General features: G+C 37.8%; 6 protein-coding genes across 13 annotated transcripts; 5 read left to right on the top strand and 1 right to left on the bottom strand.

The window, feature by feature from the left end:
* Positions 1-1,856: 1,856 nt before the first annotated feature.
* On the top strand, positions 1,857-7,148 carry decr2 (2,4-dienoyl CoA reductase 2, peroxisomal). 5 transcript variants are annotated; one of them, XM_030163017.1, is made up of 10 exons: positions 1,857-2,004; positions 2,366-2,467; positions 2,882-2,950; positions 3,589-3,640; positions 3,721-3,856; positions 3,993-4,117; positions 4,947-5,040; positions 5,122-5,226; positions 6,382-6,631; positions 6,811-7,148. In XM_030163017.1, exons 2-9 carry the CDS (start codon positions 2,367-2,369, stop codon positions 6,597-6,599), a joined length of 900 nt encoding a protein of 299 aa, XP_030018877.1. In that variant the 5' UTR covers positions 1,857-2,004; position 2,366; the 3' UTR covers positions 6,600-6,631; positions 6,811-7,148. The 5 variants fall into 5 exon arrangements, with proteins under 5 accessions (XP_030018877.1, XP_030018875.1, XP_030018876.1 ...); XM_030163015.1 differs by having other exon boundaries at positions 2,352-2,467; positions 6,382-6,570; positions 6,811-7,147; XM_030163016.1 differs by having other exon boundaries at positions 2,328-2,467; positions 6,382-6,570; positions 6,811-7,147.
* A 3,499-nt stretch (positions 7,149-10,647) lies between these two features.
* rab11fip3 (RAB11 family interacting protein 3 (class II)) lies at positions 10,648-46,355 on the top strand. Of its 2 annotated transcripts, XM_030122190.1 has the most exons (14): positions 10,648-13,549; positions 20,668-20,761; positions 26,962-27,038; positions 29,527-29,699; positions 33,898-34,098; positions 37,204-37,341; positions 38,236-38,271; positions 38,413-38,506; positions 38,619-38,863; positions 40,056-40,137; positions 40,259-40,396; positions 40,523-40,678; positions 42,305-42,445; positions 42,537-46,355. In XM_030122190.1, the coding sequence occupies exons 1-14, from the start codon at positions 11,906-11,908 to the stop codon at positions 42,648-42,650; spliced, it is 3,333 nt and encodes a 1,110-aa protein (XP_029978050.1). In that variant the 5' UTR covers positions 10,648-11,905; the 3' UTR covers positions 42,651-46,355. The 2 variants fall into 2 exon arrangements, with proteins under 2 accessions (XP_029978050.1, XP_029978051.1); XM_030122191.1 differs by lacking the exon at positions 37,204-37,341 and having other exon boundaries at positions 10,650-13,549.
* A 2,511-nt stretch (positions 46,356-48,866) lies between these two features.
* On the top strand, positions 48,867-63,647 carry telo2 (TEL2, telomere maintenance 2, homolog (S. cerevisiae)). 2 transcript variants are annotated; one of them, XM_030122363.1, is made up of 21 exons: positions 48,867-49,004; positions 49,979-50,319; positions 50,406-50,683; positions 50,793-50,861; positions 51,762-51,909; positions 52,020-52,122; positions 52,204-52,272; positions 52,359-52,500; positions 54,428-54,564; positions 55,076-55,161; positions 56,031-56,144; positions 56,255-56,343; positions 56,458-56,549; positions 57,758-57,874; positions 57,966-58,037; positions 59,677-59,841; positions 59,934-60,025; positions 60,352-60,451; positions 60,612-60,676; positions 61,798-61,913; positions 62,855-63,647. In XM_030122363.1, the coding sequence occupies exons 2-21, from the start codon at positions 49,979-49,981 to the stop codon at positions 62,980-62,982; spliced, it is 2,523 nt and encodes an 840-aa protein (XP_029978223.1). In that variant the 5' UTR covers positions 48,867-49,004; the 3' UTR covers positions 62,983-63,647. The 2 variants fall into 2 exon arrangements, with proteins under 2 accessions (XP_029978223.1, XP_029978222.1); XM_030122362.1 differs by having other exon boundaries at positions 49,948-50,319.
* Positions 63,648-64,413: 766 nt separating this feature from the next.
* On the top strand, positions 64,414-96,033 carry ift140 (intraflagellar transport 140 homolog (Chlamydomonas)). Of its 2 annotated transcripts, XM_030121552.1 has the most exons (31): positions 64,414-64,537; positions 64,982-65,146; positions 65,242-65,463; positions 65,886-66,007; positions 66,124-66,254; positions 66,523-66,698; positions 67,014-67,105; positions 67,186-67,292; positions 67,455-67,591; positions 67,708-67,911; positions 68,020-68,092; positions 68,206-68,297; positions 68,448-68,575; positions 68,700-68,817; positions 69,086-69,207; positions 69,296-69,431; positions 69,877-70,008; positions 70,211-70,246; positions 70,607-70,851; positions 89,828-90,005; positions 90,206-90,396; positions 90,487-90,582; positions 90,755-90,887; positions 91,473-91,616; positions 91,710-91,838; positions 92,309-92,491; positions 92,589-92,792; positions 93,634-93,846; positions 94,404-94,570; positions 94,660-94,801; positions 94,958-96,033. In XM_030121552.1, the coding sequence occupies exons 2-31, from the start codon at positions 65,000-65,002 to the stop codon at positions 95,153-95,155; spliced, it is 4,398 nt and encodes a 1,465-aa protein (XP_029977412.1). In that variant the 5' UTR covers positions 64,414-64,537; positions 64,982-64,999; the 3' UTR covers positions 95,156-96,033. The 2 variants fall into 2 exon arrangements, with proteins under 2 accessions (XP_029977412.1, XP_029977413.1); XM_030121553.1 differs by lacking the exon at positions 70,211-70,246.
* On the bottom strand, positions 78,285-87,184 carry tmem204 (transmembrane protein 204). Its single transcript, XM_030121554.1, has 3 exons — positions 86,905-87,184; positions 85,916-86,071; positions 78,285-79,710 (listed from the first exon to the last, which is right to left on the bottom strand). Exons 1-3 carry the CDS (start codon positions 87,182-87,184, stop codon positions 79,466-79,468), a joined length of 681 nt encoding a protein of 226 aa, XP_029977414.1. The 3' UTR covers positions 78,285-79,465.
* Positions 96,034-96,998: 965 nt separating the features above from the next.
* Positions 96,999-110,163, top strand: ccdc78 (coiled-coil domain containing 78). The gene is made up of 14 exons (XM_030163261.1): positions 96,999-97,067; positions 98,047-98,178; positions 98,291-98,377; positions 99,709-100,053; positions 102,259-102,309; positions 102,435-102,523; positions 102,794-102,872; positions 104,031-104,156; positions 105,316-105,512; positions 107,065-107,239; positions 108,822-108,862; positions 108,951-109,023; positions 109,124-109,224; positions 110,076-110,163. The coding sequence occupies exons 1-14, from the start codon at positions 96,999-97,001 to the stop codon at positions 110,161-110,163; spliced, it is 1,653 nt and encodes a 550-aa protein (XP_030019121.1).
* Positions 110,164-121,733: the final 11,570 nt, after the last annotated feature.

Raw genomic sequence — 121,733 nt, 5'->3', positions numbered from 1 at the left:
CCTGAAAAAAGGAGAAAATAACAAGGTGTATGCCAGATTTACTTTCAACACTCAGTAAATTCTGTGACCAAAACCTCACCCAAGAAGTAAGAAAATGAACTCAAAGAATAATAAGTTAAAGTAATGTGTAGCTGTGTTTCCTCTTATTTTTAAGGTGTTCTGGATCCATATCACTGCTGAAATAATGTGTATGTGTACATTATATTTTATGGCATCAAATATTCATTTACACTACTTTATATATTGTTTCTTAGTTAAATATAAAGCAATACATCATATTCTATGAACATCTTAAGAATGCATGCTCAATGAAATTTCCAGCCAGACATTTTTTTTTTTCAGTTTGTTTATTATTTTTCTCTTAGATTGAGGAGGACAGTTTTGCCATCCTATAGCTAAAGAAACACTTCATCCTTCAGTTTTTCACAAATGATCAAAATCAACACATTTAAAACTTTCACTGGATTTGACAGATGGGATTGATGTTATGTGAAATGCACATGGAGCTGTCAAATATACAAGGGGGGGCTGAAAAGTTCATAGCCTGACTAAGAAGGAGTTATTCCACAGCAATGAAACTTGGCATACATTAAATTCAACCTTTCCTGATACTAACTGCATGGTTTCCTTCCAGATAAACCCACACTGGATTAATAATTTAGGACTTTGAAAAGTAGTACTACAGACATTTCATGAAAATGCTTGCTTTTCACCCCTCCCTCGTTCTCCCTACCCCTCTTGAATTCAGCTCCCCAGTTTTGCACAGCTGATAAAGCTGGAGCATCATCCCCTATAGCAACCATGTCTGCATGAATGTCCTTGGGGGCTAACCCCTTTTTCTGCAGACATTTGATAAGGCAAGGCAAGGCAAGTTTATTTGTATAGCACATTTCAGCAACAAGGCAATTCAAGGTGCTTCACACAGGACATTGAAATAAAAGAAACAAAAAGAAACACATTTAAAACATTATAAAATAAACATGTAAAAGGTGATTAAAAACAGTGAGTAATAAAACAACACATAAAATTAAAAAAAAAAAAAAAAAAAAAAAAATAGAATAAAATAAAAATAAAAACACACATATTAAAGTAAGAGTTGCAGTGCAGAGTTTCAAAGAGAATATAAAGTTTAAAAAGTCAAAAGCCTTTTAGTCAAAGGCAGCAGTGAACAGGTGAGTCTTTAACCTGGACTTAAAAGAACTCAGACTCTCAGCAGACCTGATATTTTCTGGTAGTTTGTTCCAGATATATGGAGCATAGAAACTGAACGCTGATTCTCTATGTTTAGTTCTGACTTTGGGAACACAGAGCAGACCTGCACCAGATGACCTGAGTGGTCTGGATGGTTCATACTGGACTAGAAGGTCTCTGATGTATTGTGGGCCTGAACCATTCAGTGCTTTATATGCTAGTAAGAGAATTTTTTTTTTTTTTTTTTTTTTAAGACCACAGTGCCACGGATGGTTCACGAAATGTCTGTAGTACTACTTTTCAAAGTTCTAAATTATTTATCCAATGTGGGTTTATCTGGAAGGAAACCATGCAGTTAGTATCAGGACAGGTTGAATTTAATTTCATTGCTGTGGAATAACTCCATCTTATTCAGGCTATGAACTTTTCAGCCCCCCCACCCCCCTCCGTATGTAATGAAATAAAAATAAAAATAAAAAAAAAAGAAAAGAAAGTAAACCACAGTATTTGCAATGTATAAAGCGACATAAACTTCAGTTATAGTATCAATTCGTCTGCCACTTTCTGCCTTCCAAAAACTACCAGCTGATTACCTTTTGAACGGAACAAATTTGTGTTCTTGAATGCACCTCTTCCGGACTTCATTCCCCATAATGCATTACTCAAGAATCGCGAAAAAGTGTCCAAGGTACAAAAGTTCCTGCTGAAAAGAGCCACTTTTTACGTAAGAAGTAAATGTTTAAGTGCCTCGTCACATTTTACAACTTCGTGTACGATTCGTCTGCATCTTTTTAACGCTTCGTAAACTTTCAGGTAATAACAACTGAACTCACATTAAAAAATCAGCAGATTAAATATGGTTTAAATTAGCATGTGCTAACAAGGATAAACAGAATGTAGCATGAAGTGTACTTGTGTGTGTTGAAGCCTGTAGCTATTGTCTTAAAGTGCATGTGTGGGTTTAGTGTTACGTAACTATTTGCTGACCTTTTACTGTAAATGTTGAGGTACTGGAGCTGAATAAACATATAACAGCTGTTCTTGCCTCTGCAGAGACCTGCCTTGACAGCTCATTCACAAAAATACCTGCAGTTCCAGATCAGTCATTTACTGCACTTTTCTTTTAGAGATATCAGTGTGATTGTGATCTTTTTTTTTTGGTTACACATATCAGGATGGCAGAGGCACAGAAAAAGGGAGAGTTGCAGCCTGAAGATGTTGGGACAGATGACTGCTTGACCTCATATACTCATATCTACAGTCCAGATTTACTCAAGTAAGCACACATACATATACACTTTTATTTCCCAACACTCCTGCCTTTAAACTCATCTTTTCAAAGTCTCATATCAGGTCTAAGTTTACTTTTTTCATCTTATTTAGTCAATTATGTTATTATAAGATATATTATTATCAGCATGCTTTATTATATTGCTTTTTTCTTGCTTTCAAAGTATTTCGCATATTTAATATGATAACTTATTATTGTACCTAATTGCAGCTTTGTTATTATAATATTTCTTTACTGCTATGCCTTGTAAGATGTCCTTGAGTATTTGAAAGACACCTGTGAGTAAAATATGTCTAACACCCCGTGAAAAACTGAAGAATGTAAACACTTAAAAGGCTAGTCATTTTCTAAACTTCTACAGATGAAGTGAACTGAGGATTTGTATTTTATTTTCTACAGGGATCAGGTAGCTTTTATAACAGGTGGTGGATCTGGAATTGGACTCCGTATAGCTGAAATCTTCATGAGGTGAGAACGTTTGTTTTGGATAATAAGGATAAATGCAGATACAGTATACTTTTATGTAACACAGAAACAAACTTTGTCCATATATAAATAAATGTTAGACAGTGAGCAATTAGCATAATGTCCTTAGGCTAAAACACTTAGATATGTATCCTTGATAATATGCAGGTGTACTTTAAACCTTCTCATACTGTTATCTGATAGTCAGGCTTTAAACATTTTCCTTTTGCTTGTGTGACAAAATTTCAATAATGTAGCCATGCAACAGAAATAGAAAGAGTCTCAAAATATATCTACTCATGAATAAATATTTGTTTGTCTGCGTGTTGCTCGATTGTCTTGGTAACAGCTCAAATTGTCTTACCATAAAATCAACATACTAACATACTCTCTAGCCTCCGTTCTCCCCTTTTTCTACTTGTGACCTTTTACCTGTTGTCTTCCCTCACTATCACACTGTCGACCTTAAACCTTCTTTTGTGTATGTTCCACCTGTTTCATTTTAGTTACTAAGTTACTTGCTTTTTCAGCCTCATCTGCACAGTCCTATTCATGTCCTTATTGTACCAATACAGCACTTTCCCCTATTGTTTTTTCCCCTCTTTGTTCTCTACATCGTTACATTTGTTGTTTTCCTTCAGGCATGGATGTGACACAGTGATTGCCAGCAGGAACTTGGACAAGCTCAAAGAGGTTACTCATTATACATACTTCCCACAATATTAAAAATTATACTCCAGAGCAAAAGGAGATATTTTTGTGTGTCTCTTTAGGCAGCTAAAAAGCTTTGCGCTGTGTCAGGGCGCCGGTGTCTCCCTCTTTGTTTGGATGTACGGCAGCCTGAGAGCATCACAGCTGCTGTGGATGAAACACTGAAAGAGTTCGGCCGCATAGATATCCTCATTAACAGTATGTCACTTTTATAGCCTTTAGTACAATGAATAATGAGTTTTGTCTAGACAGCAGTGTACCATAATTGCAAATGTAATGTAGTATGTGTCAAAACTATGAATTATTAATGAAATCATTGTACTATTTTTGACAGATGCTGCTGGAAACTTCCTCTGCCCAGCTACCTCATTGTCTTTTAATGCCTTCAAAACAGTCCTGGAGATCGACACGATGGGAACATTTAACACCAGCAAGGTGGTTTATGAGAAGTGGTTTAAGGTACAGTGCTTTCTCTGGAGATATACTGAAATACTGTTTTACTGGTGGCTGCACAGAGAATTGCCCCCTGGGGATGATAAAGATTCTTGATTCTTTGATTCAATAGCAAGTTTTTAAAGGTTGATTTTGAAATATGGATATGGAAGTTGAGAGTATGAGAATGCACACAGTCTTTTACTTCATCAATAAGTGAATACCTTCTGAACTGAGTATATAATTAGAAGTAAATATCAATCTTAATTCTGAAAAACAATATCAAACTAACTGCGACAAATAGCAGAATTAGTGAGTGATGATAAATCATACGAAATATATTCATTGCAGAACTGACTGAAATAGTTGAACAGTCATTTACTCTCACATTCACACCCAGGGGCAATTTAGACTGACCAGTTAACCCATTAAGGTGCATGTCTTTGGATGGTCAGAAGCCAGAGTACTTGGAGAGAACCCACGCAGACATATGGAGAACATGTGAACTCAATGCAGAAAGGACCCTGCTGTGAATTTGTTTGCTAATGGCAACCAGTTTAACGACCAACCTACTCACTTAATAAATAATGTGAGCAAAAAATTCTCTCAAGGCATAACAGTAAATAAAAGGACTGCCATCTTTGCATAGTTATGTTTTAAATCCAGAAATACTTGTTTATCCCTACTGTAGTAATCCGTCACATCTATTTTATTACCTGCAATTCCTGGTGGCCACCACCAGAGGACAGTACTTGTTACTTAATTGTATTTAAACCATAACTCTGCTCTCTGAAGCTATTGTTATTATGATTTCCACATTCTGCTCAGTTTTATTGTCCTACCATTGTATGTGCAGGATCACGGAGGCAACATTGTGAACATCTCTGCCACACTTGGATACAAGGGACAGGCTCTCCAGGTGCATGCTGGGTCTGCTAAGGCTGCAAATGGTAAGAGCAATTTTATCTGGTGGTACGTGTTGATGAAAAATTGAGGTTTGAATGACTGCATGTTCTCATCTGTTCACACAGATGCCATGACCAAGCACCTGGCTGTGGAGTGGGGTCACAGTGGGGTTAGAGTCAACACAGTGGCTCCTGGTCCTATCTCTGGCACAGAGGGCTACAGAAGACTGGGTAAAGATTGGGCTAATATTGTTGCTTTTTCTTGCACCAGGAATTACTAGCATAAAAAGTTAAGCACAAATGCAGAAAATCCTCCTACGACCAAGTACTACATTTTTGTCCAATGTAGGGGTCAAGAGTTTCACAACTTAGAAAAAAAAGGACATTCAGTGCAAAGGACATTCCATGAAAAAAAAGTGTTTTAACCCTGTACAATCTGACCCATTAAAAACTTACTAGTAACATTTTGAAAAAATATAGAACATTTCACATAGTTTTTTTTGCATACAACTTTTTACAGCCTTTTTATTTCCCTTGAATGGCACCATAATTTCAATATTTTTCCAACTGAAAAATATTGAACTAACTGAACAATATAAATGTTCTTCTTAACATAACTTTTTGAAAATTACCAAAGACTTTACTATGAAATGTGTGTTTGATAATTTACCTTAGTGGCTGTAGTGGGATGATAATCGAGCAGAGGGCAGAAAACTCGCATCAGGTCATATAAAACATGTTTTTAAGGAAAGTATGGATGTCGTTGATAAGATAAAGATCTCAGAACCTGGTGTAGCAAATATGATACAAATGGTTTTATAGGGTTAAGAAGCTGTTGCATCATGTTGTTTCTAATCAAGGCAATTATTTAATGTAAAAAACCAAAACTTGTCTGGGCCTCAGAAGGTTAATTATAAATGACAAAAATAATAATAATAATAATAATAATACATTTTATTTGTATCACGCTTTTCGTGGTACTCAAAGACACTTTACATACAGCAGATAAAAACATAAACCAAACAGATTGAAAACAGATAAAAAGCAGGTGCAAAAGACAAGTATGTGAATGTAAAATAGTTAAACACTGATAGTAATCTTAAATAAATGAGTTTTTAAAAGGGATTTGAAGGTGTTGAGGTCGGAGCAGTGTCGGATGGTAGGTGGGAGGGAGTTTCATAGGGTTGGAGCTCATTATGTAGCAAAAAGCACATGATAGCGTTAACATCACATACAGTAAATTCTAATTAATTATTTACAGTATGTATTCACTCATAGTAAAGTTATTTATGTAAAGTTTTGAATGCAGTGTGGTATTTCATAGTGTAGTATTAGTATTTTCACTCAAACTGAGGATGTGAATACTTCTTCCTTTACTCCCCATAGGTGGCCCTAGAGGGGAGGCTGCGGGTGCCTTCCAGTCCATTCCTTTGCAACGAGCAGGAAACAAGACGGAGATGGCCCACTGTACTCTTTTCCTGGCCAGTCGAGCGTCTTCATATGTGACCGGAGCCATCCTGGTGGCGGACGGCGGCGCATGGCTGACCTCACCCAATGACTTCGCCACGCTGTTGGGTATAGCCTCTAAATCCGCTAAACTCTGAAATGGGGCTCTCCTGTCCTCCTCCTGACCCAGGTGTGTAGGAGGAGGCTCAGTTTGAGGTGGAGAGACGGTGTGAATAGACTAAAAGTCTGTATGGTTGTATCATGTACTGCACTCAAATAAACATGCTTCAAATCACATCAGTGTGGTTGTTTAAATTACATGACAGAGTAATCCATATTAATTCACTTATCTCTCTTGTTTTCTTTCAGGCTATTGGTCACATGAAAAAGACAAGAGACCGGTAAAAACTGAAAACAAATGAATAATTTAGCAGGTGTGTGGAGCACGTGTGTACAGTGGGTTATCTCACACACTGCTGCTTTGGGAGTTTTATGCTGAATGGATTAAGGAGTTTAGCAGTAAAACACTACACTTACATCAGAACAAAACTATAATATGAGTTAACAATCTTAGTCATTTTTAATCCCTACAGTGCTGTTTGTTCTCATTATGTGTTCTATGTACAGCCATATGATGTATATGTCAAAATCTTTCTAATAATAAACTTTTATAATTACAATTAATAATAATGGCTCATGCTTTTTGTTACTGTTGCAAATCATTTAAAGTGAAAACTGATCTCTCTGTGGCACCCAAACATACACAAAAAAGATAATTAATAGCCAAACTATGTACATCTATGACATACAGATAAAGAACACAATAAATTGTTAATTTACAATGTAAATGAAATGTATTAACTATTTCATTACAGATGTAGACCACAGTAGGAAAATGTGATTTGCTGAGTTTTCACATAACTGTGTAAATGAGCAAGTTCTCTTCTATTTTTCACTACTTTGTCATTTCTCTATTTTCTACCCCTTTTCCACTGTAACTAATTCTCCCATTTTAATTAGAAAATTCCATTCACATATTGTAGCATTGTCATGTTGTTACAGATTTTACTCAGCCAATTGTCAACCCCAGTGAAACCAGGTCTGAGATAAATTTTGGATGAAAACACTGAAGCTACACTTACACCACCAGTTCAGATTTGTTTCTCAGATTGGATTTTCTTTATCTGCTAGTTTACATTATTTCTGACCTGACATGTATGCATGGAAGCAATAGTGTTAGAAGGGTTCAGCTTGTTTTCCTTCAGCGAAAATACAAATAGCACACTGAGAAAATGCAAAGAGGATCATCTGAACTACTATGTAGTAATAATAATAAGTGTAGTAACACCTTTCACACTCTAGAGCAGGGGGGTCAAACATGCAGCCCATGGACCAAAACCAGCCCACCAAAAGTTCCAATCTGGCCTGTGGGATGAAAATACACAAAATTACACTGAAGATATTAACAGTCAAGGGTGTCGTAGTCATTTTCGTTCAGGGGCCACATACAGACCAATGTAATCTCAACTAAAGTAATGGCAATATTACTAATAAATAATGACAGCTCCAAATTTTCTTCTTGTTTTAATACGAAAACATAATATGACATCATGAAAATTTTTACAGTTTTAAACTATCCTTTAACAACAAAATGTGAATAATATGAACAAATACGAACGACCGGAAATGTCTAAAGAAAATTAAGTGCAATTTTAGCCAATATAGACCCAAACATCTATCACCAACCAAACGCATCTACTGATCTAGACTGTTTAATACCTGTTGATCCACTAATCCTATCAATACATGTAAATATTTGGTGTAAAATACAGTTTGTCATCTTTTCATGGTTATCAGATATGACCCATTTGGACATTCAGAGGCTCCATAGTTTCCATGGAAACACCATCATCTTCTACAACATTAATTCCCCAGTAAAACCCATGGAGTTTAATAAATGGCAGTGGTTGGAAATACTTTTTTATGTACAGTTAATGATATATTTGACTAAAAAATTAACTTTTTCTGCAGTTTTCTCTATTTTTTATATAATAACCCTCAATTTTAATCTGAGCTTTTATGAACATCTACATGATCAGAGAATTAAATACAGGAAAATACCTGATTTATACAGATGAAATGCGAAATACAGAAGATAATATTACAATAAATAGTGATAAATCACTTAAGGGAGGCTAAATAGAGAGAGAATTTTGTGTGAGAACTGACACAAATGCAGTCCTAGGTCTTTATGGGTTAACAATATAATGCCTGTTGCTAAATGTTTTGTGCCTTTGTAGATCCGATCTGTGATGCACATGTATAAATGATAAATTGAGGCATAATATTGCTAAAATTGCACTTAATTTTCCTAAGAAATTTTAATTTCTTCAGGTTATTCCTATCTTTTTTGTGGAAGGATAGTATGTCAAGGTAAATATTTTCATAATTCAATGTTATTTTTTTGCACTAAAATGAAATGTCTGTCTGTGATTATGTGCTGATGTATTGTGAGTGATTATATTGTATGTGCTGCTTTTGTATGTTTGGATTATATGTGCTGTCTCTGTACTGATGCTTCACTGTTCTCTTTCATCTTTTTTTTTTTTTAATCTTTCTTCTTTATTGATTTATCTTGTCTCTTAGCTGTCTTAATTCTCTCTTTTTAATTAGTGTGCTGTAATATATTGTTTTTTTTAGGCCGCCTATTGTCATCAGGGCAGGGACTACAGCAGGATACTTGCCATGTTGGCTAAAGCTGCCCTTTTTACTGTTAGTGATATAGTTAATTAATTGGGACTAAACTTGAAGTTGTCATTATTTAAAGGCTGTTGTGCTATTATTTTACTGGTCTGGCCCATATTAGATTAAACTGGTCTACATGTGGCCCCCCGAAATAAAAACAGTTTGATACCCCTGATGTAGAGTCACATACATGCAATGAATTCTGTTTTATATAGTAAGTAAGTAAGTAAGTAAGTAAGTAAATTTTATTTATAGAGCACTTTTCACAGACAGAGTCACAAAGTGCTTTATCAAATCAAATCAAAATCAAATAAAATTTACAGAAACCCAACAGAATCCTCCAGGAGCAAACACTTGTGACTGGTGACAGTGGCGAGGAAAAACTTCCCTTTAACAGCAGAAACCTGGAGCAGACCCAGACTCCTGAAGGATGGCCGTCTGCCTTGACCAGTTGGGGTTAAAGAGCAAGAGTAGAGGAGGAGAAAAGAGATAGAGAGAGAGAAAGACTGGGGGAGAGGGGGGAGGTAGGGGGAGACACACGGAGTACATGTAACACTGTAAAGTAGCAACTTTACATTGCGAAAAAGGAATAAAACAGTACAAGTAAAATACAATTAGAATACCCATAAAACACAATAAAATACCATTAAAAACAGTTTAAAATATGATGAATACATAAAGTGCAATCAGTTTGTGGTGGCCCTGAGTCAAGTGGGAAATTAAGAAGCCTGTTTGAATAGGAGTGTTTTGAGGTGTTTTGTAAAACTCTCTACAGAGTCCATGGACTGTAAGTGTAGAGGCAGGTCATACGACCATGGCAGTGGCAGAGGTCAGATGTGAAAAGATCAGACTCCATGGGGTTTGGGATGAAACACAGTATGTACAAAAAAAAAAAAAAAAAAAAAATCAGATATGATCATTTTGCCTGGAATCTGAACATCTGAAATCTGAACCCAGTCTAAGTTTAGATAAGGAAGAAATGAGGGAACAATCTGAAATACGTCAATACAAATCTCTACCAGGTGGAGGCGCCAAAACATTACAATTGCTACCAATAAACAATTACCATTTTGTCAAAATGATAAATCTCCTGTGTCCACATGAGTTTTCCGGTTATTTTAAACTGAATTATGATATGTTGAGTAATCAGGCCCCGCATTAACAGCCTTTTCACTGTGGACCTAGCGTGGATGTTAAACAACTACCGAACAGCCGAAGTGTCATTGAGCAAGACAAAAACATCCCCAAATCCCCACCAGTGAAGTGATGAACTTTGACCTCTGTGTGAAGTCGTGGACACGGAGGCGCGTGAGAGTGGATCTTTGTTTTGCTTTTTCCGCCCGTGTTGGAAGCACAAACACGAATCGGTTGCCGTGAGGCCAGTGATACTGCGGGGTATTTTGTACGCTTGCGTGAAACGTCAGTGGTGTGTATGCGGCTGGAGGAGGAGGAGGAGGAGGCGGAGGAGGATGGGACTCTGCTGATGCTGATGCGAGAGGCTTCGGCGTCTGTGATCAACATCGAAGAAGAAACACTGCCTGATGATGGAGCTTTTTGCAGCCTTATCTAACACCTTTATCGGCCGCTTTGTGGGTTTCGACGCGGGACACTGAGGCAGATGTGTTTTTGAGACGAGATAACAGAGGAATTTGAGGAGGAAAAAGGACGGTTTCGTCTCGTCACTCGTCTGGCCTGTCTACTGACAGACACAGGTGGATTGGCGTTGGAAAAAACGGCATCGAAACACAGATATAACCTTGGACTATGCCGGAGGCGACAGTTTCTAGGATATTCTCTTAAGTAGCAGATGATAACAGATGAGATTCGGTTTCTTTTAATTTGAGGGGATACGCGGTGGGCTGTTTAGCGTGTTAGCTAGCTAATAGGCTAATTTCGCTAGCTAGTCAGTTAGCAGCTGGCCAATGGCACGGAAGAAGTGGGATTCTCGGAGGAGGAGTGACCTGTAGTTACTGGCATAAAAAACATTAAAACATGGGCGTTTGACAGCTTATTTAGTCAGTGTCGTTGTAATGAGCTATCTGACATTACATTCGTAGATAATTTCAGGCTTGAATTCCTCTGGTATAATTGTCGCTGCGCTGCTTCGTACACAAATTAGCTTCCGATGGATAAAATGAGATAATTGGCTAAACAAGCTAATGTTGTCAAACACCAGGGACTTAAGACGCCGATTTGTATTGTTTCCCACTGGCCTCGCCGCAGTGATAACAATTCCATCATGTTATGTGGGTGTATTTCGTCAGTAGGAGCATGTTGACGTTGGATATGTGGGAACATTTGGCTACAATCGGGAGTGGACGCACCGTGATAGAACCGGACATAGTGAGTTAAACGAGAATGGGCATCAGTGCTGTTTTCACCGAGAGTTTAATATGACTTTTGATTTTAGGTAACATTATTGTGACAGCCAGTTCAGTTAAATTAACAGTCATATATGTTTACACATCAAATCTAAAACGATCCTTTCTGTTTAAGCTCATCTTATTATTTAAAACACAGCAGTATCTACCAGCATTTGTACAATGTTAGATAGATGATGCCACTAAGTATCATGTATTATGTCAGGACTTCATTGAAGTTGTGTAGTGCCATTTAAAAACATGACATTAAAACTGAAAAACTGGATCTTGATGACAGCAGTGAGATAAGAAGTTGCCAGCTTTCTCCAGTTTACAGAGCCGGGGAATCACCAGTATAAATGGAACCGACCGTCCTTGCTGGCCCTTTGGGGCACACACAGTGGGAGACAGAACAACCATTTCCTCTTGGATTTCACACACTAAATTCAGACAATGGAGATGTGCTGTGTCAAAACAAGAGTGGACAGACAGGTTTGGATTTCAGAAACGGTGACCAGGATCACACCCACAAACAAAGTGAAGAAGAAGGTGTTTATCAGGGAAAAGTGGCCGAGTTGGGCCTCATAAATATCTCTGACTATTCTTATGGGGATTTGCAGTTTGAGGGAGATCAGACTACTAATTCCAAAGCTTTTCTCCATATTACCCATAAAGAGGATTTGTCTTACACAGAAAAAACTGAGGCATCTGATGAAATCACTGACTCCACCTTATCATGGCTATTCACCCCGAACCTTTTTGACATTGCTGGGAAAAACACTACCTGTGAAGAATTGAGTCCACCACAGGAGGCCCCTTGTGAGGGCCAAGACAGTGACAGTAATCAGGCTGAGATAAAACGCCACAGTGAACCTTCTTCATCTAAGTGTTCTGATGATAATTCTGAAGGAAACATGCAAGATTTGTTTTTGTTGGTAGATCTCTTTTCTGATGAACACTCTTGTGTCACCTCGGACTCTCCAGGTGAGTCAGACCTGCAGAGTGTCACAGAGGAGCTGGTGGACCTGTCACAAGAGGAGCACGCTGGTCTCCCTCCCTCCCAGAGCACTTTGTCACCTGACACTGGAGACAAAGGTTTATTCCCTGATCAAGTGACTGATCTGCCCATAACCAGTAGCTCTACTTTACAAGGTTTGCCTGAGAACTGCCTTCCACACAACCACATCAGCTCGGTTCTGGAGTGTTTTGAAGGATCTGTGCCTTTGTTGGATTTAGAGGTTCCAAATTGTGATAGCAGTGTAAGTTTGTGCCCTGCCAGTCCTGCCTCTGTTATCTGCACAGGTGCACCGTTAGTTTTATCAACAGTGGAGTCAGAGGTGGATCAAACAGGAGCTACTGTAACTCAGAGTCTGACTTCAGATCACCAAAGTGAGACTGACTCATCCACTCCAGGTTTGTCAGCTGAAACTTCATCGCCGACGGTCCATCTGCCTAAAGATGCTTTCATCCAGGATGACTTCATCAGTGAGAGTGATGCAGCGGAGAATGAGTCTAAAGATCTGATGGAAGGCAGAATCTCTTCTGAAGCCAAAAATCTGGGGAATGAAGCTATGGCCTTGGATCTCTGCTTGACTGCTGATGAGGTCCATGATAAAGAAGCTTGGGACTTGAAACCAGTGGGTTTACAAAATGACATTACTTCTACTCCGACAGGTGAACAGATGGAGGAGGAAGAGAGGCTGACAGACGCTGACCATCTAGAAGGAGCAGACTGTCATGAAGTGGGATCTTTGGATTTTTCAATTCAGGAGTCAAAAAGCTCTTCTTCTGAGGGTGGATGGACTAATGAGCAAACTGTGGAGACAATTTCCCTCTCCAAGATGGTGGTAGATGACTCACTGCCAATAGTTTCAACTGTGAATACGAGGGAGGAAGATGTCTCCCCTCTAAAAGCTGTATTTGACGCTTTAGACCAAGATGGAGACGGCTTCGTTCGTATTGAGGAGTTCATGGAGTTTGCTGCTGCGTATGGGGCAGATCAGGTGAGATGTTTTTTCTTTGTTTTTAGCAGCCAGCTACTGGGTAATGCATGTTGAGTGAGGGTCTATACAAAAGCATATACACTGCATAAGTGATTTATTATTGATTTTCTAGAGGCCCTCTGAATGCTTCCTGTTAAAAGCCTGCATAATGTCATCAGTTGAAATCCAATCCAGTGTTTTTGTGGATAAAGTGAGTCATAGATGTTTTTTTATGTTCTTGGCACTAACAGTTTTTGATAGAAAGGATTTTACTGTTATTGGTAGAGTGTATAAAGGTTTTTGGGTGTGTTAATAATTAAATGAGCTGAATATTTTAATGTGCCTCACACATGGTAAAGCAGAGGTAACAGGAGCCCTGCTTAGGTACTGGTGGATACAGTTTCAAAATAGGCTAGTTAAAGTATACTGTACCCTGTTTACTTGTCTAAAGTGTGTGTATGTGTATATATATATATATATATATATATATATATATATATATATATATATGTATATATACACACACACACACCAATTCACCTGTGTTTGCTATAAAGCTGCCAACCTTTTTTAATGTAATAGATTTGTCTGTAGCTACTGAAACTACCTGGATCAAATTCTCATCAACAATTGTGTGTTTATTATTTGGTGAGCTAGGATTTTTGTTGTCATTGAGATAAATCTGGAAGCGTATTGGCCGTAATGAACTCTCTCAAGCGTGGAAATGTTTCCATATGTTAGTTGACAAAGACCCATCTTCCAATTTGCATATCCTGTGATTCAGGATTATCTCTTGTGAAATGATGCTTCACATTCCAGCCATGACCCTCAGACACTTACTGCCTCTGTCTCTGTGCACCAAAACAACAAAAGACACATGCTAAGCTGAAAATCAGTCTAAATTTATTACATCACTGAAATGTGTCCTTGGATGTTACACATGATTTTTCATTGTCTCTCAGTTCCTTTCAGATGATTGGTTTAGGTGTTGAATTTGTCTTCAGCCCCTAAATTAAATACATTACAAACATTCAACAAGTCACACATGGTTTAAGTCTATGGTGTTAGTTTCTCTTCCTGTCTAACATGTCTGTCTGTTCAAATGTTTACCAGAATTAGACTGAGTCCCGCCAACTGATCTCACCATTAGCAAATAAAGAGACGGCTGCATGACGTAATACAGCTTCTAACAACGGAACCACATTGCTCAGAAGTGACGGATATATTGGATATAATTTCCCACATCTTTACGGTTCCATTTCATGAGGACACTTGTAGCACTTGTTTTTTTTTTAATCATTTGGCAAGGAGAGCATTCAGTCAACATCATTATTTAGTTCACAATATACTGTGGCAGTTTAACTCTCAGATGAACTTGTATCATGGCCTTTTGGACAGGTTGGCTACTTGTTGGTACTCTGCATACAGAGCGTGATTCTGGCTCACTAATGCTTTTTAATCCCAGTTCAAAGCCCCTCTGTTGCCCCTGATCTGTCCCATGTCTAGCCCTAGGTATCTGTGGCTCCCCAGTCAGAGAATTGTGAAGGATTAAGAGTAAAATGTATTTGCCTGAGTCAGAGGAACTTCATGGTTGGGGTGCTATTATATACCCACTCCCCAACTTTGTTGTGAGGGAAAGAGCAGCACTTTTGTCATGTTAGTTACATAAATTCCACTGGTTGTCGTGGCAAAAGGTGACCCAAATGCATGACCTGAATATAGTAGTTGACATTTTTTTTCCCATAGGTGTGGTCTGTCTTAACTGTTTTCCTTTCTTGTAGACTTCTCAGCACCTCCCATGTATTTGGATTCTCACAGTTTTCCTTGGATCTTTTTCTTCTTGGTTTTCCTTGGACTTTTATCCAGATTGTTCAGATTGATACCTTGTTCATTACTGTTGTGTATTGGATATCTGTTTTCCACAAGGTGGAGGAGCTAATTTGTGCTCTTATAAGAAACTCCTCTCAGATTTCTATCCTTTCCTGACAATTGGCTTTAGCATGTTTGCTTATATAATTTAATGCAGCAGCCTGCCTTACCTTCAGGATTTGCAGAATGTTATATAATGCATGTAACCTTTTCTTTGGATTAGGTGAACTCAAAGTCAGAAGTGTCATGTTGGGAAGGTGCCAGTGGTTAGCACTTTTCATATCAGTCTGGGCTTCATGTTAAGGTGCTTTTTGTATTTGACTAAGCTTTGCCTGATATGCCCTTGTCTTTCAGTCATGTGGAGATAAAAATGTGTTTGAGCAACCTCCAAGCCTGACCTGAGCGGCTTGGATAAATTAAATTATTTATGCAGTATCTGTGCAATGCGGTTAAGCAAAAACCACAGGGCAATAAGTCATAGTGATTTGCTATAGATAAACACAAAGTTTACACTGAAAAAAGACATGAGCTGAGTGGAAAGGTCAGGTTTAGGTTGAAGTGTTTCAGCAGAAAATCCCCTAAACGAATGTAAGTTGTTAATTGTCATTGTATCTACTTAATTGTGCATTTATATTATTTTCTGCCAAGTCCCCAAATAGCAAGCTTTCTTCAGTAAATCTTGTTTTTGTATGTTATTGTTGAGGTAAGAGCGAGTTTTACATGGACACAGTCCTGTACCACAAATATCCCTTCAACTTGTCAGACACACCAGGCGGTATTCTTGAGGTATTTGCATGAATGTTCAGCTGGCGCATGTATCCTAAGCATGCAAATATTTTCTGTAGAACTATTCCAGGATATGATAGTGAGCATGTGTATGTTTGAATATGAGCGTCACGTAATGCTAAACCTTAAAGAAAAAAACAAATGACAGCATTGTACTTCCAGGCTGTTTTCAGATGGTAATTTTAGTCAACAGGGCTCATACTTGCTGAATTGAGTTACCTCAGCTATGTTCCTATATAAAGACCCACCACTGGTATTTTCATTTTGAAGCAGCTTTTTCAGGAGAACCGTTTAGAGATTTCTTTTTTCCTAACCCTATGCTGTCCTGCAGACATCAGGGCAGGTTCTTTGGTGTCAGGCTTTCTGATGGAAAAACAGGAAGGTTTGAAGGTTTTCCCCAAGTCTGGTGATTCAACTAATGAAATGCTCTTTCTAACCACCAGTCACCAGTTACAATCACCGGTTTTGACCCTGATTCTGCACAAAAGCCATATTGAACTGCATTGTGGTAGCAGCTCTCTTGTCAGATGACACTCCCAACCTTACTTCAGCCAGCTTTTCCTCCCCTCACCCCACTCCCTGCTTTTATGTACTGCCCTTCTAATCCACAATGGAATGTACCATGCCTTCAAATGTTCCCTGTCTCCAATTCAATTTAGTGCACTCGTTAATGTTTTATATCCAGAGATCATTCTGCCTTTTTCCATCTTCTGTCACTAACTCTCAAGGCCCATGATCATGGTTATCAGTTTTGTTTAGGAACTGTTGTGAAATCCCCTCCAGGAAAGACCCTAGCTAAAGGGTATTCTTCTCCACGGGGTTATGCACAACAGTGGTCTGTGTGGAGGCGGTCAAGCATGCCCCGGCACTGATTAGACACAAACAGAGGAAACTGAAAAACCACAGTGCCTCCACTGCTCCCCTAACTAGTGGCACTGACAGTTGGGCTGAGTTTAGTGCCTTTACCACTGTCTTTGTGGTAACTGGATGTTACAATTTGAGGTGTGATGATACTGTAAAATACTTGTCCTAAATATACATCAATTGACTTTCCCTCCTTTTATTCACCACCTTACTGTGGTGGAGGGGTTTGAGTTCCTGAATGATCCTACAGCTATGGTGTCAGGGGCGTCTTTAACATTTTACTCTTCCTAAACCCTAAGAATATTCCATTTCAAGATCAGTGAAAGAAAACAATACAGGCAGATAGAAAAGGGAATATGTACATAGATAGGGATGGCCACAGTTTTTCTATTGTTTTGTTGCCTATAATTAACAACATATTGATAATATGGGACAAAAAAAAACAAAAACCTTGCACTTTTTAAAAGGTCCAATGTGTAATTTTTTTCCGTATTGATCAAAATTTATATTCATTACAGTATTATATATTGAATCTTATGTATAATGATATTATATATCTAATAATCTCCCCGTGGATCAGTAAAGTTCATCTGTATCTGTATAGAATTTGATGTTGACATTTTTATATGTAAGTATTTATATAAATACCAGATTTCTTTTTTTTTTCTATTTATATTCCATTTTCACTGTTGTTTTTCTACCTGACTCATTTCTCTTCACTTGTCTGCTGTAATGTTGCTGCTGTTAACTGTGAAATATACCAGTGGTGGAAGAAATCTCATCTCATCTTATTTCTTAGAATATTGTGATCATTCCTGACAATCATAGTCAAGATGCACGGAAACATACATGCTTAGTGTAGACCCCAGAGAAAATCACCACATTTTTACACTCAACAAAAATATAAACGCACCACTTTTGTTTTTGTTCCCATTTGTCATGAGCTGAACTCAAAGATCTAAAACTTTTTCTATGTACACAAAAGGCCTATTTCTCTCAAATATTGTTCATAAATTTGTCTAAATCTGTGTTAGTGAGCACTTCTCCTTTGTCCTTTGCTGAGATAATCCATCCACCTCACAGGTGTGGCATATCAAGATGCAGGATTATTGCACAGGTGTGACTTAGGCTGGCCACAATAAAAGGCCACTCCAAAATGTGCAGTTTTACTGTATTGGGTGGTCCAGGGGGGTCAGAAAACCAGTCAGTATTTGGTGTGACCACCATTTTCCTAGCACAGTCTTCTTCATGAATTCTCTGAAACAGCTTTGGAGATGGTTTATGGTAGAGAAATGAACATTCAGTTCACAGGCAAAAGCTCTGGTGGAGATTCCTGAAGTCAGCATGCCAATTGCATATTCCCTCAAAACTTGTGACATCTGTGGTATTGTGCTGTGTGATAAAACTGCACATTTTGGAGTGGCCTTTTATTGTGGCCAGCCTAAGGCACACCTGTGCAAAAATCATGCTGTCTAATCAGCATCTTGATATGCCACACCTGTGAGGTGGATGGATTATCTCAGCAAAGAAGAAGTGTTCACTAATACAAATTTAGACAGATTTGTGAACAATATTTGAGAGAAATAAACCTTGTGTGTACACAGAAAAAGTTTTAGATCTTTGAGTTCAGCTCATGACAAATGGGAGCAAAAACAAAAGTGGTGCGTTTATATTTTTGTTGAGTATATTTTGTCAGTGAACACGAAATGGATTTACTGTTTCCACTAAATTCTATCTCAATGACAACATTTGCCAAACTAATCGCAATATGATTTTGTTTTGTATGTCATTCAGCTGCTTCACATTCACCTTTGTTTCATAGATTAAACCCAAAAATAGCCAACAAGCACTGCTGAAAAACCCGAGGGACCTGACCCTATTGCACCTCTGATGTAGGCCATGGGCAGCTTCCACACTGTAGTAGATTTAAAATAATTTGTCCCTCAGTTATGAGTGATTTGTATTGCTTTCGTCTCTTTTAAGAAGCAACTGATGCTTACATACTGTTAATTCTGCCTGTTTTGTGAAAGCGTCATCGGGACCACAGTTCCAGTCACACCTTAGTTTTCTCACCCAGCAGAGGTGTTTCTGAAATACTGCATGGAACAAAGTTATTTCCTGTGAACTGTCATGCTCCCTTGTGAAATGGAAAGTTAAAAGCTATATTCAGACGCCCAACACTGATCTCCCAGCCATAGGATTCTTATGTCTTCACCAACCCTGTTTCCATCTTACACAGTAAACCAGCTGTATGGAAAGGTTGTACATAGCAGAGGCAGGAGTTAGATGAGCTGTGATACCACATGCTAAACTTAACATCACAGTGTTAACCACCATTCAGTGAGATGGGCCACTCCCCTCCTCTCACCAAATACAGCTGGGTTTAATTCACTACATCATAAGCCTTGAGTGTTGTGGGAGTAAGTTTATTAGCAGTTTCAGCCTCCTGAGCCGGAGCTCAACATTGCTAAGCAGATCAGCTGGTTTTTCTCTGTAACTGATATAAAAAAGTGCAGAACAGAGAAGCCGCTCTCAGAATGAAAGTCTCTGTAAAATGATCATGTTTCCATTGTGTGCGTATGTTCTCGAAGAATACGTGAAGAGAAACCACAGAAACCTCACCGAACATACTCCAAGGCTCCCTCCCAGCTAATTTTGTCAGTGATACATGCCTGAAATTATGCTGTAATAAGGGGTTAGTGTAATTGGTGATGGACAGCATTTGGCTTAGTCTGTTATTTGTGTAAATTGATTTTGATTGCTCGGCGCCACACATAATTCTGTAGATGGAAGCAGAAGTCTAGTTCCTAGGTTTACGTCGTAACCAGGTTTGTTAAGGTAAAGACGCAACCAGTGTATGCTTAATTTGTCTTTTTTTTTTTTTTTTTTTTTGCAGTATAAAACTGGTGATACTGATTTTACTGTTGGTTTATTTTATGCCTGTTGTGACTGAAGCTCACATACTCTGTTGCCAGGATACTGACTGTAGGAATATACAGCATATAGGTACACTTACGTAACCTATTTAACGCTTGCGTGAGGCACCGCACTTGTGCAAAAACACTATATTGCTTCTTCTTAAACATTTATACACAGGTAAACTTATGCCGGTATACATTTATTAAATCTGCAAGCTATCCTCTAACACTTAAAGCAAGAGAGTGTACAGTTCCCCCTTTATTTCTTGTTACTCCGATAGTAGTGTTTAATTTATTCTTCCTGAAGCCAAATCCTTACAAACCCACTATGGCCCAGAATCCAATTAAATCTGAAATGCTGACACAAATGCTCGGTAAAACTGGAGGTCAGGAGTTTGTTTTATTGTCGACATTTTGTTCTTGTTATCCCAGTCTTATTGTTTACATGATAATGTTCACGTAACCATGCAGTAAAATGCTCTTATGAGTTAAAATGACCCTCGGTATGTTTTTTTTTTTTTTTTGTAGATTTATGTGTTTTTTTCCCTGAAGACAGCATGCAAACATTGGCCAGTTAATTCCTGCCATGTGCACAAAAAAATCCCTTAACATAATTTATTATATCATCTTTGAAGTATTGAGACAAATTAAATGATGATGGCGTGTGTGTGTGTTGAATATTTTGTTATTTTTATCATTCAGGTGAAGGATCTGACCAAGTTTTTGGATCCCAGCGGACTGGGAGTGATTAGCTTTGAGGACTTCCACCGTGGAATCTCTGCTATTAGTAATGGAGGTGAGTCACATGCACTTTCCCACACTGTTTGTGGTACCAAATGGTTTAGTCTATGTTCTTCTTTCACTACTCTTTTACTGCTCCTCTGTTTAAATTCTTGACCCACTGTTCTATATTTCTTTTCTGCTCAATAGGCCTTTTGACTAAAACCCTTGAGATTTCACATTAAATAATTTAGAACCTGTGAAACCTACTTATCAAAAATATTCCGATATATAAATGTCCTGCAGCTGTCACATGCCATAAATATGATGCACTTTAAGTTACATACTACTCCACTTGTAAGAGCATATTTTCTATTTCTGCAGTTTCTTCTGGTTTTTACTGCTGTTAACCTAATTCTAGTGTAAAGAATGCCTCACCAGCAGATTCCTGCAACTACATTTAGTCTTCAGCATCTGGCTCAATCTCTCTGCCATCCCCATGGTGCCAAATATTGTTGTCAACACAGTGTGCATGTACATATCCATCTGAGGTGAGGGATTTGTAAAGAGAAAATGGAAGACTGACCCAAATTCTTTTTAACTGGACTCAAAACACTGTTATTCTTCCGTTAACAGTTTCCCCACCCTACTGGTCCACTTAGTTATTAAAGATGTTTGAAGGTTTATGACAGAAAAGAGACAATTGGTATTGACCGTCATTTATGTCTAGGGGTGTGTATCAGCAAGAATCTGGCGATACGATACAAATCACAATACTAGGATCATGATACGATATATCACAATATATCATGATTCTGTTAAAAAGGCAATTTTTTGTTTGTTTCTTTTTTTTTAAATGATTATTTCCTTGAAGAATTGAATTACACCAGAAATATGCAGAAATACTAAACACATTTTTATTTGATCACAACAGGATCTAATGCTATATCACAAAATTTTCCTGTGTTAAAACTTAAATTCTGTTTTACAGACATTACAATTTAAGATCCTGTTCAAATCTTCATATTCTATTAGTTCAGAACTAACATCAGAACATGATTTTAGTGCTATCCCAACAAAGGAACTAACATTATTTAATAAAACAGTGTTAAATAATAATAAATAAAATATAAAGCAAAAAGACAAACAAAAAAACAAAAATGAACCTCCACAATATCTGCATGTGAATAGATACCTAAAAATATTGATACAGTACTTTTTAATATCAATACAGTATTGTGAAATGAAGTGTCGCGATATATTGCAGAACTGGTATTTTCTTACACCCCTATTTATGTCTCAAATGACTTTTCGTCTGAGCTCAGGTAGTGAACTGGACATGATGTACTTATTTGAGTATCACTGACACCAACACCAATAGTTTTGGTGGCAACAGTTTGCACGCTAGTTCTGTTGACATAGTATTCAGGATTTGGTGACATCACTGTGATAGTGCACTGCTTGCCTGAATCTGCTCAGCCTATTGATTTGTAGCTCTCTTTCCCAAGGATTTCTAGGTTGCACAGCTCCTGTTACTCAGGCCATTAATAAGTAATGCACTGGAAAGCATGAGATGCATAGACACATGGGCTGATTGGCGTGGTTACAAAGAGGGAGTGGGAGAGAGATGGGTTTGAGTAGAGTTCTAAATTATTTACTCCCCTCTCTTTACCCTGTCCTCTCTGTATCATTTCTCCCTTGTTTCTCTTTGTTTGCGCCTGTGTTGGAAAGCCACACAAAGAAAATTCAGACATGTCTATTGTGTAAAAATACTGTAAAAAAAACAAAAAACAAACTACTAATGCCACTTTAAAACTTCTGTAGTATTTTATATATATACACACACACACACACACACACACACACACACATACACACACAGTTTAAAATAAGCATCTTAATATAGTGTAGACAAATGTGTATGGGACTCGTGACGTTCTCAAACTGTGAGTAACCATGATGTCATTGGTCTTACAGAGTCACACTGTTTTAGAGCAGTAAATGTAAAAATGCTCTACTGTGATGAAAAACATCAATGCTGGAGCAAATGTGTGTGTGTGTGTGTATACATACATACATACATACATACATACACACATAGATATATATATATATATATATATATATATATATATATATATATATATATATACACACACACACACACACACACAGGGTGGGGAAGCAAAATTTACAATGAACATTTAGTTGTTTTTTCTCAGCAGGCACTACGTCAGTTGTTTTGAAACCAAACATATGTTGATGTCATAATCGTACCTAACACTATTATCCATACCTTTTCAGAAACTTTGACCATATGAGTAATCAGGAAAGCAAACGTCAAAGAGTGTGTGATTTGCTGAATGCACTCGTCACACCAAAGGAGATTTCAAAAATAGTTGGAGTGTCCATAAAGACTGTTTATAATGTAAAGAAGAGAATTACTATGAGCAAAACTATTACGAGAAAGTCTGGAAGATACTATTAAAGAAGAATGGGAGAAGTTGTCACCCGAATATTTGAGGAACACTTGCGCAAGTTTCAGGAAGCGTGTGAAGGCAGTTATTGAGAAAGAAGGAGGACACATAGAATAAAAACATTTTCTATTATGTAAATTTTCATGTGGCAAATAAATTCTCATGACTTTCAATAAACTAATTAGTCATACACTGTCTTTCAATCCCTGCCTCAAAATATTGTAAATTTTGCCTCCCCACCCTGTATATATATCTCATCAGATTTATAAAACTGACCATTATTCATACATATAAATCAAACTGAATTTTGCAAGGTGAATGTTGCCATTCACAGCCATTTAGGGACTATTTATATCATAGTAGTTCTGCATATTCTGTATGTAGTATGAAAAAGAATGTTAATGCCTTCCGATCAGAGATCCTGCCCTTGAATAGGATTCTGTGAAGCCATGCTCTGACTCAGCTAATGGCTTCATACAGGTGTCATTGTGGAAAAAAACAAGAACATTTCAACATATTGTTATTCTCATGGTCTGAGTGAAAGTCGAACTTCTGCATCTACTCTTGCCTGTCTTCACAGGCTGTAGAGAATTTACTCTGTGACAAAAGATTTTCACTAGTTACAGGTGTTTTTAGAATGAGGGGGGTTAAACATTTAACTATGGCTTGCTATATGAGTATTGAAACCATGTATTGAATAGGCTAAATTATTCCAGACTGATCGATTGATAAGTGCCACTATTATCAGTCCTGCTAACAGTACAGGTGAAATAAAAAAAGATAAATAAAAACAATTTCCTATTTATTATTGCTATGACATTTTAAGATGCCAACTTAGTTTCTGATTTTAATGTAGATGAGAGTGCGCTCTGTTGGGGTCGAGGCTGTGGGGGGCAGCTCTTTCACATCCTGCAGCGCTGTGCAGTACACACACATATACACTGTTTCTACTTTGCATGTAAAGACAGAAACATGAGCAAGCTTTTGAAACATATAGCAGATGCCCAGTGTATACAGGCAGCCTGCCTAGCTCATAGTGTATTTTGTTTGTTATGTATGCTAGCAGCCTGGAACACGGACTGATGAGAAAAACTGTTTATAGTTAGTCTTTTGATTTGGACAGAAAAATAGAGAGCTGTAGGAAGAGATGTGGGTGTATTTTTCTTTTGATTTCCCCCTCATCTACCTTGAACAGTGTATTTCAATGTGTGTTAACATTAGCCTTCTAACCAGTGTTTCCACTCAGAGACAAATCCACCCTTGCATTTGGATTTCCTCAACTCTGAAAGCTCCATCTTTGGGCACCACTACCTCAGAGTCTTCTCTAGAATATGTAATTGCAATTTTGAGCCATGTTCAATTTTTCTCTGGCCTGGGGATGTCACTGAACGTTCCATCCACACTCAATCTTCTCTCCATTCTCTCCTTCCTGTCCATGTCCTCCCATAACCCCTCGCTCGCATTTGACAGCAGGTAGAGTTAGACCTAGATGTGGGAGTGAATGTACCCTTGAATATATCCTGGGATCACTGCTGTATCTTGTTATAACTCTATTTTCTGTGAGGTAAGCAGTGCAATGAATCAGATATTTTGTGCTGAAGGACAGGCTGCCAGCAGAGTGTGAAGATCAGACCTCTGCTCCCAGGTCACTCACACACCACTGACAGAATTCCAGTGTGATTGTCAAGTTAGTGTACAGAACTTTAGACTACTTAACAGCTAAACTATCAATTCTTTGATCTACCCATTTAGTTTTCTGTATTTGTTTATGCACCTTTCTACTTATCCATGTCCCAAACCGTTGTAGTGTAAATGTAAGCTCTGAAACAGACTGAGCCTTTCCATTTTCTTTTTGGCACCACTTATTATTGGTGAAGGGGGGGCACCTTTAATAAAGACAGGCCTGTGGGCTATGCAAATACCTTACCCCCTGTAGAGGCTGTGGCATGTCTGGAACAACAGACATTAGGTCCTGTCATATATTGAAAATATTCCAAGCGCCTGCAGGTGTCAAACCGAACAGTTCGTTTCTCGAACACAGTCAGTGTGTTCTCATTTCACTAAAACCAATTCCAGTGTGGGTGAGTCAAGGAGCTGCATGTTACATAAGTCTGGGGGGCATATAAACCTTTGGGTGAGCTGTCTGCTTTTGGAGAATCCTGTTTGTGTTCTGTTCTCTCAGCAGGGTGCTATTCACAGCTCTGTTTACTTGATACAGGAGCCACAAAGCCTGCTGGGACTTCATCGTACTGGTCCTTCTTAGATTACACTGGTTGATTTCAAGTGCTTTTGCCTGTAAATGACATACAAGGGCTGTGTCGCCTCCCTCTTTATTGTTTTATCCTTCCAGAAAACACTTATAACACGACACACTATAACCCTTGAAATACGAGTTTAGACGTTGCATCATGTTTACTCTAACACAAAGCTCAGACTGCTGACTGTAAATATGTCGAAGTAGGGCAGTGAGGACAGGAACATTTAAATGTGCTGACTGCATACTTACAAAACAAACCAAATGCATTCGAGGCAGCTTTATCAGCTCATCAAACATGGATCATTACAATCTGTTAATAGCAAAGTCACCTTTATTCTTGGCAAGACGTTAATTAATCAAATGTATATTTGTTCCTGGTGAAACAAAAGGCAATGTTCAAAGTGCTACTTTCTGGTTTTAGAGGTTATTGAAGAGGATTAGAAAAATGTAATAAAAATAACATTGGATGTGGATGACTGAAGAAGTACCAAGTTTAAAATATATGCATTAAATTGTTGTTTTTGGCCAGTTATAGGAATTGAAGAATTGATTATGCAACCAGGACTATGATACTTCAGTGTTGATAATGTTGTTTTTTTCCATTATTTTCAAAGAGGCAAATTTGAATGTAAGATATTAATTGGAGTTGCTTATTATCATCGCAAAGGGACAAAACAAAATGTGACTCGGTATGTTTATACTTGTCTCTTCCCTTTTAGATTTTATGGACATGGTCATTAATTCATTTATATATTGAACATTTTATTCCTGTTCATTCTTGTTTGGTTGATTTACTATGGAGAAGACAGCCATCTCCATTGTTGCTCTCTTTCTCAGAAACTGTTCCTCAACACATCGTGACTGTTCTAATCTCTCCTTCATTAAAGTCGCATCTCAAAACTCAGCACTAAAGAACTACTTTTAATTTGTCAATAGCATTTATGTTATATGATTGATGTGTGACATTTATGTTTGTTACATATGGTACTGTTTTCACGTTGTCTCTAACCTATTGTACATAACATTACTGATGCTTTTATTGCTTTTCTGATTTTATTTTTCTTTTGGTGACATAAAGCGTCTTTGAGTTCAATGGAAATATAATAAAGGCCAAATAATAAAATATATCAATAATATTGTTATTACTGATTTGTTACAAGTTAAAAAATGAACTAAAATACTCAGAGATTGTTTCATAGCATTATCTTAGTTACACTGTTTTTGTTGCATTATTTGGAAGACAATAAATAAAACCAGAGACACAGTCATGCATAAAGTAAAATTTTAGATTTCTGTGTCATTGTCATTTTCAGTATTCTATTAAATACTTCCCAACAAGCTTTAACGGACTGTGTTCTTCTATACTCGAGTCAGCAGCCTGCTGTGCAACGTGCCCTCTTTTTTTCTTTTTTTTTCTCACAATAGATGTTTGTTTGTATAAGGACACTGGTAATCTCTATCCGAGCCTTGTATGTTTGCTGTCAAACTTATTATGTTTATTCTGCACACATTAAGCTTGTCATGCTCCTGTTGTATTTGCAGGTCCAGAGCCACCGCTTTACAGTGTGAACTACAGTCCAGGGGATGGAGCTGTGGGCTGTCCCGAGGAATACGATGAGGTGAGGCTCAGTACAACAGGCGATCTCAAGCTGTGTATGTGTGTGTGTGTGTGTTGTTGTCCTGCCTTCAGTTCCCGTTGGTGTGCAAAGCAGCGCAGCGTAACGGGTCACAGGCTGAACTCCCTGTGCACTCTCACTCTTCCCACTGTAATTCATGGAGTGGCTTGCAGAGCTATCATTACCACTCTGTGAATATTCCACAGACTGAACACCCGGGTTTGGCTGACACTAAATAGCATCTGGCAGTCGAGGCTAGAGAGTATTCTTTGACAAATATTGAATTAGCTGGAATGTGCGAGAGTTTTTACATGTGTGCAGACTTGTGTTTTTACAGTTGTGGTTAGCATATCTGGAATTCTTGTCTCCTCTTGTGCACGAAACTTGTATATTTAACCATCATTGTTGCTTGCCTAGGGAAATTTGAAATGTTTCTGCCATTGTGTGTGCTATAAGCACTACAGAGTTATGACTGTAGATTGTTTAAATGCGCCACTCCAGCGCTACCCTCACTTGTTATGGTTAAGTACAGCAAGAGTACAAATGTACTGCCTTGTTTTTATTCACCTCACTAGTTGTGCTAAAACTAAACACACAAAAGACTTTGGTGCTGCAGCTTATAATGTGTTATCTATCTGTGGTCTGAATCACAGCCGTCTATTCAAAATTCTTGTCTAATGTGTCTTAAAGATGATAAAGCAAGTGATGTAATCCATGCAATCATCTTCTGTGGTTTTTAACTGTTGTAAATTAAAGATAAATGCAGTTGTTTTGTCTGTTCTGTATCTTTGTTTGTTTCCTGAAATGATGCCCATCTCACCACATTGTTTAGAATTGCATCAGTTTCAATGCCACATGTGCGTTTCTACCACACTGAGGAGAAAATAATTAAACTGATTTGAAAACATCATACTAAAAAGCTTCTTGGCTGCATAGAAAAAGGCATGTAAATCTGAACTAACAATACAATGTCAAAAAAGATTTTCCACAGAAACGTTCTGGTTGCTCTGGCTGCTGTTTACTGGAAACCATAAGCAGAGTTTCGGGGAAGTTTGTGCATATGTTTGAAGTAGATGCCACACCTGTGTCCGTGGCCTTGTTTTCCCCCCTGAGTTTTTGGCAGAAAGGGGTTCCTCGCTTTCAATGGCTGTGCTGTTCTAGCCCTGTTTGCTTTCAAAACAGGCAAGGTGAGGCTGTTCAGCTGAAGCCTGGCAGAAAAAGACATGCAGTGCCCTGTCCTCCCCATTTTCCTAAATTTTCTCAACCTTCTTTAACTTTAATTTCCTGTGAGTATTTTTTCCCCTGTTAAGAACCATTCAAAAGCAGTAAAGGCAACTTTTCTTATTATATTCTGTGCTTTTGTTATTGCTCCCCCAGCGTTGGTTTTCTTCTGGCACACAGACAGATATGTAATGCCCTCATTTATGGTTCTGTCTGACACATGCAGGCAATATATTAATGATTTACACTGTCACTCGGGGCCAGGAAGTGAATGTCCTGGGAGGCACAAGATTAAACGGCTGTTCAGCTGATCGTAGTAAGTTTCAACTTGGAACCGACGGCCAGTAGTTGTAGTAGTTGACAGAGCATTACAGACCTCTGCTACTCTTTGGACTTTGTCTCCACCCCCCTGACCACCCAGCGGAACGAGGTGTTACAGTGTTTTCCATTTTCTAACATACTCTCTCACTCTGTGTAAGAGTAAAGGTGAGGACGCACTGGTAGTAGTGATCAAGACGCTTCATGGCAGACCAGTGAGACCGGGAAGAGAGCATGGTTTTGGGCATGGTGGATAGCCCTCTGGGCCCAGCTTCTCCTGATGCTTCATGTAGACTGGTATAATATACTTTCTAACACAACTCACCGGTCTTACTTTCCTTGTTGCCTTTCCAATCAGGACACCAGTAAATGGGACTCCCGTTGCTGAAAGCATTTTTGGCTTATATTTGTTTGTGGATTTGTGTTGAGCATTTGGTAGTTGTTGCTGGGAAAGCTCTTGGCTTTCTCAATTTGTTTGAAATTGTTGCTTAGAAGTGTTTCTGCAGCAGGTTTTGCTTGTAACAGCCATCTGAAATACAGCAGACTACCTCTGAAGTCTGTTTATGATCTAATTTGTTTGGATGATGGTGTAATTGGTGTTAGTACTTACTGGTTGGACTGGAGAATCTAAAATAGGAAATCTTAGTAATGGCTGTTATGTTTATCCCTTGGATTAACCTACAGATTTCTTGAGTATAATGCCTTGTTTTAAATAGCTGTCTTTATTAATCACTGTGTATATTTTTGTTAATCTTTATGAAGAAAACAGCCTGTTGTGGAGCCACAAAGATTTTAACGGCAGCAACTATTATTCTATACTGTTTTGATATACTTTGTATATGCTGACTTTTGATTTTTTTTGTACACATTCATTGAATTGTGTATCTTTGTGCTTATGACTGGATGAGCATCCTATAATTAATTAAACATTATTCTTTTTTTTTCTATGCAGCAAAATGAGGTGACTGACAGCGCATACCTGGGCTCCGAGAGCACTTACAGTGAGTGTGAGACCTTCACTGATGAGGACACAGGCGCCCTTGTACCTCCTGAGATGCATGAGGATGTGGAGACCGACAGTGGCATCGAGGCCACGCTGCACGACCCTGAAGACGGTGGAAATAGGTTAGTATGAACTTGATCCAAAGTGTTACATAGCACTTCAGTTCCAGTCAGTTTATTTAAACAGATGAATACCTGGAGATATAAATTTGTCTCTACAGAAATGAGAAGGCAGAAAGCGGCCCTGAATGACTTTTGCCATACATGATCAGTTGTAATCCACTTGTCATGTGAATGAGATCAACGCAAACGTCATAATACTGCTGGTAATCACAGCGGCTACAGAATTTACTGTAAATGTGAGTTAAACCTCTAGCTATGGGTTAGCCCTGCCACAACCCTTTCTCGCAGATCACATGGGTTTCAAACCCTGCCTGCCCAGGATCAGAGACTAACTTGGGCTCTATTTGGGTCATCAGACAGACAGATTAAGTAGAGTCAATAGGCCACCACTACTGACCTATGGCCTTGAATGCCCACAGATACAATGTTCCTGTATTATTTCCCTATCCTATTCCTTAACTGCTCAGTGAATCTATCTGCTCATGTACTTGTACACCGTGTCACACGACACATAATCCAGAGTGATACTGACTAATATTGTTTTTGTATTACTGAAAAGAAAAGCTCATTCAGAGATAACTGCACAGTTTAAGGCCTTGAACATGGAGAGGTGTTCTAGAAAGATTTATCCCACTTGATGTGTCTGAAGTGGCTCATTTCTTTCAGCTGAAAAACAACTGATAATGGTCCTTCTTTTCTCTCAGGGTAAAGGCCTAAGTTGTTCACAATCTCAGTTTTGTGGCTTATGGCTTGATGTTCTCTTATGTTTATGAAGCCTGATTATATCGATTGTGAGAGCAAAAGGACCTTTTCTGAAAGCAGGAATGGAAGTTTTTGAAAGTACATTTGTCTCAATTAATAGGTTGGCAATGTGCGATTACTTCAGTACTGTTTTAGCTGTGTTGTTAAATGTGAGGATTGAGTTTTGCTCAGGCACAATTTCCTGTAAAAAGTATTCCACTAAACAAAACGTGTGATTTCACTGTAATCACAACATGAACATGTGTATTTTGTGAAAATGTAGGAAAAGATGATTACCTGGCAAAAAACAGTGCAGCACTCCAAAGTTTCAAAAAAATGTTTCACTAGCACACAAATTCTTTGAGCAAGAGTACTTTTGTATTACGTTTCTGATCAATCGCAGTTTTGTCTTGGTTTTACAGAGTTGAATATATTGGGTTCTGTGATTTTTGCAGTAACTAGAAAAGTGTTGCATTTTATTGCACCAGGACAACATGAAACATAAAAGTCTGAAAACATTTGATTAGTTGACAAATGGGTGATGCATTCAGATCCTTTGGCCAGTTGGTTGAGTCTCCAGGTGTTTATCAGATATCCTCATATACTTGGTGTCAGCTGAATGGTTAGTTAATGTATTATACATTTTCCTCATACATTGTGGTCCTTTTTCTAGAATGTCCCTGCTTGCCTGAATGTACCAAAGACATTTGCAACCTAATCCTTGTCTTAATCCTAAATGATTTCTCTTCTGGTTAAAGACCAATAGCTACAGTTGTTGAGGTCTGTATGTCTGTACATGAGTGTTGACATAGTATCTAGGCCAGGCGCAGGGAGGAAGTGCCGAGCGCTGAGGTCTTATCTGCTGACTGTGTGACCTGTCTCTCTGGACTGATGATGGATTGGGGTACTCTTGCCTGGCATAGATGTGTTTGGACTTCCCATTCCATGACTGAGCCTTGAATTCCAGGAAGTGTTGAGTTAGCTCTTTTTATTTTGTTGTTTTCCCTTTTTTTTCTTTGTGTGGCAAGGGCTAATCTCACTCACTTAGACCATCATCCTGCTTAGAGTGTGACTGGAGCATAACACTCATATAGCATGACTCTGATGTCTGTATTTTCTCTTTGATCAGGCTTTTTTCCAGAGATTTTGGAAACTTAATGTTGAGCAAAAACACCCTCTCAGTCTTTGACGTTATCTATTAACAGTCTATAATGAGCAATTAGTTCAAATGACAGAGCTATTTTCAGTGAGTAGCTCTACTGTTTTTAAAGCCTCTTTAAAGATTTAATGGCCTTTCAGAGGGGGAAAAAAATATTAGCCACTTGCGATTGTTCACTGTCGATCATCTCAAATGAAGGAAAAAATATTACATCAGTTAACCTTAACAGGAGGCCGGAGACATATTCAGGGTAGGAGTGTAGGCACTGGACTAGGGATTAAGAATCTAACAGGATTAGCCTCCCCCACTCTCCTCTGCCTGTCCTCCCTGTCCTCACACCCATTTGGCCTTTGGATGGTCAGCAGGACTGTCTGTTGGCCGTTGCTTAGTCTCAAATCTGATTAACCCTCTCATAGTCAGCCCTCCTCAAGTCTGTGGGCTGGCACAGCCTAGTCGATGCACTACCAGTCATGTGGCACTGAAGACTGGCAGCTCATTAGGACCACAGGTTTTTTTTTTTTTGTTTCAAAGGGCCAGTCCTTTGGTGGTTTGCTCCAAACTGGAGTGCTGTGGTTTTGTTACTAATTGGTGTAACCTGTGAAACTTCAGGATTCCACTCTGGTTGTCTGGAGTTTTGACTCCTGTTGCTCCAAGGCTCCAACGCCAGGGCAGCGGAGGGCGTTTAAGGATGCGTTCGCGCTCCTCACCGTCCCTCTGTTTGAGGGACTTAAGTATAGGTCCAAGTTGTAAGAAGCTGAGTAAAGGGTAAGTGATTTCCAGAACCTCTGTGTTACTTTTTAACCGAATCAGTCAAATGTTTGACAGGACTCACTGTACTGAAAACTGCTTTTAGTTATAGTTTAAAGAAACTGAAGAGTTGTGTTTTTTGAGTATGGTGGATGACATAGTGATGATTTTAATTGCTGTATTTTTTTGTCGAGCTCATTTAAGTAAATGTTTGACTCCATATTAAACCGATGATTGACAGTGTTCTTGCAGGCAAGAATAATGAGCCATGTCATTGTATGCTGAGAAAGCAGTAGTGTTTCTGCTGATATGGACATCCTCATCCTGTATGTTTAAGTCACCTAATAGATCCTGTTGGACAGTAGCAAAGACCCAGCTTTCCAGATTTCCTGAGTTTATTTACTGTTGTTTATTACTCTTGTAAATGAAAAAAAAAAAAAAATCACAGCACAGGCTTAGAGATTCACCCAGTTTGTTTTTGTTCAGCTGTATAAAACCCAGCCAATTTGAGATTAATCCGGTTGTTTATTGTTCAGTTGTGTAAAAGCCAGGCAATTAGTGAGTCGCAGCCCTTTCCCTGAGCACCGTTAAGGACATCACATAAGCTTGACCTACATCGAACCTCCATGAACGCTCCTCTCACATGTCTGAACTGTTGCCATCTTGGTAACCAGTGAAGCACAAAACATGTTCTTTCAGCCAAAGCAGCCAATTGGGATTAATGTGAATTAACAGATTACCTTTGAAGACAAGTGATTGTCCAAATTGTCCAGATTGCCGCTGTCCTCAGGGGAAGATTAATTGTACTTGTTTGGGATTTATTGCCAATTCAGTTTGACGCTTCTACGTCCATGACACCAACAGTTGCCAACATATATAGAGCTTGGTATCCAGTCACTAAAGCTTAAATACTATGGCAGTCTAGTCTGAAATGGGCCCTGCTTTACTGGTAAAGCCTTTGGTTTCATAAGCCTGAGTTCAGACTTAAGATTGATTATGAAACGCGTTAGAAACTTACATCTAAGTGCAAAGTGCTGATCTGCAACCTTCTAAAAAACTGCCCAACAATAAAATGTTTCAATTGCAATAGTTCTTCTTACTTACCTAGGGCTTGTTGCAGCTAGATTCATTCATAGGATTTTAAAGTATGAATGAGGATAATAATAGTAAGTTACTTGCAGCAATAGCATTTCTACCATTAATGAAACATATTAACATGAAAACATTTGATCAGATGTTTCTCCATTCTATTTCACAAGCAGATTTCTGTCGTTTGAGGGGTTTGTGTCACCTTTACGCAGAGACAACACTAACTATTGAGACAGGTTTTGTCCAGGGGAATATTTCATAGTGACAAGTGTGCAAGAGACCCAGCAATGGCCCTAAAGAGATTGTTCTATTTCTGTGCCGTAAGAGATTAATTATGGTCCACTTGTTACCGTCCAACCTTGACACATTTACTCCTGTTTTTGGTTGGAATATTAAGATAACTGCATTGTTGTTTTGTATCAAGTGAATACACAAAGCATTCCATTCTTGCCTTCCTCTCAGGTTTTCACTAAACTCGGAGCTCCACAACCACTCCCTGGTGACGGTCATTGGTGGAGAGGAGGAGCACTTCGAGGACTTCGGGGAGAGTAATACCTCAGAGCTGCTGCTGGAGACCAGTGTGGAGGTGACTGAAGGGGAAGGTGACTCCCCTCTCATACAGCCCCCCGAGCAGATCAATGGCTCCGCACTGCTTTCACCCAGGTATGAGCGTGTCTTCACTAAACAACTTAACTCAAAACACACAAACTCAGGGTAACGGAATCAATTCAGATGAAGACTAATTAAATGTTATGCGTATTGAACTGTGAACCTCTGTGTTCTAAACTTGTATTATTTCATTTTGTTTTGAAAATGGGATGATTCAGCTGATGTAAATGTTAATTTGATTTGCTCTATCTGGTAAATGGCAAAAATTTTTAACAGCCCATCTCTCACTCTTATATTCTGTGTTCCTTAAATGCCTTTGGAGAAAATTTATTGTTACAACAAAGACACTGAGGTCAGATGTTGATAAGAGCTATCTGGAGCCATCCTTGTCTCCTCTGTCTGCCTCCCTTTCTGGTAAAAGGCAAGATAAACGGGGTGAATACAAATTCCATCAGTCTTACTCACGTTGTTGCTACATTATCAAAAATGTGGACGTTTTTTACAGTTGGTTTTAAAACGTCATCAGCCCCGCTGCCAGTTGGTGCTGAGTAGTCAGGTTGTTAAATTCTGGGCTGACTTCTGTTACCAGGTCATCTGGGAGAGACAGAGGATGGATACTGAATTGCATTTATTTCACTCACCTTGACTAAAACGAGCTTTGGCACTGAACTGGGGTAGAATATATACATGTGATTGGACTGGAGTAGAGCAAAGTGTTCTGCAAAGTCCAAACACACTTCCTCTTCATGGTATCTTCGATTTGCGGTGAAACTTCGACTGACTTTTTTTCTTTAGTCATCTTCTCCCTTTCTCCCTCCCCTCTGCTCGGTTTTCATTAGAGTTTAAGCTGGATAATGCCTAATTCCCACTTGGGTGATATTTCCACGATTTGCCTTGCCAGGAAGCTCGTATTTGCTAACTGCGTTGTTATTGTTGCCCATTGACAATATGAATAAGATATCTGGCTGGATTGGTGCTAATAGCACTGTTACAATTAATGCCAAGAAAGATTAACTGAACCACAGACTTGTTTTTATGAATTTTAAGGGATGTGTTAACATAAGAGGAAGTAGTAATGTAGCTGATGTTAAGGTATCCCTCATGTAACAATGGCTGTTTAAACAGAGAGCTGTGCATTACATTGAAGTAGAGTGGAATCAGGGTTCCCACGCATCCTGGAAAACCTGGAAATCCTGGAAAATGATTGGCCAATTTTCCACTCTTGGCAAACATATGGAAAATGAGAAAAAAGGTCAGATGTCCTGGAAATGGTTAAGTTATCCTGGAAAATTATTTATCCTCCCCCTGCCTTGTGACCTGGCATGTCTAAACTGAGATGAAACAAAGGAAATTGTTTTTCAGTGATTTATCGAAAATATACAAATATTTTTAGAGGAAGTGCAGTAGAGAAAGAGAGAAGAGAAAGTTGAGTTGGGAATTGCCCAGTTGAACATTGTAACTCCAGTTTGTCAGGCTAATGAAGTGCTATGCTGTAATCTGTGGGTCTGTTTGCATTATTCTATGATACATTTGTCATAATTATGTTTCACAGATAAATTATAGCCATAGACTGCGCATCAAATGTCTGATTAATAAACATAGAAACAATCTGGGTAAATGCAAGTTACAACTGTAGAAAAGAACACTTCCAAAGAATGAGGGGGATAGGGGAATGTATTAGTGTATGATGTGATAACTTGTCTCTGTCGCATCTGAAAATGTCCTGGAAAAGTCCGTTATGTTATGCACACAAAAAATGGGCACAATAATAAAATTGTAGCTGATCATTAATAGTCATACAAATAATTGTGATTAGTAATTTGGGTTTTGTCTGTTCATTTTATACTAATAGTGTGATTAGACAACAATTTATTTATACACTGCTGTCCATAAAGTTGGAACAGTTTTGTTTTCAGACACATTCCTTCCTATTCATGCACATCAGTAATCACCGTCAACTGTTTGCAATGATTACATACTGAGTCCCAGTTACATTTTATCAAGAATAAAAAACATTGTTTCAGTCATTTCATGAGAAGAGTAAAAATATTTTATTCCAACTTCATGGGCAACAGGGCATTTACACAATACACATAATGTGTGACAAAAAATGGTGATATGGTCATTTCTCTTAATTTTATCCTGTCCACTTTATAATGATGATGATCAGGATTATGCAAAATAATGGTTTCAGTCTAATATTACATTAAGGTGATTTTAAAAAAGTTGAATTGGAAATGACTTAATTGTTAAAAAATGATTTGAGCTCAAGTATGTGAAAGGTGACATCACATGTATGTGTTGTGGAAAACTGGTTGTTAGGCTGACAAATCATACAAAACAAAAAGCAAACTACCCACAGACTTCACCCACTCAGTGCTGATGCGTCATCCAATCGCACTCATGGTTGGCACATGCAGCCAGTGCAGCCTACACACACCTCCGCATATCTATTTACATATTACTGCACTTTTTTATGCACACTGTTGGGTTCCTTGTGTTATACACAGACACACATCGCAGGAGCAACAACGAGAAGAAAATCGCTCAGTATGACAGTGCATATGACCATCAAGTGACACTCAAGGTGCTGTCTAAAGGCTTTCTGCCTTTTTGCCGACATAAACAGGAATCTATGCCAGTTTGTTACACAACTCAAACCTGAATTGCTCCCAGAATCAACAATTAGCTTGTAGAGGTGATGTGAGGAGAAGATACTGGCATCTTAAAATGAAATAAACCACACTGCACTTCTTCTTCCTCAATAGTTTCTTTTGATGTACAGTAACTATATACAGTATGTTACAGTTTTGCTGGTTGTTAAAGATGCAAAGATGCCAATGTTAACAATGCCTTGCAGTAGAGAGTTACAAGTCTTATCAGCACTGAAGAAAAATCACCACATTCTTGTCTTGAAGTGTTTTATTTCCTCACACCACCCAGAAGACAAACCACAACCTGACAGCACAACCTGTTTCACGTCTCCCTCACCCTGTGAAGCTCTCACAGTCCACTTTCGCTCCTTGTGATTTTACTGTGACCCCCTACACCCCCGCACCCCCGAGGTGTCCTGTCCTATGTCAGTGCACCCATTCTTGTCTGTCACTCACCACTCCTTCTCTTCCTTTCCTCCTCTTCCTCCCTGTTTCCTCTTTCCAGTGCAACCGCTCCTCTCCCTGACTGCTTTCAGAGCTTCCTCAGGGAGGAGGCACTGGACTTTTTCTGTAGCCAGTGTCACAAACAAATAAGTCGTCTCGAGGACCTCTCCACTCGCCTCAATTTCCTTGAGATGACTAGGTAACACATCATTCACTGCCCACTCTGATTGCCAGTCTGTGTGAGTGTTTGCAGTGCTGACTAGAAACCACGCATCTCATCATACTGTAATGTGTGCATGCTGTGTGGGATTATTGACAGCATGGTGTGCGTTATGCCATGGATTGTATTCACACACACATTATAGTAAATGTGCAAGTGTTTTAAGCCCATCTTTCAGACTTTCCACAAATAAGTGTCACCTGCACCCACTATACATGTGAGTGTTGGGTGCTTAGTTAATTCATAGAAAGTAAAACAGGTATTAAAGTAATGAACCATTTTCATTTATTCATTCATTTCTTTTTTTGCGCTAATAGAGTGATGATGTGTGATCAATTAACCAAAAATGGTGTGTAGGAATAAAATAACTTGAAGTATCACAGGTGAGTATTTGTCAGTGTTTTTTCCATGTCATTGCCTTCATGTTTCAGTTAAGTTTTTGCAGAAGCAGCGCTGAGCTTTTCCGTCATACTGTTTTTACTGGAACAGGCTTGCTGATCTAGGAAAACTGGCCAGTATCAGGCCTGTTTATTAACAGTGTAAATCAAACAGTACACAGTTCACAAATTTATCTGTGACGCAAAGAACAATACTTACTAATACAGCTTCTACCAATATTGTCCTGGCTAAACTGACCCTGGATCAGCGCTTGTTATTCACTCTTTCAGCATATGTTTGTGTTTGATTGCTGTGACGTGTTTTAGTACAGAACCATCTGATCATGCCTCTTTTTTCCCCTCAGTGGGGCTCATCTAGCAGAGCGTTGGATTGGGATGGGGGTGTAGATGAGGAAAACCAGGAGACTGGTGTCTCTTTCCTTTATCCTTTCTCTCTTCCTGACCATTTTTCCTGTTGTTCTGTTTCCCTATCCAGTGCGGGCAAAAGGCTGTCCAGCAAGAAAGTAGCAAGGTAAATTGATTCTTCTCAATTCAGGCAGCAGTGGTTTATAGTTTGTGTTTAATTGCAAAGAATAGTCAATGTTTTGCATAAGGAAGTAGATGAATAAATGATGATGAAATAGTGAATGAAGTTTTCCCTCTCTACGTATAGACATCTACTCCAGAACAGCTCAATGACTCTGGACACTATGAGCGACTTGACACGGGACATCCTGGAACTTGCCGACAACGACATCACAGACAAGGTCAGTTAAACTATTCAGAGCCGCCAGCTTTCATATCTCCCTGTTTGTACTTATTCACTAAATCCACAGACAGGGGCTGCTCTGTTGACCGTATCTGCTGTACGTTTTGCAGGTGCTGCTGCTCGAGCGCCGAGTGGCAGAACTAGAAAAGGAGTCAGAGGCGTCAGGGGAGCAGCACGCACGGCTACGCCAGGAAAACCTTCAGCTGGTGCACCGGGCTAATGCTTTTGAGGAGCAACTGAAAGAGCAGGAGCTGTACGCCGATGAGCAACTTCAGCAAGAGAATCGCCGTCATAAGGAGGCCCTGAGCAAATTGGAGAGAGAGCGGGGACTGGAGCTGGAAAACCTGCAGGCCAGGTGAGGAAATCTAGGAACTTTAATACATCCTTGGAGGCAGCAAAGAAATAAAACTATAGTTGTGCACATACTTCATTTATGCAGTCCTTTTTACCATTGCCCCTTGCTGCAGGGTATTGTCATCAGTTCGTCGTTCGTCTGTCTGTGCAAAAACGTTGACATATACTGAAGGCCAAGGGTTTTCAAGTGCAGGCACGTTATGTTTTGGAGTGTAAACCATTAGAAATATAACCAGCTATTCAGTTGCAGATGACAAATTAAAGGACAAGTCAATATAACATCTTAGTACTTTGTCAACCACATACCACCAGAATAGCGTCACAATGGCGTAGCATTGATTCACAAAGTGAACTCTAATAGAAGGATGAATATCATCCTTCTGAAAGATATTCCTTGACTTGATGTTTACACAGATGTGGTGGAGAGCACTATCCACACATCCGTCTAAATTCTCTCATAGTTGTTTAGTATAATCTATTAACTGCCAACGCTCTAATATGTGGTTCACATAATTTTCATAGTCATCAAACCATTCTGTGAGCCCTCTGATGCCCTGTGGATGAAGGCATTGTCGTCATCACAACATTCCCTTAAGGTTTTTCCCTTTAATATATCATCCATCTGTAAATGTGTTAATATTTTGTAAGGGGGTGGGTTTGTTATTTCATAAGCCAGTTGTATGTTTTCTTATCTGTAGTATGACTCCATACTGCCACCCCCTGGTGATGATCTGCCACTGATTTGTAGGAATTGTCAACAATCATTAAAGATTCCTCCCTGCACTGTAAGCACAGTCCCTAGTGCAATTGAATATAGTATGGTTGTTTAAAATGTTTAGAATTTTTAGAGAGTAGTGTTAAAGTTGACTTCAACTAGAGGAAATTTCCAAATTGAAGACAGAAAACCTGTAGGTTCTGCATAGAAGTTGACATCCCTCATACATTTCAAATCACTAAATGCTAAACAAAAGTTTTCAATGAAGATTTTTGTATTTGATCTAATCTTTATTTAATCAGGTAACTTAGTTGAGAACTGATTCTCATTTTCAATAATGACCTGGCCAAGAGGCGGCACACAAACAGAATGAACAACACAGAAAAGCATCTTCCTCATTTTAGGGGTATGAAAAAGGTCATTAAATCCGTGCATGTGCCCTGACTGTAGGTGTTTCTCTATTTGTTTTATTTTCCAGGCTGCAGCAGCTGGATGAGGAGAACAGTGAACTGAGGTCCTGTGTTCCTTGTCTACGAGCAAACATAGAGAGATTGGAGGAGGTGAGAGCAATATTTCTTCATTCACTTTATCCCTCTTTTTATAATGATCTTTTCACTCTAAGGGCTTCCTTGTTAGCTTTTCTGACTCATCCTTGTGCCCTCTTTGATTTTAATTTCGCAGGAGAAGAGGAAGCTGCAGGATGAGACAGAGGCCATGAGCGACAGGCTGGAGGAAGAGATGGAGTCACGCAGGAAGATGCACGATAAGCTGAGCCATGAGCGCCACCAGAACCAAAAGGAAAAGGAGTGCACTCAGGAGGTCTGACTGCTTTGTCTGTGTACAAAATGAAGTACTCTCTATGCATAATATTACAATACAGTACACTATTACACAGTATCACAGTTGTTGCTTTAAGTTTTAAGATATTGACCTCTGTACCCGCAGCTTATTGAAGACCTGCGTAAACAACTCGAGCACCTACAGCTATACAAGTTGGAGGCCGAAGCAAAGAGGGGGCGCACACCTGGTGCAGGGCTGCAGGAGTATCAGACCCGAACCCGTGAAGCTGAGCTGGAGCAAGAAATTAAACGACTCAAACAGGTATTGATGGTATTACAGTTAAGGAGGACTAAAATAACTGTAAGAAATAACTGAAAGCAAAAAAAAAAAAAGGAAAAGTCTGTGAAAATGTGAAAATCAAAGCTACACAAACTAAAATGTTTCCCCCTTTGTTAATTATTCCTGGTGCATAAGAATAGAAGGGCTTTGGACAATGTGGGACCTTTATCAAAAAACTGTTTTGTACATCACATTTAATACCATGCATTCTTTAATCAGCCGTTATAAATCAAGGCTTTTATCGTAATGCCTGTAAAAACTCCAACTAAAACCAGCCAGTTTCCTATAATAAAAATTCATATAAAACTGCTTGAAATCAAAAAGCAAATAGAAACACTGAATTAAAAAAAGTACTACCCCCCCCCCACCCCCTTCACTGGACAACTACCACCTCACTCTAATGGACAGTGCAGTACTCACCCTACCTCTGTGCAGTAGTCACAACACATGCATGTTTTCCTTAAAGGAGTGATATTTTGCTTTTTTAAATGGAATTATGCATTTTAAAACTTTTCCCTGTGGTCTACATAAACTGTAAATGCTCTGCTTGGGTCTGAATTCTTCATTAATTCAACTCCACAGGTTCATCTTCAACCTTATTTCTGAGTAATGACACCAGAAAGGTTGTTTTGAGCGCTGACCTTTAAATGCAAATGAGCTGCTTCACACCCCACCCCCTATAGGTTGTTGACCGTGCTTTCTGTCCCATTCAGCCACTTGTATTCGTTAATATAACCAATAACTGAACATTTTATTTAATCGGCTTGAAGTTTGGACATATTTTCAGTTTTTACTACAACCGCTGCTGCTGACAAACAATTTTGTCGTACTCGGAGAAATGTCCGTCGGAAGTCTTGACCTTATATGTGCAAATGTCATGACGTAACTAGTTATAGACATAACAAATTAAGAAGGAATTAAAATGGATTGTAGAAATCCACTCTATTTTTGCCAAAATGAATATAAAGATAGCTTTGCAGCATCTGGAGGGTTGAACTATTAGGATCCAAATACACAAATAAATGTACCAAAGACTAATAAAAGTGGGTTTAGCGAAATATGACCCCTTTAATCTTACCTTGTATATATCCTATACTGCCTGTACATATCCTTATTGGTTGTATGTATTTCTCATCTGTATTATAGAGTTAGCTTTTTGTATATTTCATTAGTTTTTAGTAGTACTTTAGTAGCATAAGTATGTTTAATATTTTATCCTGTAGATTTGCACACGCCTATATTTTTCAGTATTTTGTGTGATATCTTAATACAGTCTTAATACAGTCTTCTTAAGTGTTTTTGCTGCTAAACAGAACAGAGCTCCTAAATGGATTTTAATTATTCCTGTAACAGTGACAATGAAGATCTATTCTATTCTATTCTATTCTATGAAATACCTACAGTGATTCCTGGACCTCTTTGCTTTTCTTATTAGAAATGTCTTAATGGTGCACTATAAGCATACACATTAATATTAGCCACATGTATTATTTTACTTCTCATTCTCCTTCTGTATGAATTTCATTACGTAACTGGTCCTGCAGGCACACAAGCGCATTAAAAATTTCTGCTGAAAAGTCCTTCTTACTTTTGACTTGACATCTCCAGGACAACCGCAGCCTGAAGGAGCAGAATGATGAGCTGAACGGCCAGATCATCAACCTAAGCATCCAGGGAGCCAAGAACCTGATGTCGGCCTCTTTCTCTGACTCACTGGCAGCTGAGATCAACTCTGTGTCCCGTACTGAGGTACAAGGAGAAAGAAACCTTTTTCAATACTGTTTTTTCATATCTGCCCCCCCCCCCCCCCCTCCCCTAACGTCTGTTTCTTTGTTTTTAGTTGATGGAGGCTATCCACAAACAGGAGGAGATCAACTACAGACTCCAGGACTACATCGACAAAATCATCGTGGCCATCATGGAGTCCAATCCCTCCATCCTCGAAGTCAAATAGATGACCAACACCTCTACACAAACAGCCAGAGGACCTCGCACAGTCACTCCTCAGGCTGTTAAAATAATACTGGAAAACTTGGCTAAAAACACAAACTACAGAGGATGTAAAAATATAAACTTGCACCATTTTGGTAGGACGACGACGACACGCTCAATTCATCCAACTCCCCAAAAAGAAGAATTGAAGACATGTTTGTGAAGAATAAGCTATTTTTAGTTTTAATATCCCTGGAGTCTGTGCTTATTTGTGAGTGTATGTGTTCACCCTCCTCAATACTCTTGGGTTCTGGTGACTTCCATGTATTTGGCTAGAGGGACCTGAGGCTCCTTTAGAGTGTTTGCAATTGTGTGCAAGAGGACAGTATCGCTAAAAGTAGAAACCCTCCCATCCCAATCCAAAAGCAAAGTGTCAATGTTTGATTGAGTTAAAAGAAAAGGATCAGACAATTATACCTAAAGGCCTTAAAAGAAAGGTGAGCAAAGTATTTCTGAATTTTACATAACCGTACATGCCTCAGTTCAGTCTGTGAAGTGGTACTGGGATGGCAGCATGCGGGCTGTGATCTCCAAGGCCGAGCTGAATCATGTTTTAATCAAGACATACATAGCTGTATGATGCTCCGGTCGAGAGAAAAGTAGCCGCAACTTCTCTTTTGGATTTGTTTTAAGCTTGCTGTGTTGCCTACTTTAACAAAAGTTCAATCTTTCCAGTCAACCCAAGTGAGGGGACATTTCTAGGGGCTGAAGTTGAGAAATGCCCGGAGGGTTTATGTGTGTGTGTGTGTGGGTGTGTGTGAAGTGTTTGACATTTCCTTCTTAGCTTTGAGTTATCAGAAGGTTTTCACAAAGCTTGATGACACTAGGTGGGAGATAATAGGAATGACCCGCTCATTCCTGCAAGCGTCGCACATGAAGGAACCGGGTGGCGTATAATTCGCTTCATCTCATTTATTTTTACAATGAAACAGGGTTCTGGAGCTCAGGTGGGCTGGATACCTCAGATTAAAAAAAAAATAAAATGCCACATTTCCCTTGACTGTAATATTTTTTGACATAAACTTAAAGTATAAAATGGACACTGTAACTGACAAAAAAGATATTCATACAGACATGTTCACTTTGTAAAATGGCCAACACTTGAATCAAGCATAAAGGGAAACTGGTGTGAATATGGGAATATGTGGTGCTCTTTTGAGGATCTTAATTTGTTAAATACAGCCCACCTGATCCCAGTGTTCCCTCGCTGAGTGAAAGTGATAGGGAGCAAGCTTATTTAGGTTACAGACCCTTTTTTTTTTTCTGCACAAAAGTATTTAGTAAAACTGACATCGAAACTGAAACATGCTGACTGTATGTGAAGAAAAAATGGTTGTACTTTGCACTAAGTTTTGTTTTGTTCTATTATGTTTTGTAGATAGAATATTGTGAAGGGATTAAATCGTTAATGAAGGTAGTTTTCAAGCCTATGAAGATGATTCGTTAGAGGGACACACAAGTACCAACAAAGTTCTGCTTAAATTGGAAATACTCAAGAATAATTCTGGATCGTCTGCAGTTGTGTCTCGAGATGTTTGTTGTTTAAACCCCATCTACTGATACAATAAGGAGGAGGCATGGCAGACAAAAGTAGCAATAACGCTTAGCAAGAAAATGGACACTTATGGCAGGGAGATGGGGGAAAAACAAAACAAAAAAACAATGGCGCTTTATTTTCTTTTCTCTTAGAGCAGCATCCACAGCAGGACGTCTAATGTTAGACTGATGCTGTGCTCATTGGTACCGCGCAGCCACGTCTCTGGACTTTGATTTTTCGCTCTGAAACCAGACTTTGGTGTTGGATGAACCCTACCAGACGTCTTTATGGATTAAAAATTGAGCGGCAGTCAGAAAGGTTGTGTATTTTCTCCAAACCGCATGGCATTGTGCACCAGTACAAAAACAACATGCTAAGAAGAATTTCCTATTTTTCACCCTGGTCACCTCTTTCAGTCTGTCTCACTGCTCTTCTTCACCTGCCACTCCATGGAAAATGGCCTTGGATGTAAATGACTTGTACATGTAAAGTTTTTTCTACACTCATTCTAGATTCTAGGTATTTTTATAGTTGGAAAAGAACCTTTTTTTTTTTTCTTGTCTTATGCTGAGAAACAGCTGCCTGTATTCTTCTCTAGCATGTAGCGTGTACAGTACCTGTTGGATTCTTTATTGTTTTGAAATCACACGAAGATATTTATTCCTCCTTTGACAACTCACAAACTCTCTTGTGATCTGTTCTGCTGAAAATATGTTTGTACATCGGTATTTTTGAAATCTAAATCGGGGTGGGGTGGGGGTCAGTTCTATATGAACACCCTGAGAGAGAATTTATTGAATTAAGAGAATTGTTCTAAAGCTATATTGCGTTTGGTTGAGCTACCGTACTGTGCAAAAGCTTGAATGTGAGCTGCTCGGTGGTTGTTTGAGGTTGTTGCACTCTTCCATAATGCTGATCTGGCATTGACCTGTTCAGGATTGTGGTTTTAGAGATATGGCAGAGTCTGCAATTTGTACTGTTGTCTTCCCAGATGGAGTCAGGTACTGCACAGAATTTTTTTTTTTTATTGTATATCTATAATTCAGTTATTTCACCTTGTTTTGACTGATAAATCCATCTGAAATAATATCCATTGGTGGAGTTGTAGATTGTGAGACCTTCTATCGACACCATATGACACCTAAAACCTCATATCCAGGCTCACTGAGTTCAGCTTCCTGCCTTTATTAGTGTGACTGAACGGTTTTCCCCATTCAATACTTAAGTCTTTATTGCGCAACGTAATAAATCAATGATGTAAGAGGAAACAGATTTATCTCTCTGCACAGCAGGCTACTACAGCGAAAGCTCTCCCTGTTACGTATTTTAGTGTCTGGTTTTGACAGGACTAACATAAGTGGCAACAGAAACCAGACAACAGGTGAGGCCAGAGCTGATAAAAAACATTCCCTTTTATTAGCAGAGCTGGAGGGGATTGCACTTTAACCAGATCCAGTTTCTCCTTTTAACTCCCGCTTCTTTCCAAATGACCAAAGACAGACGTTTGACTTAAAGCTGATCATTTTATCTATCAGGGTCTGAGGTAACGCTTTCAGTTTCATCACCATTAAAACAAAAATCAGCAGATGTATTTTCCAGCTTGTCCCAGAAAGAAACAAACTGGCCTGCTAGTCTAAACACTGTGCCTCTGTGTCTCAAACTTTGCCTCTAAACTAACCTGATGATGAGCCCTGGGGGAAAGCACTGACCACGTGACTGTCAGTTTGTTAAATTATAATGATGAAACCTAAACTGTAAATATGAACTGTCATTTTTGTGAACTTCTCTCTTTCTCTCTTTCACACTCACTTCCAGTGTCCAAAGAAAGTTTGCTCAAGGCACAAACATCACTACTGTAGTAGTGCATGGCTTGCCATTATGTGACATGGGAAGATAAAAAGAATATTGTAGAAAGCAGAAATTGTAAAACTTAAATTTATTCCTATTTTCAAAGATAAATGTATAAATTATATCCGTATTGGTTACAGCTGTATATTATTTTTGAAGATCCCCAAATGATCTAATCCTAATTGTTATTGGGGAAATATAATTTCAGTCATTGTAAAAAGAGAAAATTTTAAGGTAAGCAGTGAAAGTAAGATTAGGAAAATAAATAAAAGGAATAAAAGTGTTCTGTGTGTTGTCTCATTTTTTGCAGTGTTTGTGTTTGCATATTTACTTATACTGTATATATTTCTTCAATATTGAACAGAATATTGAGGTGTTTACATGTGATAATCACCGAAAATCAAATGTTATGGTTTAAAGGGATTGACATGCATTAATTTTCTGATCAAAGTTCTTCATCAAGCCATAGATAGATGAGATTTCATGAGGTACAGAATTACCTCTGGTAAAAATGTTACTTTTTTATTGCAGTTTGTCAGCACGAATATGCACTATATCAGTATAATACTTCGCCATTTAAACACGAGCAAAGTTTAACCCATAAAGACCCAAACATCCACCAGTGACCACAATCTACTGACCTAAACTGTTTAATACATGTTGATCCACTAATCCTATCAATACATGTTGATAATTGGTGTAAAATATAGTTTGTCATCTTTTCGTCATCGTTAGATATGACTCATTTGGATGTTCAGAAGCTCTGTAGTGAACATGGAAACACAGTTATCTTCCCCAACTTTGATTCACCAGTAAAACACATGGAGTTGGATTAGTGACTGTGTTTGTAGATGCTTATTTTTTTATGTTTAGTCAATGATATGTTTTGCTGAAAAAGTCGCTTTTTTCCTCATTTGATCTAATAACCTTTGAATTTACTCTGAGCTTTTATGAACATCTACATGAGGTGATAAATCACATGGGAAAAACCAAAAAACAATCATTTGGAAGTTGTGACAAAAGTAATTATTTTATTTATTTTACCTTTATTCAACCAGGAAGTCTCACTGAGATTAGGAATCTATTTTGCAAGGGAGACCTGTCCAAGGTAGCAGCCATACAAAGTCCAAAAAACATAAAACACATACAGTACATGATACGCAATGAACAATAAAACACAATAACATCTATTCAACCAAAATGGCATCAAGAAAAATAGTGACATTCCTGCTTCCCTACATTCTCTGTGAAACTTTAAAAATCATTAATAGAAATGAATGTATGTAGTTTTTCAGTTTTTTTGAAGATTCTTCCACGACCATGGTGCATGGTAGACATGGTAATTGTGAGTCTTTTAGGGTAAAGGCAAACTCATATCTTAGGGATGACCAAATGACATGTTGTAGAAGATCCATATAAAGGAGTGGAATGACAGGACTGTGGGCCTTGACAGAGATCTCACTTTCTTTTTTAATAAATGATTTACAGTTTGTTATACCTTTAACCTGGGCCATGTCATATCACAGTCTTCCACACTCCTGTCATGTAATCCTGGTTACCAGCTCCACCTGCAGCTTGGACATATGTACTGCACAGACCCTTCACCTAATGCCCCCAGTGACATAATCCTGCTCAGACCTTCAACTTTAGCACTATATGACTCCCAAATATGCAACTTTTGTCAATCTGAATCTGAAACTACTCTACACTTATTCTTTTCATATGAACATTCTTCTAATTTTTGGTCCAAAATTGAAAATTATATCATATCTAAAAGTAACAATAAAATAAATATAACATCCCAAAATGTAATTACTTATTTTAAACATGATACTAACAATCTAGAATGTATTGTAAATTTGTTCATATTATTTGGAAAATTTCATATACATAAAAACAAATATACTAAAATACACCCAAATTTTAAAATCTTCTTATTAGAATTTGAAAATGATATTAAATCTTTAGAATTCATTTATAATAATAATAATAAAAAAAAAAGCACTAACACCTTGGCTATTTATAAACAATTCTTTAATACTGATTGAACTCTCTGTTGCATTTATTTATTTATTTATATTTGTCAGATTTATTATTATTATTTTTTATTTATTTACTTATTTACTTTTTTCCCCCTTTTTTACTATTATTTGTATATTATGCTTTGTATTTTTAAATCTATGCATTATTTTCTTAAACTTATATGTTCAAATGCTTTTTCCCTTTTGACATGTTTGTTTAAAAATCTGTACTGTCTACCCAAATGTTGTTAATAAAGTTGAAAAAAAAAAAAAAAAAAAGCACTGTATGACTCCCATAACATCAACTTTAAATGAATGAGTGACGTGCACCACAGTCCCCTGTTTGGCAATCATTACTGTATAATTATGTATATTTAAAAAAATATATCAAAACTGCTGTCAAAACTATGCTCTTGATTTTAATACATGCTAAAATTGTCTTTTCAATATAAGGTGATAAAATAAAATCTCACTAGTTAATCATTATATGTGATTTATACTCAGACAACACCTTATAATGGTTTATAAAACTACTGATTTTTATTTAACATGCTTAAATAACATCATCTGACATTCCTTAATTAATTAACTGTCTAATTACATTTTTAAATGACATGTAAAGTGATTAATGGAAAGATATGAACAAAGTAAAAACAAGCATCACGCTAAACAACCGTTGTTGTCTTGAATGTAGCACGTTCCATGACACCTTCCCCGGAACTAACGTCGCCCGGTCGGATCTCACTACGGCACTATTTTGATGGAGCACATAGGGACTCCAATCCACAACCACACGGCGGGACTTTCTTGTCGTAACCTGAACTGTGCGGAATTATTAAATAGAAAAAGACTCTTGTTGGAGTGAAATTAACTTGTGTTCGTGGTTGTTTTATTTAAGGAAAATGCAGAGGTGCGTATAACTGACATTCATGGCACGAAACAGAAATGTGTGTGTTTACTTTAGCTGACATCTGCTACATTACCTCATTAGCTTAAATTGATTTAAAAATATATGTTAGCCTCTAAGATATGTTCCATTATTATGAGCTTTAGGATTTATGAGAAATTCATGAAAAACCTATAAAACTTATTATGAGTACAGATATTTAATCATGTAACTGACAGGCTAGCATCCCTTTAATATAGTGAGTTAATCCTTTATCACAGCAGCCAACATGTAAAAATATACTTAACCCTTTCATGCATAGCGGTCACTACAGTGGACAGCTGTTCAAAGGTATTCTCTTGTTTATTTATAGATTTTGTTGTTTTAGTTCCACATCAGCAAACACAGAGGACACTTATGCATCATCCCGTACACTGTAATTCATACAATTACAGTAAGTTTGCTGTTCTAGATAAACCTGATCTGCAGTTACACGTTTGACATTAAAAAAGAAAATTAAAAATTGCTAATTGTTATTAGACTGTAAGTAACAATTTCGTTTTTTTTTTTTTTTTTTGTTTGTTTTTTAAACAAAAAGGCTGTTAAAATGTGAGAAAACATCAGAATATCAGCATTAAACATGTTTTATTTAATAATTTTCACACAGTATATCAGTAAATACATGTTTCTTTGCTTCTAAAATTGAACGAATGGTGTCCAGCTGAGTGAACATTTTTGTCACTCCATGAAAAATTGGTTCATAATTGTATTTATTTATTTTTTTCATGTGTAAAAAGGAATATAAAGACTCAGGAAAAAAATCTTTAATAATGTTCTCATAATTCATGCATGAAAGGGTTAAACTACACTGTCTTGTTAACTCTACTTGTCATTTTTGTATCTGCTGTCATACTTACTTGGTGGTGCTTTGGTTGAAACATGACCATTTCATATCGTTTCCAAACAGGTAAAAGGAGGTAGTTCCTCTTCATTAACAGATGGAGTCACTCAAGCCCAGTGCTGAGGTTCGTCTTGCAGTATCTCACTGTTTCCAGACACTAAGTAAATCCACAGATAGTAAAGACATCCCCGCTGCTCTTCAAAAGCTCAACTCCTACTTGGATGAAGGGCCAGAGAGTCCAACCACTTCAGTTCATCGAGCAGAATTCAGAAGGACTCACTTCACTCGTAGCCTTCAGTTCCTTGTCAACAACATTCAGGCTGACTGGTTCCACAAGCTCACAGCAACTCAACGCACAGAATTATGGGACAGCCTGTTCCTCAGAGGTCCTCCAGAGCAGGCGCTGCTGGTGCTAATGGAGGGAATAGGGCAGCTGAGGTGGGTGGTGTGGAATACAAAATAACAAGTGTCACTTTCATTTCGTTTATGCTCTTTTGACATGTGTTATTCTCCCTGTTCTACAGCCTGAGCTCAGGTCTGGACCACTTGGTTAACATCACTGAGAAGTTCCTTCAGAGTGGTCGTCTCACTGATCTACTGTGGTCCTACTGTCTGGAGACTGCTCCCTCTGACTCCCCCCAGCTCAGAGAGACTCTACTGGGGCGTATAGTGGCGCTGCCAGATCTTACTGCCAACAGGTTACATCCCAACAACAAGCCTCTGTTTCTTCCTCAGCAGTACTACCCACTACTTGCTGCAGAAATGCTCACTGCCCTTGACCGGACCTGTCAGGCACTAAAAGGCAAGGGGTCATTTATTTAAAGCCTAAAAATATTGAAAGATATTAGATTTTTGCATAAAATTGTAATCTCTTTTTATATCTGATTGTGTGGGTTTGTATGTTTCAACAGATGGTACTGACTGTTCGCTGACTTTTATGGCTCAGACTCTTGGAAAAGTGTGTATCCAGGGCCATAGTAGTAGGTTTCATTCCTTTTTTTATATTTGATTGTACAGTCTTATGATTATATTATGTATTTAAAATTTCAGTATTAATTTTCACATGATGTTTCAGTTTAGTTTAACTTATTTTGTAGTTTTACAAATGCATCAGTAGTTTTATTTTGAGAATTTGACTAGTTTTAGTATAGTTTTCATTTATTTTCAGTGTTAGTTTTTATAAAGAAAGGTTGCCCATCAGCAGATATGATTTGCAAAACCATTGTTTATTTGTCAACTGTGCACTATGAACCATTAACATTGCTGGACCCACAGCAGCAGAACTCAGTAATTAGCACCTGAAGTTAAATCAGAAGCCAAACTTTGAATAATATGAAGTATGACAAGGAAATATATTGAATTAATTTAATTAATTTGAGAAAACTCTGAATCACAAAAAAAGATATTTCCTTCTTGGGAGATTATTCTGGCTTAAACAAGACGCAACCTCTTTGTTTATTGTAATATTTTAATAGTGAATGTTTCTTTAGCCACTGCCTTTCACTGATTGTTATATTTTTCCTCAGTTAATAAGAATTGTGATTTGTCTATGACACTGGAAACAATAACTTACATTCTGTGGCTACATAAATCTGATTTTACCAGCAATTCTTTTCTTTTTAGTTTGTTTTGCATTTTTCATATATATATTTTTTTATTTTAGCCTTAGTTAATTATAATAACCATACTCTCCTCAGTGTGGTCTTTTCTCATAGAGACATTACATTCATGTAAAGCTTCTTAAATGTTTGGATTTTCCTTTAGATATATGACTGATAATTATGTAGTTGTAATATTATTATTCAAAACTAAAACTAACAATCTTCAAACCAATACTTTGGTACTGGGCATTCAGTTTTTCTGTTCTTTCCTGTGTTCAGCTGTGGTGTTGGCGGTACTGGTTCCCCATCTGTCTATGTGCACATGTTCTGATATGGTGTGGCAGAGGATTTGCTGGAAGCTGCTTGAGAATGTCCCACAGCGTTGGATGGATAGTGTACTCACCGGACTGGTGGAGGCTGTCAGAGGGTAAGGTGCTGCATCCTCACTCAGTGTGTATTTAAACATCCAACAGTTCATCACCATCTTGCTGTCACTTCCTTTTCCACCTACAATGTTGATTTCTTGCATTTTTTCAGGCCTGATGCCTTAGGGAGGATCATTGGGAATCTAGTGTTAACAAATAAAAAGGCCCAGTTTGTTATCACTCATAAACTGCTCTTATTACAGTATAAGTATGAGGTAAGAATGTAACCTGCAAACATCTGTAAATCATATGTAAATTTTGTAGTTTTACATATGAAAAATATGTTTGTTTTTCAGACTCAAACCTTGAGAGTTGTCCTGGGATACCTTGCAGCAGATAGGGATCGGCGTCCACTGCTCATACAAGTAAGTGCAATGAATGAAACTTTATGTCATTATAATCATCAAATGTAGCCATAATTCTTAGTATTTTTCATTCTTTGTGTTTGTAGGTGTTGCGGTCATTGTCCCAGGCATGGGCAAATCCCAGTGCTGTGAAACACACACCTGTAGAGCAGCAGTTGTATGTCAGTAAGGCCTTATTGCTCAGTGTTGCTCTACTAAAAGACTCTGAGCTACTGGAGCTACGATCAGGTACAGTTCTCAACACTTCCTTCCCAATACACCCAAAAGCCATAATGTAAATGACTGAGACTATTATACTAACTCTTGCCAACTCAGAAATTTTGCTACCATTGTGAAAAATTCTTGATTTGACATAAATCGTATAGACTTATTCCAAAAAATCAGAATCAGAATTTCTCTGGCACATTCAGGATTTTGAGTTATGCACAAGTCAATATATAGCCATTATCAGCACATCAGGCCATTGTTTCAGATCTATAAGTTTGCAGTGATTAAAATTCAGATGGTTTTAACCCTTTATAGGGCACTCATTGAAATACTCTGAAATTAAAAAAATTCAGCCTTAGTGTGTTATTGGACATTGTCATCCCCCTCCTCTTGCCATAAAACATCCGAGCAGCACTTGCTAGAAAGTAAACACATGCAATAAAATAACTATTATAAGATCATAAACTGACAAAAATCACTCATATTCACCCTTGACAGCTTCAAAACATCTATAAAATCTCTCTGAATCACTGTATAATGTTAGAAGAATCAACATTGTTCTGGACCTCAATGAGGCACGGGATTGGCCCCATATTTAATGCTTGAGGAAATTACCAAAAACAGTCACTTGCCTGATAAAGGTTTAAACAAACCGGTACACAGCAGTGCTGCTGGAGAGAATGTGGAGGAACTGTGGTGGATCACGCCCATGTTTTCTGGTCCTGCCCCTCTATCCAGTCTTACTGGAAGGAAGTATTTAAAATCATCTCTAAAGTTTTTTAAAATCAGCACATCATTCACTTCCCTCTTTCTTAACCATGAACCTGATGGTCTTAGTCAGAGTGACGCTTACCTCCTCAAGGTCTTGCTGGCAGCGAGTAAAAAGACCATTACGAAATACTGGCTTTAGAGAGAATGTCCACCGATGACTGTCTTCACCAATATTGTAAAACATCTCCATTTACTAGAACAGATGATCTACATAATACGACAGCAGAAAGAAGTGGGTGAAGAACATTGGGAGAAATGGCACGTTTACATAACCTGTGAGACAAATTTGTAAACCATTAAGTGTAAAAATTGTGCTGTTTACCTAAACAATACGATCTTTGTAACCCCTTGACCTCACAACCTGATTGTTTTGGGGTTTTTTTGTTTTTGTATCTGTAAAAAAAAAACAAAAAAAACAACAAAAACTCTCATAAATAAAGAGGATAAAAAAAAAAAAAAAACCAGATGGCTTTCAATACATTTAATACAGCCCAAACTGATGCAAAGCTGAAAACTGGAATTTTCATCAGACTACGTATTGGAGAACTCACATCTGCTCCACTTCCACCCAGTTTGGGTGATGTAAATGATGGTAGTGCTAACTGACCTGAAAACAGCAGGGTTTCTGTGCTCACATAGACTAATATATCTCCACAGTCATTTAACAGCACAGTACAATATTTTCTGAATGGAATTTGGCAGAAATATTGTCAGTAATTTTTTTTTTTTAACCATGTTTTTTTTTTTTTTTTTAATTAAGTTTTTCTTACAAATAATGTGAACAATAATGACAACAAACAATACAGAACTGTGCATTATGAAAACGAGAGGAAAAAAAAGAAAAAAAAACCAAAAGAATCCCTAAACAAAAATAATAATAATAAAAGAAATAATCAAAGTACTCCCCTCAAAGTAATCCCATTTGTCCCCCTGAAGTTCACTGTCACAGGCCCAACATAGTCCCTCACCTGTCTGGATGCAGTTGTGCAAGTTGATAAAAGATGCATGAGTCAGAATACACTAAGGATTCTGGAATGTGTCTAAAAAAGGGCCCCATATAATATTGTCAGTCATTTAAAGGATAAACATACACAGACCTATAGATAGTAAAACTAGTGTTCTCTTAACTGTGTCCAGAACTGGCGGTTGTTGCTTCATTCTTGTTTTCTGTTCTCAGAGCTCCTTCAGTGTCTGCTGGGCGGCATGCAGAGTCACCTGGACAGCAGTGTGCTGCGCATCAGACGCATGGGGATGGTGGTGGGAGAGTGTCTGAGCTCCCGCATGGACATCAGTGGTACCAAACTCAAATTTGAGGTACTGATAATGGGTATTGAATTTGCTTTTACTGTGCTCTTACTCTTTTATTATTGTTGTGCTGTAAAGCACTTTGATCAAAAGCACTATATAAATAAAATTTCTTCTTCTTCTTCTTCTAATGATACTACTACTACTGCTACTACTACTACTACTAGTACACCTACTACTACTACTACTACTAATAATAATAACTTACTTTTATTAATGGATTAACATAGAGATTTGATAGATACCTATTCTCTTCATTAACGTCAGTAAGATAAGATAAGACTTTATTGATCCCAACACAGGGAAATTTAACAGTATACAGCAGCAGTATGCAACAGACCAGTGCAAAAGAAAGGCAGGTAGAAATAAACGTTCTTAAAGTATAAAAATTTAAGTATAAAATTTAAAGATGTTTATAGATGTACATAGTGATTGCACATATACATAATATGATATGGGGGTGGTGATGTCTAGAACTGATGAAAATTTAGCAAAAATTGTTTTGTGTTGTGTGTTTTAGTATGATCAAGATGAGGAAACCCAGGAGCTGCTATCTTTAATAACTCACACAACTGGTGAAGACACAGAACCTGATCTGAATACCAGGTAAATGTATTAAATTTGACCTAATTTAAGACTTGTGTATAGTCTCATCTGTAAAGTGATTCTTTTATGTGTTTTAGAGTGAATTACTTTTACTTGTAATTCACTCTAATGCTTTGTATTTACATTTAGTATACTGGTAATGGTATGGTATGGTACGGTATGGTATGGTACGGTATGGTATGGTACGGTCTGGTATGGTATGGTACGGCCTGGTATGCTTTTATTTGTACAGGGACAGTGCCCAACAATACATTGACTTAGACAGAGTCAGAGGAAAGTTGCTTGGTGCCAGGTTTTTGCATAAGTGCTAGTTTAGACCTGTAGTCCCTGGACAGGTTGATGGTTAAAAATTAATAAATAATGACAGAGTTTGGTGTATGTAAATTACGAGTCTAATTAGTAACTTACCACAGAAACAAAGTTACATATGTGTCACATCAATCAAACAGTTACTGTAAAATTGTTCTCACATCCCATCTAACATTCTCCATGCACACTCCCTCACTCTCCCACTTTCTTACTCTGCCCCCCACCACCACACACACACACACACACACACACACACACACACACACACACACACACACACACACACACACACACACACACACACACACATTCTTATCACTCAGAGCCTTATTCATGCCTAATGTATACAATCTTGATTTGATAGTAGCCATTTCTTTGTCAGGTGTACAAACATTTGAAATCCTGTGCAGGTTAGAATCTATAGCGCGAACTGTACAAAATTCTGCACTGTTTTTAATAAAATGATGACATCTGGCAGTACTTTGTAAGATTCACACAAAAGAGGCACTGGTATGTATTTGTAAGCACTGATGTTATTTAATAGACTTTGTCATCTACAGAGTTGACTCTCCTCAAGAGACTAATCAGGAAACTGCATCTGGTCAAAATGTGTCATCCCAAAATCCGTCTAAATGTCAGCCGTCATGCACTGATCCAGATTCTGACTTGGATAGGTAAGTTTTTGCTCTGTCATACAAAAAGGAGTTCTCTAATACTCTTTAAATGTATTCACAGAAGTTTGTGTAGTTTAGCGTAAGTTTTGTAAAGTCTTTTACTCTTGCAGCGATGATGAGCTCACGCCGTACGACATGTCTGGGGATCAAGAGATCAGTCAAGCATCCCCACCGCGCTATATACGAGACTGTCTGGAAAGTATGGCATCACACAGATAATTAATTTCTCATCCTCACTTCACTTCTACTGTATTTATTTGCTGAATGACTTGTTTTGTGGCTTACACACAGTCTCATTTTTCTACCCAAACAGCTTTGATTTCCTCTGAGGACCCCGTACGAGTGGAGCTCAGTTTGAAAGCTGCTGAGGGTTTGGTGAGGAGAAACGTCTTTGCAACCAAAGAGGTATCACAAAAATACATAGAACAATGTAATATAAAGATGCATTATAGTATATACGTTGAACAAAGAGTTTCAAATAAACTCTGAATTTATGATGATGTTTTTGAAAAAGCCTGTTTTAATCTAATAAAACTGATAAATATGGCTGTTATACACTATGTGGACAAAACTATTGGGACATGTTGAATTCAGGTGTTTGTTTCTTACAGGGGTCGGGGCTACAAAACAATAATGATAAATGTCAGCAATGTATAGTTTTATATTGGGATAGATATCATTGCATTGGTTAGTTTTGTTTAAATTTTTATCTTTGCTTCCAAAATGCTTCAGATATGTTTTTTTTCCACTTAAGTTTTTATTGAAATTTTCTACACATATGTTTGACAAAACAACAAAAAACGAACAAACCAACATTGCTTGGGTTCATTACACATATTTTTTAATACATTTGCATTATCCAGTCTTTCCACCATTCTTCAGAGATGGTTTTAATTCATTTCTCTCAACATTGATTTAGTTTTTTTTTTATCCATGACTGATTTTAATGTTCTACCTGTAAATTTCTAAAAATATTTTTCATGCTCTGACTGTAAATAATAATTTTCTACCACAACTAACCATCTACTGTCTTCACTTCTCACTTAGGAAGAAAAATCTCCTATTCAACTTTAAGGAAATCTTGATGTTTACCTCCGCCAAGGAGGTTATGTTTTTGCCAGGGTTTGTTTGTTTGTTTGTCTGTCCGTTAGTGTGCAACATAACTCAAAAAGTTATGGACAGATTTGGATGAAATTTTCAGGGTTTGTTGGAAATGGGATAAGGAAGAAATGATTAAATTTTGGTGGTGATCGGGGGTGGGGGGGCTCACGGGGGGCGCCACTGATCAGCCTTGGCGGAGGTCTGCGCTCTCCGAGTGCTTCTAGTTATATCTCAAATCAACAGGACGTCTTACAAGCTATAGCCATGATGCATCCCAATAATTTTGTCTATGTAGTTCATAAACATCAATACTTTCCTTTAATTTATCACAGTATAAAACTTTAATGAGTTTATGAAACTGGCATTTGTCATTATTGTTTTGTATTCCAGACCCCTTTTAGAAAAGAAACACCTGAATTCAACATATCCCAATACTTTTGTCCATATAGCGTATATGTATATGTTTAAATCCTTGTCATATATTCACACATTATTATGATTTCCTATTTCAGATCAGTGTTCAGCTGACCAAAGTGCTTCTTCATATGGAGGATAAATACAGCATAAAAAGCTTCGTGGCCCTCAGACAGTCGACTATGGTGGCGATTGTTGTCACTGACTGCATCCCTGTATGAACCTTCATCTTAGTTTCATCTCTTCTGTCATTAAAATCTCAGTTAAACAGTGTATTTTACAGTCATTTCTCATTGTTTTTTGTAGGTGACGCAGTATTTGACCACAGAGTTTTACTCCTTAAACTACAGTCTTCGCCAACGGCTAGACATTTTAGAGGTAAATATGACAACTTATGTATTTATCTGTTTTTTCTATAGGGAAAGATATTTTGTATGTAGGCAGGTGTTTTATGCAGGGTTCCCGCAGGGTCTTAAAAATTTATTTGTATTTATTTATTTTTTTTGTTTCCTTAAAAAAGTCTTTAAAAGGTATAAGGTTTGATATGGTGGGTCTTAAGTTATGTTTCCATAAACTTGTTCGCTGTACTGTGTCTGGGAAATGTCCAAGCTGCAAAGAAAAAAACGTTGGTCTATTCAGTTCCACCCGTTCCAACCTAATAATTTATATTGAAATTAGGAACCAATTATCGCTAACTTTGCAGCCCCTAGTCTGAAATCATTACAGAACATTCAGCCCAACACACATGCAGCTATTAGTCATGCACACATTGCCCAAGAAAGCTGACTTTGGGAATGTTTTTTGAAATGGGCATTAAATTCTGGTCTAAGTAGTCTTAAAAGGTCTTAAAATTAACTTGAAGAAACCTGTAGGAACCCTTTTTATGAGATTTAAAAGTTACAACTGAAGCAAGAAGATGAACTACAGCAAAATAGTACACATCTAAAATAATTCATTGCGATGTTAAAAGGTAGACATTTAAAAACGTTACACTTAAAAACAAAAAAACATGTACAGGTCTGTTATCAGGTATCAGTAGGGGTGTTTATCGGCAAGAATCTGGCGATGCCATATAAATCACAATACTAGGATCTCGATACGATGTCACAATATATCATGATACTGTTAAAAAGGCGATTTTTTTATTGGTCTTGTTTCTTTCTTAAAAGATTATTTCCTTGACGACTTGAATTATACCAGAAATATGCACAAATACTAAACAAAATTTTTATTTGATCACAACAGGATCTAATGCTATGTCACAAAAATTTTCTCTGTTAAAACTTAAATTATGTTTTACAGACATTACAGTTTAAGATCCTGCTCAAATGTTCATTTTCTATTTGTTCATAACTAACATCATAACATTACTTTTGTGCAATCCCAACAAAGGAACTAACATCTGCCTCTCTCAGACAGTAAAAAGTGCTTTTAGGATGCCTCAAATAAACATTATTTAATTAAACAGTGTTAAATAATAATGAATAAGATATAAACAATAAAGAAAACCAAAAATGACCCTCCGCCATATCTGCATTTGGATAAATACTTAAAAATATTGATACAGTACTTTTTAATATCGATACAGTATACTAGTGTAAATGAAATATTGCAATATATTGCAGAACCGATGTTTTCATACACTCCTAGGTATCAGCTTTACTTCTTTCACAGAAAAGGCTGCATCGATCCAAGATGTTTCATAGACTAAAAACTAAAGACTAAAGCTGCTCTGGTGAATCTACTAGAGTGCTGTAATTTTAGTCCAATTAAACATTGAAATTCTAGCTTTACATTATGAAGCTTAAAACTTAACAAAACCTAAAAAATGGAGACACTGTGTTTATCTAAAATGAAGCAGTTACCGTACTTTATGTTTAATTTATGTCTGAACTTTATTAAGGTCTGATTGTAAAGACACTATAGATTGTTCGGGGATTGGAGTTTTTTTCATTTGATCATTTGTGTTTATTGCTTGAAGCTGCGTAACTGTGAAACTGCTGCTCCTGATTTTTAGGTCCTTGCTCTGGCAGCTCAAGAGCTCTCCAAACCGACTAGTAACAAGAGCCGTCCTCCCATCACTGCTGTCGCTGATTTGACTCCATACCCTGGTGATAACCCTGTCCACTGGAGGCAAATAGTAGAGAAACGGATTCAAAGCAAAACCAAGCGCCTCAGTAAGGTAAGGTACTTAAAGTAACCACATATTTTCACATGCATTTTTCACTGACTGCATACTCATAAGCAATGACATTATTTCTGTCATTTTTACAGGGCGCCACACAAACTCCAGCTGTGGCCTCTCCAAACCGTTACGCCCCTGTAGCAGGACACTTCTTTTTTCCTCTGCTCAGCAATTATGACAAGTTAGTGTGAATTCTTTTATGTTTGTCATCTTGTTTGTGTTTATGACATAGATGAGACAAAGTGTGGGTGGCCGTAGGAGGTAGAGCGGGTCGTTCAATAACCGAAGGGTCGGCGGTTCAAATCCCACTCTGTCATGTGCTGTTGTGTCCTTGGGCAAGACACTTCACCCTCCTTGCCTCCAGTGCTGCTACTCACACTCTGGTGTATGAATGTGTGAATGAATGAATAATAGATCCGCTGTACATGCTTTGAGTATGCGTTTATAAAAAAGCGCTATATAAATCCATTCCATTATTCTTATCAAAGTGTAACATTTGTCTGTTAGGCCTCAAGTGACCTTTGACCTGCTGGGCAGTGACCACCTCGTGTTAGGACGGTTGATCCACACCTTGGGCCTCTTCATGCATCTTGCAGTCAATGCACCGGTATTTTCACATGTCTATCTGTAGCAGAAGGACCTCATTAAATGAACCTGTGTAGAGCCTGATGTTAATATGACAGTGAAGGCACCTAGAATATGATCCAAAATAACAATACTGAAGAAACATTTGTCAGCTTTGACATGACTTGTGATGTTCTTTGCAGATAGCTGCACAGATGGGTCGTGCTTTGCTGGACTTTGTGTGGGCAGTTCGTTACCATGTCGATCAGTAAGTATAATTAATTAAATCCTAACAGTAACTGGTTGGTTCCATTTTTGTCTCTTAGTTTAGAATTAGGTAAGTTTAAAAGGGCCCAAACTTGAACTGTTCAGAGCAGCAGGAAGTTAGAATGGAGTCAAAGAGGACAGTGCAGGCAAGGTGGAGTGGGTGGAGAAATGAGTCAGGAGTGATATGTGACAAAAGAAATGAGTCAGGAGTGATATGTGACAAAAGAGCATTTGCAAGAGTTAAAAAAAAAAAGTGCACAGGATGGTGATGAAACCAGCGATGTATGGTGTAGAAATGGCTGCACTAACGGAAAGACAGGAGACAGAGCTGAAGATGTTGAGATTGTCTTTGGTCATGACAAGGATAGATGGACAGGATTAGAACAAGCACATCAGAGGGACACCTCAGGTTGGACATTTTGGGGACAAAGTGGAAGAGGCCAGATTGAGATGGTTCGGACATGTGCACAGGAGGGATAGTGAATACATTTGTAGAAGGATGATGAAGATGGAGCTACCCGGCAGGAGGCAAAGACGAAGAACTAAGAGGAAATTTACGGATGTGGTGAGGGAGGACATGCATGAGACAGGGTCAGATAGAAGGAGAGGAACTGCTGTGGTGACCCTCAAAGGAGTAGCCAGGAGTAGGAGTAGGACAATGGCAATAGTAATAGTAGTAGTAATAGTAGTAGTAATAATAATAGTAATAGTAGTAGTAGTAGTAGTAGTAGTAGTAGTAGTCGGAGTAGTAGGAGTAATAGTAGTAATAGTACTAGTCGTAATAGTAGTAATAGTAGTAGTAGTATGTAAGTGCGTAATAGTAGGAGTAGTAGTAATAGTAATAGTAGTAGTGGCAGTAGTAGTAATAGTAGTAGTAGTAGGATTAATAGTAGTAGTAGGAGTAGTAGTAGTGGTAGTAGTAGTAGTAGCATTAGTATTAGTAGTAATAGTAGTTGTAATAGTAGGAGTAATACGTGTGTAATAGTAGTAGTAATAGTAGTAATAGTAATAGTAAAAAGGGATCAAACTGAGTTTGTTAAGTTAAAAGGTTAATAGGGCTCAAACTGACACTGTGATCTGGAATGTGATGATAATGTTGACATTTACTCCTGTCTTTTCAAGGACGGTGAGACGAGGTGTCCTGTTTGCCGTCTGTGCTGTGTTTATCAGCATGCCCAGTCAAAACCTGTTAGTGGACCTCAGTGATCAGCTTTTTGAGACCAGATCTTGGCTTGCAGGTAAAACACATGGCACTTGTGACAAAGGGAAATCAGTCACTCCATTTTCACTCAACAGAATTCAAAGCTTTTCTCTTTTTCTCTTCTTTTTTTAAATGGATTTTCTTGGGGAAAAAAAAATCAGGTGTAAATGTCTTGGACCAGTTGGGTGGAAAAAACAATTAATTCAGGAATCTTAGAATACCAACACTAATGGTTTCTTTTCAGATTAAAAGACATGAAGTAAGGCACTGTATGAGCTTTATTAGAAAGAAAATGAGAAATGGGTTGTTTTATCACAGAGTCTGGACATAGACGTGTTTGTATTTTATTGGATAAATATAAATGATAGAATATTTGTTCCAACTGTTTAATTACAAAGCCACAATTTCCTACATTAACCTTTAATTAACAATAAGACAGATGGCTATCACATTATACAGTGCACATTATTATTGAATGTACTTTTATAAATGTATATAATCATGAGGCTGCACCTACATAACGTTATTGGGTCATGAATGTCCCCTCACACACACTCATGGACACACAAACCCATAACATGCCCGCATGCACAGCTGGACTAAGCATTTCTGGGAAAAAGAAGAGGAACCAGGATGTCCTGTACAGCGTGGACTGTCTATGACGTGATTGGCTCAACAAAAGTTTTTTTTTTCTTCTTTTTAATAAACCCTCTGAGAATTAAAAAAAAAAAAAGGTCTGATTGTATTGAATGACATAGAGCAGAGGTTTAAGGCCTCAATTTTACTTCCAAAATGTCTTAGGTCATGTGTAACATTTGGGATGATTTCAGAGGATCTAATTATAAAGACGAAACAAATGCAGCTTCACTGTTATATGTCACTAAATATCACACACTGAACCATCACAGTCTTTAATATGACCCGTATTTTGTATTCCTTGCAGCTCTCCATTAATCCTTTTCATGCTGTTATCTGTAGATGTGGCTGAGGAGGACCCTGATGCGGATTGTCGCAGTCTGGCTGTGCAGAGTCTGGTGCTGCTTGATAAGAGCCTGAAGAAACAGCTGCAAGATCCACAAGCACCAAGTCTGGAGTCAGGATCATAGGATCAACAGCAGACAATGAACTAAAGCCTAATTGTTTGTTGTGGGATCAGTTACTCCAACTCCACCTACTCACTGAGGAACTGGAAACTCACACTGAGGAACTGACTGGAAACTGGAGTATTGTAGGAATGATGTTCCGGATATTTGTGGTCAGTAGGACAAGAATGACGGAAATGGATGATCCCAGACACTGAAGGATGTCCTTTCAGCTGCAGGTGCTGCAGATTTTTTCATATCCTGGAACACACAGCCAACCAGAGGAAAAGGATGGCACAAGTCTTCACACACATCTATGCCTGCACGTCTCTGCATATTATCACCTTCTTAAAATAAGAATCGACGTCATCATTTTCAAGTTTAAAAAAAACAAAATATCATATGTATATTAAAAAAAAATTCAAAATTATGCCATTAGTTTAAGAAGGTGATGATATCTAGTCATGGAGATGCCCAAAGTGGAGATGAAACTGTTAAATGTTGATGAAATGTTACTGTTAGATGAATTATGTACACAAATGAAGTGAAGCAACAGAATTCTGTTTGTTGACAAATTATGTGCATATTATGAGGATATCTTTCAAACTCTTTGCTACAGGAACATTTCTGCGCTGTAGTGTGTTTGAAGAGGACATCCTGTGAACACATAAATAAAAGAAATAGCACTACTACATCCTGCATAATGCTTTTTTAAGTTAAAATAAATTCTTTGAACTATACACTTTTTGCTCATATTTTAAATAATAAATAATGCAGCTTAAAATTTTATTCTAAGTATTTATTATTATTTGTCTAATTATTATTGCTACTATTAGTAGTAGTGGTATCATAGACATTTGCATTATTGTAAAAAACAGAAAAATAGTCATACTTAATATTTTCTTAGCCATAAATAAGATAAGGATATAGCAAATACAAGATACAACATGATACAATAGAAGAAATAAAGTTTTCTCACTCTGCAGCAGAAACCTGATTTTTGTTTAATAAAACGATTAGAAAAGATCAGTTGGCAAAGCAAAGAGCAAATGACATTTTATCTAGATTTGGATTTCAGGAAGTTGGACTGAACTATCTGAAATTAACATATCGTTGGCTTCCTGATAAAAGCTGCTAAGTGACATTTTTGGGTGGGAATAAAAACCTGCTATCTCCCCTATTATAGCTTCAAAATTCTGTCTCCTGTGAAAGTTGTTTACATTCCATCATGAGTACCAACTTTAAAGGAACAGATATTTTTTGTCATATTTCACAGTTTCCTGTTATATAAACATTTTTTTGTTTCTCCTGTAAAATTTGCCAAAAGTCACATACCAGGTTTGATCAGGAAGCCGACGATATTAAAGAAAGCATAACTGTGCGCTTCGTTCGGCTACTCGGGTTTCGCCGTTTTTTTTCCGTAACTCCTCCTCCTCTTCAGCCGTCGAGGTTGTCAGGGGCAACTAGGAGAGACGCTTTTGCTCGCACGGGAGGCTCCATAATAACACTTAAAGTTACGGTCTGTGTTTCAGGCTGTTGGGATCGAAGTTGGCATTAGCCTTGAATAAGTGACAGTGAGGTATGTTATAAGACTAATAAACAGCATGGACAATCACGCTTTATAGCACCGAGGGCTAGAGATGAATGCTAACTTTTGCTAGCTAAGCAAGCTAATGGTAGCAGCTAAAGCTAACTTAGTTAAATTGTTAAAACGTTGGTATCGTTGATTTTGGCAGATACTGCTAAATGTCCCTGTTAACCTGTATCTTCGTTGGGTCTTAATGGTTTACTGGTATCGATTTGTGAGGCACCTACATAAACAACTGATGAAATGAAACAATAATTTTAAATAATTTAACCTAATGCTATTTAACGGTGTAGACTTGACTGGTGCGAGTATTTAGTAACACACCATCTTAATCAAATGTCTAAATAACTGCAAAAATACAGTTTACTGTGCACTACCCATACCCACAAATGATGTTGACAATGCCATTTCAATACCCTGTTCTTTCATTCTAAGCTTGAGGACACTGGGGACATGGCGGTGTATTTTGATCACCGTATTGAGGCCCCTGAAAGCAATGATGTGCCCTCAAAGCTGACCTGGCACCCAGTTTTACCGATCCTGGCTGTGGCATCAGGTAGCCCCTCCACTGGAGGCTGTGTGGACGTCTACTTACAGCAGGTAACAAAGGGGCACTGATACCAGTAGGACCAGTTTTCTGTGTGCTATATTTATAAATGTTAGACATCAATAAGTCAATCCTTGTCAATATGTAGGGGGAATATGCAGAGAGATGCCATGTAGAACGGCCCCACCAGATTGCAGTGCTGCGGTGGCATCCTATAAAGCCAGTGTTGGCAGTAAGCTGGGAGAATGGAGAGGTCCTGCTGCTGATGCACCCCTTTGGAGATCAAACAGTCCTGCCCAGCACACACACAGTCTGCATCACTCTGCTGGAGTGGAGTAGCTCTGGTAGCCTCTTAGTAACTGGGGATCAGGTGAGTGTGTTGCTACAAAAGTAACAAATAGCATATAGTTACATATCATTAACCTCATAGCATAATTGCCTAAGTGACATATTTGGGATATCTGTGTAGCTTTACTTTCCTAACACTGCTGCTTCATTTTGTATCATTGGAAATGTCCTGAAAAAATATGACTAAGGCAATTATGCTATGAGGCTAAGGATATGTCCCTGTCATGTCTACATATTGGTACAGTCAAAGGTCACAGGTATACTGCCATGCCATATAAACATGCATTTTGTCTTGAAATACATGAGCCATAGCTGTTTTACAGTATGGTTCGTTATCTGGTCATGAATAGGATCTGTTGAGTCTGCACATGTGATACGAAATTGTTTCAATTTCCCATTTAATAATTTGAAACCAAAAGTATATATGGTATATTTTTATTGCAGAGTGGAGCTCTTGCAATATGGAAAGTAGATGCCAGAGGGAGACTTCAAGGAAATTATACGGTGAAGCATGAATACAAACAACCCTTAACTTGCTGTATCTTCAGACCTTCCTCACCTGGAGAGTACGTAAACATGCACAGTTGGATGTTCTTTTTTTTAGTCCCTAACAGTAAATTAACTTTAAGAAAGTGTGATACGATTATGTATTGATGTTTGTGAAACCTAACTCTTGTTACAGTGATGTGGCAAAGCTAGCCCGGGCATCAGTGAGCGGAGATGAGAGTGCTCTGGACATGTTCAGTTGGAAGGGAGCGCCTCTTAAGATGGGCCCACAAGAGGGACTGGCTTTCTATGTCAGCACTGCAGATGGTAGGGGGTTACATTTATGTTGGTGCTTTGTAAAATTGTGTCTTTCAACTAGTGTGCACTTCCTTAAATCAGTACAGAGCTTGTACACAGTTCACATTAACATTTCCATTGCTTAATGATATGAATCCTTTCATGGTTTTACCAAGGAGAGTTCAAATGTTATTATGTACTTTTACTGATCTCTTGTCTTATCAAACAGAAAGTATGACTTCTTTGCTTTATGAGGTTTTACATATCATTCTTATTTTCTTTCTACTCTTGGGTGCAGGTAAGGTTCATAGTGTCGACGAACAAGGTAAAACAAGCACACTTTTCAGTGTGGAGGGTTCCATCAAAAAGCTCTTCTTCCTTGAGAAGAGAGAGGCACTTGCTGTTATCACAGAAACCCTGATGCTGTCACAGTATACCTTAGGACCGGAGGGATCAGCCCAGGAGTTTATGAAGGTATATTGAAATCCATATTGATGCTTTATATTTAATTGTATAATGACTGTCGTCTGTTTGTACTACATATCTGTCTGGGTTTTGAATAAAATTATTCAGTATACTGTTTATAAAGACAGATTTGGTTCAGTACAGGATATTTATATAACCCAGGCTATAACAGCTGTTTAACATATACTTACTATGTGCTTTGCATAAACAGAAGTTCACCCATAAATTCAACTAAATCATATTGCTTTGACTTTGATGCAGTTTGCTCAATGACAGATCGCTGTTAACAGATACACAGTTTAATTTGTAAATTTCCAATTTCAGGTTAAGTTGAGTGGCAAAAGTGGGCAGAATATTGACATTGTTTGGACAGACAATGGCCTCCTCATCACAGCAACAGGGGAACATATGATTAGGTTAGTTTATACACACTGTTTATACTGATGTGGACAAATATTGGACCTTGAAAATTTGCTGTGCCCCTGTCCTTTTGTAGGCTTTGGGATTTGGACCGAGATGAAAACTCTATTTTGTCTCTTGATGAGGCTGTGGGGTTTGAGAAAGGAGAACTAATCAACTGTGTTGCATACTGCTCAGGAAAAGGTAACAGCAATGTGTCACATTTGAGAGTGAACTTCCTCTTTCAACTATTTATTTTATCATTTTTTATGATTAATATGTTAATCCTTTGTGTTTTTATTTGTATATGTTTCACACCATAAAAACCCTTATTCATTGTGTGTTTTTGTTTTAATGCCTCCACAGAAATCATTACAGCAGGTACCAACCATGGACGCATAGCAATGTGGAGAATGGTGGTTCAGCCGGGGCGAGGAGATAATAAGGCCCAGTGGAAGTTACAGCCTCCCACTGAAATAGAGGGCAATGTGACTCAGCTACAGGTACTATATTGAATGGATTTTAATCAAAAAGTGATAACAAACCAGCATTTTTTGCATTTTTATCAGCATATTTTTATTATTCTTCTGGGAATATTAATACCCAACTGTTCTTTTAGTGGGGCTCGAGCCTTAATCTTTTGGCAGCCAACAATTCAAACACAATCCTGATCCTGCATGAGCATCTGATGTCCGCCCACTTCAGTCAGCAGATGGCAGCAGTGCAGCTCACACCAACTCAACTCAGCATCACTCAGTTCTCCACGGACACACATCTTGCCCTGCAGTCTGACATACACATCAAGGGAGTCTATGTTACCAAGGTTAGTGAAGAGCTATGAACCGGTGTATGGTTTCTTTATAACACTGACACTGAAGTAGTTTAGCTATTGTACATAAATAAATATTTATTTGTGTTATGATATCAACAGGATTCTGTGACAATCTGGAGTGGCAAGCAAGTGACTGTGTATGAGATTTCAGGGAAAACTATACGCAATACAGGTATAGGACTAATAAAAAATCACAACATTTTAGACAACTCTGCACAGATTTCCCTAATTTCTCTTTATTTTTTTTATTACATATCTATTCACCCTTCCTTTGCTGTTCTCCAGGATCATTTTCATGTGACTCCCATATTGTAGCTGTTCATGGAGAGAGCCTCTACACTGTAGAACCTAACAGAGTCCAGATCCGCACACCACAGGTTGGTTTGCCACACAGCCAAACCATCCAGTGTTAACTTAAACACAGAGACGTGACAGTAGAAAATTTCAACTATATCTCAAAAGATAATCTACTGTTTTAGTTCCACCACCACAAATCTGTTTAATTGCCCTCCTTCTCTTCCTTTTAGGGCACAGTGAAACAGCTACTAACATTCCCCAAGGCAGAGGGAAACCCTGTTCTGCTCAGTGTGTGCCAGTCTTACCTGGTGGTGGGCACGGACACAGCGCACATCAAAGTGTTTGATCTCTCCCGAAGGTAAAGGGTTAATGTAGATGTGTTTATAAAGATCCCTTCTGATTGAATTATGCAAAGTGAAACCCATGTTAATGTCAAACAGACTGATGTCCTTCAATGCCCGTGTAACTGTATGTTTTAACAGAGATGCCAAAGCTCACTGCAGTACTAAGAACCTGACTGACCAGATTGCCAATCTGGGAGCCTTGAATTCAGTCAAATGTAATGCCAATGGTAGCCAAGTCAGCATCCTAATCTCTCAGGTAAATGGATCACAGCCACACTTTTTGATTTTTTAAGTGCCGATGATAATGCATATTCAAGGACAAATACTAATATTTATTTACTTACATTACCTGTATTGTAACCCGATTTTTAATACAATAAAGGTACATAGTATTCTAAGGTGAGTGAACATACCATCAGGACTAAACAAAACAAAAAGATTAGAGAGATCTCCTTTATTTTAGAGGTGATTAAGGTTTCTGGCAGACAGAGCAGCTGGTTTAATTTATCTCTCCGTCCTCCCAGGTAAACGGACGACCCGATCACAAAGTGTACTTTTACGACGTTGAGATGGACACTGTGACACACTTTGACTTCTTCACTGGCAGACCGTCCAGTGGTATCATGCAATCTGAGGACAGCGACAGGTAACCAAAGTTGGTTTTGCTGTTGTTTTTATTCTGTTGAGTCACATTTTGTTCCCCGTTTACTGTGTATCTGTACTCTGTGTTTCAGGCAGGAGTTTGAAGGGACAGAGCTCAGTGGTCGCTGTCCAGTATCTCACTTCTGGGATGAGAATGAACCTCGTCTTTTTGTTTGTGAGACTATACCGATCAGCTCTGAATCCTCATCGTCTATGTATTTTGATGCGGTAAATACTGCTTCGTAAGACTTAATACATTTTAACAGGCTAAATGCAAATTTGGGGCGACATGGTGGTGCAGTGGTTAGTACTGTTGCTTCACAGCAAAAAGGTCCTTGGTTCGATTCCAACCAGGGGCCTTTCTGTGTGGAATTTGCATGTTATCCCTGTGTTTGTGTGGGTTTTCTCCAGGTACTCTGGCTTCATTCCACCATCCAAAGACATACACTGATAGGCTAACTGGTTAATCTAAATTGCCCATAGGTGTGCAGGTTGTCTCTATATGCCAACCCCATGATGAACACGCCTTCGTCCATAGGTAGCTGGGATAGGCTCCTGCACCCCCGTGACCCTAGTGGGGATAAAGCGGGTTCAGAAGATGAATGAATGAATGAAAATGCAAATTTGAAGTAATTTCCTCAAAGCCTGACTCTTTTACCTTCTTTCCACTCAGGTGGATGTGTCGGTTGTTACACTGTTCTGCACCCAGGAGCATGGACTCCTTTTACAGGACTGCTACCCTAAACCAGGAGGCCTCCAGACCCTGCTTGCACTGGATGTACCCTACTATTACTTCAGCTGTAAGGTGAGGATGATAAACATCATTGTGCTTGTGTGTTGTTTCCTCAGTGAAAGGTCTACTACAGAACAAGTATTTTCTCTACAAAGTTGTTGGTATATTTGTAAAATTTTGAGTGAAAACATATTCCTTGTGTTTTTGTTTGCGCCATCTCTATTCTTATTTGCAAAATCATGTGAAACTCTGTGTTTGGTCTAACACACCCCAGCTGTTGTATCGGAGGGGTGGTGTCTTTCATCCAGAAGTAAGTGACTGTGACCCCTTCATTGCATTCAGATAGCTTCAGTATTACTGATTCCCATCTTCCGGCATCTGTGATTGTGTATTCCTTGCGCTGCATTTAAGCAATATGACAATACTGACTCCCTGTGATCAGTTGCACAAATGCATTCCTTTGTGACAAAGTGAAATATGTAGATTTCACTATGCGGTGTCCAGTTTCCCTGTATCTTGTCCAGATGAGTCGATTTGTTCTGTGATGCTTTGTTGTTGTTTGGTTTGCTCTGTGCCCATAAGCTCAAAGCCTGTGAGAATATCAGATTTCACAACTGACTCACTGACATGATCTTATCTTAAGATGTATCACCATGTTTCCCTACCTCAGCCTGGTGAGAAAGATCCAGGGTTGACAGAGCTTTCAGCTACATCATCTGCCCCCCCACACCACCCTCAGCCATCCAGACGGCCAGTGCCTCATATTGTCAACATGGTGTCCAGGCTGACTCTCAGAGACTTTGTGGGCCTGGAGAACTGTGAGAAGGCCACCCGAGACGCTATGCTCAACTTCAGCTTCTACCTGACCATCGACAATATGGATGAAGCATTCAAGTCCATTAAACTCATCAAGAGGTAGGGTGTCAAGCATCACCTGCTGTTCAATAGTAATAATAATAATAATAATAATAATAATAATAATAATAATGATGATAAAAGTGATTTTCAAGGCACCCAAAATGCTTTACATTATTGATCTGCTATTCATTCACTCACATTCACACTCTGGTGGTGGTAAACTACATTTGTAGCCACAGCTGCCCTGGGGCAGGCTGATGGAAGCTAGTTTAGAGCAAAACTAGGTGCATGCATAAAGTATAAAGTATTCTGTTTCTGGTTCTGATGCTTCTTTTGTGAATGAATAAGTGGACCCAAGTGTCCATTGGAAATTATCGATTTCTGATGTTTTTTTCCCTATGGCTTTGTACTTTTAAGTATGCTAAGATTAATTTTAACTGGTTATTTTGATGGCCAGTCAATTGGGACAGTTGTTTTACATTTTACATATTGCTGTTTATAGTGTTTGATCCACGGTGGTGCAGTGGTTAGAAACCATCACCCGTAAGTGTGAATGTGAGATTGAATGTTTGTTCAGCTGTACATGCCAGTTACACATCCACCCCTCCTACCCTTCTTTGACCTGTTGGTTGCTGGGATAGGCCCCATCACTGCCACATCCCTCTTGAGGAGATGATCATGTCACATTACTTTACAAGTTGTATAAACAAAAAATAAACGTGTTCAGTAAAGGTAGCTTTATCAGCTTTGTCAGTCATTACTTACTACTTTATGGTCAGCTCAGTGGAGTTTTCCCAGTGAGGAGACGTGCAAAGGAGCATACCCACACTGGGCACATCCCTGTTTGATTGCTGTCATCACTTCCCCTGTTGCGTCTTTCTATGTGGGCTACAGTTCAAAGGCTAAACAAAGGCCACAAGGGTAGTATTGTTACTTCAACCTTGACTTTTGTCAAAATGCTCTATAATGGTTTGCTCTGGGAGAGCCATAGCCAATTGATTTGGACTTTTGTGTAGAATGGGGCATTGTTACCACTTGATTTTTTTCAGCCCTTATTTCATTCAGCACCTTTGTCAGTTGTGGTTGACATGTAGGAAAACAGCACACTGCGTATCTGTCACTTTTCCCTCTGTGTTTAAAATATGACCAGTAAAAGGCACTAAACTCTCTGACAGCTCTAACGGCAAAGAACCATGTACACTGATGTTGTAATTGAGAAAAATTCACCTCAGTCAGAGTTTTGTTATTGTTTATGTAAATTCATGGAATAGATTTTTAAACACAGGACATGATTAAGGACTTTTACTGGACCTATGCAGCGGGAAGGAACTCTTCAGTGTGTATATATGTGACTGTTTCTGTTAGTTTGGGTGTGTTCGGAGGGGATGTACTTTTCTAAACACACTGTGCCTCGTACACTCACGCACATACATGAGGTCCCGCTGCCGGTATGGTCCAAAAGGAGTACCCCTTCCCATTCTTGCAAAGATTAAATCAGGTCACTAAGAGGATGTGTGTGTTCATTCCTGTACAGTTTGTTTGTATGTGTCTTGGGGAATATGTGATTTTAGATCTGATATTGTCTTCAGAGGAATACGTGAGTCAGGGCACTTGTCCTGAATTCTGCAGTGGCATTACTTTCACATATTACTGTGACATTACCCAGATGGGAAAACAACATTCAAACAAACAAGTGGGAAAATAGCATATCCCACTTGCCGGATATTCCAAAGAGTTTAATAGGTCTGATGACAGCTTTACTAAGTTCCTCATTGATGGCTATTTTTACTGCTGCTTCTTTTTTCAAAGGTTTGGTATTGTGCTCAATTCCCGCATATCTCCACCCCCAGGAATATTCATTTCCTGCTGCAGTAACCTGTATCTTCTGGGACTTGTCTCTAGATTTTAAAGCGATAAAAGTTCACATGTTTAAATAAGAGATTGAATCGCAATCCAGGAATCAAGCTGCTTCAGTAATAAGAATATTCTGGACTTATATTGTCTACTAGGGCTGTATATGACTCAGAACTTTGTCATTTCAGTTCAATACCAAGATTTGACTACTCATTCTTTAATTAATAAATGCACTTTTTCATATCCATCAATCAGACATTTAAAAATCAGGAAAGGCTTTACTCACAGATTAAAGCTGATAAAGTAACAGTTAAGTTAGTTAAGATCTGCAGTAAGGGCAGGGATGATGTATGATGTGTGATCTGATATGTGCATAAAGAAAAAAAGCGGTCTACTGCTGCTCAGTGTCTTCTTCATCACATCCCAAAGATTCAGGTTCAGGTCTGGGCTCTGTGGTGGGCATCTCCTGATCCAATCTTTCACAGTTAGAGCCTGCTTAATCCTAGCATTGTCATCTTGGAATCTGTGCCATTAGGGAAGACAAAATGTGGACAGATATTTTTTGTATCAGTTTTCCTTAAATCCAGACATTTGAGAGTGGCTGTGGTTCAGGAGGTAGAGTGGGTCATCCAGTAACTGAAGGGTTGGCGGTTTGAATCCCACTCTGTCCTAGTCATGTGCTGTTGTGTCCTTGGGCAAGACACTTCACCTTCCTTGGCTCCAGTGCTGCTACTCATACTGGTGTATGAATGTGTGTGACTGTTCGGTGGCAGTCGGAGGGGCCGCAGCCACACTTCTGTCAATCTGCTCCAGGGCAGCTGTGGCTACAAATGTAGTTTACCACTACAAGACTGAGAATGTGGGAGTGAATGAATAATGGATCCTCTGTACGCGCTTTGAGTATACGTTCATCGAAAGCGCTATATAAATTTAATCTATTATTATTATTATTATTAATATCATTATTATTATTAAAACCCACTGATGTTCACCCCTGGTCATTCAGTATATTCAGGTATTTTAGTATAATCAGTCAGCTGACCTCATGCTATGGACACATAACATTTCTGAACCTAGACCTGACCAACTGAAGCAACCCCAGATCATAAACCTCACCCCACAAGCTTGTACTGTAGACAGTAGGCACGATCACCAGGCATTTCTCAATAAACTTTCACTGTCAAGATGGTAGGAAAAAACTCCTGAAAGATTAATTTAACTAATCTCACTTGACTGTGAGATTGACATAATTGCTTCCAAAATGCCTCAGAGATTGTTTTTGCTTAAATTCTTTCAACATTGAGTTTGTTTTTTTATTCATGACTATGATTTTAAATGTTCTACCTCTAAATATCTAAGATATTTTTTGTACTCTAACTATAAATAATAATTTCTGCCACAATTAACCATCTAATTTCTTCACATCTCACTTAGGAAGAAAAATCTCCCATTAAACCCTAAGGAAATATTGATGTTAATAAATTATATGGACAAAAATATTGGGACACATCATGGCTACAGCTGTAAGATTGTTTGTTTGTTTGTTTGTTTATTCATTTATTTTAAATTTGCATTAAAACCAAACAACAAAAGGATTATATAAAAGAAAGTCCAACGTTTGAAAAGGAGAATGAAGTTTAATTTATAATCTCCCACTCCCTTACCCCATCCTTCATCCTACCCTAAATTTCTATGCAAAAGATGTCCTGTTTTTGCTGATTTCAGATAATATTTCCTTAAAGTTTAATGGGAGATTTTTCTTCCTAAATGAGATGTGAAGAGAGTAGATGGTTAATTTTGTTAGAAAAATATTACTTATAGTTAGAGCATGAAAAATATTTTAGAAATTTAGATGTAAAACACTTAAAATCATAGTCACGGATAAAAAAAAAAGAAAAAAACTAAATCAATGTTTAGAGAAATTAAGTAAAAGCCATCTGTGAGGCGTTTTGGAAGCAAAGATAACAATTTAAACAAAACTAACCAATGCAATGATATTTATCATGATATAAAACTATATTATGACATTTGTCATGACTGTTTTGTATCCCAGACCCCTGTTAGAAAAGAAACACCTGAATTCAACATGTCCCAATACTTTTGTCCATATAGTGTACGTTTCATATGATGTGTTTTCTGGGGGCAGCTCTACTGTTTGGTATTTGAGATTGTATAAGTTCACACATGAGCACTTTAATAGTTAGAATATCTATGACACTTTTTCTTTTGAGAAGCTGAATGGGTCTTTAACAAGCTTTATTTGTGAAAGAAGTTGAAATTATTATACATTATATGCGTCCGTGCTAGGCTTCTGCATTTTGTTCTGGTTTAATTTAAGAACAAATGTCCTCAGTATGAAACCGTTCACTCTTATCACTGAAACAGCATGTCAGATAGAGTTAGAATGTCCACTGTGCTCCTTCCTCTCATTCATGTTATCCACGACATGAGGTGAAATTCTGTAGTCTTATCTGCCTAGATTAATAAGTCTTCCTTTATTGTCTTTTTGTGATTGCATTCCTATTTAAATTCAGTGCTTACCCATTCTGTCGGGTACAAATAAAGTGGCCAAGGATGACATGGTCATTGTGGTTTGTAGATAGTTAGAAGAAGGAAGTCTGTCTGTTAGATTACAAACAAATGTTGTCCATACATTTATTTCAGATCAGATTAATGTGAAATTTGAGTGGTAAGTTTTTGTACTAGTGCATTCCATAAGTCTGTGTATCCAGTCAGGTTCATGTATATTTGGACGGTAACACACATTTTGTTATTTTCCCTCTGTACACCACCACAGTGGATTGGAAATGAAACAATCAAGAGTGTTGACTTTCAGCTTTAATTTAAGGGGTTTAGCAAAAATATTGGATTAACCTATAGGGATAACAGTCCTTCTAAACCCGGGGTGTCAAACATATGTCCCACAGGCCAAACCCCCCCCCGCCAAAGGGTCCAATTCAACCCATGAGATGAATTTGTGAAATGAAAAAATTATACTGAAGATATTAACAATTAAGGATGTAAAAATCATTTCAGTTCAGGTTCCACATACAGACCAATATGATCTAAAGTGGATCAGACCAGTAAAATAATAACATAATAACCTGTAAATAATGACAACTACAAATGTATCTCTTTGTTTTAGTGTAAAAAAAATAAAATTACATGAAAATGTTTACATTGAAAAACTATCTTTTCACAAAAAATGTGAACAACCTGAACAAATGTGAACCGCCTGAAATGTCTTAAGAGAAGTAAGTGTAGTTTGACGAATATTCTGCCTGTTATTACATGTTTTATGCATTTGTAGATCCACTGTGATCTGTAAGTTGTAATGAACACATGTAAATGATAAACTGATGCAGAAAGCTGTTAAAATTGTACTTATTTTCCTTACAAAATATCAGGTTGTTTATGTTTGTTCATGTTATTCACATTTTTTAAAAGACAGTTTATGGATGTAAACATTTTCTTCTCTTCTCTTTTTTTTCTTTTCTTTTCTTTTCTTTTCTTTTTTTACTGGTCCGGCCCACTTGAGATCTAACTGGACTGTATGTGGCCCCTGAACTAACATGAGTTTCACATCCATGTTCAAAGTGTAATCTCCATGTTCAGAGGCTCAAAAGTAATTGGTCAAATTAAGATTTTTATAAAAACGAGGAATGTTTTTAATACTCACATGAAAATCTTTTGTAACCAATAATTACCTAAAGTCTGGAATTCCAAAGCCAAACTCACCAAAACAAAATTTCTTCCTGGGGATTCTTTACTCCACCTTTACTTCAGCTGCCTTCAGTTATTGCTTGTTTGTGGGTCTTTGTGCCCTCAGTTTAGTCTTCTGAAACTGAAAAACTCCTCTATTTCATTGAGATCAGGTGAATGACTTTGCAGCTGAAGATCATCTCATTTCTTTACCTCCAGAGGCTCTTTTATTGCTTTTGCAGTATGTTTTGGGTCATTATCCATCTGCAGTGAGAAGCGCTGACCTCCCAGTTTTGCAGCATTTGGCTCAATCTGAGCAGAGGATGACCCTGTATACTTCAGGATTCATCCTATTACTTCTATCAGTAGGCACATTATCAATGAACACCAGTGACTCTTTTCCACTGGCAGCCATACATGCCCATATTATGACAGTGCCCCCACCGTGGTGGACATGTGACATGGTCTGCTGTGGATCATGAGCTTTCACATTACCATTATTTTGGTATAAACGGTATAATCTTTTTTGATGTCTTCTGTCGAGTTCTAATGTGTTCTTTCTGTTGTTGAGTGCTACCAGTTGTTTGTTAACCAACTTTATTTACATTCATGAAGACGTCTCTTGATTGTAGACTTTGATAATGACATGCCTACCTCCTCAGGTGTGTTCTTGGCCATGTTGGATGTTGTAAAATGGTTTTCTTCACCAACAAAAGACTGCTATGATAATCTTTTCAGTTGTCTTTTCTGTTGTCTTCCAAGCCTTTTGCTGCTGATGAACTCACCAGTGGATTCTTTCTTTATTAAGGACCAAGTGTGACATTTGTGGCAGTTCCCAAATGAATTTTTTTCTATATTTAATCATCCTTAAGTGATATATCACCATTTCTTGTAATACTACCGTCTGCATTTTGTGTTTTTTTTTTTCAGTGAAAATCAGGTTTTTTCCTACATTTAATCTACTAATCATGTAGATGTTCATAAGTAAAGAGTAAAGTTGAGGATTATTATATCAAAAAGTAGAGAAAACGGAAGAAAAAATGACTTTTTCTGCTAAATCTATTATTAACTGAACATAAACCCAGTGTGTCCATCCACTGTCATTTATCAAACTCCATGGGTTTTTTTCTGGTGAATCAATGTTGTAGAAGATGACAGTGTTTCCACGGTAACTGTGGAGCCTCTGAACGTCCAAATGGGTCATATCTGATGACCACGAAAAGATGAATAACTGTATTTTACACCAATTCTTTACATGTATTGATATGATTAGTGGATCGACAGGGATTAAACAGTTTATATCAGTAGATGTTTTTGGTCGATGGTAGATGTTTGGGTCTTTATGGGTTAATAATATACCAAATTGTTGATTTTGCCACTGCTATAGTCTGTATTATAGATTTGTTTAGTTTTTTCTGCTTCATTTGTCATAGAATAGCCAGGCAACAGGACACATCTGGACATGAAGCTGTTTGTCCAGTTACTTCTCTGAAGATGAAGGGACCATGTTTAAAACCTTAATCTAGTATTTTTGATTAACCTCTTAAATTAAAGCTGAAAGTCCACACTTAAATAACATGTCAGCTGCTTCATTTCCAATCCACTGTGATGGTGTACAGGCATCAGTGGCAAAATTACAAAGTATGTATCACTGCCCAAATACGTATGAACCAATCTGTATATAATATGTATTGTATGTAAGGAGGATGTTAGGTCATATAGAAAATTTAGGTCATAAAGATAATATATAGTAAGTGTCAAATTGAATGTGGACGTATCATCGCTCTTATGTTCACATTTCTCGCTGCATCCCTCCCTTTTCCTACTACTCACACATAAATCCCAGAATATATCTCTTATGTCTGACATTTTCAGTACCTTGTGTTGTCTACATGTTTGACCGAGTGGACATCAAAACAGCAACACACACTGTCTCAATACTTAATAATAAATTTATTGAATTTATATGATTTATTATTATTTTAATGTGCCCCTATGTTTGACAGAGTGAAAGAGCCACAAACGGTCTTGAATTCTTTGCAGAAATATGATATTGATAATACTACTTCTAATGATAGCAGTAGTCTGTATACGACCATATTATATTAATTTAATTATACTGTATGTACCACAAGCAGGCAAAGTTTTATATGGGAAGCATCACAGAAAATTAGGTTAGGCACTGAAATGTGTACACTTCAAAACGCAGTACATCACATCTGAGTAAAACTGTGTCAAAGTTCAAATGAGTTATTGTACATTAATGTGTAGGTCAGTTTTTTTCTTTTTACAGAGGAAATATATTTGAGGTAATGACACAGAGTAACGGTACTTCCTCATGTCATATATTTGATCTTTTTCCAAATGAATTCAATCAAGACAAGCTGAATCAAAACTAATAAAAGAAGAACAGTCTCCTCTGTTTTTTGTATCATAATCTACCTATGTTAATATTTAAATGAATAAAATTTTAATAAGCTTTAAAAATAAAAACAAGTGTGAGGTATTATGGTATTATTTATATGTACTGCATTACTAATTTATATCTTTTATAAAGAAAATCCATTAATTTTCTATCAGCATTTAAAACTTGAATCCATTTATTTACCATCAGTGTTAATTCTACAATCATTATCCAAGTACTTGCAATATAATACTGTATATGTATATATAGTATATATATTATAATATAGATTGCCATCTAATAAGTGCACAAATGCCCAAACAGGTCAAGTTCCAGCTTGATCTTTTCCTAAACAAGATGATACACTTTGGTCATTGTCTAAATTGCATATTTTGCTTCTAATTCACTGCACAAAATGGAATAACTGAAACATCACAATTAAATATGTTTTGTTTTGGACTCTTTGATACATATTACAACTAAACATATGTGCACTGAGCAGCAATATAATCCTGTATCTTTGTTTATGATGAGAAGAGTTATGAAATATAGAATTTTATATGTGCATTTATGTTTGTTAGTCCAGCTACTGTAGAACCACAGGAATGCTGCCTTGTTTAAAGAGTCCAACTGTTGGCGTCTCGCTGAATTAACACCGTTGGAGCGTAGTCTCGTCAGTGTAGTATGTTCCTCTGAAGTGGATTATAAAGCTCAACAAGGCGACTCCACATAGTCATTGTCCAGACGTGGATGGAAAGGTGATGCCAGGGGGCGACTGATGATTATGACCCGAGGAGCGAGACAGTCATCGCGGCGGTGTAAAATGTTCCATATGAGCATGGCTGCAGCCAATGTGGCCAGCAGACAAGCAGCTATGTCTATATAACAGGAGTAGGACAGGTGTGTGTAGGGTCCGATCCTATAGAAGGTCACGAGCCCAATCACCAGCACAAAACCTGCACAGGACATAGAAAGAAAAATAGAAGAAACATGGAGAGAAAAGTCAGTTAAAATGCATTACTGGTTTGTCATGTCAGGTACATTCCAGTCAAAAATTTGCGAATTAATATCAGGCCTTTAGGATGGAATTACCGACTTTGATGGGAAATTATATCTTCAGATAAAAAAAAGTCAGACCTCGAGGGAACCTAGATTTTTTTTTAATTTTAGTTAGATCTTTAGTTAACCAGGGTTATTTGTTGATTGTTTTATTCATTTAGGTTTTCATTACTTTGTCTGATATGTTCAGTTCAACAATTAAAAATAGTACATTTCCAACAGTGTTACCTTGTTTTAGGGTTGATTAATTGGCTGTTGGACTTTTTCCTGTTATTTACAAGGTTTGTACATGTGCTTGAAAATATTTGAATTTCAATGTGTTTTCTAGGTCTAAAAAGTGCTTGAATTTTACTTGAATTGTTTAAAAGTGTTTGCAATTATTACTAGGATGTAATTTATTTATTTATTGTTAATATTAACTCTGCCAGGTTAGATACCAAGCCAAAGCTACTTACAGAGAGCTGATATGTTTTGAAAAATAAAACTTTATGCCAAAAAAGAAAATTGGCGGGTGTTCTCAGGTTTGATTGATTGATTGATTGATTGATTGATATCTGTATTTCAATCATTTTAATGACAATTTAAAAGCAAAAATGCAAATAAATGATAATCAGCTCCAGGTACATTTTTATCTTAATCTTTGGGTCAGTGCCAGTGTGTCTGAAGAACACCAAGTGGCTTTCCTGTTTTTTGGATAAAACTTTGTGTTCTCCTTTAATTTCAAAACTTTTTGCTCTTATGAAACATAATTTTAGATGTTTATAACATAATATAATGCACATCATTATGATAAAAAGTGAAAAAAATAATCAAGAGTATATGGATTCCTGTAGATATGTATTTTACCCCAGTGATAAATTGCTGTGCTGGAAAAATTTGAAAATGACTCTTAACCCACAAAGACCCAGAGCTACTTTTGTGGCACTTTTCAAATAAATGTTTCCTATATTTAACCTTTTGTAAGTGATTTATTACTATTTATTATAATATTATCCTCTGTATTTTGTGTTTTTTCAGTGAAACTCAGGTATTTTCCTATATTTAATTTATAGCTCATGTAGATGTTCATAAAAGCTCAGTTCAAAGATGAGGGTTATTATATATTAAAAACAGAGAGAATGGAAGGAAAAGTGACTTTTTCGCAAATATATGAATAACAGAATCTATAAACAGGCATTGCCATCCACTGTCATTGATCCAAGTCTGTGGGTTTTACTGGTGAATCAATGTTGTAGAAGATGACGGTGTTTCCACGTTCATTACGGAGTGTTTGAACGTCCAAATGGGTCATGTCTGATGACCATGAAAAGATGATGAACTGTATTTTACACCAGTTATTTTCACATATTGATAGGCTTAGTGGTTCAGAAATTATTCAACATTTTATATCAGTAGACAGTGTTGGTTGCCAGTGGCTGTTTGGGTCTTTATGGGTTGAAAGTGCTTGAATTTGACCTTGAAAAATCTTTACAAACCCTGTATTTATTTCATTATTAAAATCTACTATTTGTCAACCTTTTGGATTTTCTACCTCATAGGAATTTTTAGGAAGAGTGAATTAAACACGCATAATTTTGTAGCTTAGTATTTCTTGAAAATGCTAAAAGCCACAGTTCATAGGTACATTTATTTATGGAATGTCCACATTTGGACGTCTATCCCCTCATAGTTTAACAGGAGCTCTGTGTGTGGTCTTTGAATCTGAAAATCTGTTTCCTCTTAGGAAGAACTTCTGAGATCTCCAGATCAATAGAGTAAAAATACCAGAGAATGAATATAGAGTTGGAGACGCCTTTGAGATGCTTTATCTCCTGATTTCTTTGATTCGCAGTGCTTTAACTCACGCAGCGAGGAACTCCTGTTTGCATGCGAGGGCCGATGCAGCCTTCAATTTCATGCTGTCTCTCTGATCTTTAGTTTATTTTATCTACATTACACCGACAAACACTTATCTAAAGCGGATTTTGAGCCTCCATAGCCTATATGTTTCCTCATTCTTTAACATTTTACGTGTATTAGAGTCCTGACATATTTCTTCGGTGATGCCTCGTTCACTGTATTCAAGTGCGGTCTGGGGCCGTTTTGTGGTAAAACAATAACAGATATCTGAAAACCTGCCTCATCTACGCTGTTATAAATTTAGAGGCCAAAAATAATCACTGGAAATGGAGATGTTGGTACTTTAGGATATGAATCATTCAGTTTCCTGGAGCAGTCACACCGCCATGGAGGGGGGGTCATTTATATTTCTTTCTCTACCTTTACAGTAAGATGTCTGTCATTGTTTTAAATGAGGATGTGAACAACTGTGTGCGTATCATTGCGTGTCTACCACCGGTGTCTACGCACAAGAATGTTTGTTCAATCCGTTCATGTTTAACCTGCCTGGCTCCTTATCCAAGAAAATGAATAATCTCCTTTCCAGGTTCCAGCAGCCAGGGTGGGCTATGTGAACCTTTTTTTTTCTCTTTTGGCACAGACTTATCTTTCAAGCTTCCTTCCTCTTCTTCCTCTTTCCATCCTTCCTTCCCTTCTCTCCACACCCCAAGCTCGAGGTTAATATATTTGCTAGACATTTGACATGATGTGTCACAGGGAAAAATTAAATAAGTCTTATCTTCAAGCCAGGTTATGGACATTCTTCTGGCTTCTTCAACTCAGTAATATTTTGGTTTATTCTTTGATGAGCGCAGGATTAATTATTAGTCCCTCTTAATGCTTCACTCGACCTTCCCCTAGAAGAAGAAGAAGTCCTGTTTCCCAGATTAACCATATTTTAAATTATCTAAATCGATGCCCACATATTTATCTGTGGAGAAATCTGTTTTCTGTTTTCTTATGTTCCAGAAAAGCAGCAATTCAACATTCCTCCTTCCTTTTTCTAGTTTCTAAGTGCTGTTATCCTGCTGTAAACACAGAAACAATAGGTAAATCCTCAACAGGCACATACCACTAAAAGTATCCAAATAATATTTCTCAGCATTGCAAATTAAAAGAATGAAATGAGCTGCATCTTAAAGACAAATGACCTACATCCTGACTTGTGACATTTTAGAGCTGAGTTCATTCAGAAAACACATTCCAGCGTCTCCTCATGTGAAACGATCAATGTTGCATTTGAGATGGAAGTACATGCTCTGATTAGAATAGCTAAGCATTTTGGCACGTCTGATAATGAAAACATTCCTGAGAAGGGGAGTAATGAGTCAAAATACATCCATTCATTCTGAGCTGGAGCCCATTCACAAACTCAGAAGGAGGAATGTATTACTTAGATATGAAGGTAATCAAAGAAAGATGCTATTGACATTATTAGCCTCCCTTGGCACTTCAGATCATTCTTCTGGACTTTAAAAATTGCATGTACTCCAAAGTCCAGATGCTACTTTTCCCTAACACCATCTTTATTCTTGCATGAAGTCTGCTCAGTCATCCTAGAAATATCAAAAAAATCATTTGGCATTACATCACATTCTTTTCATTTTAACCACAAATCTAAAAATCTGATTGCCTTCACCACTCTTCTAGCTTGTAGACTAATACTACTTAAGTGGAAAAATAAACAACCTCCAACATTTAAATCTTGGTTTCTGGATCTTTTACATCATTTAACATTGGAAAAAAATTGACGTTCTATAAAAGGATGTGCCAATAAGGTTTTCAGTACCCGGCAACCTTTTCTGAATCACATAAAAGAGGTAGATCCCTCACTTATTCCAGAGTAGTCTTATTAATATGAGTCTGTGACTAATATCTATGTTTCTTGTTACTTATTTATTTATTTATTATCCTTAATTATCGTCATCTTTTTTATGGTGCAACAGGGTGGGAATGTTCATGGGTTTGGGTATTAAAAAAAAACAACAAAATGATGACTGAATTATGCTGTTCTGGATGACTCAGTATGTCATTAAAACACTTTGAACAAAAAAAAAGAAATATCCAAAAACCCCAAATTAACCACTAGAACCTCCATCTATTTGTAAGAGGCCCTAGCTGTAGCATTGGTTTGTCAAAATCTTGTTAAACCTCCATAGTATTGGACTTCGAAATCTAGACTGCAACATAATGAAGAACAGATTTGTTTAATATCAAGATTGTAAAACATTGATATAAACTGCATGTTTTAAGTGTGTTGAAAAATGTTCTTCTGAGAGTTCTGTTTTTAGTTGGGAACATCCCTTCGACTAACACTTCATACCATATATGGTGAAGGAGTAAAACTGGGAGATGACTTTTTTCCAAAAAAGAACTGCTATTTTTAGATATCAGGGAAATAGGTGTGTATTTCTTTCTTTTTTGTAGAATTTGTCTAATGTCTCGTACACAGTCTTATCATTATTGGTGTCATTATATTACAGCATTGTATTATAGATACTTATAGATATAGATACTTAAATCTGTTGAAAGTAAAGATTAATGGGATGTGAAGTCTTATTTATTCACGTTGTTAATGAACGTGCTGCGATGAGATGAGTTCTTGGTTGCTGAAGTTTGGGTGGTGCTTTTGATTAATATTGGAAAATACCTTAATGTTGGGTGGGTCTCAATCCTCCAACCAAGGTCTTAAGATAAAAGCTGCAATGCGTGCCGAAGACACTAACGATAAAGAGGAGGCTCTTTATTTGCCACTGCTTCTGGTCATTTTGTAAACACAGACATAAAAGCTAGGCCATCTTATCAAGACTGTGGCTTTTCCCACCCCTCTGTCGTGTGTACCACAGGACATTTCTCCAACAAAACACACTATAAACACACAATCACAACACACACAGTGACACACACAAACATGCATGCACATAATCCCTCCTGCCACTGCATACACAAACACAGTCCCTGTCGAAACTGTCTTTCCCGTCCATTCCCCCTCCCCTCTTTTTCCTTCTTCAGCTTGGGGGTTTGCATAACAGGTAGTCACAGACATTTCCTCGTCCTGAGCAGGGATATCCTGGCGCCCGACAGTCGCTCCCTGGCTCGCTGCAGCTCTGGCCCATTGATTCTGGACTAGGACTAAATTTAGACCCAGAGCAGACCCATCGATGCTGCTCTGCCACAATGATACCAAGTGGCAAAGCGCGAGTGCTGAACACAACACAGCACACTTCCCCCTTAGGGCCACTGGGACAGACCATACCAGTGAGACTTTACTGGTACATGTGGGTGCTTATTACCACAACTGAGTCACATACTCGCTATAAAGACAAAACAATCCTCTTTCAGTTTTCAGGTTTTTTTTTAATTTTTCCAGTTACTTTCACTGATGTTTCCTGTAAATGTTCATTGTAATTATATTTTTTCACTTTGCTTCACTATATACTACCAGTCAAGTTTGGACTCACTTGGTTTTTCTTAATTTTCATAACTATTTACATTGTAGATTCTCACTGAAGGCATCAAAACTATGAATGAACACATATGGAATTATGTCGTTAAAAAAAGTGTGACATAACTCAAAGCATGTTTTATATTTTAGATTCTTCAAAATAGCCACATTTTGCTTTTATTACTGCTTTGCACATTCTTGGTATTCTCTCGATGAGCTTCATGAGGTAGTCATCTGAAGTGTTTTCCAAAAGTGTTGAAGGAGTTCCCAGTAATGCTGAGCATTTGTTGGCCATCTGTGGTCCATCTCATGTCATTTAAATGAGAAGACGAGTCCAAACTTTTGACTGGTAATGTATGTTTCATTGTTTGACATACTTTTACCAACACTATCTACATTTTACTATAAACCTAGGATAAAAATTAGATTAGATTCTAAAATTACCCTACGGTGGTTTGGTTAGATGTAGGTGTAGAATGTTTTTGCCTTTTACTTGTATCAGAAAAGTTTCTTCCTGCAATATTGACCCAAGAGGCTGGTATTGGCATGGCTGGTATCATCGCTAGTCTAGCCAGTCCTGTGCTTTTAATTTAATGTTGGCAAACTATCAGCAAGCATATGATCTTTGTTCTGCAGCATGTGAAATTCTTCGTAGATTGTGCGTAGTTTGGATGGAAAGTTGCTTCACAGTTTGATCAGAGAGGTACTTTTGTAAGACTTCTGATACACCAGATGTTTAGCATTTGAAACAAACAAGCTGTTGGAACTCTGGTACTCACTGGCTAGCTGGAAGAGTGCAGCGATGGCCTCCTCCCACCACTGTGATTCCTGCGTGATGAAGGGCAACTCCATCAGGCCTAGAAGGAAGATCAGCTGACCAGCAGTCAGGGCCATCGTCGCCATCAGGTTACAGGCTCGCATCATGTCAAACTGCACTTGAGGGACAAATGAAAGAGTTGTGTCATGTTTCTTGCACTGACATCTAAATGAATTAATTAGATGTGTATGACGATGTGGTGACAGACTGAATGATTGTATCTAACAATAGAAAAAAGATTAATAGATCAGTAATTGATGGCTTGCTCCACCTAATTTGTATTGATGTTGTAATGCAACATGAGCTTGTTTTAGTTTTTTTTCTTGAGTTCAGTCCAAAACTGACATTCATCTGCTGTTGAATGGTACTTCTGTGAGTGCTAGGTGGTGCTGCCCATTGTGCCCAGTAAAGTTGGGCAGTGTTTCCCAGGCTTGTTCTTGAATGGGATTTTCTCAATGGAGCTTTATTTAGTGAAGGATATAAATATACGACAACACTGACTGAGTCCAAAAGCACATCTAGATTATTTTTATGCTCAGACTGGTGCAGACTACCCAATATGTTACTGTCCTTAAATTCAGTACATTCTGTAAATTCTTGGCTGGCTGCCACAGAATCATGTTTACATGTTTTAATACATTAGTCTGCAAGCAGTCTAAAGCAAAACATTTAGGTATAATTTAGAAATATATCGTTCCTATTGTGTTAATTTTATTTTATTATGATGAGTTACCTGATAGTGTTTTTTTATAACATATCAGAGCTTCTGGTTCTGCAGAATGTTTCAGTTTGGAAATGCAAACAAAAACAATCACACATTTTAATGGATTTAACAAAGTATTGTTTTTGTTGCTCCCGAAGCTATTTGTCAGTCAGTTCAACGATAGAAAAACAGGCAGGTGTTTGTTCAATAGAGCATTTTTAAAAGTGTTAAGATAGTGTAAAACTTACATCTGACAGTGCTGCGGGATTCTTGGTAGCCTGCATATTCCGACCCCCATCCCAGCCCCTCGCACTGTCTCTGTGTCCCCTGTCCTTTTCGTCCAGCCTGCAGGTCATCACGGCCCCTCTCCCCACCAGTGGGGCACATCCTCCACAGCCCCACACTCCGCTTGCGTCCATCCTCCAGGGCTTGCAGGACCCAGCTGGGAGTGAAAGCTGCAACATTGTTTAGGACCAGGGACAGCAGGGCTACTGCCACCGCCGCCGCCACTAGCCTTTGTACGGCCATGGAACGCCTGGCGGCCGCCACCTCTCCTCCTCCGTCTTGTCCCTCTTCCAGTCCCTGTTCCTCTTCAGAGTTGTGGCTGCTACCCCTCCTCTCCTCTGGGGTAGAAGGACCAGAAGTGCTCTGGACCTCCTGTCTCCTCTCCACCTCCCCCGCCACCACCACCTACTCCTCCTGCTCCAGCTGTTAGCTATGCTGTCTCAGCTCACACAGAGATGGAACTGGTAACGGTGATGTCTTGAAGTTTAGCTAAAGAACATCTCCATTCATCGTCATTCAGGTGTTGGTTGGTTGCAGGTCCTTATCCCTCCTCCTCAGACAGCGCTGCAGGCACACAGGGGTTGATCCAACAGTCACCTAGGTCCATTCCACTGGCTCTGGGTGGCTGCAGCTTGGCTCACTCCTTGCAATTTATTGCTGTTCTTTCAACCCTGTAGTTTCTTCTCTCTTCCTTTTGTTCAGTGCTCTGCTTGTTGCACAGATGTGTTGTCTGCGTGTGCAGCTTTTTCTTAGTATGGTGACTTCTTTCTTTTGAGTCTTTCCTCTTCTGCACTCCACGTGCCAATGGAAGTGTACTGCTGCAAAAAAGCACAGACCGGACCGTGTTGTTAGATGCTGATCATACCGAGGCTTCACCAAGACTGTCACATAACTGGAGGAGTCCCTGCTGCTTGGAACAAAAAGTCCTCCACTCCAGCTCCCTTTGTTTCTTTTTTCTCTCTCTCTCAGTCTCCCTTTGCGAATCCTTGAGGTCAGAGTTGAAATGTGGGGGAGTTGATGTCCGTCATAATCCCAGACTTCAGCCCAGAGTTGTAGCCAGCTTTAAACAGGCAGCATGCTTCTTCACGATCACTTTAAAAGTGTGTGTATGTGTCAGTGTGTTTGCGTGTCTGTGGGAGAATGTCCAAAAGACCCCCTCTTAGACGTCACTGTTGTGTATTCTTTTGTCTGGAGCCCAGGGGGCGTTCGCTGAAGTCCTCTCTCTCTCGTGTGCAACAAACATATTGGCCGCCCCAGTCAGCCAGCAACAGGATGTGTTTCCTGAGAGGAAAAGAGGATGGGAAGAGAGGCCAAATGTAGACCTGTTCCTTCTCTTGTCTTTCCTTTTCTGGCTCTCTAGATCTTGCCGCTCTGTGTGCAGCAGATTCCACTTTTCTGAGCAAATTATCAAACTTTTTCTTGGTATTCTGTGCCCATATAGGGCAGTAGTTTGGCTGAGCGATAACTATTCAGTGTTTATAATTGTCTGTCTCTCATGCCCTTGCTATCTTTGATTTGAGTTGGCCTCCATTCCCCCTCTCATACCATGGCCCCTAAAGATTTGGGGTATTTCCTGTTGCCTTACTTTAATAAACAGCCCACATCTGTATCAGCTAAAGCGAGGAGGTAGGAGGGGACACAAATAGAGACCAGATGGCTGTGGAATCTTATATTTCCAATAGACGCAAAAGACGAGGGGGTTGATTTACGTCAGCAAGAAAAAAATAGGAAAGACAGAAAGGGAGAGAAGTACATCATGTATGGAGTCTGAAATCCTGCTTTTATTAGTCTTTGTAACTGAATGTCTTTGGGTGTTTTCTTGTAATTTATGATCTGTTAAATATTTGATTCACCCTAGGGCCAGAACATAATGAAGCATTTCAGATGTTTGGAATGGTTTCAGGTCTTTTTTAAATGTGTACTCCAAGAGTTCAGGCACAAATGACCTAGAATATAACACCATATAGCGCAGTGGTTCAAAACCTTTTTTGGCTCGTGACCACATTTTAACATCACAAATTTCTGGCAACCCCAGACATTCAAATCAAAGACTTTTTTTTTTGCTAAAATTAATTTGTTTTTGACCATGTAATAGTTTGCTATACTATGTTGCAAATAAACATTAATTTTAGACGACATTTAGGCAATATAATGTATATTATTCTGGACGGAGGCAGAAAAGCCAGGTGTAGATTACTGCACAAAGTGAGAATTTTATTTTCCTTGGTCAGGATATGTACAGTCAGTCCAGCTTGGATTTACAAGGCTGACAATTAATACTGAACAAAGAATAACTCAAACTATGAATTATGAAAGAGCTGCAGCATCTGAAACCGACCACAATGAACATTTGAAAGATAAACAGTACCACAGTGTTTCAGTTTCAGCTTCACAGTTTGTCATGTCTTTTATGTATTGGGATCGTCTCTCTCAAATCACCATATATTTTTTCTTCGTAAGTTTTTTTTTTACTTTTATCAATTACTAGAAATTTCTGGCGACCCCATTTGAATTCCAGGTGTGGGGTCCCGACCCCAAGGTTGAAAAACACGGCAAGATCTGAATATGATGTGTCAGGGTTGTATCTTTAAAACGGGAACAGTTCCTGTGATATCATATTGTGTTTTATTGTGTGTCTTTATATATATTTTAAGTACAGTTTTGATTGATTGATTGATTGATTGATTGATGCATCCTTAATGGCTTCCAACCCTGTACAGCAGATGAAAATGATCTTTTAGCTATATCTGGTATATGTATTATATATTTTACTAGACTAATAAACAATAAAATAATAAATCCAGGAAAAATGTTTACAACTGATTTCTCTGTTAAATATCAGTACAGTGAGTGAAACATCACCTCCCGTTTCTCTTCTTCCTGTAGTAAAGCAGTATGGGAGAACATGGCACGGATGTGTGTAAAAACTCGGCGGCTGGATGTGGCACGAGTGTGTCTTGGGAACATGGGAAATGCCAGGGCAGCAAAAGCACTGAAGGAGGCCGAGGCTGAACCTGAAGTAGAGGCCCAGGTGGCCATGTTGGCCATTCAGCTTGGGATGCTGGTAAGATACTCAAGTTGTAGTGTAAATGCTTTACTCATATTAAAGGTGATATATTTACATCTACTGCAGCACACTGACACATCACATTTCTACAAAGAGCAGCCCCGCTTTTTAGGTTTAAACATTCCACAACACAAATGACTACGGGACTTTCCGCACTAAAAAATCTCTTTCCATCGTCTTTTCCTGTCTTCGTACAGGAAGATGCAGAAAAGCTGTACAAGAGCTGTCAACGCTATGACCTGCTCAACAATTTCTACCAGGCTTCTGGCCAATGGAAGCAGGCTTTGGAGACGTCAGACAATCATGACCGTATCCATCTGCGTACCACCTACTACAATTATGCAAAATACCTGGAATCCATTGGTGACAAGAACCAGGCAATTGTATTGTAAGACAGATTCATAATAATAAAACAACAAATTTTACCATTACTTTATTTGTCCAATAGATAACGTTCAATTATTTGCTTTTTTCATAGCTATGAGAATTCAGACACCCACAGAGTTGAAGTGCCAAGAATGCTGCAGGATGACACATCATCTCTTGAAATATATGTCGACAAAATGAAAGACAAGTAAGTCCTGTCATTCAGTTGGTTAAACCTTTGTTTTAAATATTGAAAACAGTTAATACACTAGTTGTCTAAGGAGTGTATTTCCAGCTTGGATACAAACAACAATGATCCATTATGTTTTGTTAAATGGTATATTATTTGCTATAAAAATCAAACTATCTTATCAATTCAGGAACATCTATAAATGGTGGGCCCAGTATCTGGAGAGCCAATCGGAAATGGACTCAGCGTTGCGTTTCTATGAATGTGCTCAGGATTATCTCTCACTGGTTCGAGTTCACTGCTACATGGGGAACATTCAGAAGGTGAATCAGTTTACATTTGGACTGTCATGCAGCTTTTATGTTTCATTAACTACAATTTTATTTCACTCAGAAACTATATACAAAGATGGAAGTTGTAACGCTTTTTACCTCTACTGTGAAAAAGTCAAAATGTAGCCAAAGGCGCTGTCGTGTTGTTTTGTCAGAGTGTGGTAGCGACTCAGGGATGTCTAATGCCCACCTGATTGGTTTGTGACGTGTGGTAGATTGTGGATCACATCAACATACTCTTATTAAAAAACGATCAAAGGTCACAATTTGAAAATAAATCAGCCTCATGGAATTTAACCTAGAAGACAAAAAAAGCAAAAAAAATATTGAATGTGTTCTAAAACAGCAAGGTTGTATTTACATCACATGTAAATGAACATGGACAGGGAAGGTTTGCATGCGCTATGCTGCACACAACCACTAGGGGGAGAACAAAATTTTTTGACTACACTTTTAGAGCTACCACAGCATCCATCTGTGTATGCTGTCTTAGAATTGACTCCAGAAGGAAAAGTTGTCTTCTTCAGTGTCAAGTCTCCTTTGTTTTTAGCTTTTATTTATCTATTGATTAACCAGGCATCTGAGATAGCCAATGACACGGGCGACCGGGCAGCATCATACCACCTGGCCAGACACTATGAGGGTCATGATGACATCAGACAGGCAGTTCACTTCTACACACGGGCCCAGGCCTACAACAACGCCATACGGCTTTGTAAGGTAAAGTCCTCACAACAGGCCCAGACATCTAGAGTGATTCTCTTATAGATAACTGAGGAGCCTTTTTGACTTGTGTACGCTGTGTCTGACCAGGAGAACGGCTTGGATGACCAGCTGATGAACCTGGCTCTGCTCAGTAACCCGGAGGACATGATGGAGGCCGCTTGTTACTATGAGGAGAAAGGCACTCATATGGACCGAGCAGTTGCATTATACCACAAGGTCTGTCACTACCAGAGTTATAATCCATGTTTATCAGGTTTTACTTTTATTTAGTCTTTCAGTTTCCCTTTGAAGAACCGATTAGTCTTAGTTTAGTCTTTTGTTTCCTTTTAGTTAGTTAGTTCAGTTTAATTTGTAAATGCTAAAAAACATACAGGATAAGGTTGTTTATTAATAGTGGAATTGCAGCCACAGTGCATGCAGTTGTATTTTTTATTTTCATTTATTTATTTTTTTGGCTTGTGTTGCATTTTCATGTTTTTCATATCTGTACTTCTTTTTTTTTTTTTTATCAAAATGATTATTCACTGTTAGTTTAGTTTTTTCCCTGGCAGATGCTCCAAGTCCATTAAGAGTATGCATTCTAAATCAGTCCACAAGGAGGCAGTATTGCACCTTATATGATTTATGGAACAGCGATAAGAGACAAGAGAGTTCAAATACTGTCTGTTCTGTGTGCAATGTTGTAGGCTGGATATGTTTCCAAGGCTCTGGAGTTGGCCTTCGCTACACAACAGTTCTCTGCGCTCCAGCTGATCGCAGAGGATCTGAATGAGAACTCGGACCCTGCGCTCCTGGCACGCTGCTCAGACTTCTTCATAAAACATTCCCAGTATGAGAAAGCTGTGGAGCTTCTGATAGCAGCCAAGAAGGTACATGTGTGTGACACGGGTGTTTGAACCTACAGACAGTGGATACCAGATGAATGTGTGACTTTAACATGCATTAACATGTGAATCCTTCATCCAGTATCATCAGGCCCTAGAGCTGAGTGTGACCCAGAACCTGACCATCACAGAGGAGCTAGCAGAGAGAATGACTGTAACTGAGCGAACAGATTTGTCTGAAGAGGCCCGTAAGAACCTGCTGGAGAGGATAGCTGACTGCTGCATGCGTCAGGGGAACTACCATTTAGCTACCAAGAAATACACACAGGCAGGCAACAAGCCCAAGGTAATACTGGACATATTTAGTTTATTTATGTATGTATGTATTTATTTATTAGGGACAGTGCATATTAATGAACATCTACAACAATTACAGCTGTAAATATGCCAGATTGTAGCAGCAGTGCTAATTTCCATCTGTAGTCCCTAGGCAGGTGACAAGAAAGACAGTTGACAACAAGACAAAACATCATAAAAACACACAGAACAACACAGTGAGGACAATCTACTGATGGTCATAGGCTTGGTTTTCCTTCATCCAATGTTTAAGTTGTGATTTGAAGGAGGCATATGACTGAGTCACTTATATTGAGTGGTAAATAGTAGGATCCATGCATGCACCAAACACTCACAAATGTAATAATAATAATAATAATAATGGATTATATTTCTATAGTGCTTTTCTATGAACACATACTCAAAGCGCGTACAGTGGCTCCATCATTCTTTCACTCACACCTTCTCACTCTGGTGGTGGTAAACTACGTATGTAGCCCTGGGGTAGGTTGACGGAAGCGTGACTGCCAATTCACGCCTATGGCCCCTCCGACTACCACCGAACATTCATACACCAGTGTGAGTGACACTGGAGGCAAGGAGGGTGAAGTGTCTTGCCCAGGGACACAACAGCACATGACTAGGACAGAGTGGGATTCGAACTGCCAACCCTTCGGTTATTGGGCAACCCGCTCTACCTCCTGAGACACTCACAAATGTCTGGATTTAAGGAAAACTGATAAAAAATATCTGTTCTGTTGATAATGTTCACAATACCGTCAGCCTAAATGTGTAAATGTGACTGCATGAAACTTTAATGAAATGTTTTATTATATGTGTATTCCAAACAGGCAATGAAGGCGCTCCTCAAGTCCGGTGACACAGAGAAAATAGTATTCTTTGCCAATGTTTGTCGTCAGAAGGAGCTTTTCATCATGGCTGCCAACTACCTCCAGTCTCTAGATTGGAGGAAGAGTCCGGAGATCCTGAAGACTATTATTGGTTTCTACACTAAAGGCCGAGCACCAGAACTGCTCGCTGGCTTCTATGAAGCCTGTGCTCAGGTAATTCATTCAGTCCATGTTATGGTGGTTATCAGCGGCAGTCAAAGGGTAGATGGCTTAGATTTGTATTTCCACTGCCCAATAAAATGGAATAATTTTGTTTTCTGACACATTTCTCTTTTTGTTCCTATGTATACACATCAGTAATCACCTTTGACCAGGTACAATGGTCACATATTGAGTCACAGTTACACTTTATCAAGAATAAATCACATTGTCACAATCATTTCATGAGAACAGGTCCAAATATTTTAGTCCAACTTTATGGGTAACAGTGTATTAAATAACAGAATAGTGAAACAAAAAGCTTACTTGAGAGAAGACTCATAGTAGTTGCTAAAATATGCAGTCTAAATGTGAAATTACAAATTCACCTTCATGGTAAATCTGGTAAAACACACTTTCCAAAAAACACTAGGTTTTAGTCATTATTTTAGGTGCAATAATCTTTCAAACAAGAGAAAACATATAAGTTTAGATTTATGCTTTACATTATTTGTAGCAACACAAAATGTATTAAAATTCACTTCTGTTTTTCCTCTGTTTCTATCCTTAAGGTGGAGATTGATGACTATCAGAACTATGAAAAGGCTCTGGATGCTCTGACTGAGGCTTACAAGTGTCTCTCAAAATCTAAAGACTCTTCAAGTGGAAACCAAGAAGTTCGACTGACTGACCTGCAGCATCGGATCACTTTGATCAAGAAGTTTGTCCATGCACGCAGGTAAGAATAGATCTCACACTTTTGTGTCGTGACAGGTTGCGCTGCTGTCAGATTCAAATCTGATCTGTCAAATCTGTCTTTGTCTGCAGGTTGTATGCGGAGGATGCTGGAGAGGCGGTGCAGTTATGTGAATCTCTGTTGGAGGAACCGGATTTGGACCCGGCTGTCAGGATTGGAGATGCATATGGTTTCCTGGTAGAGCACCACTGTCAGCAGGGCCACTTCCAAGTGGTATTTATCGTTTTTTCATACTGAGTTACATTTAAAAAGAAGGAAAACACTTGCAGATTGATGATAAACATTAGAATTTACACACATCAGGTATTACATTTTTTCTTCGATTCTCAGCTCAGCTCTCTGTTTTTCTTCTGTGTCGTCTGTCCTCAGGCCTATCGTAAACTGGAGGAGCTACAGAAGTTGTTGCCATCCCTGAATCTCCGGTACTACATCAGCCAGGCCAGCCTAGAAGCCCTGCAAAAAGAGATGGGAGTAACCATCGACCGTTATGAGCGCAGGAACAGCGTCAAGGAGGACGATGAGGTGGAGGAAGACTTAAACGAGACATTAAACGAGTCTCACTCGTGATTCTTCTCTTTTACAGCAATATTCACAAAATTTTGTATAAGTTTGGATTCTTCAGACATGTATGTGGATATGCAAGAGTCTGCACTGTTGCATTCTGGGAAATGACAGTGTGTGTCAGTCACAAGTTACAAATGTTTGACGTGATGGTGAAATCTACAACCATATAAAAGAAGGCGCTTAGGTTTCACTTAATGGAAACGTACTGAGGAAAAGATACAGAAGAATCTAAGTAAAAACCATATGAGGTTATTTCAGACCTGATGATGCTACCTCGCAAAACACTAGTCAGACCTGCAGAAACTGTCAATTAATGTGATCATTTCTTCACATAGAAATAGAGACTCATAACCTTCCACATTGTCAGTCTAATGTCGGGGCCATGCTTTTAGAAATGCATTCAATCCTTTCACATGATTGTTTAACATAATTATCGTTTTTTTGTTTGTTTGTTTTTTTACAACAAAGCCTTAACATTTGTCATATAAGAAGAATATGACAAACTACAAGATAACAAAGATAATATACATGAATAATAATGAGATCTGAAATCCTGTGTTTGTTTTGTCCTTTGTGTTTGATGCAGACCGTTACAGACTGATTTTTGCCTTTATTATAGTTAATTTTATATTTTCACTGTGACTTTCTTTCCTGTTTTTTCTCATTCAGTACAATTTTTTTTTTATTCAACTATTGTATTCATTGTAAATATCACTTGAGTGGAAAAAAAGTGTGTCAAGCCTTTTGCAGATATTTTTGATAAACTGTGATGCCATTTTTACACATAATCTGAGGGAATTGATGTATTGATGCATTACATTCTTCTCTTCATAGACAGTAATTTGTAAGGTTACAATAAATAAAGTTTTTTAAAAATAATATTCCATTGCATATATTTTGAAATATTATTTTAGAAGTGGTATTGACGAGCCTTCCTGATGCAGACCAAACTGACCAGGCCAATAAAGTCCACAGTCACATTAGGATTTTAACAGTTTTCAGAATCTTAAAATGGTTTTCCATTTTAGTTGTGGGTCAGTATATTATACAAAACAAAATGCTCAGAACTGATAGAAAATGGTGCTTTGAAAAAGTAGTGTAAAACACTTATACACTGGTTGAAAAGCAGAAAAATTAGAATAACAGTTATAAAACGCTTATAATACTATTTTGTGTAAATTGCTCCCATACTTTTGTAGTGGTAGTAGTTCATGCAGAGTAAAGTTCTGCCTAATTCATACTTTTATTTTCAGCAACAGAAGCAGAAAATACCAACTAATGTGAAATAGATCACAGGAGATAAAATCTACATTTTCGATCATTATGCAGTAAGTTAGACATTATATCTAAAGTTAAGTTTAGTGTTAACCTCAATGTGATTTTGTGACTGTAATGGTATTTTCTTAAAATTTAAGAGACCAAATTGTGAAAGAAAGCTCGAAGTAAATATAAATGTCTATTGTTTCCGATAGAGGGCGCTGTTGCACTTCGCAGCTGTCAGACTTTCAGTTCTTATGTTTGAATATGTTGGAATTAAAAAGTAAAGAAAAATCCACATTTAATATGAAATATGTGCAGTTTGGAGAGAATAAATACTTAGTTTTTTCTTTTGATTCAGTGTCAGTAACACTATCTCGCATGGCCGTACTTGGCACTTATTGGCTCATCATTCATTCTCTCACCAAACCCTTATTGTTGCTGTAAATTGAGGTATGAAAAACGACCTCATATCCAGACTGATATGTCAGTAAGCTTTGTTGTCACGTCCTGACAATATAGTGCACCTTGGCTACATACTGTTGGTGGCAACATGGGAAGGTGTTCCCTTTATTGAACTTGACCAAAGATGGACTCACAGGACCAACATCCTTCAGATAATCCCCAGAGTCGAATTCAAGCTCTGACAGAGGAAAATGTAAGTTTAACAATTTGTTTTTTATGCAAAACTGTACAAAAGTCAAGGCCACCAATAGGTTTGTTGTTTTTGGAAGACCATACATATGTATTTCTCAGTGTGTGTCAGTATATGTACAACTGGACTATACACAAAATATGTAAAAAGCTTTAAAAACAACACATTACAGAAAAAAAACTCCATATCATATACAGGGACATCTAGACAGAGAAAAGAATAAGAGTGACGAAAAGTTTGGCATAATATACCACAAGATTATTTTACTCTTTTAAATTTAAAACTGCTTTTGTGGTGACATCAAACCAGCTTTTTCCTTTACATTCAGTCTTACATATGTGATTTATTATCATTTACTAAAATATGATCCTCTACATTTTATGTTTTTCAATGAAAAGTAGATATTCCTTAATGCTTATTATGTCAAAACGTGACTTTATCAGCATATTAAACTACAAACATAAAGTTAAGGATATTTCTTTTTTTCGTCTTTTTTTTTGTCATTTTTGCCATTTGTAAATCAAATAATGTCAGGTCATTAAAAAAATGTGTTTCAATTCAATTCACACACAAAAAAGTAAAAAGCGCTGTACAAGAATCCCAACTGAAAAAAATAGCACAAAAATTGAAAATATCCTTAACTTTTGTTTACAGTGTATATCATGAACTGAAAATAAAAATCAAGCATCTACAACCACTGGCATTTATCAAACTATGGATTTTTACTGGTGATTCAATGTTGTATAATATGACAGTGTTTCTATGTTCACTGCAGAGCCTCTAAACGTCCAAATGGGTCATATGTGATGACCATAAAAAACTGAGAAATTGAATTTTACCCAAATTATTATCAAATGCATTGATAGGATCAGTGGTGCAAAAGTTACATAACATTTTACAGTCATAGAAACCAACATTATGTCCAATCCAGATGGGAGTTAGAAGGGAAGGGAATTAAAACCACTTCAACTTCCACTTTTAGCTTCAGCTACGAGACAAAAACGAACGTCTTTTCACCAAAGTGGGCTACCTGGAGAGCAGACTGAGCCACCTGGCCAGCTCCAACACAGACCTGTCCTGCAGGCTGGTTCAGAGTGAAGAGGAGAAGCTGAAGGTAACGTGAGCACCACCACCTTCACTAAATCCTAAAACTACAACTAAATCCATCACCAATTCTCACCGCAGTATCAGGAGATTTCATTTACCTTCCCTGTCTGCATTTACAGATCTCTAAGGAGTTTGTGGAGGAGAAAATTCAGACTAATAAGATTAGAGAGCAGTTTGAAGAAGAGCTGTTCGAGCTGAAAAACAAGGTGAGTGGTTACCTGAAGCAGTGGGTTAAAAATACCATTTAATGATCATAATATGGGAAGTATTAGTACAAAATATTTGCATGTTTCCTCAGAACATCTTAGTGAAGCCTTTCATGCATGAATTATTAATAAACTTACGGTATTTCTTCGGTGCCTTATTTCTTTAGCATAATACTGATCTATTCACTGTAGTGGATTTCATGTATCAACAGGTTTAACATGTAATGGAATGAATTTTTAAGCGTAAATACATTCATCCAAGTTCTGTCCACAAAGAGTTATAAGAGTTATTAAAAAAACATCATTTCAGTGTAAGATAGATAGATAGATAGATAGATAGATAGATAGATAGATAGATAGATAGATAGATAGATAGATAGATAGATGAAGTAATGTACATTGGGAAATTACAGACTGTAACTGCAATTGTAATTGTAAATGTAATTGTCCACTGTGTGAATGTCATTATTTATTTATTTATTTATTTATTTTTGCACACAACAACAAATCAAACATTAGGACAAGCAAAGAAACAAATTGGGCAGGTGAGATCAGAAAACCCAGTGGGGCTTATAAAATTTATCTCACCTCATTACAGTATCAGCATAAAGAAAACCAAAAGAAATAAAACAACAGTATACAAAGTACAACAAAAATATAAACAAAAAAATTAAGAAAAATTAATTGAACAAAATGTATTTATGCATTTACTTTCTGATTCTGATCCTCTTTGTAAACCTTGATAGATGAGATGCAGGGTAGGTGGGCTGGGACTGGGCTTACTATAGTTCATACTGTATGTACTCGCGGCATTGTACCCGTGGTGCCATTGTACGATAGTGCCCTCCCGTGGTGCAACAGCGGCATTGCACCCGTACGCCCTCCCGTGCTGCAACATCGGGACACACGTCGAACGTGCGTCCTTGTCCATTTTGTATCTATGTACTGTGATTCTAACATTCAAAATTTCAATAAACATATGTGAAAAAAATGCAAAACAAAACAAAAAAAACCAATATATCAAGATAAGGTAAGACTTTATTTATCTGACAGTGGAGAAATTCAAACGTCACAGCAGCATTTACACTAAAGTGAGTGTAACAAATATCAGAAAACACAAGGACACAACAGTTAAAAGTTGGAGTCATTACTGCAAACAATGTAGTTTTAATTAAAGACTGAATGACTGTCCACTGTAGTGATGTCATGTATGAAAGGGTTAAATAACCTACAACTGTTTGATACATATTTAGAATAAAACTAAAAATGTTTAGACTGTATCACCATGATTGATCTGATTGACTGATCTGATATGTTCCTGTCTTTGCCAGATCCTGAACCAGGACAGTATAATATCAGATCTGGAGCTGCAGAGACAGAGGTTACAGGGTGAACTCCAGGCAGCTGAGGCCCGTCTCAAAGTGGGCGAGAATCTGACCCAGGAGTACACCGCCCTGAAGGAGAACTACCGGACCCTGACTCAGGCCCATGACAGGGAACTGGTCCAGAGTGAGGAGCTGGGCGCTGAGCTGCTGGCCCTGGCCCGGGCCCAGGACGCCCTCCACAGGCAGCTGGAGGAGCAGCAGCACAGTGTGAAGACCACCACCCAGGACCTTCATGGGGAACTTGACAGGGTGCGGGCCTTGATCAGCCGCATGTCACTTAACAGAGTCAAGGTGTGGTGATCAGTATTCTACAGGTTGAACTAGAAAAGCACTCGGAGAGCGCAGACCTCCGCCAAGGCTGATCAGTGGCCCCCCCCATGGGCCCCACCACGCCAAGGAGGTTATGTTTTTGCCAGGGTTTGTTTGTTTGTTTGTCTGTCCGTTAGTGTGCAACATAACTCAAAAAGTTATGGACAGATTTTGATGAAATTTTCAGGGTTTGTTGGAAATGGGCCCCCCCGTGGGCCCCCCCCCACCCCCGATCACCACCAAAATTTAATCATTTCTTCCTTATCCCATTTCCAACAAACCCTGAAAATTTCATCAAAATCTGTCCATAACTTTTTGAGTTATGTTGCACACTAACGGACAGACAAACAAACAGACAAACAAACAAACAAACCCTGGCAAAAACATAACCTCCTTGGCGGAGGTAACTACTACTGGCCATGCAAACATGATGGTTTATTACTATTTTTACCCGATATATATAAGTAAATTAATTTACTTCTTCAAGACCTAGAAGCATTTTTGTGGTGACTTCCAAATGAATTTCTCTATATGTCTAAGCTTTATTTTGTAATGTATCACTATTTATTATTATATTATCTTCTACATTTGGTATTTTTCATTGAAAAGCAGATATTTTCCTGTGTTTTATTTACAGATTACATAAATGTGCATAAAATGTTGGAACAGATTGAAAGGTTATTACATCAAAACAAAGACGACATCAGAAAAAAAGGACTTTTTTCCAGCAAAATACATCATTAACTGAAAAAAACAGTTATCAAAATACATCTATATTATAAAAGCCATGTGGCCTCTGCGTGCATGTGCATGTGGGTGCGTGTGTGTGTGTGTGTGTGTCTTGGGAATCACACAAAATACAGAAAGAGCTGACTGCTGCGGTTTGACACACTTATGTATTTTTGGTCAAGGAAGACAGTAGTGCAAATGGCAAGTTGATAGGACCAATATTTTGGGAGATATTTATAATTTTGGAATACAATAGCCTTACAATCACGTTACTATGACCAGAATGCTTTGGTGGTGACTGTTGGATAAATGCGGTACAGCATGCACGAATACACAACAGCATAAAAACTACCACATCTAGAACCCATGGATCTCCACGGGTTAACGCGCTAGTTGGTTTTATTGGTGAATTAGAGTTGCAGAAAACAACAGTGTTTCCACATTGACTATGGAGCCTCTGAACGTCCAAATGGGTCATAGTTCACGCTGCTAAAAAGCTGAAAAACTGCATTTTACCTGAATTATTAAATGTATGGATAGGATTAGTGGTTAAAAAGTTATTAAACATTTTATACCAGTAGATAGTTTTGGTCATCGGCAGCTGATGAGGACTTTGAAAATTAAAATATACAATTTTGTTGTTTTAGAAAAAGCACTCTTTAAAATAAAGACATAATTTCAAACACTGTTGAATTATTATTGAACTGCTATGAAGTGACCTGCTCGTGCTGCTACCAAACGTGCGCTCTGCCCTCATTGGAGCTAATAGAGCCACCTGATTGGTTGGCAGTGGCAAACAGCAGCACAAAGCAATCAGTAGTTTGGCTATATTTTCATGCAAGATTTTGAGGAACTGTGTTCATAAAATGTAACGAGTAACAGCAAAAATTGAAATGTAGTGAAGTAGAAAGTACAGATAATTGCCACAAAATGTAATGGAATAAAATCAGAAGTGTGTATTATTATTTTTTACTTACGTAAAGTACAGATACGTAAAAATGTACTTAAGTACAGTAACAAAGTACAAATACTTTGTTACATTCCACCACTTCTCATATATTGGATACCACTGTTGTTTTGCACCCATCCTGCATTTGCACTATAGTTTATATACTGCACTATTGTCTATGTGTTGTTGTTTTTTTTACATTATTTGTACAATTTTGCTGTTTTTTTTACGATATACTTTTTAACTTTTATTCTATAATTTATTTATTCTACAGTACATGAGAGCTAAGGATAATCCGGAGTCAAATTCTTTGTTTATGTGAACAAACTTGGCCAATAAAGCTGATTCTGACTGATTATAAATAATGTAAAGCAGTAGTAATCCTGTTGTTCAACCCCTGAACTGTTCATAATTCTTTAAATATTTACATTACTTTAAATATATACTTACACCAGCCCCCATTTTTTAAAATATAAATTTACATGAATCTTGTTACACCATATTGACAGCCTGAAGATCTGGCAGCTCTGGACAAGGAGCAAAAAACTATGGAAGAAAACGTGAGTGTTTCATACAACACACTGCTTTTATGTGATGTCCTGAGCGCTGACCAGCATGTGTTTTCTTCAATCTAATAATTATCTAATATCTAACTGTGGTCTGTCATTTATGTATTCTTACAAAGCTGCTTGGAAACCAAGATGAAATCAAGAACATGTTGGAGAAAATGAAAGGCACCTACGAGGAACAGCAGAAGAAACTGGAGGAGAAAGTGTGAGTGCAAGAGTGTGTTTGTCATTTAGTCCATAAAGCATCATTATCTTCCCATTTCCAGTCATCAAACAGCCCAACCTATCTCAGGATACATGTTCTACTGTTCATCCCCCTGGCATCTGCTCTGCGGTTTCCATTCGGACTTTGTTCTGAGCTGTGGTTTTATGAGTTGTGTGTATGATGTGGTCTCTTTGTGTCTGCTTATGATGTGGCTGCCTGTGCATTTCTGGTCACTACTCTGTTGTGGTTGTGCCTGTGTTTGGTCATTAGGGTGGCTATGGGTAAAGAACACCAGCAGAACAAGAAAGAGATCCATGATACCCAGCAGAAACTGTCCGAGCAGAGTGCGGTGAGCATGAATAATCCCCAAACCAAAGTATATGCCGTCACTATTTAGATATAAACAGATTTTGTGATTTTAACCCATAAAGACTCAAACTGGTGACTAAAAGTATCTATTGATGTAAAATGCTTAATTACTTTACACACATTAATCCTATCAGTCCATGTAAATAATTGGTGTAAAATACAGTTTGTCATCTTTTCATGGTCATCAGAAATGATCCCTTTGGACATTCAGAGGCTCCGTAGTTACTGTGGAAACACCATCATCTTCTACAACACTGATTCACCAGTAAAACCCATGGAGTTGGATCAATGACAGTGGATGGAAACACTGAGTTTGTGTTCAGTTAATAATAGATTTTACTGACAAAGTCACCTTTTCTTAAGTTTTCTCTGTTTTTGGTATAATAATCTTCAAATGTAGTCTTAGCATGATGATTAAAGTCTATGATAAGTAAATTAAATATAGGAAAATGCCTGATTTTCACTGAAAAAGTGCATAATAGACAGGATTTATCATAACTAGTGATAGATCACTTAAGAAAGCGTAAACAGAGAGAAAAATTCATTTGGGAACTGCTACAAAAGTAGCACTGGGTCTTAATGGGTTAATAACTTCTGATCCATCAATCTTATCAAAACAAGTAGATAACTGGTGTAAAATGCAGTTTGTCAACTTTTCATGGTCATCAGATATGACCCGTTTGGACATTCAGAGGCTCCATAGTGAACGTGGAAACACTGTCATCTTCTACAGCATTGATTCACCAGTAAAACCCATAGAGTCTGATAAATATCAGTGGTTGGAGGTGCTTATTTTTGTGTCCAGTTTTTTTTTTTTATCTTTGCTTAAAAAGTCACTTTTTTTTAGTTTTTCTTAGGTTTTTTTTAACATAATAACCCTCAAGTTTAATCTGAACCTCCATGAACATCTACGTGATCAGTAAATTAAATACAGAAAAATACATGATTTTAACTGAAAAAAAAAAAAGCAAAATACAGAGGATAATATTATAAGAAATGGTGATAAATCATTTAAGAAATATTCAATCTAGAGGAAAATTCATTAGGGAACTGTCACAAAAGTAGCACTGGGTCTTTATGGGTTAATTCCAGATTTACAAATGCTGAAAATGCTCTTAACCTATTAATGTGTTTCTAGGCCCTGATGCTTTCCCAGAACCAAGTGAAGCAGCTGGAGGAAGATAACTCTAAACTGCAACTCAAACTTAAAGAACTGAATGAGGAATACCGCGCACGGCTGCTGTGTTATTTACAGGACTTAACTGTGAGTAATGGTTCATAAACACACTCTAATGACTGAGGACTGAACCCAAAGTGGATACTGACTCTGATACTTTACTTACATGTAAATGTAAATGTAAGGTCAATTTCCACAACTATCAGCTATCTAAGTTGGGGTTGATGTGGCTTCTCGATTGGAGATGCTGACTTTGAGGGACAATAAGACAAAGCTCAAAAGATAATATCACACCTAGAGTTACACCTACATCATCATCATCCATCAACCTGCATTTACACTCAAGAGATCCTTTATAATCTTCATTTGCAGAGAAACTGAGTTACAATAAAACAGCAATGATGCATCACACAAACATAAATTACATGGATGGATGGCTGGATGGATAAAATAATTAGAAGTGGAAGGGTGGATTAAGATGATTTTTTTAAATGGCTGAAAGGTACAAATGTATTCATTTCAGAAATGTATAATAAAACAAATCTAATTACTATTTACACATAGTTGTAGTTAGTTTTATTGTTGTCCACTCCCACTTTTATTGATCATTTGCTTTTCATTTGATGTTCAGTGTTTCAGATTTATTTAGGTGCTTATTACTTTAACTTAATCTTCAGTTCCAGAGTCACTTTGTTCATAATAAAGTGATAGTATTGATATTTTTTTGACATACATAAGGCTTTTTCATTGTCATAGTTTTTGGGTGTGAGGTGGGATGATGTGCCTTTTCATGCTCCAAACCATCTTTATTATATTCCTTTAAATTATCTATCATTCAATGTCCAAGTACACATACTTACCCTGAACTCCGAATATTACTAAAGTAAAAGTATTATCAACAAAATGTACTTAAAATGTAACAGAATCAAAAGTTAAGATGCTCATCATGAACAACAGCTCCATTCCAAGTGTTATTATAAAATATGATTACTCTGTTTTTATTACTAATGAGCACATGTAAGAGCATTTTAATGTCGTAATTCACCAATGTGGATCCGATTTTACATATGTTGAATACTACTTGATAGATAGAAAAAGTATGAACCTGTATGAAACTGAAATGTTCAAGTAAAGTACCACCAAACTGTTCTTTAAATAAGTACAGTACTTGAGGAAAAGTACTTAGTCACCTGTCAGTCACAGAACATGTATCCTGTTACATCCATCTGCATGTGTTTGCATCCAGGAGTACATAGATGGACTTGGAGAAACAAAAACGCCCTCAGGGGGGAATAAAATGAAGAAGTTTGTGGACAACATGCTGCAGGATGTGCGTTCATCATACAGGACTCGGGAGGAACAGCTCGCCTCCGCTGCTCGCTCCTATAAGAAGAGACTACAAAGGGTCACCAACACACATCACACTCTCCTCATAGCCTACAGGTAATGTTTAAGGGTGACAGTTACACAGTAACTCATCATAGAATGCTATCAGAATAGGTTCCCATCTCAATGGCATCACAACTCAGGGATTCTGTGATACTTGTGCACTGCAACAGTCATCTATGCTTTATCAAAATGAGAAATACAAAAGAAGGAATCATGTATCATTGCACTGAGGTGTCAGCTGTATAAAATCTGAACAAAAAGTGCATAATTTTAGCTCTTCTTTATCTCCACCTTAATAAATACACACTAAATGTAGCTGTCATATCCATGTGTGCCATCGGTTATTAAAAACAGCAGTATTTGGCACAAGTGTTTTAAAAGAGGAAGCACTTAAATATATTATCTTATCTATATTTTCTATATTATTTATATCTCTTTGCAGGCCACCAAACCTTTATGTACATACTGTCAACTGATCAAACTTCTGGTTAGATGCTAAACTGCGTTGTGTTACCTTGTACTTGTACATGTGTAATGATAATAAATTTAAATCTAATCTAATCTAATCTAATCTAATCTAATCTAATCTAATCTAATCTAATCTATATTTTGTCCCACACCAGTTATATGATTGTTAGTTTCATTAAGAATAAATGTGTGCTTTTATGCTTATTTCTTTACTTGTGAAATGTAAGAATGTGAAATGTAAAATGCCAGAATTGAAACACGTTCAAAGTCATTGGTTTCCAAACAAATTAAAATTGTGGTTAATAATAAGGAAACAAGTACATTTTGTCTCAATAGAGCACAGGTGTCAAACGTGGCCCGGGGGCCACATCCAGCCCACCAAAGGGTCCAGTCCAGCCCTTGGGATGAAGTTGTGAAATGCAAAAATTACACTAAGATATTAACAATCCTTTTAGTTCAGGTTGCACATTCAGACTAATTTAAGATCAAGTGGGTCAGACCAGTAAAATACTACCATAATAACACATAAATAATGACAACTCCAAATTTTTCTCTTTGTAAATGTAAATATTTTCATGTATTTACACTAAAACAAAGTATAATTAAAAAAAAAAAAAAGTGAATAACCTGTACAAATATGAACAACCTGAAATGCTTTAAGAGAAGTAAGTACAATTTTAACAATATTCTGCGTGATATTAAATGTTTTGTGTATTTGTAGATCCATTGTGATCTGTACGTTATAATGTACATGTGTAAATGATAAACTGAAGCAGAATATTGTTAAAAAAACACTTATTTTTTCAGTTTGTTCATGTTATTCATATTGTTTGAAAGGATAGTTTGTAGATGTAAACATTTTCATTGTTTAATTTTACTTTTTTCACTCTAAAACATAAAGAAAATTATGGAGTGAACATTATTTCTATATTATTATGTTATTATTTTACTGGTTCGGCCCACTTTAGATCAAATTTAGCTGAATGTGGTCCCTGAACTAAAATGAGTTTGACACCCCTGCAATAGAGCATCACTCAGTGACTGGACGTCTGTGGTTTGAGCAGGAACTCAAGATTTTTAAGGAATAACACACACCCAACTATCTGTATCTATTATCAGCTGATCTTTTGTGCTTTAGGGCTCAGAGGGAGCAGATCGTGGCCAAACCAGAGTGTGGTCTGAACCCTGGACCCCCTGAAGGCACCTTCAGCCTGGATCCCAGTGAGCTGAGAGATGAAACTGAGAAGGAGCTCCAGAACCTTCGCCAGGACAAGGCCAGGCTGGAGGCTCAGCTCCAAGAAGCCCAGGATCAGGTAGGTGAGACTGAACTCAGATGGCTGCTTTGACATGGGTTAAATCAGAGATGTCAAACATACGGTCCACAGGCCAAAACTGGCCCACCAAAGGGTCCAATCTGGCCCTGGGATAAATTTGTGTAAGATAACTATCAAGAATGTCAAAGTTTAGTTCAGGGGCCACGTACTGCAGTGGCCCAGAGGTGCACCAGCCCAAAAAATTATCTATATAAGAAAAAAAAAAAAGACAACAGCCCAAAAAATGATCCATGTAAGAAAAAAAATAGAACAGCCAAAAAAGGATCCATATAAGAAAAAAAAGAGAACAGCCCAAAAAATTATCCATATAAGAAAAAATAACAGCCCAAAAAATTATCCACTATAAGAAAAAAAGAGAACAGCCCAAAAAATGATCCACTATAAAAAAAAAAGACAACAGCCCAAAAAATGATTCTTGTAAGAAAAAAATAGAACAGCCAAAAAAGGATCCATATAAGAAAAACAAGAGAACAGCCCAAAAAAATATCCATGTAAGAAAAAATAACAGCCCAAAAAATTATCCACTATAAGAAAAAAAGAGAACAGCCCAAAAAATTATCCGCTATAAGAAAAAAAAGAGAACAACCCAAAAAATGATCCATGTAAGAAAAAAATAGAACAGCCAAAAAAGGATCCATATAAGAGAAAAAAAGAGAACAGCCCAAAAAATTATCCACTATAAGAAAAAAAGAGAACAGCCCAAAAAATTATCCACTATAAGAAAAAAAACAAAAACAAAAAAACAAAAAAAAAAGGCATCTTTTTCAATTAAGGGGGTGCTGTTTACCCAAGAAGTCTCTTGCTTTAAAATTAAGTCCATCACAAAAAATAAAAGCATAGGCTAAAATTTTTTAAGGCTTTCAGCTAATGTGGCTAATGCTAAGGAAGTAATCCAGTGGAAGTGGTGGTCAGTGCGCTAAAAACACAGTTATTTTAAAAATATTTACAGTAATATAGTTTGCAGGTTCCCGTGTCTGTTTAAGGTTAGGTCTGGGTGTTAAATGGTTAAGGTTAGGGTTAAGGTATGGTTGGGGTTAGTTTTCACTGGTAAATGACCCTTGTATGCGCTGTGTGAAGGTTCGTGGCTAAGCTAATGCTAACGCGAAAAGTTGAGTTTGTAACTTTGTGAACCACCAGTGCGAGTAAGCAATTGTGAGATTACAGTGTTGAATTGTTCAGCTGTCTGGCATTTAATATTAATATGATTAATATTAACTACAAGAAGTTTTAAAATTATTTTATTTTGAGAGGAGGAGAAGTGGAGCTTCCTGTGGAGCTTCCTGTGGAGCTTCCTACTTTTTCACTCTAAAACATAGATACAAGTATTTATAAGTGCTTATGTTATTATTTTACTTGTCTGGCCCACTTGAGGTCATATTGGTCTGTGTGTGGCCCCTGAACTAAAATGAGTTAGACAGCACTGGGTTTAATGCTAATTTAATGATGTAATAACAGGTAATTTATTGCAGCTAATATTGTGTTTACTGTACTAAATGCACCTGAGATGGTTGGTTCGTTTCCAGTTTCTGACTGACAGCCTTCAACTATCCGTCTGTTGCAGGTGGCTGTCCTCAAAATGCCTGTGTATACTTTGTGTCTGGAGTGAGTGTAATTTGGTATTTTCATGGATGACATGAATAACCAGCTGTGAATGTTTCATGTATGATAATAAATAATGTAACTTTATCAGGCCAGAGCAGATATGTGAAGAATCCATGGCGGACATAAGCAAACAGCTGAAGGACATCACAGAGTCGTCACTGGTAAAATGAATCTGTCTCATCACATTTTTCATTTTCTCATAACAGTCCAGGACAATATTCTGCCATGAATGAGTTTTGAAAATGTCCTTTGTCCAAACAGATGGGTTTTGAAAAGGAGCGTGCACTTCTCATCACCAGGGCAACGGTTGCTGAGGCGCAGGTGTCCGAGTTGCAGGACTATATTGACAACCACCTGGCAAGGTCAGGATGTCTGTTGATGTGTTACAACACGCAGACATGACACATTAACATAAAGTGTTATGTTTATGTCTTATGCTCATTGTATGTCATTGTTTGAAGAACAATGTACATTAATGAATGGAAATGTGTAACATTTAGTTTTACAGGGAGATTTTCGTCTGCAGTGTGTCAGATTTAGAGGCATAAGGAGGATCTGATTAGCCTACAGAAATGAAATATAATATTCCTAGTTAAAAAAAAAAAAATAAATTAAAAAAAAAAAAAAAAAAAAAAAAAAATATATATATATATATATATATATGTACACATAATCTAAGAATCAGTGTGTGTTTGTTACCCTTCTATATACACACATACACACATATACACATGCATACTTACACACACACACACATACATACATACATACATATATACATGCATGCATACATACATACATACATACACACACATATGAACAGACATACACATGCACACATACATGCATGCATACATATATGCATACATACAGGCATATACACACACATATACATACACGCATGCATACATACACACACATACGAACATACATACATGCACACATACATACATGCCTGCACACATAGATACATACATGCATACATGCATACATACACACATACATACATACATACATGCATACATACACACACATACGTACATGCATGCATACATACATACATACATACATACATACATGCATGCAGTTGATAGTTCAGTTGATAATTCATGTGTGATAGACTCATAGTGTCCGTACACAACTATGAGGCCCCTGTAAATTAACTATGTGAAGTGTGTGAAGTGTTACATTGAGCTTTGTCGCCATCTCACAGGTATAAACAGGAGATCAACAATCTCCACAGACGACATGGGATAGAGGAAGCACAACGGTCCCAAAGTGCTCATTCATCACTCCTTTGAGGACCAAATTCTGGACACTGGTTACTAATATAGGTAATATGGTTTAAGTAATCATTTTTTATGCATCTAGATATTAAAAAAAAACTTGACTTGCACAAATTAAATGTAAAATAGTAAGTGTAACATGATTATTGAGGTTAAAGTTAAAGCTACTTTGTGCAAACCTACTTCCACTTGATTTGCAGAGAGGGCATGTGAATGGATGGACTTTCACCATCACTAGGTGGTGCTGTTCATGCTGGTGGGTTTCTCCATGAAAGACCCCCAAAGAAAGCCGGCCTTGAGAAAAAAATGCCTGGAATGTTTGTAAAGCTTATGTCAATTTCACGAGCTGGGGAGAAGAAAGCGTGGTGACAATGAGGGGTCACCCTGGTGAGAATAATGTCATTACATGTTACCCAGACACGTACACGCCTGTGAATACTTTCCCTCAGCGCTGCTCTGAGAACTGTGGGGCAAACAAGCCAGGCTTTTGCAGAATGAAGGTTCATATTTAGAGCCTCAGTGTTGTAGTGAATAGGCATCTATTCCCTTTAAATCCCTTTAACAGTGAAAGGCTGTGCATTTTTTCTGCTGTTTGGAGGCTGAGTTTCCATGCCACTCTTCACAGCTGATGTATATTCACATTTGGAAGGAGTTGTTTAAAAGCGTACACAGTAGAAACGTTTATTTAAAAGTGTCAGTAGATTTACATCAAATTGAGTTGAAAATGGGTAAATGTTTAAGGAAAAAATACCCTGGGGAATGATGGGAAATAAATGGTTATGGAAAGCAGTGGAGTCATACATGTCACCCCAATCCCATTTTCAGGGAGCATGCCAGCCGCGGGAAGGGGGAGGGGGGGGGGGGGGGGGCGAAAGTTTGAGAGGAATGGGAAGTGGGATTTTGTTAGTAATGTATTACACTCCCAGGACCCTGGGAAAGGGGGGTGGGGGTGTTCGGTTTGGGTCTGTGCCAACATAGTCACAGTGCCAAAGAGCTGGGTGCTGCATGGGGACCACTCCTCTCTACGGCAGATCTGTGGGAAAATCAAAACCAGGTTGTTCTTTGCTGCTTTGCCAACAAAGATGGACAAGTGATGTGCCTGCGGAGGCCTCTGCAGACTGTCACAATTGAAAATGTCCTATATGTAAACAAAAAGACCCCAAAAAAAGACAAAAAGGCAGAAATAAATGGTCACAAATGAATAGAAGCAGGAGACCACAGCTGGTTACCAGGCAAAATGCCAAGTCTTTTACAGCTTCAGGAGCATTTTGGAAAAGTTGAGTGGTTTGGACTGTGAGCAGCTGTTTATTTGCCTCTGTATGTGGTCACTATTATGATGGAAATAGTCATAATAAATACAATTAGTCTGATAACTATAATAATCATAATGTTAAACAGTGAAGTTTAAAGTATTATTCTTTTAAAGCGTCTGCAGCTGTTCTATGATCAAGTGGATGATAATCACTTTATTTTACAGCCACTAGGAGACGTCCCTGACATTATCTTGGAAGATCCACTCTAGTTAAAATTTCTATTAATTTTGAGGTCATCAGTGAGTCATTATGTAATAGTGATTAAATGTAGGTTAATCACATGCTTTGCTCCAGATAAATTTCACATTTTCAGATATTTGCATGTTGACATCTGATGTTACTACAAAATGACTTTATCTTAATATAAGTCTCACAATACTCCCATCTTTGACCATAGAAATGAGCAGAGTCCTGATGTGGCCCTAAACAGTTGTAACCAGAAACATCGACTGATCTAAAACTTTAAATAACTTTTGCGTCACTAATCCTATCAATACATTTAATAATTCAGATAAAAATATTCTCAGCATTTCCTTGTCATCAGATATGATACATCTGGATGTAAAGAGGCTCTATAGTGAACAAGGAAACGCTGTCATACTCTGCAACATTGATCCACCAACAAAACCCATGTAGTTTGACAAATAAGTGATAGTAGGAACTTGTTTTTATTCAAGATTCAAGATCCTTTATTGTCATTCAGTGTGGTATGATGAACAAAAATTGCAATCCACAAGATCAATAGAGAATGAACATTTAAAAACACACACCCTTAAAAATAGAGAAAATAGAAAACAGAACACACACATTCAAAATAAAAAAGTGCAGGTAATAATAATGAATAAATCAACATAGACGATGAGAAGACATGACTGAATGTAAACAGATTATTGCACATTCTATGTAGCATTCCATTATGTTCAGTTAATCAATCAATCAATCAATCAACTAGAAGCATTCGGAGAGCGCAGACCTCCGCCAAGGCTGATCAGTGGCCCCCCCCGTGGGCCCCCCCACCCCCGATCACCACCAAAATGTAATCATTTCTTCCTTATCCCATTTCCAACAAACCCTGAAAATTTCATCCAAATCTGTCCATAACTTTTTGAGTTATGTTGCACACTAACGATCAGTGGCCCCCCCCGTGGGCCCCCTCACCCCCGATCACCACCAAAATTTAATCATTTCTTCCTCATCCCATTTCCAACAAACCCTGAAAATTTCATCCAAATCTGTCCATAACTTTTTGAGTTATGTTGCACACTAACGGACAGACAAACAAACAAACAGACAGACAAACAAACAAACAAACCCTGGCAAAAACATAACCTCCTTGGCGGAGGTAATAATCAATCAATCAAACTTTATTTGTATAGCACTTTTCATACATGGTACATGTAGCACAAAGTGCTTCACATCAAAATCCCCACTGTCCTGCAGTTGCAACTAAAAATAAAAGCAACAAAGTAAAGTGAAGTTTACAGTAAAGGTTTAATTAAAAGCTAGACTAAAAAAAAAGATAAGTTTTGAGTTTCTTTTAAAAATATGAACACTCGTAGCGGACCTCAGATCCTCAGGTAGACTGTTCCATAGTTTGGGGCCATAAAAGCTGAATGAGGCCTCACCATGAGTTTTGGAGTGGACTCTAGTAACAGTTAAGAGATTACTACCTGAGGGTCCGAGAGGGCTCGTATGTTAAAAGCAAATCAGATGAATAAATAGGGCTAAGACCATTAAGAGTTTTAAAAACCAATAAAAGTACTTTAAAATCAATAAAAGGAATATAAAAGTTAATAGATATATTTTGCTCAAAAAGTCACTTTTACTTAAACATTCTCTGTTTTGATTTAATAACCTTTTAATTCACTCCGACCTTTCATGATCATCTGCATGATCTGTAAATTAAATATCAGAAAATACCTGATTTTCACTGAAAAATACAAGTTGCAGAGGATAATATTGTAATAAACAGTGATAAATCACTTTGGAAAGTTTAAATATAGAGGGAAAATTCATTTGTTAAGTTGCAACAAAACTAGTTCTAGGTCTTTAAAGGTTAACCAATAATTGCATCATAAAAGCTGTGATTATGATCACCTTTTGTGCTAAAGTCCTGGTGGAACACAGGAGTCCAGATCAACCACTGAATGTTTCTAAACAGTCTCATATTAGCTCATATATTGCAAAAAACTAATGTATGTTTTCCCTTTTCACATTTCCTCTCATTTCAATGTCTGTGGCTGAGCTAAGCTTCCTCTTAGTTTGCTTTGTTCAACTTGAAATAATGAGAAGAAATACTCCAATACTATTGAGTTTTGTAAAATTATGATAGGTAATTCATATTATTTAGTTAGTTTAGTTTTATTTCGAGCACAGAATCAGATCACAAAGAACCATCGCGCTCGAAAAGGAGTGGGAAGAAATATAACTAATAGACTCCCACTCCTTTTTACAAACTAATGATTAAATTAATTCCACTTCCTTTGCTTTAACACACTTTTTTTCCCTATATTTTTGCAATAACACAAAGCATCCATACAAACTATTCACATTCCTCTTTTTTAGTCATCTCATACACAAGCCGTTTTGCATAATCAACCTTTTTTAATATAAACTATAATATTTATATGCACTTTCATTATTTACTACAAATACAATCATTACTAAATGTGATAATATCTCCTAATCATGATAGTCTGTATTAATTGATTAATTACAAATAGGCAATACAGAATAATATCTTATTTTATGCATTCTTCTATAACTAGATTTTCACTTATTTGGATAATGTGCTATATTTTGTTATTATGATGGATTTATACATCCTTTTAAATGCACAAATTGAAGAAGACATTTTAAAGTTTTGGTCCAGATTATTCCACAAATGTACCCCTCAAACAGAGATACACTGACTTTTTATGTTTGTTCTACACTTACTTTTATTGTTTATTGTTATTGGGAATCCCCATATGCTTCCACTGTAGTGGTTGCTAGTCTTCCTGGGGTCCCTGTTAAAAAGACATCAAAAATTGATACATCATTCGAAACAAATGCAGTGACAATGCAGTAGCAATAAATAACAGTTAACACATCCAATAAGTACAACTTTCACATATGGTACACCATAGATTTTAGTGTTCTTTTAAATACATGTAAATTAGATGAGTCCCTCAGCCTTTTTGGCAAATTATTCCAGAGTTGCGATGACCTTTTCTTGAAGATTTCAGTTCCCCATAAATTGTAGTATTTATAGTAATATAGCATCTGAAGTTTGATAATCACTGTTTTCTGCTCTAAACTGACAAATAAACAGCAATAGGTTATGACAAGTTTTGCAGCGCATCATATTCTAGACCTCTGTTCTGTGTTTATCAGAGTTACGGCTGCAAGTAAACATTTTGATGCTTCTCCGCTGTCACTGCTCTGTGCTTTTTCATGATGACACTTGTTCACAGATTTGTTTTGTGAGCAGCACAGTGGGAAAAAAGGTTGCATGAATGTGTCACTCTGAGGATGGGAAGCAGGGTGGAGCAGCGCAGAGGAAGTACCTCACATGGCCTGCGACGGGCTGCTCGTCAAGAGGCCCTTTGTTTTAGGAGGTTAATGCCTAATTGATACAGGCTTAATGAGAGCGAGCTGTGTGTGCAGTGTGTGTGAGCCGCGGACTGGATGGCCCCGCCATAATTGGAACGGACAAGCCTTGTGTATGTGTGTGTATGTACGTGTGTGTTTGTGTGTATGTGTGTGTGTGGAGGAGTACATGGGGATGGGGTTTATGGGAACGCAAGGAAAGGAGTGGGAGAGTGGGAACCAGGAAGAAAAGGTGACAGTGAGTAGGAGGAATGTGGAGGCAGTGGGAGATGAATCCGCTAGGATAGTGAGAAAATTGCTAAATCATGTCAATGAAGTGCGGAGACAATGAAAGTGCATGTATGAGCCAGTGCATTCCCATGGATATTCACTCAGGGGTCCATTCAGGTTTTCTGCACCACTTTGTACCTGGTGCACACATACACACATACACACATCAGTACCATCTGTCATGTGGTGTGTTCTTTCCAGAAAGCAGCAGTAGTGCTACATAAGCTGCTACTAACTGTCTGTTTTTTTGAGACACCTGTCTTTTCTTTTCTGATGAGCTGTCCTCTCGCCCCCTCTTTCAGACCGACAGTCTCAGACTATTCATGTAAGAGTCCCCGGCTTCCCTCCAGACAAGCTTTCAGTATGGAGGCTAGAGAGGCATTAAGAGGGAGGAGGGAAGGGGCAAACAGAGGGGAGCACAGAAGAGCCGTGCACTTCAGAAAACCTTGAAGAATTAGGCCTGAAAGCTATGGAGATTCTGGGTGGCTGCAAGAGAGAGACACAGAGAGAGAAAAGAATGAACAGAATAAAAAATAAAGAGGGCCAGTGTGCTGTATTATAAAGATAAGAGGGGAGAATTAGATGAGGGGGGGGCAATAAAAATGGATTACTTGAGGTGAGGCTTAACAGTGAAACAGCAAAAAAAAGAAAAGACAAAAATGGAGAGAATATAGGGTGAGAAAAGAGGAGGAAGAGTTACTGTAAGGGTGAAAAAGACAGGGGAGGGAGAGGCAGCTTGATGAACAAGAGCGAGTGAGAATGAGGCTGAGTGTCGGTGAGGGAAGGAGAGAGGGACAGACCCTCCGCTTTCCCACACTCGGCTGGTTCCCACAGTGGACCCGGCTAATCCCTGTCTTAATTGGGGGAGAATTCCAGCGCACATGTTCCCCTGGAATGAGCGTAGAGCTGAGGGAGAGGAAGGCCCGGCAGCTCCAGACACATCACACAGGCCACGGCGGCTGGCCTGATGCACAATGTGTGAGCGCACTTTTGTTGGAACATAAACATGCCACATGACTGTCAGCACATCTGATGGATAAATGGATTCACTGCTCGCTCCATTTTTTCTTTCTACTTGGATGAAAAGAGACCAGTGCTCTTAGCAGCCACTTAGCAGCGCTCAGTCACATTCCACTAGAGCTGAGTGTGGAACTTCAAGTGTCATTTTATCTTTGTTAAGATGATACGTCAATTTTACAACTATTCCACTGCATTAAATAGTTATGTAACCAAAATTACAAGACATTTTCTCATGATTCCATTGTTGCAATTAATCAGGAATACTTCTTGTTTCACGTCTTTTTATTTGTCTTCAAGATTTGAAGTTAAATGACAGTTGTAAGCAGTTTATTCCTTTCATTTACTTTATATGTTGCAGTGGTGAAGACTCCAACTATCTGTAAGGCAACATTCCACTAGATGTGGGCAAGAGCAATTTGATGGAACCTTTAAAACCTTAACTCATAAAAACCCAAACCTCCACCTGTGACCAAAATCATCTACTGATCTAAACTGTTTAACCTCTGATCCACTTATCCTGTCAATACATATAAATTACTGGTGTAAAATACAGTTTGTCGTCTTTTCATGGCCATCAGATATGATCCATTTGGACGTTCAGAGGCTCCATAGTGAACGTGGAAACACTGTCATCCTCTACAACACTGATTCACCAGTAAAACCCATGGAGTTTAATAAATGACAGTAGTTGTAAACCCTTGTATTTAGTTCAGTTATTGATATCTTTATTGAAAAAGTCACTCTTTCTTCACTTTTCTCTGTTTCTGATATAATAACCTGCAACTGTAATCTGAGCTTTTATGAACATCTACATGATCAGTGAATTAATTGTAGGAAAATGCCTGATTTTCACTGAAAAAACACAAAATACAGAAGATAATATTACAATAAATGGCGATAAATCCCTTGAGGAAGGTTAAATATAGAAAAAAATTCATTTGGGAACTGACACAAAAGTAACACTGGGTCCTGATGGGTTGAAATAAAATAGCAGCTTTCAGATTTAGATTGATCTGCAGTTATTTCCAACTGTAGCTGTATTTTAAGATATTCTAATACATTTTAAATGTTTAATGTGTAAGAGAGAATCTAATGCAGTCTGCAGCATCATCACTTTTTTCGAAATTACAGCTGAAAATTTTCTTCAAACATATATACACTGTTTCCCATAAAGTTGGAATAATTTTGTTTTCAGACACATTCCTCTTTTTATTCCTGTTTACATACATCAATAATCACTTTTGACCAAATGTAATGATTACACACAGAGCCCCAGTTACACTAAATCACACTGTCGCAATTATTCCAGAGGTAAAAATATTTTATTCTAACATTTTAGGGCAACTTTTACCTTTACCTTTTTGGTTTAGATATTATTTTTATAGTAAGTAAACCTAATTTATTTGAATATGTCTAAATACTTACTGTTATTCCACTAGTATTATAAAAATGACAATATTCTGAATTCGACAGGTGTCATGTAAACAACATATTTAACTTGGGTGTTCTAAATTAAGACTTTTTCCAAATGTGACATTTTTCGATTAAGATCAGCAAAAGATCAGACATACAGCACAATTTGGAGAAATAATTTAATTTCTGTGTTTTTTGCAGGTTGACACCCGCAGTTCGTGTTAACAGTCAGCTCGAAGAGATCGATGCTCCAAATAAAAATCAACATTACTCATTGGTTTGAGAAACAGACCTACTTGAAAGCATAAAAGACAATATCAACAGTTTTTTGGATATGTGCAAATATCAAAAACTGGACCCTCATCTAAAGGAGGAAGGCTGAGTTCACATAATGGAACTATTTTTATGAGTTATGCATGGCTGCATGTAAATGAGAATATTCAGTTTTGTCATCCATGTAAACAGCTTATTAGGAATTTTACTTTTTCAAACTAACAGTCTATTAAAATGTTAGTGTTGTTGTCCAGCTCCAAATATTACAGATTTAAATTTTCCTATGTATAAAACATCTCATGGTCAGTTTTCACATTTTGTGGGATGAAAATGTCATTTAATGATTCTCCTGTGTCATTGTCAATAAGAAAAAGAGATTTAGCCATTCACTGAAAACCTTCGACTTATAACATACATGTTTAACAGACTTCAGTGATATGTTTCCATTTCCTTATTGGGTGTTTTCATGTAAGCATCTGATTCTACCACACCTTTATATGCACTTTTATGTTGTTAGATATTGTATTTTTGGAATGGATGCCATTAAATATCCCAACCAAAGTATGAATTTGTAAATATATTTGTTAAATCAAAGTATTAGAATTGTTTTAGTTTTCCTGTAGGTAATAGGAAATCTGGAAATGCAGCAGCTTGGTAATCGAGTTGAATAGGGCGTTAACAGCACTAAGCAACACAACAATAAACTACATGCCCATAAACATAAAAATAACTGTAGTTTCATTTCAGTCTGAAGTTCCTTCAATACATGTGAATGAACACCTGCAAGAGTTTTATAATGAGAGTGGTTTTAAATATCATCAAGTCTTCACATATTTCACAGGACTTGTACCGTACAGGCGTAACTCTCACCCTGAAGCAAATAAACGCAGGAGAAAATGCAAGGAGATACTAGTAACATAACAAAACAACTGTGAGTGGCAGTTTCGTTCCTGCCTCCCTCTTTTCCTTCATAAACAGTACGAACAATAGGCACAGTGCAATGTGTCTCTGAGGACGTAACCGGAGAAGACTTCTCTGAGGTGAGAGATAACAGACAAAAAATAGGTAGGCTGAGCAGCGCTGTGGTATTTGAGGATTAGAACAGGGAAACACAGGGGTGGGTGGCAGGCATTGAGAGGGGAGCTGAACTGATCTGCCAGGGAAGTTTCTCCCCTTTGTGCAGACAATCAGACGGGTTTTGTCAGAAAACCATAATCCTGCTGGTTAATTGGCAGGGTCTTTGAGCACCAAAAGGACAGGTGTGTTTCCCTGTAGGGGTAGACTCTCAGTCTGGGGCTTAGGAACCAGGAAGCAGGAACCAGGAGGCTGAAGGCTGACGTCAACCACATGACGAAGCAGATCTACCCATCAATCTGTCTGTCTGTTTAAAAGTCATTGTCCTTCTGGGTGTTTCAGCTGCTTGTGTTACACTTACTATCACATATTTAAACTCATTTAAACTATTTCACCTGGACCTGGACCACTCAGTCACTTTGGATTGGTATTTATTGAATCACCATTAAATTTTTACCTCCACCAAGGAGGTTATGTTTTTGCCAGGGTTTGTTTGTCTGTTTGTTTGTTTGTCTGTCCGTTAGTGTGCAACATAACTCAAAAAGTTATGGACAGATTTTGATGAAATTTTCAGGGTTTGTTGGAAATGGGATAAGGAAGAAATGATTAAATTTTGGTGGTGATCGGGGGTGGGGGGGCCCACGGGGGAGGCGCAGACCAGAAAATTTCATCAAAATCTGTCCATAACTTTTTGAGTTATGTTGCACACTAACGGACAGACAAACAAACAAACAGACAGACAAACAAACCCTGGCAAAAACATAACCTCCTTGGCGTGGGGGGGCCCACGGGGGGGGGGCCACTGATCAGCCTTGGTGGAGGTCTGCGCTCTCCGAGTGCTTCTAGTTCATAATCCAATCTAATCCAATCCACTTTTATATATATATATATATATATATATATATATATATATATATATATATATATATATATATGTATATATATATATATATATATATACATATATATATATATATATATATATATATATATTTATATATATATATATATATATATATATATATATATATATATATATATATATATATATATATATATATATATAGCACATTTAAAACACACAAGGTTACCAAAGTGCTGTACAATGCAAAAGACACACAAAACAAAAAGACACTAGAAGACAGAACCAAGACCACACACTTCTCATGCTGGGTTAAACACCAAGGAATATAAGTGACCTTTAAACCAAGACTTAAAAGTTTCCAGAGAAGGAGCCATTTTGACATGGGTGGGTACTGGGGTGTCATAAAGCGGGGGTAAACATGACAAATTCATGGGGCCCAGCATTTCCAGGGGGCCCAGTAGTTATATGGTTAGAAGTTGTGAAAATTTCGTGTAAGCTCCGCAGTAGAAGAGAGGCATAGAAGCTGGGAGTTGGATGTTCGAAGTTAGGTTTTACTTTCATTTTCATGCCTGTTTGTGCTGCTTATGAAATGCACCCCTATACCTCCAGTAATTACAGTACGTTCACACACCCCCGATGACATATTTACAGATAATGTCTTTTCTGAAGGGCCCATAACTTTTACCTTCCATAGGGTCCACAATTGGTAGTGGCTCCCTGGGGTGGGTAGACTGAGAAACCTCGGTCACCTCGAGTTTTTAGCCTTGTTTTCGGCACGACAAGGAGAAGCTGATCTGCAGACTTTAGTCCCCTAGAGGGAGTATACCACTCTAAGAGATGTCAGGTCAGAGATAAGGTCAGAGATGTTCTGAGGTGCCAAACCAATAAGGGATGTAAAAATAAACAGTAAAATCTTAAAATTTATCCTAAAATATTAAGTGCATTTCACAAAACAATATGTGCCAACTGCAAAATGCAGTAGAAAAGCTTAGTTTAGGTGTAAAAAACATATGCTTACGCCAGTGAGACTACAGGATAACCACAATGTTATCAGACATTACTATATTATTAGTGTCAAGTTTCCAATGAAAACTTTTAGTTATAGTGAATAAAAATGCACGTCAACACTTCTTTTCTATGTTTGCCTGGTAATTTCTAAAATGCAAAGTTACACATCACTGTAATTGGGGGATTGATTTGACGACACCGGATAAACTTCAGTTTTTACTTTTCTGTTTGTATTACAAGCCATCTGGAGCGCTGCATAATACAAATAACATATTCTAAGAGAGAAAATCACCCCATGAGGAGAGCTGTGCATACAAATGACAGTACACTGTACTCATTCTCATTCTCCTATCTGTTAGACCATAGATTTCCATCCTTGTCATAGCAGATATTATCTCTATGCAGTGTGGAAAATATCATCTTGCATTTTGGAGCCTCCCTCTGCAGGAGTCTGCTGCGATGTCTTCACATACTGCTTTCATTCAATATAGGACATATTTATACACAAAAAAGCATAAAATGTGCTTGACAGATTATGATAACCATAAGTACTGATTTAATGCCTAAATATTTCGGGGGGAAGGACTATTCAACAGAAAAGCTGCATATAATGGACTTTAACAACATGACAATGCAACTAATAGTATAAAACATAACAGACAATTGAACATAACTGTATGGATGTGTGGATGTAAAACATATTTGCTGCTTTTCTGATGTGCAAAAGTGACTATGTGGAAGGTCACCTAATAATTTTG

This window comes from Sphaeramia orbicularis, chromosome 19 (genome assembly GCF_902148855.1).
Source record: "Sphaeramia orbicularis chromosome 19, fSphaOr1.1, whole genome shotgun sequence".
NCBI classification, from domain to species: domain Eukaryota; kingdom Metazoa; phylum Chordata; class Actinopteri; order Kurtiformes; family Apogonidae; genus Sphaeramia; species Sphaeramia orbicularis.
This window is presented reverse-complemented; position numbering and strand designations above follow the sequence as displayed.

What these genes read in the sequence shown, in the direction of transcription:
- decr2 (XM_030163015.1), top strand. Translation starts at nt 2,367, where the DNA reads ATGGCAGAGGCACAGAAAAAGGGAGAGTTGCAGCCTGAAGATGTTGGG. An exon ending in CATAGATATCCTCATTAACA is followed by an intron (nt 3,857 to 3,992) that starts GTATGTCACTTT and finishes TATTTTTGACAG; the next exon opens with ATGCTGCTGGAAACTTCCTC. An exon ending in GTCTGCTAAGGCTGCAAATG is followed by an intron (nt 5,041 to 5,121) that starts GTAAGAGCAATT and finishes CTGTTCACACAG; the next exon opens with ATGCCATGACCAAGCACCTG.
- rab11fip3 (XM_030122190.1), top strand. Translation starts at nt 11,906, where the DNA reads ATGGAACCGACCGTCCTTGCTGGCCCTTTGGGGCACACACAGTGGGAG. An exon ending in CCTGAAGACGGTGGAAATAG is followed by an intron (nt 29,700 to 33,897) that starts GTTAGTATGAAC and finishes CCTTCCTCTCAG; the next exon opens with GTTTTCACTAAACTCGGAGC. An exon ending in AAAAGGAGTGCACTCAGGAG is followed by an intron (nt 40,397 to 40,522) that starts GTCTGACTGCTT and finishes CTGTACCCGCAG; the next exon opens with CTTATTGAAGACCTGCGTAA.
- telo2 (XM_030122363.1), top strand. Translation starts at nt 49,979, where the DNA reads ATGGAGTCACTCAAGCCCAGTGCTGAGGTTCGTCTTGCAGTATCTCAC. An exon ending in GCTACTGGAGCTACGATCAG is followed by an intron (nt 52,501 to 54,427) that starts GTACAGTTCTCA and finishes TTCTGTTCTCAG; the next exon opens with AGCTCCTTCAGTGTCTGCTG. An exon ending in GAACCTGATCTGAATACCAG is followed by an intron (nt 55,162 to 56,030) that starts GTAAATGTATTA and finishes TGTCATCTACAG; the next exon opens with AGTTGACTCTCCTCAAGAGA.
- ift140 (XM_030121552.1), top strand. Translation starts at nt 65,000, where the DNA reads ATGGCGGTGTATTTTGATCACCGTATTGAGGCCCCTGAAAGCAATGAT. An exon ending in AGACCTTCCTCACCTGGAGA is followed by an intron (nt 66,008 to 66,123) that starts GTACGTAAACAT and finishes CTCTTGTTACAG; the next exon opens with TGATGTGGCAAAGCTAGCCC. An exon ending in TCAGCATCCTAATCTCTCAG is followed by an intron (nt 68,818 to 69,085) that starts GTAAATGGATCA and finishes CCGTCCTCCCAG; the next exon opens with GTAAACGGACGACCCGATCA.
- tmem204 (XM_030121554.1), bottom strand. Translation starts at nt 87,184, where the DNA reads ATGGCCGTACAAAGGCTAGTGGCGGCGGCGGTGGCAGTAGCCCTGCTG. An exon ending in ATCCCGCAGCACTGTCAGAT is followed by an intron (nt 86,072 to 86,904) that starts GTAAGTTTTACA and finishes TTGTCCCTCAAG; the next exon opens with TGCAGTTTGACATGATGCGA. An exon ending in TGCACTCTTCCAGCTAGCCA is followed by an intron (nt 79,711 to 85,915) that starts GTGAGTACCAGA and finishes TGTCCTGTGCAG; the next exon opens with GTTTTGTGCTGGTGATTGGG.
- ccdc78 (XM_030163261.1), top strand. Translation starts at nt 96,999, where the DNA reads ATGGACTCACAGGACCAACATCCTTCAGATAATCCCCAGAGTCGAATT. An exon ending in AAAAAACTATGGAAGAAAAC is followed by an intron (nt 102,310 to 102,434) that starts GTGAGTGTTTCA and finishes ATTCTTACAAAG; the next exon opens with CTGCTTGGAAACCAAGATGA. An exon ending in AACTGTCCGAGCAGAGTGCG is followed by an intron (nt 102,873 to 104,030) that starts GTGAGCATGAAT and finishes ATGTGTTTCTAG; the next exon opens with GCCCTGATGCTTTCCCAGAA.